The 104,409-nt window shown below is 39.7% G+C and overlaps 7 protein-coding genes and 1 long non-coding RNA gene across 12 annotated transcripts; 4 read left to right on the top strand and 4 right to left on the bottom strand.

Annotated features, from left to right (window-relative positions):
* Positions 1 to 3,279: 3,279 nt before the first annotated feature.
* On the bottom strand, positions 3,280 to 17,776 carry golga5 (golgin A5). The gene is made up of 13 exons (XM_036575185.1): positions 17,568 to 17,776; positions 13,846 to 14,532; positions 11,717 to 11,917; positions 10,760 to 10,979; positions 10,306 to 10,429; positions 9,023 to 9,226; positions 8,226 to 8,396; positions 7,035 to 7,163; positions 6,750 to 6,848; positions 6,339 to 6,561; positions 5,198 to 5,303; positions 4,899 to 4,962; positions 3,280 to 3,862 (listed from the first exon to the last, which is right to left on the bottom strand). Exons 2-13 carry the CDS (start codon positions 14,522 to 14,524, stop codon positions 3,776 to 3,778), a joined length of 2,307 nt encoding a protein of 768 aa, XP_036431078.1. The 5' UTR covers positions 14,525 to 14,532; positions 17,568 to 17,776; the 3' UTR covers positions 3,280 to 3,775.
* A 1,275-nt stretch (positions 17,777 to 19,051) lies between these two features.
* On the bottom strand, positions 19,052 to 34,974 carry rtf1 (RTF1 homolog, Paf1/RNA polymerase II complex component). Its single transcript, XM_036575184.1, is given in 19 exon segments — positions 19,052 to 20,228; positions 21,830 to 21,944; positions 22,057 to 22,161; positions 23,195 to 23,272; positions 23,360 to 23,417; positions 23,557 to 23,678; positions 23,935 to 24,012; positions 24,163 to 24,270; positions 24,415 to 24,502; positions 24,598 to 24,680; positions 24,861 to 25,010; positions 25,012 to 25,039; positions 25,822 to 25,963; positions 26,116 to 26,227; positions 27,429 to 27,546; positions 27,981 to 28,185; positions 29,291 to 29,441; positions 31,251 to 31,361; positions 34,821 to 34,974. Coding segments are annotated over 19 exon segments (2,043 nt in total). The 5' UTR covers positions 34,905 to 34,974; the 3' UTR covers positions 19,052 to 20,121.
* A 4,039-nt stretch (positions 34,975 to 39,013) lies between these two features.
* ndufaf1 (NADH:ubiquinone oxidoreductase complex assembly factor 1) lies at positions 39,014 to 44,465 on the top strand. 3 transcript variants are annotated; one of them, XM_036575180.1, is made up of 5 exons: positions 39,014 to 39,330; positions 39,690 to 40,218; positions 41,336 to 41,521; positions 43,913 to 43,987; positions 44,127 to 44,465. In XM_036575180.1, exons 2-5 carry the CDS (start codon positions 39,712 to 39,714, stop codon positions 44,265 to 44,267), a joined length of 909 nt encoding a protein of 302 aa, XP_036431073.1. In that variant the 5' UTR covers positions 39,014 to 39,330; positions 39,690 to 39,711; the 3' UTR covers positions 44,268 to 44,465. The 3 variants fall into 3 exon arrangements, with proteins under 3 accessions (XP_036431073.1, XP_036431074.1, XP_036431072.1); XM_036575181.1 differs by having other exon boundaries at positions 39,015 to 39,263; XM_036575179.1 differs by having other exon boundaries at positions 39,018 to 39,268.
* A 56-nt stretch (positions 44,466 to 44,521) lies between these two features.
* nusap1 (nucleolar and spindle associated protein 1) lies at positions 44,522 to 50,658 on the bottom strand. Its single transcript, XM_036575182.1, is given in 13 exon segments — positions 44,522 to 44,746; positions 45,841 to 45,946; positions 46,133 to 46,246; positions 46,963 to 47,105; positions 47,263 to 47,426; positions 47,517 to 47,564; positions 47,741 to 47,855; positions 48,103 to 48,181; positions 48,755 to 48,878; positions 48,880 to 48,921; positions 49,007 to 49,171; positions 49,283 to 49,342; positions 50,457 to 50,658. Coding segments are annotated over 13 exon segments (1,323 nt in total). The 5' UTR covers positions 50,532 to 50,658; the 3' UTR covers positions 44,522 to 44,658.
* Positions 50,659 to 50,776: 118 nt separating this feature from the next.
* oip5 (opa interacting protein 5) lies at positions 50,777 to 54,493 on the top strand. The gene is made up of 5 exons (XM_036573526.1): positions 50,777 to 51,071; positions 52,380 to 52,446; positions 52,550 to 52,672; positions 52,784 to 52,865; positions 53,896 to 54,493. The coding sequence occupies exons 1-5, from the start codon at positions 50,846 to 50,848 to the stop codon at positions 54,046 to 54,048; spliced, it is 651 nt and encodes a 216-aa protein (XP_036429419.1). The 5' UTR covers positions 50,777 to 50,845; the 3' UTR covers positions 54,049 to 54,493.
* A 964-nt stretch (positions 54,494 to 55,457) lies between these two features.
* Positions 55,458 to 62,500, bottom strand: LOC118810993. The gene is made up of 3 exons (XR_005007453.1): positions 62,329 to 62,500; positions 61,166 to 61,243; positions 55,458 to 60,005 (listed from the first exon to the last, which is right to left on the bottom strand). It is a non-coding gene; the product is annotated as an uncharacterized LOC118810993 (long non-coding RNA).
* Positions 62,501 to 65,159: 2,659 nt separating this feature from the next.
* Positions 65,160 to 83,115, top strand: tmem39b (transmembrane protein 39B). The gene is made up of 9 exons (XM_036575178.1): positions 65,160 to 65,335; positions 69,538 to 69,721; positions 71,797 to 72,016; positions 76,658 to 76,741; positions 77,719 to 77,873; positions 79,326 to 79,674; positions 79,917 to 80,104; positions 81,328 to 81,448; positions 82,746 to 83,115. The coding sequence occupies exons 2-9, from the start codon at positions 69,591 to 69,593 to the stop codon at positions 82,974 to 82,976; spliced, it is 1,479 nt and encodes a 492-aa protein (XP_036431071.1). The 5' UTR covers positions 65,160 to 65,335; positions 69,538 to 69,590; the 3' UTR covers positions 82,977 to 83,115.
* Positions 83,116 to 87,409: 4,294 nt separating this feature from the next.
* ccdc28b (coiled-coil domain containing 28B) lies at positions 87,410 to 102,040 on the top strand. Of its 3 annotated transcripts, none has more exons than XM_036575176.1 (6): positions 87,410 to 87,657; positions 91,428 to 91,731; positions 93,827 to 94,002; positions 95,928 to 96,082; positions 98,087 to 98,109; positions 100,786 to 102,040. In XM_036575176.1, the coding sequence occupies exons 2-6, from the start codon at positions 91,496 to 91,498 to the stop codon at positions 100,838 to 100,840; spliced, it is 645 nt and encodes a 214-aa protein (XP_036431069.1). In that variant the 5' UTR covers positions 87,410 to 87,657; positions 91,428 to 91,495; the 3' UTR covers positions 100,841 to 102,040. The 3 variants fall into 3 exon arrangements, with proteins under 3 accessions (XP_036431069.1, XP_036431070.1, XP_036431068.1); XM_036575177.1 differs by having other exon boundaries at positions 91,425 to 91,731; positions 93,830 to 94,002; XM_036575175.1 differs by having other exon boundaries at positions 91,425 to 91,731.
* Positions 102,041 to 104,409: the final 2,369 nt, after the last annotated feature.

Genomic DNA, 104,409 nt, shown 5'->3' with positions numbered 1-104,409 from the left:
AGAAAGACAGAGAAAGAGAGAGAGAGAGAGAGAGACAGAGTTTTAAATGAAGTAAGTTAATTACCAAGAGAGAGAGAGACACACAGAAAGACAGACGGGTGGCTTGGGTGTGCTTGACTGAAGAAACATGACTGCCAAACGCCAGAGGGCGCCCGCGAGCGAGTCCTCAATGAATGGGGGTGGATGGAGCTAAAAACGAAAAATGTAAAATTTAAAAAGCCTTTTAACACTTGTCCAAAACCTTCCTTTAAAACTGGAAAGCAGAGGGATGTATTTCACTAAAAGACCCAAGAAAATTTACCTGTATGTTTCCTTTTTTCTACAGCAAGCAGGTTTTAATTACTGCTACTGAGTGCTGATTGGTTAGCATTACAGCTACTGAGTGTTTATTGGTTAGCATTACAGCTACCGAGTGCTGGTTGGTTAGCATTACTACTACTGAGTGCTGATTGGTTAGCATTACAGCTACCGAGTGCTGATTGGTTAGCATTACTACTACTGAATGCTTATGGGTTAGCATTACTGCTACTGAGTGTTTATTGGTTAGCATTACTGCTACTGAGTGTTTATTGGTTAGCATTGCAGCTACTGAGTGTTTATTAGTTAGCATTACAGCTACTGAGTGCTGATTGGTTAGCATTACTGCTACTGAATGCTTAATGTCAGCATTACTGCTACTGAGTGCTGATTGGTTAGCATTACTGCTACTGAATGCTTATTGGTTAGCATTACTGCTACTGAGTGTTTATTGGTTAGCATTACTGCTACTGAGTGTTTATTGGTTAGCATTGCAGCTACTGAGTGTTTATTAGTTAGCATTACAGCTACTGAGTGCTGATTGGTTAGCATTACTGCTACTGAATGCTTAAGGTCAGCATTACTACTACTGAGTGTTTATTGGTTAGCATTACTGCTACTGAATGCTTATTGGTTAGCATTACTACTATTGAGTGTTTATTGGTTAGCCTTACTGCTACTGAATGCTTATTGGTTAGCATTACTGCTACTGAGTGTTTATTGGTTAGCATTGCAGCTACTGAGTGCTTATTGGTTAGCATTACTGCGGCTGAGTACTGATTGTTTAGCATTACAGCTACTGAGTGCTAATTGGTTAGCATTACAGCTACTGAGTGCTAATTGGTTAGCATTACTACTACTGAGTGCTGATTGGTTAGCATTACAGCTACTGAGTGCTAATTGGTTAGCATTACTACTACTGAGTGCTGATTGGTAAGCATTACAGGTACTGAGTGCTAATTGGTTAGCATTACAGCTACTGATGTGCGCCCCCTTGTGGGAAAAATTCACACAGCTGAACGTGTGGATAAGAGTTCCAAGCCCTCTTGATATCTTACTAAAACAGGTGGCTTCCATCATCATAGCAAAGGCACTCTGGAATTCAGCTGTAGATGCCTGGAGGAAACCATGCAATCCTGCATTTTCATAGTTTTACAACTCATATGAGCCGTCAGGACACTGACACTGACTGGTGTGTTGCACTCTGGGAGGCCTGCAGCTCAGACAGTGGAGAATCCTAGAACTCTTACTGCAACACTGCATGATGACATTCAAACCTTCTTAAAGAAGCTTAAATGTTTTACTGTATTTGTGTCTTGATTTTAGACATAAGCAAGAGGAGACCAAGAGAAGATTTTGGTTCACTCACATAATTTCTTATTTCAGTATTTAAAAAAAAACGTAATTAAATATTTGGTTAAATATTTTTCTACGCAATACTGCCACCTAGTGGCGACAGCCCGCCAACGTTCGTCCGCCGATTGCTGTTACTGTGGAGAGGATCAGACAAAGTCTGTAAGAGTTTGAGCTCAGCTTTGCTTTTGTTTCTGGACAAAATACAGGATTAATATGTCCATTAATTTACATAATTAAAACACACGTTTGTTGCCTAAAGACAGTAATATTGTTGATGTCTATTATATTATGATATTAGCACTGCAGACATCAGCAATATTGCTGTCTGTAGGATACGACGGACCAGATTTGGCAAAATTTAAAATAAATAAAAATAAATAAATCTATATATTAATAAATAAAACCTTACATAAATTAATGTCTGCATTTACTTATGTCTATTTAATAATTTCTCCTTCTCATAAATTTTTGTATTTATTTTTCTGTTAATTATATCTTTCTTTATTAACGTTTTTTTCTTTTTCATTTATTTATTTCCATAACTATTCATTTCTATATTTACTTATGTCCCTATTTACTTATTTCTGTATTTCCTTATACATGTATGTCCTTATGCTAATAAAGGGGCTGTCAGTCAATGATGTCACAGCGTCTTAATATTCCTATTGGTTGATCGATATCAGATTCTGCAGATCGATTGTTCACGTCTTGCTCTATCAGCAGTAACTGAGGACAAGACAGTACAGTAACGGCTGTTTACAGACAGTCAGTGATCTGAGAGTCTCGGCTGATCTGGCTGAAAATGCAGGTATGGATTATTGACTCTTTCCTGTGGAGGCTGCGGGGACAGTTTGGTCCATTTAGCTGATCTGCTGATTCAGAGGTCGACCAGTAGTGTTCAGAGCTTTGGAGGAGGTGGCTCATCTGCTTTTTCTGTAAAATTCAGATCACGCAGACATTCGGACGCCCTTCTCACATTCTGCCTGTGGAGCCATCGAGAGTTATTTATCGGCAGGTTTGTCCGTCCGTGCAGCTCTTTATGGTGTGAAAGAACAATTTAATCAGCTCTTCTCCTCCTGGCTTGATTGCTAAGCCTGAACGTGAAAAACACGCCCCCTCATTATCATATGAGATCATAAAAAATACAGAAATAAATAAATGAATTAACGAAATACAGAATAAATAAATAAATTAATTAATCAATAAATAAAGTAAATGATTGTTAAAAATATAGATACGGAAAAAAATCTAAAAATGAGGCCTTAATAAAAATAATACCGAAATAAATTGAAAAATATATAACTGCAGAAAAAGGAAATATGTGTATAATTACAATCAATATAAGCACTATATACTTTATTTAGTTAGTTTTATTTATTGATTAATTTACTGGGCCATTTATTTTTGCCTCTATTCACTTATATGCATTTTTTTCGTCTCTTTGGCGCCCTCTAGCGCCTCTACAACGGATTGCAGGAATCTTTTGCTAACGTGGCCACTGTAATTAAACAGCCTTTTCATGCAGGGTAATAGAGTTTGCAAATTCATGTTTCTTTCAGAGAAACTTGTTTTTTTTTGTTGAGCACTATTCATGACGGACGAAAGGATGAAGCAAACAGGAAAGTCTGGGTTTTGTCACTGTGTTAATGTTTATTAAAATAAATCAGAACGGAGAAATAAGAAATGCGATGTATGGAACTGTAACAAAAATAGCCACCCATGATTAAAACCAAGTGAAATCATTCACCACAGACAGTCTTCATTAAATAAAACCCAAAAGTCTCTCACTTGATGTTTTGACGCTTCACTTTTTCCCCCACAGATCAGGAAAAAGGCAGACAGAGGGAAGGAGGAAAAATAAAATGGAATATTGAAGGAGAGGGGGAGAGACAGAGAGAGAGAGAGAGAGAGAGAGAGAGAGAGAGAAGAGAGAGAGAGAGAGAGAATCATAAAACTTCCCCACAGAACACCTGTGCAAATGGCCCGTACCAGTTCAGACAGATTGCACACATGAGCCACCGTCCAGCTGCTGACAGCTTGTATAGATTCATAGATTTCTTTTCCTTCTGTACATGTAGAGCATTCGATACATATTCAATATACATATTAAATTCATATTCTTCTATCTGCCTTCAGGATGCGATCCTTGTGGATGCATCTCCGGTGTGTACGTCAACAGAACGATCATAACCCAGAGGTGCAGCAGTGCCTACAAACACACAACATAGAAAAGCAATCACAGACACATTATTCCCATTTTCATTTTCACATATACTGGTTTACAGATACATTTACCAGAAAATAATCTATAAATATTTTCAAGTACACTTGCGTTCAAAAGTTTAGTTATAATTTTCCTTATTTTATATACAATAACAATTTATACATACAACTAGGTATATAAATATTGATGTTTTATTCAATTTTTCTAGAATTATATGATTAAAAATTTATTTAATGGCAAATAATTTACTGTAATTCTCTTTTTTGAGAGTTTGATGTAAACACTCAGCTGCAAAACCAGCCCATTCCGAATTTACCATTTCTGTGATGTCACAGAAAACAACATATATAAACAACATATATCCACCTACTCAGCCTACAGCAGTTTAGCCCCGCCCACTCGCACTGAGGTTATAAGTTATAAGGAGTGTTTTTGAATGAGGCACAGTGCAGGGCAGCCAATCAGAACAGAGCTCTTTGACATCTATCGGCCTTAAAGGCACAATAACAAAACAGCCTGTTCGATTCTAGGGGATGAAGAGAGGATGGAAAATGGTCAGGTAAAAATGATGAATTATGTTTTTTGGTGAATAAAACCACACAGGCATCATAAGTGGAACACAAGGAAAAAGGTAATCTATATACACACACACACACACACACACACACACACACACACACACACACACACACACACACACACACGTATGCATTCAAATGAACTTCATCAAGTTATCTGCCTTGAGATTTGATCTCCACTTTTGAAATATGAAGAATTCTAGATATTCAGTTTATTATAACTCATTTCTTAATGCTATACAGCTTTTCTCAGATTTTAGAGTATTCTACAGCTCTCTGGACGCATCTAACATTTCTTCATTTTCATTTACAGCTTTCTAGTGTCCTTCTGATTATTTGAAACATGTTAGGTTGTGCAGGCTTCACATAGAAACATTTCATATATTTATCTGCAACCAAAGTTGTTTTATATTACTGAAAACATTCATTTGAAGTCCACTCACCATATAAACGATTACAAAGACTCTGGCAGCGGGGTACCGTCTGAGAAAGATCCCTAACCGGATACTGGAGGCAAAGACAAACACATGATCCAAATAGATCAGCCAAATAATTTAAAATATAACATGGAAAAAAGCAGTGCGGTGATGTTCAGCTGAAGAAGCTGCCAAAACTCAGATCACTCAGTCAATAACATACTAAAAACTACATGTGGTTCCATGTGGTTACGTCCAGTAAGAAAATGATGAACTTCCTAAAATTTGTATGCATTTTTATGACATATGATGGTTAAAAGTCTCACCTGAAGCGATCTATGGTGCTGGCTGCTTTGCGCACTTTCCCGTACACTCCCGTCGCCGAGCTGTCCTGATCACTGAACAGAACCGGGGTGCTTCTCTGCCTCGCACCTTTTCACAATACGCCAGAATTAAAGAGTCAGTCAAAAACATCTCTAGTAGGGATTATTTTAATACACAGATATCCAAACTCGTAAACATTTCATTCACTTAATCAGGTATTCAAATAAGGCTTGCGCAATCTGGGACAATAAATAAATAAATAAATAAATAAAAAGCAAGAAATTATGTTTTAACTCCTAATTTTTTGGGGGCATTTTTCCTCAATTTTCTCCCCACTTCAGACGTATCCAATTACACCCAGTTAGGACTAGTTAGGACTCCCCCAGTCACAAGATACCACCAGCGCTCGGAGGGTGAAGGCTAACACAGGCTTCCTCCGAGACCTGTGAAACGCCACCACATGTATTCGAACTGCCGCTAACGCAATGTCATTGCACCACCGAATGCGCTTGGAGGAGAGCGCCAACTGACAGTTAACAGATCTGTTATGTCAGCTCGTTGAGTGATGGAGGGAGACAGTGGGGGCATCCTCCCCACTCAGAGAGAGAGAGAGCAATGGTGCTCTCCTGGACTCCCGGCAGCAGACTGGACTCTCTATCTCCTGATGACAGGGCCTATACTTAGACAGTTGTGCAACTCGGGAGCAAGTTCTAATTTTTAAAGATGATTTTGACTGGAGGTATGTCTAACACTGCAGAACGGCCAAGCAGCTCACATCATTTATCAACATTATTTATCAAAGCTGTGTAAAAAACAGCAAAGATTTGACTGCCTTTAATGATGTACAAATGTAATGATGTACTCTCACTCTACATCTATTTTGTGCAGATTTGACCACAAATGATGAATCAGCTTCAGTTCGTAAAATCAAGCGCCTGCATACCAGCCCCTCATTTACATATCATTTACATATAATTCATAATTCATGCAGATGTCTCATAGAGACCCAATAAAACTACAGCATTCACTAAAACGTGAGCCAAGGGCTGAGAGTTTAAAATCGAGTAGTGAACACACTGCTCCCCCTACTGACCAAACCTTTCCTAATATAACTCATTTAAACACTTAATTATTGCAGCGTACCTGGTCCCTCCATAGCAGCCATGTTGATGTGCGGGCCACTGTTCTGGCCTCCCTGGACGCTCTTGAGCTGTTGTTCCAGTCGTTCGAGCTGGAAGATGAGCGAGCTTTTCTCAGTGCCCAGAGCCTCCAGCATCGTCTGCTTCTGAATCAGCGTCTCTGTCAGCTGGTGCAGGCGCCCCTCCAGCTCCGCCTGGCTGCTGTTGCTCAGAGCCTTATTGGTCAGCTAGAGAGAGAGAGAACAGATTTAGTTTAGCCATGCAATGAAACCTTCTCCCTTCATTAGGAGTGCCCTTCACAGTTGTGAGTGTAACTTCAGAATGACACTCTGTAATGGCATGTTAGTGGAGAGGAACCGCTTTGGGAAAGGCTGTCTGTGTGTGCACGCATGTATATAAGAGAGATAAGCGTCACCTGGTTCCTGAGCTTCTGGATCTCGTCCTCTCTGTCCTTGATGCGACTCTGCAGTGTGCTTTTAGTACGATGGTGTTCCTCCTCCACATACTGCAGCTCCTGTTACACACAGGTAGATCTCTTCATACTACCTCACATACATTTATAACATTTGCAAAATGAAACATTCAATTAACAAGAAACAAATAAATTTGTGTAAATAATCTCATGGTCACACATTTTCTTTTCTCCTTCATCCTCCTAGCTCTTTACAGTTACTGTCTCTCAAACTCACACTCTCCATACCTGCTTGCAGCGTTCCAGTTCTGCCTGCACCTCTTGTTTGGCTCTGCTCTGTTGAGCAAGTTGTTCCTGCACCTCCTGCTGCTGCTCCCTCCAACTTTCAGCCTCCACCATAGCCTGGCTCTCCAGCTCCTGTAACACAGAGCCCAATAAGTCAGTGCCCTAGGTTCCAGAAAAGCACCAGGCCTGAAAGCACCAAGCCCAAAAGAACCAGGACAGAAGGCAGCAGGCCCAAAAGAACCAGGCCAGAAAGGCAGAAGGCCCGAAAGAACCAGGCCAGAAAGGAAGAAGGCCTGAAAGGACCAGGACAGAAGGCACAAGGCCCAAAAGAACCAGGTCAGAAAAACAGAAGGCCTGAAAGAACCAGGCCAAAAGGCAGAAGGCCAAAAAGAACCAGGTCAGACAGGCAGAAGGCCCAAAAGGACCAGGACAGAAGGCAGAAGGCCCAAAAGAACCAGGTCAGAAAAGCAGAAGGCCTAAAGGAACCAGGCCAGAACGCAGAAGGCCCAAAAGAACCAGGACAGAAAGCTGGAAGGCCCGAAAGAACCAGGACAGAAAGCAGTAAGGCCCGAAAGAACCAGGACAGAAAGCTGGCCTGAAAGAACCAGGCCTGGCTCATCAGACACTGACTGTAAATCTCTATTCTCACAATGATTTTATTTGATTATATTTCTTTTATAAATAATTCTTGAAATCATGAAATCCCAAACACTGCAACATTTCAATTTATTTTGATATAATTTTGTTTTATGTTACACTGAATACACAAATGTGAAAAACTATTTACACAGTGATGAAGTGGACATATAAGGAAGGTAATACACCAAGTTTTTATATATGAAAATGGCCTGAGAATTTAATTTTATAGGCGGTTTGTCTAGCGGACTAAAATAATCATAATTACCTAATTTTTACCACAAAGTTGTTTATAACAGTCCAAAACAGACATAGTCGAATCATCACATCAGGCTGATGCATCATGAGCAATAATATATTTCATGCCCTTATGCAAATATGCGTTTTGCATTCTGAACTGGAAATAGTAACATGCTTATGTGTTTGTGTGCACATCCATAAAATCCAACACGTATTTTACTATCACTATATTCAACAAACTGAGACTTTTATGCATCCGCTCTTTTTATCCCCTCTGTTTTGTGTGATGTGGATGTCTGAGTTTGAAAGTATATCCACCTGTATCTCTAAACGCAAGGTCTGTATCTGAGCCTGTAATTTCTGGATCTCCTCTTTCTGGAGCTCCTTCTCGTGCCGTAACTCCTCCAGTTCCACTCCTGCTGCTCCTCCTCCGTCCAGCACCTCCAAGCCTGAGCTTTCCTTGAGACTGCTGATCAGCTTCTCCTTGGACTGGCAAAAATTAAATAAAATAAAATAAAAAACGTATAGACTTTAATGAATATTTAAAAAGAAGTATTTACACCACAAAGAATAAAATCAACTTCACACAATTTCCTTCTTGCTGCAAACACGGTCATTTTAGAAAAGACCAAAGTTTTCTTCTTTATTTTTACTTATAGAAATCTACAGAACCGAAAAGGCTGTAGGTGACCCAGACTTCCATTATGTGTTAGCTACATTAGCCTTGTAGCTTCAGTGCAAAACTAGAAGAGCAAATTTCAGATGCCAAACCTGTATTAGCTGATAACCTGTCTTTGTGGTAATGGGGAGGTGGTGCAAACCAGTGAACTCAGTGAACTATTCCTCTAAACAAATGTAATTTTTGTGTTTTGCAATTTCTAATTTTCATTTAAACAACATTTAGTCAGGTGTATTTTAAGTTCAGGTGCTAAAATGGCTGATCAGCACCAGGCCCAAAGAACCAGGCACCTCAGAATATAGGCAAGCACATCTAAACATTTCCTGCTGGATGAGCAGCGTTTGATTAATTTTAATGATACGTGGTTTAGGGAAGTTCGCGGCTGAAAGTATGAGTGTACAGACGGGTATGAGGTGTACTGGCAGAGAGCCGAGACCTGCAGGATGCGAGAGGCTTTGTTTTTGTAGTCCTGCAGCTCCTGTTTGGCGTAGTCTGCAGCAGCCCGAGCACTTTTGGCCTGCTGCTGGAGCTCCTCCATTCTCTGCTTCTCCTCCGTCACTCTGCGCTCTGTACTCTTCAGCGACTCTGCTAATGTCTGCCGCTCCGCCTCCATCTTCGCCAGCCGCGCTGCAAACTCGCTCTGACAGAAGCACAAAAACAGGGGTTGAGGCTTCTGTTGCTCATGAGAAACCTGACCAAGCCGCAAGACTTAAACCATTATCCACATTCTCAAAGCATCCCTATATAAATGTGTCAAAACTAAACAAATCTAATTTACAAAATTCCCCCTCGTTACCCCAAATGTAGTAGATCAGCCAAGACATGTTCAAACTTCGCTTCTTTAGTTTCGCTCTGGAGATACGAGTCTAATGTAGGTAACAAGTAACGAGCTACTTATTTCCCACGAATCATTACGCACCTGCCTTAAACTGTGTGGACTTGTTAGGTATTTACAGATAAACTACACTCTTAAAAAGATGGAGCTTCGAGGGTTCTTAGAAAAGAAAATGGTTCTACATAGAACCATGAACACTCAAAGAACCCTTGGCATGATTAAAGGGTTCTTTGCATCGTGAAAGGGTTCTTCGGATGGAAAATGTGCATGAATGTGCTATAGACGGTTCTATATTGAACCTTTCTGAAAAGGGTTCTACACAGCACCCAGAAGCGTTCTTCTACTGCTACAAGCCTGACATCGTAACAAGAGAAGAAACCTTTCACGTGCTATATAGAACCATTTTCAAAAGGGTTCTATATAAGCTTGACATCGAAACAATAAAAGAACCTTTTTGCATGCTATATAGAACCATTGTCTACCATCTAGAGCACGTTTTCAATCAGTCTGAAGAACCCTGTATCAATGCGAAGAACCCTTTAATCATGCAAAGTGTTCTGAGTGTTCATGGTTCTATACAGAACCATTTTCTTTACTAAAAAACTAAAAACTGACTGGAAATCTACCGGCACTGACAAAATTCAGGATGGTAAGGTGGATTTAGCAGTAAAGAAAAAACAACCTAGAGGACAACAAGCATGTCTTGGCTGACTGGCAACACTTAAGGTAAGGGAAAAATGTGAAAACTGATTTTTTTGATTAAATATTAAACTTCCTTGAAAAACAGAACTGACCATAATCACTGTACATGGACCTGAATTCTATCTCTAGGTGTTTCCTCATCTCTGTGCACTTCTGCTCTCTGTATCTGTCCGAGTATTCACCTGCATCTGTCTGTAGCTGTCTTGTTCTCTCTTGAGGGCCACATCAGCCTCTCTAAGCCGGTCCTGTAGCGTCTGCAGAGCCTGAGAGTGCAGGCTGTTGCCCTCGCTGTGATCCTGCAGGATCCTAATGGCCGCAAACAGAAGAGTACCCATTTACAGACACAAACACAAGACAGATAAAAGAAATAAAGCAGCCTGAAAAATAAGAGGCACACTAAATAAACTAAACACATCAGAAACTATTTGGCGCCCCCTTGTGGACAATTTTCAGCCTGCTAAACTTGAGTGAGTGAGTTACAAACTAGTTCCATGATTTCATTAAATGTGAAAGTTAATTAAATAAGTAGCTGGAAAACTGCAATAAGTATTATGGACTTAAGGTAAGACTTTGTTAGATTGCGTTATCAAAAACAACGACACTAGATTCAAACAATTCTTTCCTGCCAGGACCTACCTACTCCTCTCATTCTGGGCCTCTTCCAGAGCACAGCTCCGCGCCTTCAGTAACTGATCTGCCTCGTCCAGTCTGACTTTCAGGATGGCCAGCTGAGCGTCCTTTGCTGACAGGGCCTCTGTGAGGTCATCAACCTGTGCCCGCAGCTCCCTGACGGTGCGATCAGTGCGGGACTGGTCCGTGTTCCATTTTTCAGCACGAGTCCGAGCCTGGTTCAACTCTGCAGGGACGAGAGCAAAGGAAAACGATAGTGCAAGAACTGGACAAACAGACCTGAAGTCTGGCTCATATCTAAAGCTCAACTGTGTAAGTTTTGGGGATTTGGAGACCTCTCTGGTGGAAAGGTGTAATTGCATGCAACGTGAGGAAGAACGTGGGTTGTGATTTGGAGTCCTTTCCCTTTTAAAAACTGTTGAAAAGTACAGTTTGGCTGTCAAAATAAAAATTGTAAACTGTAATATCAACATCAACTTGCCCAGGGATTGTAGATGAAAATTTGTCATTTGGCTAAATGTGGCATATTTACATCATGAATTATTGTGCATCGTCCCTGTTAAATAAACAAGTAAAGAATATTTGTGAAAAAATGAAAAATTGAAAAAGTAAAAAAATAATAATAAAAAAATGTAATTAATTAAGGTTTAAGAAGTGCATATTAGAATCTAGAAAACAGCAAGTATGAACAGTTAGTTTGATGCTTATGCTGATTCAGGAGACATTATACTGCCTTTGAAATTCGGCCTACTACAAAGCAAAGGAAAAAAATATTTTTTACAAATAAAGATATAATTAATTAAGGCTAAATTCATTTTATTTCTAATTTTATCTTTAATTAAATAATGTACCATCTCCATCTGTTCAGAATAAGCTTCTGAATCAGCGCTGCTGTTTAGCATTTAGTTTCCTAAATGGAATAAACTGCAATTACTGTTTTGTTATATATTTAAGTTCTCTTACCCTCCTGTGTGTCCTTTGCTCTCTGGATAAGGGAGGCCATCTCCTGGTTGAGTGAGGACACTTCGTTGCGCAGGAGTTGGTTCTCCAGACGTAGGCTGGACATCACTTGCCCAACCTGCTCCTCCGGGGCTGCAGAGTCTACTGTGGCAGGGGGGTCCAGAGGGGCAGCAACCCCAGAGTCAGAGCTCTCTGGAGTATCTCCTGCAGAGAGAAAAGAAAGGGGAAAAGCAGGGGGAGTGCATTAAAACTACAAAGGCATGGACTCTTAACGTAACAACAGAGCATTCACAGTAGTAAATTAAGAATCACACCACTTCAATATGCTTATAATGCATCAGCAGAATGTAAAGACAAGTCAAATCATATCAAGTCATACATAAGCAAAATGTAAAACTGTACCAAAACCTTCTGGAGAGAGACTGAAGTGTTAGTTCAGTGATAAAAGTGTATCAAACAGCATCAGAAAATACATAAGAATGTACGTTAGAGATTAGTTATAAACTACACTATACACAGTGGCCAGCGTATTATTTTATTATTTACTTATTGATATTATGTGAATGAAGCCCATTGTTAGACTAATAACATACCATAATGAATATTTGTCTTGTCACTGTTGCTTAATTTCCAATTATGAACAGTGAGATAATGAGGTGAAGAACACGGGGTTACCCCACACAGGGGAGAACTGCCAATATGTATTTTATTATTATATTATTATTAAAATGCCTGTTTCGAATGTTGTTTGTCTACTTCACAAATCCAAGCAGTGCTGAAAAAAAGAAAGATTTTGATAGTTGATTATTCATCCGAATTAACTGGCTAATAATCGATCAATCAGCTTAAATGTGGCCTGTAAAAGTGAACAAAAGCTACAACAATAAAATGTTTGGCAATGTCCTTACAAACTCAGTTCTGCTCACCAAGAGCTAAATTACCAGAATGTGACATGTGGCACATTGTTTATGCCCATAATTTTGTGCTACAGTAAGTAATCAGCAGTAACTAAAAATGAGTGATATGATAAGAAGTGTGTAGATTAATGTCACAGCATTACAGGCTAACTAACATTCTAACATGCTGGTTCATTTGCAGAGCCAAGTGTGAACAGGTTTCCAGGAGGAGCGAACAGAATTTTTTTGATGTAAAAACTACTTTTATTCTTCTCTTTAAGGAAAATGCTCCAGAGTTTACCAGTTTATGAGGAGCCTGGCCACTTCCTATTTCCCCCATTATATCAAAAGCAGGACTGCTAAACAGCAGAGGGCGCCCATGAGCGAGTCCTCAATGAATGGGAGTAAATGGAGCTCAACGTCTAAAAACGAAAAGTTAAAATAGTTTCTAATCTTTCGCCCAGAACTTTCCTTTAATTTTAGAAAGTAGAAGGATGTATTTCACTGAAAAAGCAAAGAAAATTACCTGTATGTTTCCTTTTTGCTACAGTAAACGGTTTTTGGGCAGCAGGACGCTAACATTACTGCTACTGAGTGCTGATTGGTTGGCGAGCAGAGCAGCTCAGTGGCTGTTCGCGCTCACAGACATCATGGACCTACATGAGGCGCCGTTTTAAATGTTTTATGCTGTTCTGTGTTCAGGAAATGAATGTATTCTTTTACATTAAAAATATTTAAGCATTTATAAACTATGATTTTATTCAAATGCTCCATCTTAACTCATTAATTTTGGAGTTGCTCGGGAGCGCCCTCTAGCATCTGAGAAACCCGGGAGACATTGCAGAGTGGTAATTCTCCTCTCTACAAGTTCTCAGAGTTTACTTCTCTTTTAACTTTCAGACATAACTCTTTCTTTTTCTCACAGAGGTGCAATAGTACAAGTGAAATGCTGCCCTCTTTAGGTTAAGCCTGAAAGTAATGTCACACAAAATATTTACAAAATATGTAAATGTAAAGATTATATTTTAATGTTGACTTGGCTGTTTCGCAATCTTGTTTTGCTTCACCTAAAAAGGATCAGTGAGAAATAAGCAGTGTGATCTTCCCTGGATAAAACTGCAACATTTCTCCTGGAGGAATAATTTGCAGGCAAAAGAAATTAAATTTTAAAAATGTCTTTTCTTGAAAATCAACCCAGTGACAACCACGTTTGTGTATTCGGTCTCATTTTGGTACCTTGGCTGAAGTCTCGAGCGGAGCCATCCTCGGTCTTGGCGCTGTGTGTGCTGGCGCTGAGCGAGCTGAGGCTGGAGTTTCGAGACAGACCCCGCATGGAGGGAGGGGTGGCCGGGGCCGAGGGAGTCGACTGCGGAGCTGCAGCTACCGATCCAGACGTTACCTGGCCCTGAGCCAGACCTTCAGCCAGACCCACCGCTTTGGACGCTCCGTCTCTCCTGACCTCCCTCCTTTCGCTCTGTGGTGGATCTGAGCTGTTCAGGAAGTCAAACAGGAGATCATCGTCCACCTCTGGCTTCTTGGGCCTGACGAAGCCGGAGGAGGCTCGAACGGCTCCGCTGCCACTGCCGGTGGGGGCGGAGCCCAGATGAGTCACGTTGGACACGTTGGCTGTTCCAGCCAGCACGGTGGCTTTGGATTTCTTAATGTTCCCTGCTGCTGCAGAGATGAAGCCAGGTGTCTCCTGGCTGGAGGATGAACCAGTGTATCCATGTGGGGGTTCATAAGAAGCTGCATAGGCTGCTGAACTCTGCTGAGATGAGTCGACTAGATCCGCCGGGTTGTAGGACGACAGAGAGGATTTTTGGGTTGAATGTTTAGTCAGAGCCGTGGCTGCTCCTTGGTCCACTTTATTCAAGAAGTCCTCCGCTCGGCCAGCCAAATCAGCAAACCAAGACATCCTGAGGGCTGCAAAATAAAAACAATAATGATAATAATAATAATAATAATGATAATCTTTATTTATATGGCACTTTCATGCCAATGGCTCAAAGTGCTTTACAGACAGGTGAAAAAGCTTAACTGTAATACAAGAAATTGTATAATATAAGGAGTTAAAGACACACGTTTTTAAATGTTTCTTAAAAGTGAGCTCTGAGCTTGACTGTCTAATAAAAGGTGGAATTGAATTCCATGGTTTAGAAACATAATAACTGAACGAGTCTCTCCATGTTTTCTTTACTTTACAGAAGGTGTTTGCAGAAGATCAGTATCTGCAGATCTAAGATCACGTGCCGGAACACAAACAGACAGACACTCTGTGATGTGAGCGGTGCTTTAAGGCCATTTAGAGCCTTAAAAACTAGTAACAGAACTTTAAAACCTATCATGAATGATACAGGCAGCCAGTGTAGTTCTTTTAAAACGGGAGTGATATGATCTGCTTTATTTTTGTTATTGTTGTTTATTACTACAAATCAGATTGATGTGATTGCTTATAAATATCATATCTGTAAAGTTTTTTTCAACAATGTATTTATTAATAATCATTTTGACCTACTATCTAAGCTGCCAAGGCATCGCATCTTAAGTACTACTTAGCTACATACTTAAAAAGGTGGTTCTTCAAGGGTTCTTTAGTAAAGACAATATTTCTATTTAGAACTATGAGTTCTATATAGAACCATTTCAGGCTTAAATGGCTCTCTGCATGGTGAAATGGTTTTTCAGATTGATGAAGAATGGGTTGTATATGGTTCTATGTATAGAACCATTTTGAAAATGGTTCCACATAACATAACAAATGTTAGAATGTCAAGCTTGTAACAACAGCAGTACTCCTTTTTGTGTTACATAGAACCATACACAACACATTCTCCATCAATCTGAAGATGCAAAGAACCCTACAAGCATGAAACAGAACCACTGTCTTTAGTAGAGAACCCTTGAAGAACCATGTGTCTGGACTAATTACTGAGGGTTTTTCAAAAAATGGTTCTAAATAGAACCATTTCATGCTTAAATGGCTCTCTGCATGGTGAAACGGTTCTTCAGATTGATGAAGAATGGGTTGTACATGGTTCTATGTAACACCAAAAATGTTAGAATGTCAAGCTTGTAACAACAGCAGAACTCTTTTTGGTGACATATAGAACCATATAGAACACATTCTCCATCAATCTGAAGAACTACTTCTCCATGCAAAGAGCTATTTAAGCATGAAACAGAACCACTGTCTTTAATAAAGAACCTTTGAAGAACCAAGTGTGTGGACTAATCACTGAGGGTTCACAAGCTTGTCACAACTATGTTATATCTGAAAAGGTTTTTTCAATAATATATTTATTAATAATATTTAAAAAATCATTTTGACCTACAAACTAAGCTGCCAAGGCATTTCATCTTAAGCACAACTTAGCTACATACTAAGTAGTACTTAAGATGGTTCTTCAAGGGTTCTTTAGTAAAGACAATAATACTGTTACCTGTGTTAGAACCATTAGCTCTACATAGAACCATTTCAGGCTTAAACAGCTCTGCATGGTGAAATGGTTCTTCAGATTGATGAAGAATGGGTTGTACATGGTTCTATGTATAGAACCATTTTGAAAATGGTTCCACATAACACCAAAAGTGTTAACGTTAGAATGTCAAGCTTGTAAGAACAGCAGAACTTTTTTCATGTTACCTAGAAACATGTACAATACATTCTCCACCAACCTGAAGAACTATTTCTCCATTCAAAGAACCATTTAAGCATGAAACAGAACCACTGTCTTTAGTAAAGAACCCTTGAAGAACCACATGTGTGGACTAATTACTGAGGGTTTACAAGCTTGTCATAACTATGTCATATCTGAGAAGGTTTTTTCAACAATGTATTTATTAAAAATCACCCTGACCTACTAACTAAGCTGCCAAGGCATCTCATTTTATAAGTACTACTTAGCTACATACTTAAAAAGGTGGTTCTTCAAGGGTTCTTTAGTAAAGACAATAATTCCATTTAGAACATTCTATATGGAATGGTGAAATGGTTCTTCAGATTGATGAAGAATGGGTTGTACATGGTTCTATACAGAACCATTTTGAAAATACCAAAAATGTTAGAATGTCAAGCTTGTAACAATAGCAGAACTCTTTTTCGTGTTACCTAGAACCATATACAACACAGTCTTCATAAATCTGAAGAAACATTTCACCATGCAGAGAGCCATTTAAGCATGAAACAGAACCACTGTCTTTAGTAAAGAACCCTTGAAGAACCAAGTGTGTGGACTAATTACTGAGGGTTCACAAGCTTGTCTGAGAAGGTTTTTCAAAAAATGGTTCTAAATAGAACCACTTCATGCTTAAACAGCTCCTGCATGGTGAAACGGTTCTTCAGATTGATGAAGAATGGGTTGTATATGGTTCTATGTATAGAACCATTTTGAAAATGGTTCCACATAACACCAAAAGTGTTAACGTTAGAATGTCAAGCTTGTAACAACAGCAGAACTCGTTTTTCATGTTACCTAGAACCATGTACAATACATTCTCCACCAATCTGAAGAACTATTTCTCCATTCAAAGAACCATTTAAGCATGAAACAGAACCACTGTCTTTACAAAAGAACCTTTGAAGAACCAAGTGTGTGGACTAATTACTGAGGGTTCCCAAACTTGTCTGAGGTTTTTTCAACGATATATTTATTAAAAATCAGGCAACCAAAAAACAGATCAATACACCTAATAAGTAACCAGCTAACTGGCATCAATATTCCCTAATTAATATATATTTTACAATGAATTTTCTTATGACAGCGAGTTCAACGAAAACGACGAGCTTTTTAGCATTAATACTTGTAGCTGATGGAAAAAATAGGTATATAAATCTGGCTGACAGGGCAGAAAGGCAGTTAGCTGGCTTGGCTACCTTAGCTTTAGCTTAGCTTTAGCTTAGCTTAGCTTTAGCTTAGCTTCCTCCACTGCTGAGGATGTAAACATTATTAGCTCCGTACCTGACGTGTCTTATTTTCACTGAAGAGCGGAATAAAAATCTCTCGAAGGCATTTTTCTTTACTGAATCGGGATCCAGTCACGCTCACTGTCAGCCTGGGAGCTCCGTCAGCACAGCCAGCGCTGATGTTTTCATTCCTTTCCTATCAGCATCAGCTGAAATCCGGCTCTACGTGGCCCGGAGATTCGTTAAAGGGCCGGAGCTCAGCGCTACTGCCCGCTACTGCCCCCTACCGCCGCCCAGTCACCCCTACAGAGAGGGCAAACCTGCCTCAGAGAGGAGGAAGAGCATGATTTACACTATATTGCCAAAGGTATTCACTCACCCATCCAAATCATTGAATTCAGGTGTTCCAATCACTTCCATGGCCACAGGTGTATAAACCCGAGCACCTAGGCCTGCAGACTGCTTCTACAAACATTAGTGAAAGAATGGGTCGCTCTCAGGGGTCAGTGAATTCCAGCGTGGTACCGTGACAGGATGCCACCTGTGAAACAAATCCAGTCGTGAAATTTCCTCACTACTAAATATTCCACAGTCAACTGTCAGTGGTGTTATAACAAAGTGGAAGCGAAGTGAAGTCCTTTACACACAGATGGAAATCCCTTGAAAGCCCAATGCCAAAGTAATGACTTATTTTCACCTTGACCGAATATCACAACTAATGACCTTGTATCTCATCGACGTTTTTGTCAAAAGAATGATTTTTCTCAAAATTTTGACTTACTGGGTTGGAATAATGACTTGTTTTCCCAAACTATTGGCTTACCATGTCAATATAATTACTTAGTATCTCGAAATAATGCCTTGGATCCATGAAAAAAACTGAAATTTAATAACTCAATATAGTCACGTTATTTCAAAGTATCTTGAATGTTAGAGATTAAGTCAATATTACAGCAAAATGCATCATTATTTCAAGATACTAAGTCAATATGTTGAAAATAAAGTTCATCATTTTGGTGGGAATGGGCTTCCAGATAACTCTCCTTGCCTTTGTGTTTGATATTTTTCCCCCCATTTCTGGTTTCCACAATCAGCTTCCAGAGCCGGATATGGACCAGTTGCATCTTCTAAATACGGTGTAATTCATAGATTTGTACATTTCAAATAATACATTCAAAAAACATCTACTTATTCAAGTAAGTTTATGGGGAAAGGACAACATTATTTTCCAGTTTATCCCCTTACAGCTATCACAGTGTGCCAGAGGTATACATTTACTATTATTTATTTTTTCAGACCGAAAGGATCCAAACAGAATAGACTCCAGTTCCTATGTTGACAGATGCTGGATGTACTGATGTTTGAAAGTCTGATGTCTCTGGTTTTCTTTGTCAGTATATTATAATCTGAAATACACAACAAATTAAGATCAATGTCTTAGCGAGATTGTCATTCCTTAACTCTTCCAACAGGCATTTGGTTTAAAATCAGAAGAAAAATGCGAAACACAACGTACAGACAGACACAGCTCCACAGGCAGTACGAAACAGTGCTTTCTTTATTTCTCCGCACTCGTCCCAAATGGCCAAATCTTATTTACAAGGCATGCCACATCAATACGAGAACCGACTAAAGGACGTCATTAATAACCAATGATCAATAGTCAATAACACATATGAGCTCTGAGGGGAACAGAGGGATATCGAAGAAATAAAATCAAAACAAAAAAAAATGATCAGCTCTCCATATTTTCCGCTGACCAGAGGTATTCGATACGCTTGTTTTTTTATTTGTTCAAAAATGAGCAGGATTTGTCCATTAGAGGAGTGTAATGTCATCATTAGTCTCTCATTTTCGTTCTTCAGATCCTCAGATGTTGAAATTGGGCAGAAACGTCTGGTAAAGAGGAGGACCTAAGTCAAAACAGGGTTTGGGGTCAGGCCAAGCTTGACCTCATTCCACAAAGACGGATAAAAAGCTTCTAGGGAAAAGATGCTCATATAAAAGTCCTCCAATAACCACAGATTAATGTCATAGTGTCCTTCGTTAAGATGGTCATTCATAAAGTTCAGTCTCCCTCAAAGGTGGTTCAGATATAAAAATCGTTCACCTATGAAGACTGGGATGAAAACATGGACATATCAAAAGAAAGAAAAGAAAAAAAACTGAAAGAAAATAAGCCAAGACTAAAGAGGAAACAAATTTGTCATGTACATCTCTGTAAATGAACCAGTGGACAATCTCCTTCCTAAAAAGTAAGCTTATTAAACAAAAAAAAAAAAATTCATGAAATATTTTTATATTTCATGAAATTGTCATGTTTCTTCTCACGTTCACAAGAATATGTCTCACGCTGTCTTGAATCACACGCACTCCCTCTCTCACATACTTTCTCACAAAAGGTATGCATGTATACAAGCTCTCTCACACGCACCACTCACTCACTCTCCGTTTCTCACATACACAGGGTGGGATGGTGGGGGGGGGGCGTGGGGTAGTGAAGCTTCAGCCTCAGTCTCAGTTCCCTGGTGCAGTTTGCTAACACATGCAGGAAGAGATGGAGCAGGAGAAGGGTGAGGGTGTGTGGGGGGTGGGGTTAAGGGGTGTGATCATATGAGGCCTCGTCTCTTTTTGTAGTCTTCCAAGTTGAGCGACCGGCGAGGAGCTCCGTCCTTCACCGGCAGGGCGTTGGAACTGACTGACAGTGACTTGGCTTCTGCAGAGAAACAGCAAAACAAACACTGATCAGCTTTTCATTCACCTCTTTTTTTGAGAATGTTCAAACTGCACACAAGAGAACTTCAAAGGAAAAGCCAGTTTTTTGGGGTTTTTTTTTCCGAGAGGCTGAAATGGAAAAGTTGCAAGAAAGATGACAGTACCTTTCCATAGTAAACAGAAGAAGGCACAACAGTCAGTATTTTTATTGTTACTAAAATAAATAACCTGAATATGTATGTAGAACATGATGGAAAACAAATGTTGACATATATGCCAGAGAAAACCCATCTGGAAATTCTTTTTCTGGATAGTATTTTATTTATGATTTCTTTATGACTATTTTATTTTTGTTTTGTACGTTTTCACTCAATATATTGTTTTATGTTTTGGCCATGTCTCGGCTACACCGAAATACACAACAACAACAACAACAACAACAACAACTATTTATACAGACTGCAGTCTGTTATAGACGCCCCCATTGACTCCAGTCAGTCTGTTATAGACGCTCCCCTTAAATCCTGTCAGTCTAATAAAGACACCCCTCCACTCCAGTCAGTCTGTTATAGACGCCCACCCTTCAGTCCCGCCAGTCTGTTATAGGCGCCCACCCTTCAGTCCCGTCAGTCTGTTATAGATGCTCCCCCTCATTCCAGTCAGTCTGTTATAGACGCTCCCCTTAAATCCTGTCAGTCTGTTAAAGACACCCCTCCACTCCAGTCAGTCTGTTATAGACGGCCACCCTTCAGTCCCGTCAGTCTGTTATAGACGCTCCCCCTCATTCCAGTCATCTGTTATAGACGCTCCCCTTAAATCCTGTCAGTCTGATAAAGACACCCCTCCACTCCAGTCAGTCTGATATAGATGCCCCCCTTCACTCCTGTCAGTCTGTTATAGACGCTCCCTTTCATTCCTGTCAGTCTGTTATAGATGTTCCTCTTTACTGCTGTCGGTCTATTATAGACACTCCCCTTTACTCCTATAAGTGTGTAGGTGTGGTTTGCACAGAGGGGCAGGGACAGGAAGTGGGGCCAAAGTAAATAAACAAAGTATTCAATGTTATTGTACTCTCTACTCCGTATTTTCTAAATGCTAGAGATCCAGTTTTACCTGTTGCACTTTTAAGGGCCATAGTTAGTTTGGTGGCAGATGAAAATTGTATTCCATACATCAGGAGTGATTAAAAAACTGACGAAAGCAAAAGCTATTTAATACCTGACGGTAAACAATAACAGTGCTCAAATGTACCAGGAATGTCAAGGGCTTGAAACAGCCTATTCAGCAGTACTAATGACTACTGTCCCACAAGAAAACACAGCCTAAAATCTCACTGTCTAAAGTCCACTGTCTGTTTGCTGAGCTTTCACTATCAAAAGGTCTCATTCTGTTACACCACAGGAATTGCATATACAGTAGTCAATGGAAGAAAATTAATCCATGCTTTCTTTTCATCAAAATTCCCCTAACATCTGTGAAACACTCTAACAGCAATCCACTAAGCAAGTAGAGCCATGAGCCAGTGCTTCGTAAAGCTGACGGCAGTTGCTCTAAGCCTGCTGAACTGGTAGGAAGGAGAAGCTGCAATAAACAGACACTCACCAGCATTGGGAACCTGCAGGTCGATTTTCACGTCAAAATCGTGAACTTTAAACAGATCCTCCGAGAGGTCGCTGGTTGGCTTTGCAACATCTTTATCTCTCGGGTTGCTCTGTCCCTGTATAACATGCACAAATGACACATCTGTGGTCAGGAAAGGCCAATTCTGTATACATTTCTGTATCTTGCTTTTATTGCAATGCATGGCAAAAAGATTCTCCATGGCTCACCTGTATGCTGGCCTGCTGTGTGTTGTCTTGAGCAGATCCTGAACCTGAACCGTATTTCTGATTAAGATGGGCGAGGATAGCAGCATGGACAGAAGGATCTCTGGCCTGGAGGAAAAAAAAGGGAAGACAACAAATTAACTCACTAATCAGCTCAAAAGAGAGAGCCTGACACACACTATTACTAAACCATGTGATTCTGGTCAAAGCCCAACTCTGATTTCTGGACTTGCAATTAGTAGTTATTGAAGAAGAATGATTGTGAGCATCATTTCTTTTTTGCTGTAGGTGTTTATCATGTTTTTTTTTTTATTTACTACTACTACTACTACTACTACTACTACTACTACTACCACTAAATTTTTATTTATATAGAACTTTTCATGCCAGTGGCAGCTCAAAGTGCTTTACAGACAGGTGACAAAAGTTTAACAGTAAAACAAAAAGCTAATTATTCATTAGAATCATACAAGAAAATGACACAGATCAGATTAAGGGATAAATACCAAGATACATAGAGTTTTAATTAAATGTTAAGTCAAAGAGCTGCGTTTTTAGATGCTTCTTAAAAGTGAGCACTGAGCTTGACTGTCTAATAAAAGGTGAACTGAGCTCCACAGTTTAGAGCCAGAATAACTGAACGGGTCTCTCCATGTTTTCCGTACTTTACAGAAGGTATTTGCAGGTCAGTATCTGCAGATCTAAAAGCATAAACAGACAGACACTCTGTGATGTAAGCTGTTCTTCTGGGTCATTTATAGCCTTAAAAACTATTAGCAGAGCTTTAAAATCTATCCTGAATGATACAGGCAGCCAGTGAAGTTCTTTCAAAACAGGAGGGATATGATTAGCTCATTACTTTTAATTAGGACTTCACTTTAATCTCAGTTTTATTAGATGTAGACCTCTTTATTGATGTATACAGATCAAGTAAGTTTCCACTGATCTGTTCACAATGTACTAGCTAATTCATTGTAACATAGGTATTAGGGTCGCCCAAATGAGATATAATTTATTAAAATGCTTTCGTATTATCAAAGCAGCAAGGTTGCGATAGCATTTAACAACATACTGTGCAAATGCGTGTGACTAATATGATCACCACGGGTCACGAGAGAGAACAGAAGAGAGGCATTCTTACATTGGACACCATAGTTGGTTTGCACTGTCGTCTTGTGAAAGGGTCCATCTGCTGGTTCTTAGAGTTCTGACCCTCAGCCTACGAAAGGAGCAGCACAGTTACACAGTCAACTTCCGTTAATAAAGAAAGGGTAAAACACTCAGACAGGATCCAACATGTACGTACCACCAGAGCTTTCTCAGACTCCACAATGTTCCAGCTCCGGTTCCTCTGGTTGATATAGCTGAGATGAGAAGCAGGAGAAAATGAAGAGAATGATGTAATGTGTGACTAAGAGAAGAGAGATGACCAAAACAGGGATTTCACTCTTTCACTGTTTCAGATTCTGACACTCAGATGTATGTGCACATATATATTCTCACCTGATAGCAGAGATGTTTTTGGTTCTCTGTCTGTCTAGTGCTTCAGCCCTCTCCTCCAGTTCATTCAACTGATCCTGCAGCATTTTCACTCGCTCACCATCTCCACTCTCCTCAGCCATCGCCTAAAGCACACACATGCACAGCAGTTTGTTTTTGTATGTCACATATAACTACAATAATATACTTACAACATATGTAATCATATTGCAAATATAAATATGTATATGTAATAGGAATAATTTTTCAACTATAACCATAAAACTAAACCCAACGCTAACCTCAAGAACCAAAAAGAAACATTGGTCTTGAAAATGTACAAAAACAAACGCACAATTTTATGTGGTGTCACAGATTTAAAATAGTTCATAAAAACTGAACCTTTTCTTTGAGGAGCTGCGTCTTCTTCATAGCATAGTTTGGTGGTGCCTTTCGGAATCGGTCCTTCTCTTTCACAATCTGTTAATGACACACAATAGAAAAATTACATAGTAATAAACAAATTATATATATCTCGATAAAATGAAAAAAATATTGCTATTGACAAATTCTTTGGTGAATTAACAAATGTTTTCACTGTGCAGAAGAACTCTTCAGACCATGACTTACATCCTCAATGTCTTTGTCATTGAATTTGTAGTTGAGGGCTTCTTTGATGGACTGCTCTTTTTTGGTGATCTCATCCAGAGTAGGAATCTGCATTCCAGCAACAATCATCTGCAGACCAACAATTTACAAGAAGAGTTACTTCCTTTACACATAGCATGTGTTCATACATGCATTATAGAGAACAGAAAACAAAGAGGATTGGAACTCCAAGAGTTTAGTCAAGTTTGTTGTCCTTGAACTGATCACACTCACCGCATCCTTCCATTTCATGAATTCATTTTCTGTGAATTCCTGATTGGACACGAACTCGAGCCGAAATACTCGAGTGTCGTTGCCGTGCCTTCGGAAAACAAGCACAAACAAACAAATGCATACATCGGAATGGAGACAAAAGGAAAGCAAGTCTAAACAAGCCTTAAATGAGGGGCAGTTTACCGTAACTGTAGCCCCTTGTTTGTTCTTGTAGATCCCAGCTGGTAGACTTTAGCCGTTTCAACCACATCCACAATTTCAGCCACCTGGGATTAAATAAAGTAATAAAACATCAACAGAAAGAACCAGCAACTATACTCAATTTACACAGGTTTCCAAACCACATGTGGTTCAAGGCAAGCTTAAGCTGAAAAGAACATCAATTTGGCTAGAATAAATATGATTCTTAAACCTGTAAATCTTTAATTTAATTGAGATTCACATACCCGGTAGACAGGTTTACTGCTGCTGTTGCCAATGCCAATCCGTACAAAACAGCCGGTAACGGTTTTGGCGAAGAAGGGCATGTGGCACCACCGCTCCAACTTGTGCCGTGAAAGACGGACCCGATTCAGTTCCTCTGGCAACGACACTGGGCTGAGACTTAGGGGGCGCCTCCTCTTTCCTGTGAAATAGACACAAGTATCAGAGGTAAATGCAACAAGTTTTCACTCAAGCCATCTCAATCCTCCAAAACAGGCCTCTGCGACATGGCTAGAAATCTTACCCAATATCGATATATACGTTTGCACATTCATACAATACATTCTATTTTAATGAGTAAACAGCTTATTCAGGTGTAACACACAAATTAGCTAGCTCTGTGAGAAGCTCAGTTTAGTCCTGATGTATTTAGGCCTGCGAGTCTCACCTTTCAGACATCAGAATGTCTGGTGTGCTTTGTCGAACAATGTGGCCAATAACTGCCTCCCTTATTCTGGTGTAATACTCAAAATTAGCTAGCTGTGTGTGAAGCTATATGCAAGCTTTTACTGCTAATACTGGACTAAGGAACAGAACTGCAAAATTATTTTATTGAGAATGCCTCAAACACTGATTACGGATATTAAAAATAAATTAAACAAAATGTTGCTGGTTCCAAGCCTAGTTAAAAAGCACTATATCGCTGTTGTCGGAAAAAAAACGTTTATCTCCAAAATGGTAACTTTACAGGAGAAGGAAAAACTTTACTTTTAATGTAAGTCAATAGAACCAGACTTTTTTCCAAGTCATTCTGGGTCACTTCTTTTAGTCCGTTCATCGTGAAGTGCCTTAAGATGGATTTCTTTGCTGTAATGACTTTAAATTCTCAACAGGAAATACTGGAATTTTTCAAGCACTCCTAGGAAAGAGTGTGATCAGTAGCAAAAAGAAAGCCTCTGGTAACCGCAGTGTGATAATACTCACTCTTCTTCCTCATCGAAGGATGAAGATCTTGAGCTGCGGTCACTTTTTACTGAGGACTTATCGTCGTCTTCCTCTTCCTCCTCTTCATCGTCAGAGTACACCTCGCTGGTCTTCAGAGGTTGCCGTTTGGCCAGGAGCTCAGCTGTTAAGTAAGATTTCAAAATGTTTTTTTTAAGACTAATAGTGTTTTGAATCCAAGTGGGAAATACATTAGTTTAAAAACATATTTAATAAAAAGAAAACATCCTAAAGAACACAGGATAATTTATACTGAATGTAAATGTCAAGTCCCACCTGTTCTGTTTTTCTTTTTCTCACGCTCTGCTTTCAGCTCTTCCATGGCCTGAGATTTCTTGTCCAGCTTCTCATCCCTCTTAGACCTCCTCTCTTTATTATGCGACATCACCTGTGCAGGTGAACAGAAGGCATACAGAAACAGTAAGGTGTGACTTGCTCAGAGAAACCAGAACACTAATACACAATTACAAGCTTTTACAAAAACCTGCGGTCGGACCTTCATCTCAGAAGGATGTTCATCAAAGAAATGAGTCCTAATGTATTTAGTCTTGCAAGCCAGACATCTGCCTATCGTCAGAGGTTCTGGTGTGTTTTGTAGGACAGTGTGGCTAATACTTGCCCTACTCTGACAGCAAAGGGCTGTGCGACTGACTTGCAGACAGTCCATCCACAAACCGTTGTTTCTGTTTGACATGCAAGGGCAGACAATTGTCAGAACAGCGCAAAAACAAAAACATACCCACAGGAAACAAAGGGGTATGCATAAAGTTAAGGGACGTAACGTTATGAACTTCATTTATGTAGCAGTGTGTTTGCTTCCCATACCATGGTTGTGTGGGTAGCCAATCCGAATATGGCCCAATCCCAATTCACCCCTCGCTCCTACAGCCCTTAGCCCTCCGTTTTGTGCATTCATGTCTAGGGGTAGGGTGTCCTGATTTTTGTTGAGATGGAGGGGTAGGGCAAAGTGGTCCTACATGGCCCTCCAAAAGGAGGTTTTTCAGAGGCACACTCCACACAGTATCTAGCTAGCTAAATTTCCCATTCTAACTTAAATAGTCCAGCAGTTCTGACACCTGAAGCGCCTGAATGTAACTGCTGCTCCAATTAAGATGAAACAGAAAAATTCGAGCAAGAAGCTGGTGAATATCTGACTTCAGCCTCATATGACCAAAGAATTAGGGGTGAGTGATAATAAATAATTATTGCACCCCCCCCCTCTTTGAAAGCATATGATGCCCTAAATGTAACTAAAGCCCAGCAGTGACGAGCTGAACATTACCCTCCTCTGCGGTCACTGCAGACTGGCAGGGTCGCCTACAGAGCAGCGCTAGTAGCTGTTAATGAAGTAATGCTCTTTTGATTTGAGGGTCCCATTTCATAGAGGAAGATTTCAACCACTACCCTGTAACTCAGTTCCAAGGGGCAAGATGACACTGGAAAACAAGGGGTAAGGGTAAAAATAAGAAGTGGGACTGCGTCTATAACTGACAAGACTCGCTCTGTGGATGGAGCATCTGAGGCTACCCTATTGGATTTCAGCATAAGCTGGTGTACTGCTCTCTTCACAGGCTGGAAGGACTACTCACCACCTGAGTGTCTGTGACCTGAGACTGCTTTTTCTTCTCCTGCTCTTCTTCTTGTTTCTTCTTCTTCTCTTCCTTTTCTTTTTTCTTTGCAGTCTTCAGTTTCTGCTTGATTTCAAACCTAAACAGTGTAGAGGACAAAGGAACATGATGAACAAACATTCTCTTGAAGAACATTTCCTGGCATCTTGGGCTATAAAAATGCATCAATTCATCTTGATCCTCCCAGGTGTGCACTCCAGATTCTCTAGATATTTCTAAAGTTAAAAAAGCTTTGTGTATCTTTATTGTCTGTATACCACAGCTCTTTCAGACACATTTATGTTTATAAATAAATCCAAACCATATTTAAAATCATGGTAAAAATGATTCATGATGCAAAAATCATTAACATAATCAAGTTGAATTGTCATGAGGTCAGATTTACTCTCCTATTTGCAGCATGCAGAATGAAATGTGGGCTCAACAACTGGGTCCAATTTAACTATTCAATGCATGACTTTGGTGAAGAATAAAAGAAAAGGTCAACGTTTAAGAATCAGTCCTTCTCCTCACCTCCGTTTGAGCACCTCTCTCTTCTCGATACGGTTGAAGAGCTCCTGCTCTCTCTCTTTCTCCGTCATCTGTTCCAAACGTGCTCGGTCCTCCTCGTCTCCCATGAGATCGTCTCCATACCCGTCCCGGAACACTTCGTCCTCCGAGGAGGAGTCGGAGTCGGAGCTGGAGGAGGAGCTGTTGCTCTCAGAGTCTGACACCTCACCTGCGTGATTCAGAAACTGTGTTAGCTTGTGATGTCACAACCAGGAACACATTTACATAGGACTACCTATTAACTGAGAGTTAATAGACCATTATAGACCACATTCAAGAATTTTCTTTTTTTAAAGAAATTTTAATGCTATATTATGATTAATACCACTTTTGTTAGAGTCCTTCATTAGCCACATTCACATGCAGCTGTTCATAATCCAATCAACACCTCAATCAGAATAGACTAGTCCAAATGAGGCCATTCGGAATACAGTTTCTATCGGATTGAACGAGGAGGGTAATCCTGTAAATAATCTGTGAAATAGGAAGAATAATACCCGTGTAAACGCCTGTATCTGATCAGAAAGTCTAAATCCGTTCTGATCATGTGCGTCACGTCATAGTGAGAGTTTACACCGTTCAACATGGTGGAGCAGAAACTGGTCTGCAGAGGAGACGAAGTTTATGCTCTGATCTTTAAAAGACGGCGGTGGGACGGACGTCCAGCTTATGTGTCTCAGAACACGACGTCTTCCTCTCAGCCTTCTTTAATAAGGACACGTGAAGGACGTTTTTCTGAGTCTGACATCATTTTAAAGTAATTAAAAACACAAGCGCTGCTCACTGCTGCTCATCTCACTCTGACTGGACCCACGTGAAGCTCATTGCCACGGTAACGTCTACACTAAGTGGTTCTCTATGCATGCGCGTCATTTTGGATCAGATTACTTGTAGTGAGCATGTAAACAGAGATTTTCCATCAGATTGTTGAGTAGAGTGAAAATATAAACACCTCAGTCTTCATCTATAATCGGAATGTATTCAATCAGATTGGCAAAAATCTCTGCATGTAAACACAGCCATTACGTTAGCTGTTCAGAAGCTTACGTCCAAAATTATTACAAATAAATAAACAGCATTTTGGAACGAAACTCTAAAATAAAAAGAGAGGTTGGAAAGTGGTCGTACATTAATTATGACTGTCTTTGGTACATAAAACACAAAATAAAAAAAAAAAATATGGCTCCTTCATGGATGCCACTAAACTAGTCCAATTTGACTGGTACTCGCATATAATCTAAATATGGAGGGGTGGGGGGAGAGTTCTCTCTTACCCTCCTCTGGAGCTGAACTCTCTGCCGAGCTGTCTCCATCTGAGCTGCCTGATGAAGCTGCTTTGTTCACTCTCTTCTTCGTAGCGTTCTTCTTTTCTGCTCCTTTACTGGGCTTCACCTTCTTCTTGGCTTTGGTGCCTCCAACAGTCCACTAATACACAAAGACACCACTGATACATTAAGGCTGCATAGTTACACTGTAAATATGTTCAGTTTTTTCCTTCCTCAATTGATTACGCATAATCAGCTGTAATATTGATGACATTAACTAAAGCTAGCAAACTGGCTGATGTTGACATATTTGCATTTCTAGTTAAAACACTGTGCATTACATGATCGCTTTTCTATGCAGGCATAAGTCCTTTCTATTCGGGTGCACACAGTGGTGTGGGGATGGTCTTCAGGACCAACAAATTGATTTTACTTAGCTTGATCCGGCTCAGAGAAATGAGCGCAGCTATAACCAATAGAAAGAAAAACCTCCAGATGCCCAGTTAGATCATTTACAGTGTTTTCAAAGGGTTTTTTGCCATCTTTCATGGATGACAACAAGGGGCGTATCAGCGGTAAGGTTTTAAATTTCAATACGGAGTTTAGAATTTTCAGTTCTTCAATGCTATATTTTGTTATGTTTTTGTCTAATTCTGTTTACGTTTTAAAAGATTATAGTTTATTAACTGGGACAAATAACCACAATTTCAATTTTTAGCAAAATAATTGCATTTTTTTAAGCCAATATATTGCAATCTTACATAAGCATGGAACGCAAAATCTCAAACTGGAATCGAACAAAAGTGCAATCTAACCGGGATAAGGGAAAAGCTTAGCGGGCAACACTTGAGGGGCAGTGCCTTAGTTTGTTTTTGCACCACATCCACAACAAGCACTGTTAAAAAAAAACCATATGATGCAGTGAGGCTGGTTTGTGCATAAATTGACAAACTGTCTAGATTGTTTCCTCCTGATTAATTTTAAGTTGTTCATTTCTAAACAGTTCCAAATACAAAAGAAAGAAAAATAGATCCAATCTATATGTAAGTGTGCCCTGCGATGGACTGGCGACCTGTCCAGGGTGTTTCCTGCCTTCTGCCCAATGACTGCTGGGATAGGCTCCAGCTCCCCACACGACCCAGAAGGATAAGCGGCTTTGATAACACGCGCATGTGTGTATGCAAGCACTGCATATGGCTGTTGTCGGAAGAAAACCTTGTATCTCCAAAATGGTAACTTTACAGGAGAAGGAAAAAACATACTTTCTTTTAATGTAAGTCAATGGAACTAGAATTTTTTACAAGTCATTTTGGCTCATTTCTTTTAGTCCATTCATCATGAAAATTATACATAATGTAATGGGCAACATGCGTTTTTAAATTATGACAAAAACTGAAAAACGCACTGTAAACACCATTTTGAAATTTAAACAATCCTCAGACTTTTCACCTAATAGTTTGAGACCTGAACTAGCTACACATTTTACATTTGTGGGACGGATTTGAACGCAGTATCATTAGATGACAGCAGATTATAAAACATGCTGGCGTCGCTAACTGAAAGTGAAACTTCTCAAACTCAGTTTCCCTATAAACTGCCTCAGAGCTGCGTCTCACATCTGGTGTAGATGGGTTTGTTGATTACAGTGGGCACGTTTTGGTTTTGTTGTTGCCGCTCGCGTGCTGTAAGGACAGGATGGCATTCATTATTGTACTTTTCGTCAGGCTTCTTTCTCGTAAAACACTTGTTAATTTGTTATGGCTGTCACTTTTTTTGGTTCCCGTTGCTTGGTTACAGGCGAACAATGCAGAGTGATACTTAAGAGATTCGGTCAGAGTGCCATTTTTGGGAGATATCAGCACTTGTAGGATGACACTGCGAGGGAATAACTAACTGTGGTAGAACACAACATTAATAGGGTGGATAAGAGTGGAAATGAGAGGTGCAGAGTGGATTCGGGTCACGGTACCTCATCATCACTGTCAGACGTCTCAGAGTCTGTAGATGCTGCAGGTTTACTGACAGGCTCCTCTTGTCCTTCTGAGTCCACCCTCTTCCGCTTGGCTAAGCTCAGCAGCTCCTAGAAAGAGAAACGGAAAACATTTAATTTTTTGCTCTTTTTCCAATTCACCTCTTTAACTCCTTGGGACCACCGGTGGTTCCAAAACACACTTCGTCATATTCTTTACTTCATAACTTTCATATTTTATAAGCCTAATTTAAAAGGTGGGTGTCATATGAGAGCTGTAACTTTCTTCTTTCCAGTCAAATCGATGGGTGATGTAATTTTAAACCCTTATAATAAAAGAAGCTGAACTCACAACTTTTTTTTTCTACTGAAAGTCGACCCATTTTTCCACAATTCTGAGCTAGAAACTGGATCTCAGATGGTGTCTCTTCAGTGATATTTTCTGTAAAAATTATTTTTATTAAATAATACAAAGAGCGTCTAAGATTTTTGGTTTTCAGCTGTAAATTGTAAGCATATAGTAATATGTTTATGATCATAAAACACACTTTCTGTTAATTTGAGGGGAGCTTTTACAATTTACATTCATTTCATGCAGTTACTGAATAATTTGTCTAACAATTTGGGTTTGTAAATTCAGATGGAAAAACCAAAATATACCTAAGAGCATAAGTTTAATAAAGTGACATACTTGAATACTCTAGTTCTTCATTCTAACCTATCACTGACACATCAAGCTCTCTACAACGACAACAATGTCATTTGTACACCATTTTGAACATCGCATCTTCAAGCTGGTACAAAATTAAAATGACACATTCTCACAGGTTCTGCCACGACAGAGAAGGTGTCATTTTAACCCCTTAGTGCCAAGTGCTCTTTTTCAACCTTCTACCTGAAAAAATTTCACTTCACGTTTTCCAGGGTAACTCTCAAGCTGTCTGATGGGTGAACAGGAGCAGACACGTTTGATCTGAGCTCACCACAGTTTAGAACAACATGCAGAGATCTAAGTGCAAGTTCAAGTTCAAAGTTGCTTGATTAGCATTTTATGTTGGAGGACAGCCAAAGCACTTAATTCTCAGATCGGTTTATTGATCAGTCAGACAATCTAAGACGGTTATAGGGAAAAAAAAGTGTCCAAAGTTTATAGAAATACTTTCCAATTTGTGAATTCAGGTGAACATTTAAGGTGCAACCACTGGTGATATAGGTACTCAATTGTGCACACATACAGAAAAGCATTTCCAGTGGAATGGGACGCTCTGGAGCAACCGCATGGCCAACATGCCCAGTCTGAGGGGTATAAAGACCCCCAGCATTGGGCTGTGCAGCAGTGGAACTGCACTCTCTAGAGCAGATTAGGGTCTTTAATTAAAATTCAATAAGGTCCAGTTAGAGAAAATATCCTCAAGCAAAGGTCTGAAACATCATAATGTGTAATTTGCATCATGATTCAGTACCAAATACGGTTTACTGAAGTAGCCTAGTAGGTATATCAACATCTTATACAATCAACAACTGAATGTCAAATCAAATAAAGTACAATTCAGACATATTTCAACAACATTTGTTGTGAGTTTTCTCTTTTTCAGTGCTCATCGTAATGCACAGATCTGATTGGCTGAGTAGCGTCCCGTGCGATATTTACAATGCGTGCGATTCGCCTGTGAGTCTCCCGGGCCGCTAAAGCCGTACCGTAAAGGCTAGAAACGTTAGGGCCACCCTGTCGAAATTAAATAATTCTCCACAGTTTATCGGTTACAGGTCCAGGTCTGCATAGGACAGCATCTGGGTCCGGACTCGGACCGCGATCCGCCTATTAGTGCCCTCTGCTCTAGAGCGATGGAGCGCCTTCCAATATCTTAGAGAAGTTAGAGTGGCATCTGTGATACAGAACTGATCATCCAACATTAGTACCTAACCTCACTAATGCTCTTGTAGCTGGATGCAATCAAACCCTCACAACATCCAGGGTAAAGCATTCCCAGAAGAGTAGCAGCAAAGGAGGGACGAACTCCCTATTAATACCCTTGAGAATAACCACTGGTTGATCCCGTGTCCATAAGCTTCTGAACATACAGTATGTATGTACGGAGGTGATGAAGCGGTCCAGTGTGATCACAGCCTGCAGGTCAATCTGCTGCTGGTTTATTAGACAGTCTTTGGTTAATCCATGGCTGACGAGTGCTTATGGCAGTGACTCTGCGCTCCATCTCAGCCGCCAGGATAAAATTAGCTCGCAAGAAAAACAACACAGAGCCCAGTTATGAACGGCCTCCCCATTAAAGAGGGCACCTCTGACTCTCAATCTCTTAAATGAGAGGTGTCCAAAGTTCGGCCCGAGGACTGAATGCAGCCCGCGGATTGATTTTAATTGGCCCTCTGGCCAATACGCTGCAACTCTTCCCTTCACTTGACAGAGGCAGCAGTGCTGCAAACCTTACCATTAACCTGCAAATGAATTTACTGAATGACATTCAGTCATGACAACACACACAAACAGTGTAGCTGGCAGTGACAACCGGCAATTCAAGAGGGGTGGCATACTTTCATCGAAAGCCATAACAAATGTGCCTCACATGTCAAGAGACTGTAGTGAACCTAATATTAAAACACACTATGAAACCTAGCATGAACAATAGAAATTTAGGGGAAAGGAAGGCAAAAAAATAGAAGCAGCCTTTAATCAGAGCAAATTCAGTAGTTGGTACAATAACCATGACTTTCTCTACATGTTTGTGTTTTTCATATTTTGAATACCGAACATTTAAAACCATTTACGGACAACATTTTGGCAAAGAATGACCAGCCCTCAGGTATTTCGACAGGGTCCATTCTGGCACCCTTTGAAAAAGATTTAGACACCTCTGGTTGGCCAAATGGGCAATTTAACCCACTTGGCGCCTTAAAGCCCAAGTGTGGCTTGTTTACTGATTACTAGCTCCGTTGAAGTCAAACACAGAGAGCTTGAGTGCGTGTTAAACACGGTCAGCTGTACCTACAGAAAGCAGAAAACACTAGTATTGATGCTTTAACACATGCAGAAGCAGCTCGCTTTCCACGCTGATGTTTACAACTGTCTCGCACCTCTAAGGAGGCTGAAAAGTTGGCTTCATATTCGCCAGCTCGTTGTTCGTTTTTCCCCCCCGTTCCACCTTAAATAGTGCAGCCGGGACCGGAATGTAACTGCTGCACTATTTAAGGTCGAACGGGAAAATTGGAACAAGAAGCTGGCGAACATAAGAACCTGCCTTCAGCTCCGTCCACAGCAGCTCTAGTTAGCTTCGAAGGCTACCTGGCCAGCAGCTTTAAATGTTTTAAAGGCTTTAAATTCGCGGATGACCCTCATTACTCACGAAAAGCAGGCGTTATAATGATACAAAAGCAAGCTGGTCGTTTAAACGCGCTGGGGGTTTTATATAAACCGCTGCCAGGCCCGGGTTTTTGCTCACAGCTAGCTAACTACGCTAGCTTAGCCTCGGCTAGCGATTAGCACGGCTCTCTCAGGCTTTTAGGTCCCAAATGTGAAAAGAACGAAGCTCCTAAATGTCTACGGTTTAGCGTTACCTGATCCAGATTGTCGTCGCTGGCGCTGTCCTCCGAGTCGGAGTCGATAACGACCCGACCTTTCCGCTTCTTTACGTTCACCATGATTAGCCCGCTTAGCCGCTGCTGCGTCTGTCTGTCGGACACGAACGAGCCGCGAGTTCGCGAGTCCTCCGAACCGCACGGGGGCGCTTTTCTGCGGGGCGGGAGTCAAAACGCTTTTTTTTGACCGAGCCCCGAAGAGGCCGCGGTTGTTTTGCGCATAATTTTGCGTTCCCTCGCAATAAGTTAGATTTTGCAAGGGATCGCAATGTCGTTCCAAATATTATTATTATTATTATTATTATTATTATTATTTAATAATAATAGTACTGAACGGTTGTGGACGAAGTACACAAATCATGTACCTGAGTTGAAGTAGAGGTACACAGGTAAAATATTACTGCAGTAAAAGTAGATGTTCCTCCCTTTAGACCTCCACTCGAGTAAAAGTACAAAAGTATTTGTCTTCAAATGTACTTAAGTATCGAAAGTAAAAGTACTAAAAGATTAATTATGGCTCTAATTAATCAGCTCATTTTAGGTGAAAATGCTGCAGTGTCTCTCTTGGTAAACCAGTCTTTTAATAGAGTCATTAATTAGTGACGCTGATGTCTGTTAAAATTATCATAAGCACAAAACACTGAAGGCAAACAGTTTCCATCAGGTAGAACTGAGTGGCTCTGAAATCACTTTTTACAAACAAGCAAAGTTTCAGTTTAAGATTTATTTGCAGCTTAGTTACAAGTTTAAGTTTAATAAAAACTTTAAACTCAGGTTCACAAATGAGTTTCCTTTACTAAACTGCATCTGTAGGTCTCTGTTCATAAACATAAACTAGCCAAAACAAATTTACTATAAAATGAAATAATGTTTGTATAAATTCAGAAAAAGACACGTCAGTCACAACTGCATATGTGTACATATTTCTATATGGTGGTCTGTTTACACAAAGTTAGGTTAGTTCATCATTTATGTTGAATAGACTCTCCCAAAATTTTACGCCGCTGCACTGATGTTGAACTGTGTGCTGCACTGGGTCGGTATGACCAACAGGTCAAAACAAGCTCAAAACAAAGTGACCGCTGTGCCCTGATTGGTGTTTTTGCTTCACGCTTCTTTCGTTTTGACATGTTGTGTTTTTATACACACATAAACCAAAAGGAGCGACAGATTTCTCATAATGTAGTGGAGTAAAAAGTGAGATATTTACTTTGAAATGTAGTGGAGTGAAAGTAAAAAGTCGCCCAAAATGGAAAGACTTCAGTAAAGATACACAAAAAAACTACTTAAGTACAGTAATGAAATACATTTACTTCGTTACTGTCCACCACTGGTATTGAACACTTCAATGAAGGGGTTAAAAATCTATTCTAGACTTTTAAAAAAGATGGTTCTTCAAGGGTTCTTTAGTAAAGACAGTGGTTCTATCTAGAGCCATGAACACTCAAAGAACCATTTGCATGCTTAAATGGTTCTTTGCATGGTGAAATTGTCCTTCAGATCAATGGAGAATGTGTTGTATGTGGTCCTACATAGAACCTTTTGAAAATGGTTCTATGACACCAAAAAGGGTTCTAAAAGAATGGGCTGCTTCTATACAGAAGGATTCCCTTTATTCAAGAACCATCTTTTTAAAGAGTGTATACCTAAATGGTTCTGGAAATCTTTATACTTGGCTTAATAAATCAACACAAATGATCTGACTTGGAATATAAATTCATAAAATATGATATTTTTAGGGCGGCACGGTGGCGCAGTGGGTAGCACTGTTGCCTCACAGCAAGAATGGCCTGGGTTCGATTCCCGGCTGGGTGACCAGCGTCGTTTCTGTGTGGAGTTTGCCTGTTCTCCCCGTGTCTGCGTGGGTTTCCTCTGGGTACTCCGGTTTCCTCCCACAGTCCAAAAACATGCAGTCAGGCCAATTGGACGTGCTGAAACTGACCCTAGGTGTGAGTGTGTGTGATTGTGTATGTCTGTCTGCCCTGCGATGGACTGGCGACCTGTCCAGGGTGTATCCTGCCTTCCGCCCAATGACAGCTGGGATAGGCTCCAGCACCCCACCGCAACCCAGAAGGATAAGCGGTTTAGATGACGTATGTATGATATTTTAATGAAAACGAATTTTAATGAATTTTAGGTAATAATATTATGATGTTGGCTAAAATAAATATTAAATACATAAAAGTAGAGTCTTTAGAAATTCTCCCAGTTGGTTAGCATTACAAAATAAACTGGCTTTGTATTACAAAGCCTTAAAATTCATGTGTGATAAAAATGCCCTCAAACTAATTATTTATTTGTTTGTTTCTTTGTTTGTTTATTCCCCCTTTTCTTGTTTTACTAATTTATGTATGTAGCTGTTCTGTTCATAGAATAGAATGCAACTTGCATTGCTGCTCTATGAAGGTTGATGTAAGAAATGTATTTGTTGCCTTTTTCACGCTACTATAAATAAATAAACAAGCAAATAAACAAACATAAATAAATAAAAGAAAACTATTCATGACTGAAATAGTACACTAAACGAATAAAATGTAGTATAGAATTACAAACACTCTTGAAAAGTGAATTACTAAATAAATCAATTTAAAAAAAAGAACAAAGAAAAAACATAAAGCAAAATCAATGAACACAATCAGAAAGATCACTGAAAAGCTTACATGCTTTTGTTTTTGAAGTGATTTAACAAAGTAACATCATCTTCTTTAAAACCAGAAACAGCAGAGATGTTTGAAAAGTACATTTATGTTTCAAATTGCAGTTTTGATTTAAAAACTCTTCATCTTTTAGCCCTAATCAAGGGTATTAATAGGGAGTTTACCCCCTCCCATCTTCTTCATCAGGGAAGGCTACTAGGTGTTGGAACATTGTTGTGAGGATTTGATTGAGCATTCGTGAGATCTGCCAGTTTCCCAAACATGGATTAATCCAAGTCTTGGACCAAATTTCAGTATCAGTGGAGAATTATAATTAGAGGTTCTTTTTAGTTTGGTCTTAATCTGGTGTTGGAACATTGTTGTGAGGATTTAATTGCGCATTCGTGAGGTCAGGTACTGATGTTGGATGATCCGTTCCAGATCCCAAATACTTTTGAGATTTTATAGCAAAATTAAATCTAAAATATAAACAGAGATTTTCATTCTTAATTTATTTTTCTTTTGACAACTACATTATTATTATTATTGTTATTATTATTATTATTATTATCTGCCGGTTTCCCCAGACATGGATTAAGCCTAGTCTTGGACCAAATTTCAGTATCAGTGGAGAATTACAATTAGAGATTCTTTTTAGTTTGGTCTTAAACTGGATGTGGAAAATCTGCTGTATGTATTAGAATCATAAAATTCTGCACACAGCACTGACAGTAGTAACCAAATACAGTACATATCCATATATTTATAACATAAACCGGAATTCTTGCATGACTTCCCAAGTAAATATACATAACGCCTTCATTTTCTTTTCAAAGTTAGTTTATCCAGAGCCGGTTTATGAGGAGTCTGGCCGCTTCCTATTTCCCCCCCGTTATATCCACAACAGGACTGCTAAACAGCAGAGGGCGCCCGCGAGTAAGTCCTAAATGAATGGGAGTGAATGGAGCTCAACAGCTAAAAACGAGAAGTTAAAATAGTTTCTAATCTCTCGCCCAGAACTTTCCTTTAATTTTAGAAAGTAGAAGGATGTATTTCACTGAAAAAGCAAAGAAAACTCACCTGTATGTTTCCTCTTTTCTACAGTAAACGGGTTTTGGGCAGCAGAAGGCGGGCTTTACTGCTACTGAGTGCTGATTGGTTAGCATTACTGCTAGAGCGTGATTGATTGGCGAGCGGAGCCGCTCATTGGCTGTTCGTGCTCACTGACGTCATGAACGTACATAAGGCGCCGTTTTAAACTCCTATAACTCGAGTTTAAAAGCTCTTAAAAATATAACAGCAGTGTTACTGTTTTATGCTGCTCTCTGTTCAGGAAATTAATGAATTCCTTTACATTAAAAATGTTTGAGCATTTATAAACTATGATTTTTCGCAAACGCCCCATATCAACCCATTCATTTTGGACTCGCTCGGGAGCGCCCTCTAGCGTCTGAAGACCCGGAAGGCATTGCAGAGTGGGAACTCTCCTCTCTGCAGGTTCTCTGGTTTATCCTAAATGGCCGCTCAAGGTCGGAACTTTAGCATCTTCTGTTTGTTTCCGAACGTGCAGTTTATGCGGCGGAGCGCGATGGCAGCTAGGAGGAGAGAGCTGAGTGTCAAAAACTGAAGCTTTTTCATTTTTAATAACTCGCTTATTTTTTTATTAGTTTTCGTGTTGTTGTGCATTATGGCCTTTTTATTTTCTCACGTTTACAATCCGTTATAGTTCTCAACGTTCCGTTTCTACGCTGTGTGAGTCCCACAGATGACCCTGTGTTCAAAAACTGTTAGGTTAGATTATTTATTTTTTTCTCACAAAATCTAGAATTTGCTCCGGTTTTTGAAGATTTCTGGTCAGCACAGTGCTTTAAAATTAATCTGCTATTTGTTTTACAGTTTTATTTTATTATTACAGTGCAGTGTGTGTTGTATATGGTTCTGTATGGCACCAGAAAGAGTTCTACTGTTACAGACTTGACACAGTAACAACAGCAGAACGCTTTTTGGTGCTATATAGAACCATTTTCATATACAACATATTCTCCAACGAGCCATTTAAACATGCAGGTGGGATTCTATAAAACTCATGGTTCTAAATAGAACCATTGCCTTTACTAAGGAACCCTTGAAAAACCATCTTCTTTAAGTGTGTACAAGTTCACTGGGTAACTCTCCTTTCAGACCTGGTTTTAATGGTTTTGATCCTCTGTAGATAAACCATAGAGGCCGGAGTGATGTCCAGGGTGATTCTCCAAACTCCAGTAGGAGTGTGTGGCCTCTTTCGGAGACGGCTGCTCAAGCCCGGCCCCCCTCATTCCTTCATCCTGAGCACCAGAACCATTTATGAAAGAGATTATAGGAGGCCAGGCCATTCTCCGGATACTCGGTGGCCCTGGGAGAAGATCCGCTTTGACCTTTCCAAGGGCCTGGAGGGGATACGAAAGCACTTTGGGCTGCTGAAAGATGAGTTTGTGGGTCAGTGGAAGGGGCCCGAGGGCCGGCCACTGATGGAGCACATGCTGGAGCAGACCCAGGTGCAGTGGGAGTTCCGCGGGCCAGAGTCTCTGGGACAGTGGGTGGTGTCTTCAGACCGAGAGATAGGGGGCCGGAGTGAAGCGTACCTGAAGCTGGGTAGGAATAACACAACCTGCATGCTGTACGGGACTCTGTGTTCAGTTCCACCTCGGGATGGAGAGACACGCTACAGTGGATACTGCACGCTGCGCTCCCAACAGCCTCTGGTTAGTAGTTGACCCTGGGCTGTAGGATGCACTGTTTCATACTAGGGGTGGGCGATATGGCAGTATATATGTATTGTGGTACTTGAAGAAATGTTGATGTTTTATTCATTGTTTTTTTTAATTGTTTTATTCATATCACGATAATTAATTTTTTCCTGATTTGAGAAATTGGAACAGATGCAGTGCACCAGTAGTGCTACATTTAAACCATACTATGAAAGAGTATAGTGATTTTTATTTGGTATTTCACATACTTTGCTGCACTAATCCAGTTAAACAGGAGTATTTATGCTCTCTTTTTAGTAAAACAAACAGTTGGTTAATGTCCAAGTACAACCAATATCAACAATGTGCTCAAAAAGTCTATTGTGATGTAATTTATCACAATAATAGTAAAATATTGTCATAGTGCCCATCCCTAATTCATACTAAAAGTCAGATACTAATCCAGTATTCTAAGTTCCTGTTTCCTAGACATGGATTAAGCCTAGTCCTGAACTGAATTACAATTTCAGTGATTTAGCATTGAAAAATAACTAAGTTAGATTTAGGTTTACTCTTTAGTAATCTTTACTAAGTTCATGGTAAAGTGATTTGGAATTAAACTCAAAATAAGTGGACTGAACTGGACTACTAGTGCAGTAATGAATGCAGTGCATGTAATGTTGATAACTGTCCTGTACGTCACAGCTCTCTCAAGTCATTAAGTTAAAGGGCCCATATCCTACATTCGTATTTTATTTTTCTCTGAGGTTCACGTATGACATGTGTTGGTTTACAGTACCGATAGCAGTCATAATTCATTTTTACATGGCCATTTTCTGACCTCTCTTTATCCCTTTGAATAAAACAGGCTGCTTTTATTATTGTGCCTTTCAAAAGTGATATATGTAAATGTCCTCAATTCTGATTTGGCTGCCCTGTGCTGTGCCTCATTCAGAAAGCAGCCCAAGCTGAAACACTCATTATAACATAAACATGATTGTTTGGAGCCTAACTGCTGTAGGCTGAGCAGGCACAATATAAGACCTTTAAGTGCTTAGAAACTACAGTAGATAAATATGAGCAGCAGGAAATATTATTTTGGTTTGTAACTTTGCTTGGATGCCCCTATCAGTCTTCGTTCAACAGGAAGAAGCACTTTGATTGGTCGAGCTTTAACACGTTGTTCCTGCGTATCCGTGGAGACGGGAGGCCCTGGATGATAAACATTTCAGCAGAGACCTTCTTCTCCCACCAGAGGGATGACATCTACAGCTACTTCCTGTACACGCGAGGGGGTCCATACTGGCAGGACGTCAAGGTTCGTGCTGCAAAAATGTCTGCAATACCTTTAAAGACAGAACATTACTTGTGTCTAGTAAACAGTGGTCAAATATTTATTTGTGCCCCATCTCAAAGGAATCGTTTGGTGGAAATTTCAGTTCATTTTTAAATACTGTGATCTATAAAAATGGACAAAAATGTGAAAATTCAAGTTTCAGGACGGCTGTTGCTACACTTATTAGCTATGTGACAAACTTTTGTCCATGTTTACCGATAACAGGTCATACAGTGTCAGAAACCACATAAGTAATATCATATAAACTACTTGAGTATTTATTTATTAATGCACTTTGAACAGTGCTTACTGGTGGGGTATACGCTTCCATTACTTGTTAGCCGTATTGGCCTCAAAGCTTCTGTGCAAAGAAAGAAAGAAACCAAATATGTTTTGCCAGATTGACTTCATTTGGGGTGAGGGGAGAGTTGTGTACATTTATTTTTGGGCCAGACTGTTAATTCAAGAGCATTTGTAAGGTATGAAAGCTAATTTCTGCTAAAGAAACCAGCCAGGCCTTCAGAATAAAGGCTGATCTTAATTCTAACGTACACACTTAAATGATGGTTCATGGGTTGTTTAGTAAAGAAAATGGTTTTATATAGATCCATGAACATTCAAAGAACCCTTTCCACGATTAAAGGTTTTTTCAGATTGATAGAGAATGTGCTGTAGATCAGGGGTTCTCAACCTTTTCCACCCCCAAGGCCCACCTGTGTATAACTACAAAGCATAGCGGGCCCCCAGGAAAACCAACAGCAACAAACACTACTTTATTTTTCTTTTCTTAAATGCTGACGCTGAAAACTTGAGAAGTAGGGCCTGAAAAAGATCAGATCGGCCATTCTGGTTGTCGGCAGTCTAGCTGTCTGCATTGCACGCCTGCGGCTGCGTTGTCTCAAACTGCTGATGTTTGATCAGCCTGCTACTGCAACGTGTTTATTTGCACACTTACGTTTTATGACTTACGGGGGTGTTAGGGGCCCACTACGAATTACTGCCTCCCCTGAGTACAGGCCGGCGGACCACTAGACAGTGCTTCAAGAGCCACAGGTTGAGAAAGCCTGCTATATATGGTTCTGAATAGACACTTTCCAAAAAGGTTCCATATAGAATCATATACTACACATTCTCCATCAGTCACCATACGAAGAACCATTAAAGCATACAAATGATTTTGTGTAGAACTCATAACCTGGAATTGAACCAGAAATGAACCGAATACCATTCGCCAAACAAAATGGGCTGTAAAATACTTTACAGACTGGCTGGAACAAAACAACATTAATACTGGTCTAGCAAAAACTGACAAAACTGAGCTACATCAATAAGGTAGGAGTGTCTAATAGAGTGGACAGTGAGTGGACACAGTGTTTAAAAACTCCAGCAGCACTGTTGTGTTTGATCCACTCGCACCAGCACAACGCACACTAACACACCACCACTACGTCAGTGTTACTGCAGGGCTGAGAATGATCCACCAGCCAAATAGTACCTGCTCTGTGGGGGTCCATGGGGGTCCTGACCACTGAAGAACAGGGTAAAAGGGGGCTAACAAAGTATGCCGAGAAAGAGATGGACTACAGTCTGTAACTGTAGAACTACAAAGTGCTCCTATATAGTAAGTGGAGCTGATAAAATGGACAATGAGCGTAGAAACAAGGAGGTGGACATAATGTTATGCCTGATCTGTGAAGCCGAAACTTGATATTGTGACAGTTTTATGGCTCAGTCTGATTTGGTCAGACTCTGAAGATCAGACTACACGTTTGGCGAATGGTATTGGGTTCATTTCTGGCTGATTCCAGGTTGGTTAGCTGTTCTTCTGTCACAGCTGCTGACTGAAAAGCTGCTCAGTGGTGATGACAGTTTGGGAATTTAGTGTAAGGAGCTGGAGAACGAACTGCCAGCTGAGCAGTGAGTGAGCGGAGTTCGTTACTCTGACGTAGCAACAAGCTGCTCGTTAACGAACTGCAAATATTAAAACATATTGAACGCCGCGTTCACGGCCAAGATCATTTCTTACTTAACTGTTGTATAAAAGCAATAGAACACTTGAGGTTGTGTGTTATCTTGAATAACAACACAGCTCTTATGTCATTTCGCGATAACACTCTCTCGTGTTGTTGCTTAAATATAGAACCATTTTCTTTACTAAAGAACGCTTGAAGAACCATCTTTGTGTCTATACCAATTAATTAATATATTTCAACAAAGTATGTCAGTTTTTCAAGAGAAATGAGATTCTTTTGAGAAAAATTAACCTTTCAACTAAGCTAAACTTTAACATAGCTAAATGGAAAAGTGGGGAAAATGATTGGCAGAAACAGGCTTTTGTAGTAAACGTAATAACCCTGTTTTGTTCTTTCACAGATCCCATTTTCTAAGTTCTTTCTGTCAAGTCGAGGAAGAATACAAGATGACCAGCATGCTCTCTGGTTGGACAAGGTGTGGCAAACTGTATTCATGTCAATTTGAGGACAAATAATTTAATAATAGTAATTTATAAATTCATAATAATTTTGGTCCTCTATGGTGAGTGTTGACATTTCTCCTTGTATGTGTAACTGTTTGGGTCTGTTTTCAGGTGAACACTATTGGCTTCACGCTGGGAGACAAAGCAGATGGCCCCTTTCAGTTGGAGATTGACTTCATTGCTCTGTGTAATGACCGTGCTCACACTGAGGAGTTTGCATACGAACTATACAAGAGGAACCCAGAAGCTTGAGTGGCAGAAGGTGGACTCTGTACAACAGACTTAAGTCCTAAACCTTCATTAGGGAAAAACTGTGAAATGAATTTAATGTTAATGCACACAAATCTGCAACTATTAGGGCATCCAGACTCAAACCCAAAACCCATGAACAACAATGTACAAAACCATTTACATGTTTAATAGCAAATAAAAGCAGATTTAAAAGGACAAGTTTTTTTTTCCTGACATCAGCTATCATTTATCCTTTGTATATACAAAAAAAAGAAAGAAAAAAAGGTGGTGTAATTTTTTTCCTTTGAAGAGAAGCAATTTATACAAAAGAGTATTAAACACTGACAACAGACAGACAAGCTAAAATCAGAATGTACACATAGCTAAAAGCACACTACCAAAAACTGAAGCATTAAGCCATAACCAAGCCACGTCTGGCACCAAGCATCTTTTCCTTCTTCTGCTTCCTGTCCTCCGTGTGCTTGATGCGCCGCTCATCTCTGCAGTAGAAAAGAGGGAAGAAAAAGATCATGACTCAATCAAAGCAGTGGCAAACACTGTCTCTAAACACTGGCACAGATGGCTCTAAAATTCATGCATGAATATTAGGGACGCACAACTGTAACTGGCAGATTTTTGCTCAAGACAATAAACTGGCTGACTGCCAGATGTGTTTTGATTTTGGCTGCTCCGTGTTGCAGTTATGAAGCCAGTGGCTTCTTACTTTATATAACATTTACTTTATTCATATTATTTAAATTAGCAACTAACTTTTCATCTTAGAAATTTTAAATTCCAGTTTGGCCCATTAAAATAGCAGCATATTCTGGACTTTTTTTCAAATTCAAATTTGAAAATACTGATTAAATTATATATTCACAATTGCATTTCCCATGTGTGTGTGCAATATTTAAGATAAATTCAAACTCAAATGCAAAATGTGTTTGCATTTCTGTGTATAATGACTGGAAAAAGTTTATAAGGAAAAGAAAAAGTCTGTTTGACATTTCATTGTCTCAACTGGTATTACTCCCACACATTATTCAGTTTTTAATCACCCATTTGTAATTGCATTTCCCCATTATTTATATTACTTATATGTATTGGCATCCCTGTTTGCAACTGCATTTTCATTGTCAATGAGGCTCTCCTGTCAATCGAATGCTGTGGACGGGACGTCAGGAAGGGTGACTGGGGGGGCAACCAGGGGGGGCAACCAGGCTGAGGATAATTCTGTCCAGAGTGATTGTGTTTTATGTGGAAGTGATTCTTGACTGACTTGGTAGAGTTTGTGGCTGCAGAATAACCAGAATTAGTGACATTGTGAGTTGAATTGTGTCTTACATAATGCACACTCACATGGGAAATGCAATTGTAAGTTTACAATTTAATTAGTATTTTCAAATTTCCATTTGAATTTGAAAAAAGTCTGAAGAAATACTGCTATTTATGTTGCGACTTTGGCTAATAGAAAGAACTGAAAATAAACGTGCTGGTCTATGTTCATTTAGTCCACAGTTTGAGCTTCAGGTTTAAACAGCTAACAGCAAAGCCCATCTAGTGTTTGTCAAGGAGGAAACAGTAAATCACTCACCTTGTCTGTACTTGCTGTTTGTAGTTCTTCTGGTGAGATGGAACTGTCTGGGACTTGTTCAGAGATGCATTTGCATCTTGCGTTGCACCAAAAGGCTTCAGCTTTCCTATTTAAATAAATGAAACATTCAGTCACAGTGAACACTAAAAACATGGACATCGCATTTAATTGAGGATACATTTCTGTATGGCAGAGATGCTGCTTTAAAGCCGCTAATGACAACAATAATATTTACTGAGTTTGAATCTATTATATGGCAATTAAAATGTTCCACAAATCTGAGATCCCCTACCTTTGTGAGGCTTGTAAGTGAGCGGCCGAGAGAGGCTGGCTTTCAAATCAAATGTATTCTTCTTGTTGGTCGCTGGAGTGGTCGAAGCACCACTGAAGACAAAAGGAGTCAATCCTAGTGGTGAAAAAAGAAAAAGGATTACATGGATCAGTTTTTTCCTCAAAATAAATGAGAAAAATCCTCACAGTTTGACTAATATTTATTTTCAGGTGGTGCTGGGCTAATATGCTGAAATATCTACATTTTATTAATTTTACTAGTGTTTGTTACCACCTACACGCTTTAAAAGATGGTTCTATATAGAACCATTTCACTGTTTTTTTTGCATGGTGAAATGGTTCTGCGGATTGATGGAGAATTTTTGAATATGGTTCTAATATAGTGGCAAAAAGGGTTCTGTTATGTTGTCAAGCGTGTAACAACTGAAGAACCCTTTTGGGTGCTATATAGAACCATTTTCAAAAAGGTTCTATATAACCATATACAACACATTCACCAATCTGAAGAACCACTTCACCGTGCAAAGAACCATTTGAGTATGAGATGGTTCTTCAGGAGTTCTTTAGTAAAGAGAGTAGTTCTGTTTAGAACAAGTTCTATATAGAACCATTTCATACTTAAACACTTTGTAATGCTAACCCAGGTGGATTTTCTTCATATTATAAATGTTTATATTTCTGTATCTGCATCCGAAGTTATGCACATGAAAAAAATCTGCACTGGCCCAAGTTTTCTGTAACAGTGCAACCAACTGTAAATGTTTTGGTCATTTGTAAGCAGTCAGTGTACATGTTCAATGGCTTTACTCTTAACAGATGGAGGTTTCTTACCTGGTGTTTTGTTTGTCTCCGGTTTGGTGAGGACCTCAGATTTCCTGCCAGGAGTGGGAGTGAGAGGAATCATGGGTGACATCCGAGCTGGAGTCTTCACCAAAGAACGCTTGTGCTCATTGTCCTGCGTCCCCTGCGTAAACCTATGAAGACCAACACAAACGGACCTTGAGTTTATCACTTAGATCACCACCACCAAATCTGGCAAAAAAAAAAACCCTAAATAAATAAATAAATAAAAGATTTTAAAAACAGATGCAATATATAAAACTCAGTGTTCAATCGTACTGCATGGCCTACCTCACATTGATCTTGTTAGTTGAAAGGACAGTAGGCCTGAAGGGGGCACTGTCCTTCACTGCAGACTTCTTGGCAAGTATCTGGGTGAACCTGTGTTTCTCTGCAGATGGCTTTCTTTCCTGCACACCTGGGCTGAACAGCGAGGCTCGGCTTACCAGCGGCTTCTGCTAATAAGCATATACTTTTGAGCTCAACGCTACTTTATCTATTTAAGAAAAAAAAGGATGTTTGGAGAAAGGCAACCGTTTACTTACAGCCCGAGTCTTTGCATCACCGGATTTCTTCACGTTTTCGGACTGAGCCTAAAATGACAAAAAAAAATCTTGAATTTACATACTCTCCCATATACCACCATGTTTATAAACAAATAAGTATCTAAAATTGTTAAAATCACAGAACAAAGCAACATACAGTCCAATCAGGAAAAAAGAGCTCCAGCTCTGATAAAATGTCCCCATTTAGGAACAGGAATAATCACCTTCAGCTCCTTAACAGTGTTTCTGAACGCTTCCATCTGCTTGTTCTTCCTCTGCACATACGAATCAATAGACTCCATCTTGTTGAAGTGCGCCTCATGGAGTTTTTTAAAGTCTAAAATAGAAAACACACGTTAAACATGTTCAAATGTAGGCAGGTAAACAATAACCATTGGAATACAATACATAACAGTCTATCCATAGATGCACTGAACACAGCTTGCCAAAATAACCTAGCAATTTTCTGTACCACCATTTTCCACACCATGAAGGACATATTCTGTTCTACAGAATATCTGCAATGCTCTAGGAGACTTAGCCTGCCTAAATAGTGTGAATGGATAATGAAACATGTCTTTACTAGGGAGTGGTGGGCCTGAGTGCTTTCTTCTTCAGCAGACCCTCATGACGAGGAATTTTGCCAGCAGTCTTCTTACCCACACCTGTAAAGAAGAAGTGGAAAAGAAGGTCAAATACTAAATAAATAAATCAATATATATATATATATAAAAATTCAAATAATGAGAATATCATAGCCACAGAAAGGCTGCTATCACTTCAGATACACCAATATGGGACTTGCAGGCCACCACCACTGCTAATACATAAACATTTTAAAAAATATAAAAAACTTTTTTGGACTAGAACCATCAGGATTAGCTTAATATGTAACTAATATTGCTTAGGATTACAGATGCAAATGAATAAATGAAATCCAAACATTTTAATGAAGTAGCCTGCATAAATATTCTGCCAACATTTGTATTCCAAGCAAATATCTGCTGATTCTGATCCATCTTGCATTCATATCCATACATCTTGCATACATGATCATGGTCAAGCAGCTACCTTTTCTATCCAAACACCAAAAAACCACCACAGTTTTTTAGCAACTTGTTTGCAGAAGTGAGACTGAAGATTGTACATCTGCCATCATTGAAGGTGTAAAGCTTGGTCCATGTTGTTAAATTCAGCAGATTTATGTTTAGACTGTGCTAGTCTTTCTAAACACATACCTTTAGCACTTTGCTCAGTGCTGGCATCAGATTCAGGTTGAGCCCCTGGCTGGTTCCCTTTGGGTTCCTCAGATGATGCTGGAGTTTCCGTGCCCTTGGCTGGGGACACCTTTCTCCTCTTCGAAACTCCTTCTGCCATCCTGTGCTTCATCAGGCATGGCACTGTCCTGAAAATTGTGGAAACACCTGATTTTCATCCCGTTTGGCTGAAAAGCTACCATCATGGATGCAGGACAGTGGAGAAGCAGTTACCTGAGCTGGGCTGTCTCCCAGTTTGGGATCATTATCTGTACACCCTTGGTCAGAATGCTTTCTCTTTGCGCCCTGAGCCTTCCCACGCCGCTTGGTCACGTGTGAAGGCTTGGCCTCATCCACTCCTGCAGGTGTCTGCACAACATCAGCGACAACACTATTTCCCTGAGGGATGCAATGCATTTGTAGGTGAGATACTGAAAACGTACAATAATATAAAAAAAAAAAACCCACAAAAACATCAAAAAGTGTACAGTGATATTAGTTTTAACTCACATTCTCTGAGCTCCCTTGTTGTTCAAAGTGCTCCTTCAGTGCCTTCAGCAACTTCTCAGCCTAAAAGCAAATACAAGTCCCATTAAACTGTGCTGTTAAAAAACCCAAAGGTTCAAAGAACCACGAGTTCTACAGAAGCACTACATGCTTAAATGGTTCTTTGCATGGGTAAACAGTTATTCAGATTGATGGAGGTGGTGTTGAATACGGCTCTACGTAGAACTTTTTTGAAAATGGTTCTATATAGCACCAAATATAGTTCTTTTATTGCATGCACACTTAAAAATGATTGTTCTTCAAGAACTCTTTACTAAAGAATCTGGCTCTACATGAACATTCAAAGAACCCTTTGCATGATTAAAGGTCTCTGCATCGTGGAAGAGTCCTTCAGATTGATGGAGCATGCGCTGTTGATGGTTCTATAACTACAAAGCTTATGTGAAGAGTTCTACATAGCACCAGAAAAGGTTCTTCTATTGTAGCTAACAAGCCTTAACGTTACATCATAACAATAGAAGAACCATTTTTTTGGTGTTATATAGAATTCAATACAAAAATGTTCTATATCGCTGTTGTCGGAAGAAATGGAAAAAACTTGCTTTACTTTTAATGTAAGTCAATGGAACCAGACATTTTTCCAAGTCATTTCGGGCCGTTTCTTTTGGTCCATTCATCATGAAATTTACACACAATGTAAAGAACAACAGTAATTTTCAAATTAGGTTAAAAACAGAAAAACGACAAAAATGGAGATGCAAGGTTTTCTTCTGACAGCAGCGATATAGAACCATCTAACGTTACAGCACATTTTCCATCAATCTGAAGAAACATTTCAGCATGCAAAGAACCCTTTAAGCATGCAAACGTTTCTATTTAGAACGCATGGCTCTAAACAAAACCATTAACAGTTACCTTAACTTACTTAACCCTTCAAGAACCATGTTTTAGCCATTTTTTTTAAGAGTGTGCATAAACGAACGAGTTTTAAAACATAAGCAGCATGACTGCACTTAAAAACCATCACGAAACGATTCTTTTGCACATTGTTTGTGAAGACAAGTCAGTCAGAAACGTCTTTAAGACAGAAGCGACCTAAAGCTGCGTTTATGGGCGAAGTCACAGAACGCTAAGCTAACGTTTTACCAGCGCTGCATAAATCTACTACACAACTTACCTTCATGTTGGCTTTCAAACCGACACTCTTGGCGAGCTGCCGCAGGTCGGCATACTTAAGAGAGTCTAAATCCATCGTTTAAGACCAAATAAACGTTTTAAAAACGCACAAGAGAACGAATAGACGTCGCCTGCCTGCGTCGCAGTTAATCACTCGGTTTGTTTGGGTCGGTTAACTGAAACAAGGCGCCCGCGTCGGTTGAAAATCACTTTTCAAAAATCGCCACCTCGTCGTTTGATTGGCTAAAAACGTTGGTGACGACACCAATTTGGTTGTTTTGATTGGTGCGTAAGCGAGTATGGGCGGGGTTTAAAACTGGAGGGTGTTGTGAGTGGATTTATACTCGTTCGGACTGTTGTGGGTGGCTGGTCTCGTCTTTAGCGTTAAAAATGTCGCACAGAAACCCGAAATTTCTGCAAAATGACCGCCACGAATACGACAGCACCCAAAGCAGTGTAGTTTTGGACCAGCTGAGAGTGGTGGAGGAGCGGAGAGAGGACACAATGGACTATGAGAAGTGCAGTGTTTTGCACTGCGCCAAATGCAGCGCGGTCCTGGCTGACTCGCTGGGAGTTTGTGGGGAGGCTAAGAATATCAAATCCATCATTTGCCTCAGTAAGTTTTTGGTTTGCAGTATGTAGGTTTAAGGGGAATTCCACCTATTTTTCCAAATTTCTAAATAATGCCGTCCTTGATATGTAAGCACAGTCATGTGAAATGGTTCACTGTAGACTCAGATGTCTTTACAGTGGTGGTGATAGGAACCAGGGGTCGCCACGACTACAACACCCAACACCACCAGTGAACCTACACGTGTCTTGAGTTTTTATATGGAATGTTTGTATTGATTAAATAGTCATAAGCCTGAAAAAATAAGTTTCCTTGGGGACTATTTTGCCTCACAACGCTCTGCATGTACTCCTCCGCCTTGAATGGATTAAAATGCATTTCATGTCAAAACTTTATCTCAAAACTATCATAAAACACTGTCAGGCAGTGAATTCATAACCGTTTCATGTAATAACTTTCTGTGAGGGAGCTTTTTAGAGGTGGACGTCTGGTTCCTATCACCACCACTGTGAACAATTCTGACTCTTAAGATTCTCTAGAACAGCACATTTCACAACAGACCACTCTGAATGACTCTGTTTACATCTTAATTATGTATTTTATTTTCGAAAAAAGTGGTGGAGTTTCCCTTTACTCTCAAAACGGCTGCAAATGTGATGTTAGCTTTCAACTCCAAAAAAGGCGTCTAAGACTGTGTTTTAAAGCCATCAATTTGTTTTTATTTTATCTTACAAGCTTTCAGCTCCATAACTCCCCTGTAAAACATACCTTTTTAAAAAGGGGAATTCCACCAATCTTACAAAATCTCTGTATAATTCAGTCATCAAGGTGTAAAGATTCAGAGTGGTTTGGTGTGAAATGGTTCAGATTTCTTTACAGTGGTGGTGATAGGAACCAGGGGTTGCCATGACTACAACACAAAATATAGACATTTTACTTACTATCCAAAACCACCACTGAACCTACACGAGTCTCAGTTTAAAGTTGATAATGGTGGAATAGCAGTTAATCTTAAATAGATACAAAATAATTGGAGATAATATTTAAAATATATATATATAATATTTAAAAAAAATACATTTTAGGCCAAAACCCCCTCAAAACTATCATGAAAACAATGTCTCAGACATCTGGCAGTATATTTTTAACCATTTGCTGTAAAAGCTGTCTCCAAGGGACCTTTTACAGGTTGACGTCTGGTTCCTATCACCACCACTATGAACAATTCTGACTCTAAGTTTCTCTTGAGTGAAGCTTTTCACTCCAAACCACTGTGAATGAATTTATGTCGAAATTTTGAAAAATCGGTGAAGTTCCCTTGTACCTAATGCTGTCCTAAATCTGTTCATGCAGAAGTCACTAAGGATGTGAGAGTGAGAGGGAAGTTTGAGGCGTGCGTATATGGTCTTCTGGCCTTTTGGTAAGTAGGATATGTCTAAGCCATCTCCATCAGCTGAACTGACTGAACTGTGCTTTTAAAAAATATCTTGCATAATTTTTATCTTTCCATATTTGTCGTCCAGCACGTACAAAATCCTCGAATGCAGTGTTTGTCGTCGCTGCATAGGTGTTGTTCTACATGCCACCCCACCACATTTATCCTCTTTGCGGAACCTCTTCCTCTTGCGGAAAGATGTGCTCAACTGGTAGGAACTTTTTTTTTTTTGCCCATATTTGGGCAATAACCAAAGACATTTTTGAATGCATTAATATCAGTCAGGAAAAAGATTTGTATTGGCTGTTTTTGTTCCATTTAGCTACATGTTGAAGAATTCCACAGTAGTGAAAGCTTCCAAAGTCAGTTTTGAAACCAGACCTTTGAGAAGAAATATCATTGAGGTAAGCGTATCTGGATCTTACCTGTTGAATGAATCAAGTGCCATCATTTTAATTAACTACATATTTGTCTAAAGAAAAAGTTGAGGGAGTTTGTCATCAGTTAACATTCTCAATTCCCCAAAAAGACCTGCTTTGTTAATGCATCTTGTTAGTTTATATATAATAATAACTGAGAAAATATGGATTTAAATATTAGAAATGATTCACCTAAACATGTTTGTCTTATTCAAAGTTCTGTGAAGAAGAGAGAAATATAATATTTTACTTTTTAACTAATTTAGTTCTGTTTGTAACTGTTGCAGTTGGTAAATATTAGTAAAATATTTTATTTATCTATTTATTTTAATCTTTATTTTTCCATTTTATGTATATATAAAAGTATTATATAAAATTATATTTTACTGTTATGTTCATATATTTTTACCCCTATTTTATCCTTTTTTATTGTTGTTTTTCTATTTCTTGCCATTATTATATTTTTATTGTTGTGTATTTCTTTAATAGTTTTAAATGTTTTTTTCTCCAATTATTTTATCTTTACTTCGAATCTTTATTTTAACAATCTTAATTTATGTGTTTTTATTCTTCCTGTGGCTCTCGGCTACATTGTAAATGAGGGCCCAACCCCTCAACGTAAACCCAAGCTTAAATAAAGAATGTAATAGTATACAGTAATTATTTACATTACTTTTTTTGTTGTTATCTGCTCTGAGATTTGATTTCCATACAATAAATAGTGGATATTAATTTCATTGGAACTTAAATTCCCAATGCCTATACAGTTTTATCAGTCATTGAATTATCTTTCACAGCTCTGTTCATCATTAAGGGCACATCTGACGTTTCTAGCATCCTTCTGATTATTTAAAACTTGTGAAGTTGAACAGGGCTCACATGTTAGAATCAGTTTATGCAACCTGATTGCTTTTGTATTGTTAAAAACATTGATCCCAAAACTTTTGAACACCAGTGTCTGTGCAAATTCCCCTCTCTAATACCTTTCTCTTTTCCATTCGGGTGATTCGTTCAGCTGAAACAGGACTTGGAAGCTCAGCTGAAGCAAGTGGACATCTTGAAGGAAATGCTGGAAGGAGTGAACGTTCCCAGAGTGAACAGGAGCATCCGGCCCAGTGCCAACAGTCTTCCTCTCTCCACTACAGTGCTGAGTAATGCTGCGGAGTAGTTGATGTTGGTAGAAGTGTAAATGGAAGTTGTTTGTCACTGTGCTTACTAGCGTCACGGAGTAGTTGATGCTGGTGATAAAGTGTAGCGCTGTTCTTTTAGTTGTTCGTCCATCTCAGAGTTTGAAAACTGGTTGTGAGAATTTTTTCTATTTCAAGTAATTAAGTTCTGTGAAAGTCTGCAATATATATTGTTACCGTTACAGTGTACAGTTATATGTCTAACAGAGAGCTTGATAGATGTAAAGATGTTCCGCTATCAAGGAAGAGTTTGTATGTCTATGTAAAAACAAATAAAGTTCATATATTTTCAGTTTGGCCCTTTTTGTGAAGCAATAGCTTCATAGCAGCTCATATAAGAAGCATTTTACATGATAAAGGGGAATTCCACCAAGTTTTGAAATTTCTGCATGATTAAATGTTTAAGATAACAGTAAACAAAGTCATTTGGAGTGGTTTGGTGTGAAATGCTCTGTTCTAGAGAAACTTAGTCAGAATTGTGCACAGTGGTGGTGATAGGAACCAGACGTCCACAGTGTTTAATGCTTCTAAAACGTACATCAAAGAAAGCTACATTACATGAAATCTTTAAGAACACTACAGAAGTCCAGAGAGACCAGCATGTAGTTATAATTTTCTGGATTGTTATTTTGAGATAATGAGTTAATTATCTTGTTATCTCAAGATAACAATCTAGAAAATTATAGCAACAGCTCATGGCCTCTCCAGACTTCCATAGAATACACTGCCTGATGTCAGACATTGTTTTTGGTAGAGGTATATTTGCAAGGTGTTATAAGGCAAAATAGTCCCCAGTGAAAAAATATTCCCAGACTTTCCACTATTTTATCAACATTTGCATAGAAGACGTGTAGGTTCACTGGTGGTTTTGGATAATAAATTAAATGTCTATATTTGTGTTGTAGTCATGGTGACCCCCGGTTCCTATCACCACCACTGTAAAGACATCTTAAGAGTCTCTACAATCAACCATTTTTTACCAAACCCTTTTGAATGACTATTTGCACCTCAATGACTGAATTATGCAGAGATTTTGAAAGATTGGTGGAATTCCCCTTTTTAAAAATTGGTTTTACAGGGGAATTATGGAGCTGAAAGCTTGTGAGATAAAAAAAAATACATCAATAAATTGACAGCTTCACACCAAACCCTCTCTGAATGAGTCTGTTTACACCTCAACAAATAAGTTTTGCCAAGATTTTGAAGAAATAAAAAACAAAAAAACAGTGGATTTTCCCCCTTTGCACTTTACTCCCCTTTCCCATATACCAAATGGATGATAGACCTTGCCAGTGAGGTTATGTGCAGTATAATCAGGCCATTTGATTTTCATTATGCTTACGCAAAACTCCTAGTTTATTATGTCAGACAAACAAAGCCCAGGCAGGTGTAGGATTGGCACCATGCTGTTTTTATTGCTAAATTTCTGATGCAGATTTTTTTTTTAATTGTACAAAATCAAAAAGAGGTTCATCTTAGCATGCTCAGCGCATCTGTAGTGCATAGATTTAACCAAACATACAGTTTTTCCATCCATTGGCAAACAATGCAAGTTACAGCAGGGTCAGAACATCTTATTATGCAATATTAAACTTTCAACAACTTCAGTTAACAATTTGTTGGGCCAGTCAAAACATAATTTGTAATATAAATCACAGCAGTCAGCTGACTGCAGTCGTAAATGATCTGCACACCCTGGATCTGGTCATTTTTTGACTGAAAAAAGTTAACATCCTCTACAGGGACTTTAAATATGCTAATTTTAGTGCACAATTTCTATTTATGTGCTTTATCCAACGTATTGGATTAAAAAATTATAATATGCGCCAGAACATTCGCACAGGCCACATTATGTTTTATGATTTTCCCCAATACATTGAATCCAGAAAATAAACAGTAATTGTGCATTAAATTTCCTCTGTAGAGGATGTTCACATATTTTCACTTAGGAAATCAACAAAACATCTTATTTGACCAGGACTGCTGAAACATTTGCATATGACTGTATCTCAATTTAGTAATTTGCCCACATTTTTTGTCAGGTCTCCAGTATTTCGCTACATTTATGTACGATTATAGTAAGCCTGTGTATTCACTCCATTCATTCTAATGCAGTTTTGTCCACTGTAATGTAGCATATGATCGTAACTCATTTCTCATTTCATTTCTTATCAGAGATCATACAGGTAACACATTTTGTCCATTTTGAATATTAAAAATTAAATTTTAAAAACTGTTAAAACCTGTTGCCATCTAAAATGTCAACGTTTACAATGGGATATTTGGATATAAAGGGTTTCAAATATATAGGGTCCAAATAATAAAGAGGAAAAAAAAAAAACTTTGGGACTGGACATCTGGTCAAAAAAAAAAAAAATCAAATCACGTCCACTCACTTGATGTTTTCACATTTTTGCATTATGTTTTTTTTCCCCAAGCAAAGCTTAATTATTGCATGCAGCACAACACATTTCTTACCCACTTCTACCATGCAGCAGCTATTTTTTCCTGCATTCCGATATAAAAACACCAATTAATACTAGGCTTACGATAACCATTGCACAATGATGTCCACTTAAGTTTGCTGTGATATCTGAAAGAACCGTCGGTACCTACAACTTGAAACTACCTACCAAGATACAGCTTGAGTGTCGTCACCAGCTAGCCAACACACTGCTCCTATTGCTTTCAGTTAACTGACTGCATATACAGTTTGTGTGCGTTATGATTACGGTTTCTGCCGCTGTGCCGGTTTTTAACAACATAAAACATGCAGTGCATATAGTTTAACATTGTTAACTATTTTCCCTCGCCACATTATTTTCCGTCCAAAATGCAAAGTTTAGGTACTACATTCACTAATGTTTTTTTTGGTTATAGTGACCGATGAAAGTAAATTGTTTGATCAGCTGCTAAAGACTGGCCTACTGTTGTGGGATATTTCAATATGTTCTACCAGTGGACATTAACAGTTGGGCCATGTAAAAGGCCTTAACAACCACCACAGCTACGAGTATGCTACAGTTTTCCATTCCACAAAACACCATTCTGGCACTATAATTCATGCATATAATAAGGTTATTGCTTCTAAATAGCTAATGTTAGATGTATTATGGCTTGCATATATGTAAGTGTAATCTAAAAATATATATTTTGCATTCCAGTCATTGAGGTATTTATCTACATTACAATATTTTGATTGTTAGGGCATGTTTTTTCCCCAAAATCTACACTAGAATTTGTGCTACCTTGAAGCTAACTAAGTAACTGTCCTCCTAAAGCTCAGAGGCATCCGCAACTACGTGTGAGACGGCACTAAATTAAAGAGAATTCTTTATTCGGTTCCTATTCTCCACGTTTGTGTTTAGTACTTTCACAATTGGACAAAATTACCACCTCCTAATTCGCATGTTGCTGATAGAACCATGAAGCACCTACTTATTTGATCATAAAAATCACTCAAGATGCACAAAACCTTGAGTTTGTCCTTCATTGACTTTGACTTTGCATTGGAAGGGTAAGGGTACGATTAGGGTGGGAGATGCTGGTTAGCTTTTTGACACAAAAACCCCTTACGTTAACACAAACTAGCAGAATTACGACGTTTATATCATGCATTCGCTATGTTCACGCTAGTAAAACCAACGGCTGCTTCTTTAGCCGGTCGACGATGATATTCCGGGTGAAATGAGTAACCAAAGAACACGTGACGAACAAAACGAATGGTCTTCCTCTAGGCCTCTCTTAGTTTTTGTGATTCCCTTAAAAGCTATCCAAAGTTCCTATGCGAGGAAAGGAAGCTCCATCCACAGCAGTAACTACCTATATCTGGTTAACTATGTTGCTAATATTAATTATAGTATATATACTGTATTTTTTACTACAACTACTTTATTCTGCAAGCATCATGTCCAGTCATGCATGGCCACATATAATGTTGGCACGACAAATCCCGCTACAGCAAAGTAAGCGGATGAATCTATACATCATTTAATGGAAGACATTGGTGATTTTGTTGTTTTTTTCACGAACAACTCGTCACTTGTTTGTACAATATACACATTTATCTCAAAACAGGACAAAAAAAAAAGGGGAAGGGCACGTGTATTGCACATATCCCACGTCCCTGGATGTCTTACCCAGGATCAGGTTCAAACTGGGGCGCCCAACTCACTCGTTCAGAAATCTTGCTGGTTTTTGTGCTACTAAAAATTTCGGGTGGAGCTAGGCAGGCACATGAGAGCACAAGGGGTTAAAATAAGGACCAGGTTAACAGTCCAAGTGGGGAAATTTACAAGTGCCTTGCAGAACTTTTCCATCCTCATATACAACTAGTGTGACTGATACCATCAAAATACATTATACGCTGTTACTATGATGTCCAACATGCATCGAATAATGAGATAGAAATCAATTCCTCTACTTATCCCGGTGGAAATGCCAAATCTCACGAAAAACAGGAACGTAAACACATGGATGACGGCTTTTACACCCACTAAACACAGTCCTTCCACAAGCTCCTATGATTATTACTAAAACCAACACCAGCATGTCCACACAAAGAAATACCACCAGCTTCACTAGGGTCCACTTTTCCTGTGTAGATCAACATAAGAATATTTTTTGGCCTCTTCCTCGGGTTTTCACCTCCTTTTAAACCATCAACATAACTCTACTAAGAATGCTACATTGCGTGCAGCTGAAGATATTAGCATAGTCGATGTACAGATGTATAAAATAAAGCTATTTGGCTTTTCTTATGTAACTCGATAAAGCATTCAGTTAACTCTGCCATGAAAATATATATACAAAAAAACAGAAGGGGTGGCTAAAGCTAAATAGAACAGCTACACACTTAAAAAGATGATTCTTCAAGGGTTCTTTAGTAAAAGCAACAGTTCTATTAAGAACCATGAGTTCTACACAGAATCATTTGCATGCTTTAATGGCTCTCTGCATGGTGAGTGATGGTATATGATTCTACATGGAAAACGGTTCCCTGTGGCACCAAAAGAGTTCTTTTGTTACAAGCTTTACATCATAACAGCAGCAGAACCCTTTTTGGTGCTATACAGAACCACATACAGCACATTCTCGATCAATCTAAAAAGAACCATTTGACCATGCAAAAGTCCACTCAAGCACGCAAGTAGCTCTACCTAGAATGCATGGTTCTAAATAGAACCACTGTCTTTAATGAGCTCTTGAAGAACCATCTTGTGTAGCTAGAACGAAGCGTGTAGCTAAGGAACAGCTATGCCAAACATGCTCACATGGCTAACAGTGAGTAGAAGCTAGTAGCTACCAATTCACACAGTCCATTGTTTAATGCTGCTCAGCGGGTGTTCGCCTTCATTCGTCTTGAGCAACATCAGCATTTCTGACTGAGCTATCTAAACTAAACAGTTTGGATGATCTAGAGAATTAATTCCACAATGTGGGCTACAGCTTTATACAGGTTAACAGTGAAAGATGGAGGGATGTGTGCAGCACTAAAAAACGGAAGCGGCAGCTTCAGGGAGAATCTACAAGAGCAGGCGAACGCATACTTACAAAAGTTATCTATTTTAAAACACTTTAGTGTTACTGTATGATGGAAAGTAATTTCTTTCATACAAACTGAAGTCTAACTTCAGGGCCACAAGCTGCAGATTCTCAATGTGAAATGTGCAAAATTCAACTGACTGGACACAGTTTGAAGAGCTATAATGGGGTACAATTGAAACATACAAGATCTGTACTAAGACCAGAGGAGTAAAAATGTTGGATGCTTTACATTTCACATGAGAACTTATTTGCAGCTGATTGTGTGATCCTCCCCATGAGAGCCGTGGATGAACGGACAAGAAATGGACTTCCAGACTTCACTGCTGATGCCGACCTCCATGACTCCTGGACTGTGAGGTGAAGCGCTATCCAGGAGTGAAGTGAAGCATACCTGAAGGAAGCCGGCACAGATTTAGAATGACTCACTTCGTATCCACACAAACATACAGGTCCCCTTTAATATAAACCCCAAATGGATTATTCCAGGGGTGTCAAACTCAGCCACTAAGAGGGCCATATTAAAAAATCTCAACAAATCTGTGGGCCAGCTGTGTTTTTATTTTATTTTTACTTAACATTTTGACCCCACCTGGCCACTGTTTATTCAAAATATGCCAAAACTACACCGGCAAGAGATAGGCACTGAATACGTGAACGATTCAAAAATAATTTTAAATAAAAACAAATTGTTTCATAAAAGAATAGACTACATTAGCTGCAGATCACTGTTAAACCTCTTTAAATGCCCCAGTGTACAGGAGGTTTTTTAAAACTGCCCATTCGCTTGAACTAGACGCCTGGCGCACAAATACACATACATATATATATATACACACACCCACATATACATACATTACATATATATATATATATATATATATAAAAAAAAACACACTTTTCTTTTTTGTGTTGCTGTCCCATAGATTGTTGTGGCGGAGGGGTGGGAGCACACATTACGCTGCAGTGCATACTGAGGACTGTAGTGCAGCTCATGGTGAAATAGGTTAATATTAATAGAAAATTAAAATTATTTTGTGGGCCAAACTGGATTGTGCCACAGGCCTGACTTGGCCCACGTGCCGTGTGTTTCACACATGGGAATCATTCCATGCCAGCTGCAGCTTTTACAGTTTACCACAGCAGGTTCTAAACTGCATCTTAAATGCTGATTTTAACTGCTTACAGAATGATTAACCTGAGATGAAATTTTAACAGCTGAAAGTAATTTAGAACCCGTCGTGGCAATCTTTCGAAAGGGAGAACACTACCTGGAGCATGCTGAGATGAACTAAATGGAAATTCATGATGGCATGGAATACCCTATTTAAACAAGAGTATGAAGCTTCATGTGTCCAGAGGTGTCTTCCAGTCCTTGACTGACAGATTCCAGCACAGTTCGGTGACTTCCCTGCCCAAACACACCCAATTCAACTCATCAGTACATTATTAGGTTTACTGGGTGTGTCTGGGCAGGGAATAATCACCAACTTTGCCAGACTCTGGCTCCTCAGGACCTGTGCCCATTATTTTAACTTGTTCGTTAAGACTCACCAGGTAATGGTCCCATTGTGGTCTTGTGCCAAAGCATGGTGAAACGGTTCCGTTAGCAGGACAGGACGTGCAACGGGTCTGCAGTGAAACAACACTTAGTTAATACTGCAAATTGGCCATTCTTTGTGACACAGGCTCATCACTGGCAATGATCATTTCTAAGTGCAAGCCACAGCTGTCATTTAGTCTATACGGATACAGCATACACTTCTAAAAAGGATGGCTCTTCAAGGGTTCTTTAGTAAAGAAAATGGTTCTATAATGACCATGAACATTCAAAGATCCCCTTTGCATGATTAAAGGGTTCTTTGCATCGTGAAAAGGTTCCTCAGATTGATGGAGAATGTGCTGTGGGTGGTTCTATTTAGAACCTTTTTGAAAAGGGTTCCTCTATTGTTACGATGTCAAGCCTGTAATAATAGAAGAACCCATTTGGTGCTATATACAGAACCCTTTTCAAAAGGATTCTATATAGAACCATATAAAACACATTTCCATCAATGTGAAGAATTAATTCACAATGCAAAGAACACTTTCTGAGTGTTCATGGTTCTACACAGAACCATTTCCTTTACTAAAGAGTCCTTGAGGAACCGCCTTTTTTAAAGTGTGCGGTTAGAACTGAGAGACGTGAACTAAGAATAAACTTACATCCTTTTCTAATGTACAGACAGGAAAAGTTTCAAATAATTAGCTATATAATGTATGGATATATAAATGTTTATTTTGTACTAAAAATACTTTTCCTTCTTATAACATCATGTACAAATATTCCTTCCTAAGCATTCCTAAATGCTTAGCTTCCTTATTTTTAATGCATGATCTTCTAAATACTCAAATACAAAATAAGAAACATGCTTTTCAGGTTCATGCCTAATAATAAAAAACAATGTTTTTCTAATATACTAAATAGACGGCAATGCAAACATGCAAATGCATATTTTTATCTAAAAAAAAAACTACACTATTACGCTACTCATATCTAATGTGTGCATCTATACATGCTCATCTGTAACTCATAAGTTCGTGCTTATTTGAAATAAAGGAAAGAAGGCGAGTTTTCTGGCTACTGAACGGAGCTGATGGTGCTGGAATGTGTGCTTCACTGGTAAACAAAGAGCAGGCAGGCTGTAGCTCGATTCTCGGGCAGAAACCCGTCGTACCGTGGACCCGTCGCCCTCCTCTCCTTCAACGGTGTGATCTTAGGACTCGTCCGCAGGCTCCTGTGTGTTTGTGCTGGTTGCGGGGGTCCGGGTTTTCCTCCGGTTTCGGCCCGGCCCGGCCCGCTGAGCTCAGCTACGCCATTTCACCCCTCTGCTAAACTCTCTATCCGGAATGACGTGCTCCTTCCAGAGCGCCGATTGGCCGGGAGACACGCCAATCAGTGCCCTGCACCCGCCCACCCGAGGGAAGACTGAAAGGGCTCCCTTTTCCCTAAGCCCTACTCCCTAACTAGTACACAACGCGGAGCCTGAAAACTGGATTTTACGCCCTAGGTAGGGCACTACGTGCTAAACAGACCTTTCAGTTGAGTTTATCTCATTTTCAATCACAAGAAATTAAGTAAAAATTCCCGTGAAATTCCTGTTGTCCCTGTTGTTTAAACTAGCATATCGCTGTTTGTCGGAAGAAAACCTTGTATCTCCATTTTTGACGTTTTTCAGTTTTTTACACAATTTGAAAATACCTGTCACCCTTTACACTGTATGCAAATTTCATGATGAATGGACTAAAAGAAATGACCCAAAATGACTAGGAAAAAAAGTCTGGTTCCATTGACTTACATTAAAAGTAGAGTAGGTTTTTTCCTTCTCCTGTAAAGTTACCATTTTGGAGATCGAGGTTTTCTTCCGACAACAGCGATACATTATTTGTCATGTCATGTAATTTTCCGTAGCGCAGTACTGCACCCCTCAGCCCCATCAGTTTGACAGAATTCATGATTTTGCATCCTTTTTTGCCCATCGATGTTCTCTCACTACAATACCCAGCATGCACTGCATAAATAAGTCACGCAAGCCTTGCTGTTGGTTTCTGCGACGTCACAGAAAGCATAGTTTCCATATATGGACTGTATGGACGGGGGAGTGAATGGTACGCTTTTAAACTGTGGATGTACAAAACGAAAATCTGTAATTGAGTGAGGAAGTGAGGAACATTCTGTTGTTCATTATATCGGCATTATAACCGTCTGTCTTTCTTCTGTATTACTCAGCTAATAAAAAATAAATAATCATAAAAAAAACATTTCAAACAACCCCCCTTAAATATCTGACTTAAAGCAGTTTTTTTTATTATTACAGTACAGATGTAAGAAGTACAATAAAGACATAATGATATTGATGACAGGACAACAGCAGCATAAAACACATTTAAAATTAACAGAAAAAAAACAGAGCTATGGGAGAATATTACACAGTACGCCTAGGATATCAGGGGAAGACTTAAAGGTGCAGTGTGTAAGATTTAAGGGGATCTATTAGCAGATATTGAACACAGTATACAAACCATGTTTTCATCAGTGTATAATCACCTGTAACTACGAACCACTGTGATTTTGTTAGCTTAGAATGAGCCCTTAGAATGAGCTCCAGAGAGCTTGTAGAGAGGAGAATTACCACTCTGGAATGTCTTCCGGGTTTCTCAAACACTAGAGGGCGCTCCCAAATGAGTCCAAAGTGAATGGGTTAAGATGGAGTATTTGAGCAAAATCATAGTTTATAAATGCTCAAGCATTTTTAATGTAAAAGGATACATTAATTTCCTGAACACGGAACAACAAAAAACATTTTAACACTGTTGTTATATTTTTAAGAGCTTTTAAACTCGAGTTATAGGAGTTTAAAACAGCACCTCATGTCTGTCTATGACGTCTGCAAGCGCGAACAGCCAATGAGCTGCTCCGCTCACCAACCAATCAGCACTCAGTAGCAGTAATGTTAGCGTCCTGCTGCCCGAAACTCGTTTACTGTAGAAAAAAGGAAACATACAGGTGAGTTTTCTTTGCTTTTTTACTGAAATACATCCCTCTACTTTCTAAAATTAAAGGAAAGTTCTGGGTGAGTGATTAGAAACTATTTTAACTTTTCATTTTTAGCCGTTGAGCTCCATTTACTCCCATTCTCGCTCGTGGGTGCCCTCTGCTGTTTATGAGTCCTGTTGTTGATATAACGGGGGAAATAGGAAGTGGCCAGACTCCTCATAAACTGGCTCTGGTGGCTCCTCTTCCAGGTGCTTGTTGTGCTACTATGTTTCTGCAAAAGCCCAGAACGGACAAACCAAACACTGGCTTTGGAGAGTGGCTTTTGCATTTTACGTTGAATTTTGGGCTCCTATAGCACCAGTTGGAAGATGTAGAAAGAAGAAGAATCAGTGGTTTCTGCCAGTGCTGGCTAAACATTTTGTATTGTGAGAAGTTTGATAACCCAAATTTTCACAAATTGAGGATCATACTTATTATTAAGCACACGAAAAATCAAGCATGGGTGAATCCCAGCTGCCAAAGAAGTGAAAAACTTGAAGAAAGAAAAATGAAATTGTGACAGGCGATGGCAGAAAACAAGGATAAACATTAGCGTATCCTTTCCCAGATGGAAATCGCTGACGAGGGACAAATGTTTTCAGAGTTACACCGAAGTTGCCTGTTTTCTGCTGGTTAAGTAATTTAGCGTACCACTCGCCTGACGGCCACTGTAGGTTCGGATAGGTTCTGCTACACTCTTGGAAAGGGAGGGATGAGGGAGGGGTATTCCGTTGGTTGCAGTCTGCAGCCTCCCCGCTAGATGCCACTAAGCATTACACACTGCTCCTTTAAAGCTGCTGTGGTTTTCCTCCCACCTTCACGATACGTCAACCAAAGGTAGTCTTTCAGCCACACACACCTCTGTTTTAGAACTGTTGAGGCACCACTGTGGAAGGCGAACAGACATGTTTACAACAGCTGGTTGAGTGTTTTCATTTCGGGCGGAGCGTCCCTTTAAGGAGCCCCGCCTCCCTCGTGCACGCGCTCCGTCCGCGCCCCCGTGTTCAGCATCCCGAGCAGCAGAATGAGCGAAGAATGCAGCTCTTGGACCTTCAGCTCCTGTTAACTCCTCACTAGAACAGGAGAGAGAGATCCTGTCGTGTTTATCAAAGGCTTATTTCGGGACTGAACCCTCCCTCTGAGCGCCGGTAAGCTTGTGCTGGTTTAAACCCGACTCTAGCGAATTCGCGTCTAAGTTAGGCCTCAGTCTTTCTGTGTGTACTGCATGCTTTCAGGACCAAAACCTTCTCGGCTCTGTTTATTGGGCAATATCAGGCATTTTATGTGCCTTTATGCCGTATATGATCCATAAAATCTGCAGTGCAGCGCTCAAGCTGTGCGTTCAGACTCGAAAACAACAAACGAGAAGTGTGCACTGGCTAGTTAGCTTAGCTTAGCTTGCTAACCAGGCTAACCATAACAACAGCACTTTCGCTCGCTGCTGGCTTTAATAAGCAGCCGAAATGTGGCCGCAGACACCATTAAAATAAGATATCCAGAATGTCTATGTCCAAAAATGTCACGGAGCTGAAGTCAGCTTCCTATTTGCCATCGATTTTTCCGTTCCACCTTAAATGGTGCAGCAGTTACGTTCTGTCTCCAGGCGCCAGAACGTAACTGCAGCACCATTTAAGGTGGAACGGGAAGATTCGAATAGGAAGCTGACTTCTTCAGCCTCGTGAAAATGTCATAGATCGCAGTGTAGTGCTTTGCTTTGTTGCCATCATTTAAAGAACAATTAGCTACCATGGTTACTGATCTAAGCTATATGTGTAGTGACTAATAATAACAATAGTAGTAATAATACTATAATAATAGTATTAATAATATTGTTAATAATAATGATAATAATAATGTTAATAATAACATTAATGACGGTTTTCATCTGTAGCTTGCAATACCCCTTCAAAAAAGGCCTAATTTTAAAGCTGGGAATGAAAAAGCATCAGCATAAATGCAAAGCATCACTAAAAACAGCGCTTGTATGCAAAGAGCAGGTGAAATCCAAGCGTAGCTGATTCATGCTGTTTATTCGAATGCGTGATGAATGGCTCTATTTGGCTAAATATCGCATTAAGTAAGGAAAAGTGTGTGTGTGTGTGTGGATATCTTTGAGGGTGTGTGCATTTGGAGAAGTGGGTGAGTGCAGGCCTTCTTAACCTCTTACTGAATGTGTTGGGCATAGTTTTTGGGTTTGTTTTGTAGTCAGGCATGCCCCTCAGACAGCAAATTAAGGATTATTATATTCCCTATTATTAACTGAAAGGGGAATTCCACCCCAAAAAAAATCGGTGATTAAATCAAGATGTAAACAAAGTCATTCGAGTGGTTTGGTGTTAAATGCTCTATTCTAGAGAAACATGCTGAGTCAGAATTGTTCACAGAGGTGGTGGTAGGAACCAGACATTGGAAGTTATTACTTGAAATAGTCACTAATATGCTGCCTTATGCTTGTGATGCTGATGATAGTTTTGAGAGGGTTTTGGCCTAATAATGCCTAATTTAATATCCATTTGTGGTGCAGGGGGACCTGCAGGGCACTGCAAACCAAAATAGGTCCCAAAGAAAACCTTTTTTTTTCCCCAGATTTTCCACTATTTAATAATCATCAGGGCTGTATATGTGCAGAGCCCCGCTGATGAAATCCTGTATAAATAAAAATAATGCAAGGCCACGACTTGGTAAGGCGTGGGAATGAGATCCTAACATGTGGCCGTGACTTAGTAAGGCATGATTTAGTTCCCAAGCCTTACTAAGTCGTGGCCATGACTTAATTTTCTCATTCCACGCATTAGGATCTCATTCCTAAGCGTTAATAAGGCGTGGCCACGCATTATTTTTATTTATATGGGATGCCACCAGCAGGGCTCAGTATAAATGTGTAGAACAATGTAGGTTTTTATTACTATGTAAAATGGCTATATTTGTGTTGTGAACATGGCGACCCCTGGATTTTATCACCACCACGGTAAAGAAAAGAGTCAGTAAGTTTCTCTACAATGAACCATTTCACATCAAAACACTCTGAATGAGTTTGTTAGTGATTTAATTATGCAGAAAGTTTTAAAAACGGGTCCAATTCCCCTTTAAAGCAGGTCATGGTGCATCTGCTGTGTGGTGATCGTTGCTTAAAACAGTCTTTGACAGCCACTCATGTTTGCCAGAGCACTCTATTTCAAAGGCTTTGCTTTGTCATTGGGGTGTCCCAAACTTGTGATCATCATCTCAGCCTGCGACAGTTAAATTTCTAACTTAAAGGTTCTTGAAAAGCTCCCATCGTAGTCCTAAATACAGCTTGATTAATTCTGTCACATAAAGGTCTAAATTCTGATAAGGATGCTGGAGTTTTCATGTTGAACCTGTGGGGAGGGTTGCTTATGGAGCGTGTGATGGTACTTTTCACCATTTGTAATCACAGTCTGTTAAGAAATTACATTCTTAACCATTTACCAGTAACAAAAAACACATTTCAAAGTGTGATTAGGGAAGTTTTAAACTGTAAATAAGGGTGTGGGACTTGCAAAATAAATAATTTAAAGTCTTCTGATGACTGATTCTGAGATCTGTCTGTGTATGTATTCCTTAAACCCATTATTTGACTATAGAACCTACTTTGACATTAATCTTAATGCCTGCTAATAACTACAGCAGTGTTTAAAGTAAAGGTTCGCCAATATGGGATTTCTGGGCTGATATGATAACCGATTATTGACCTTATTGTTGCCGATACTTTTATCAGTAGACAGAAATTTTCACACTGTATATGAAGTACAGTGAGTAGGCATGATGCAGCTAAATAAGACAGTTTTTCAGCAAATTATTGTTTGATTATCTCTTTTCTAGAGCCGTTCTCAACAGTAAATATAACACTGGGAGTCCTGCCCCAGGGAGTCACTCTTGTGTGAGTTGGAGAAATAATAATGTTGAAATTAAGGCTGGACTGATCATGGATTTTTATGGCCATGTCTGATTCTGATGTTGTGTTTTTTTTTGTTTTTTTTTAAGCACATGAAATACATATTTGTAAAGGTGCAATATAATTAAATATTGTTTACTCTTTAATGAGCCAAACTGACATTTTAAATTCTTTAAAAATCATTTGCTTGTTTAAATAGCATGGCTCAAATAAAGGGCAGCATTTATTAGTAAGAGGTGACTGGCTATATTTAGCGCAATGAGTCATGTATAATTATGATACAGCGTTTCGGTTCAGGTGTCGCAGCAGCGTTCAGATACAGCGCGAGTGCACTTACCTGCCTCTCCTTATTTACCTCATAAAACTGTAGCACAGATCAGCCAGAATCAAAGTAAAGAATTTGTCAGTCACGTGTTTGGAGCACTGCAGATTCCAGTGTTGCCAGTTTTGATGGTGCAATCCTAATTTAAACGTTCCCATACTGCCAATAATGTTAATCTCTTAATTAAAAAATGTAGTATTAAAAAAAAATTAAAAGATACCTGGTAGGATGGTTGGAATTACGGCTATGCAGTATTTAATTTGTTTATCATTAGCGCACTATTAGTTTTAGGTGTTCCAGAAATCTAGATGTTTAAGATTAAGATTAAAAGACCTTTATTAGTCCCACAAGGGGGAAATTTCACCTCCGCATTTAACCCATCTGTACAGTCAAACACCTCATACACACTAGTGAATGCGCACACACTAGGGGGCAGTGAGCACACTTGCCCGGAACGGTGGGCAGCCCTATCTGCAGCGCCCCGGGAGCAGTTGTGGGGTTAGGTGTCTTGCTCAAGGGCACTTCAGTCACGTACTGTCGGTTCAGGGGATCAAACCAGCAACCCTCCGGTCACAAGGCTGGTTCCCTAACCTCCAGCCCACGACTGCCCCAAGCAGAAGTGTTGACATCATTAGATGTATAGGAAGAATTTATTGAGTGCTTTTCAAACCCAGCCGTTAAAACATGAGTGTTCAGCACATTTCAGTGATTTGTTAGCAATTAGTTCCTGAGCTGAATCAGATGTATTTGAGCAGGAAAATCACCAGAATGTAATCACCAGTGCTGAACTGAAGTCTTCCAGTTAGACATCGATGGCTTAAAAGACACTCTAAATGGTTGAAAGTGGTGCTGCGCAGTACATTGTTAATCATAATCTTATAATTGGCTTGTACAATACTGATATAACAGAAGACTAATTGCAGATCAACCCCTTTATGAATCACACAAATTTCAGTGTGAGCATCCTGAACAGCGCCAGATGTTCCTGATGAGTTTCTAAAGGTGTTTTGATGAATCGAGACTTTCCTGTGATCCAGTAATGGAAGTGATGTTGATCAGAGTAACGCAGGCCGATCTTTAACCAGCTGATGATGATGTTGGTCTCTGTGCAGGTCAGCAGCTGAGAAGGAAGATCTGTCTGGTCGACGGCGAGAGGAGAAGTGGAATGGCAGGAGGACGAAGAGGAGCGAACAGAACGACGTACTGTCGTTCTCCTCTGGGAGGCGAGACGGGATCCGTCAACAATGGGAACCACTCCACCAGCTCACCTGTGACTGGCGTGAGGTCTCGAACCAGGTGGGATGTGTGTGTTTGTGTCTTGTACTGCGTTTACATGTTAGTGCTGGAAGAAAAAAACACCATACTGCACCTGGCTGTGGTACACAGCAGCATGAAGCCATGTAAACGTTGCCATGGTGATAGCATCATTGCCATCTCTGCCCGTGTGTGGAGTGATGGCGTTAGCTGTTATTTTGTCCTCAAAGTGTTAAACACACACTGTTGTTTCTAAGCGTTTTGTTTTTGTTGATGTACATGAACAGGCACGACTTCAAGTACAAGCATTCAAAAATCAACATCCGGCAAAATTTGGGAAAGTTAAACTGGAACTTTCCATTCCTGCTCCATTATAAGCAAGGGAATATCCAGTTTACCATCATCCATCTACTGACCACACGTAAATGCAGCACTAGTGGTTGTGCTTGTGGGTTTTGTAGTGATTCAGTGTAGGCCTGCAGCTGTTGAACATTTTCATTTTTGAATATAATTTAGAATATGCAATTATTCTACTAGAGCAGAGGTCACTAACAGGCGGACTGCGGTCCGGGTTTGGACCCAGACGCTGTCCTATGCGGACCTGGACCTATAACCGTTAAACTATGGAGAATTATTTAATTTCGATGAGGTGGTCATATTTTAATCGGCGTAACGTTTCTAGCCTTTACGGGAGCTTTAAGGGCCCGGGAGAATCGGAGATCAATCACATGCATTGTAAATATCACTTGACGCTACTCAGCCAATCAGATCTGTGCATAATGACGAGCACTGAGACTCGAGAATCTAAAAAGAGAAAACTGACAATAAATGTTGTTGAAATAAATATTTGGGGTTCTATGTGATCAAGGTTTTTAAGCCACTTTCTACCAGTGCACATGTGAAACTGCTGATCTTGTCGCCCGGTGCAATCTGAATAATTTCCTCCTGCTTTGGACAGCTGACTAGACTGCACGCTCTCATGTTTTGTAATTGCAAGTAAGTGCAACAGAGGTATTGCTAGCTACCATACTCTGCATTTCAATTATTACCAAGAATGAGGGTGTGCAGGCTAGCGAACTGTCCAAACCAGTCAACAGTCGGTTTTATCTCCAACCAGACAGTTAAGAATGAGCTCTCGCAAACTGAGCCTGCTGTGCAGAGCTGGTGCTACTGTTGACAAGCTAGCATTCAGTCTGATAAACATGTGTCTCTCCATAGACGTGGGTGGTTTCATTAAATTGTCATTATTTGATTTTTCTTATTGAATTTATCTAATTTCATTGAATACTGATTGCAGCCCTAGGTCAGTTTAGGGCAGGCATGTCAACCTGGGGACGTTCTGGGCCAAAATGCTGTGGATATTATCTACCCTCATCTAACGGTCTGAACTCAGTTCATGAAGGCCTTGCTCATTAGCTGATGAGCTGAATCGGGTGTGTTTAATGAGGCACTGTGCTGAAGTCTGCAGTGTTTTGGCCCACGAGGACTGGAGTTTGACACATGTGGTTTAGGGCCATTATGTAGTCCTGTGCCTGAAACTGATTTTACTGAACCCATTTTATTTGGTTTAGTGAAAGACACTTGAATGTATCGGCACTTGGTGCTTGTGACTTCTCCAATTTGGCCAATGCTAATGCTGCACGATTGAGATGAAATACCATATTGCATTTATGTTGCTGAACACTGCGATTACAGTGTGCCTTGTTAAATACACAAGTCTTACATCATGATGTGACATGATTTAAGGTTGGACAGCATTATTTGTACCATTATTTTGCATGTTGTCATTTTGAATGTACAGCATTTCTGCCATTTTGCATATGTGTGTTTCCTACTTTAAAGGAGAGATTCAGTGAAAAACAAATGTTTGGAGATTCTTCTTTCAAAACAGAACAATTTCTGTTGAAACAAATACAAACCGATGCTTAGACTTGGCCTAAAATGAATATTGGTCTAAATTGATTGACCTAAAATGATATTTTCCTCTGCTAGTTTGTGATGGAACATGATTGTCTCGCACAGTGACACAGACGCAGTGTTGGCCATGACTGACCCTGACATTTGATTTATTGTTTACTGAACCGTCGCTTAAATCGGCTTCTGTGCTTGATCTGCAGGAATGGTTCGGGAACTGGAATGTCCAGCCCTCCTCTGGCTGCGCAGACGGTGGTTCCGCTGAAGCACTGTAAGATCCCTGAGCTGTCTGTGGACAGAAACATCCTGTTCGAGCTGCACCTTTTCTTCTGCCACCTCGTAGCACTGTTCGTGCACTATGTCAACATCTACAAGACAGTGTGGTGGTATCCGCCATCACACCCCCCCTCCCACACATCACTGGTGAGTCAGGGTCACTCAGCTTTGCTTGTAGTCTTGAAAGGTCAGATGTGATCACATAATGAGAAAACAGCTTGTTAAACGTTTGGTGCTGGGTTGTGCTGGCAGGTTCCCCCACCTAGAGGTCTGCAATCCCGCAGTATGTTGTGGTGTGGGGCTAATTTTCAGTGTTGTGTGCCGGAGCGGGCGAGAAACCAGCCCACTGTAGGCGGGAGCGGGATGAAGCACGCATGAAGAGAAATTCCACAAATTAATTAATAGCCTAAAAAAAGTATAACAATCACTAGATATGTTAGAGGTGCGGGAAAAACTTGATTCTTAGATGCATCGCGATGCGGATGTGAACGATTCTGAATCGATTCATAAATGTCAAAAATAGATTTTCTAAATATTTAATTTATAACATAATGTTGACGGAACGTAAAAGGCGGAACTTGTGGGTTAGGGGGCAAGTGCAGCGCCCGGACAGTCTCTGACGGCAGGTGGATGAGCGAGAAATCTGACCGGCACCCTCCGCATTAAAAGCCAGGTTAGGTCAGGAGTCACAACCCAAATGTTAAGAAGAGCTATTTTGTCCTTTCAACAAAAATCAAACCACCTTGGGAGCCACAACATTTAATGTCCAGTATGTCTCAGTATGTGGTAATGTCCTAGTAAAGGCTATACAATATAAAGGAAAACGCAGATTTACTTCGCTCTGCTTTAAGCTTTAATAGCCGCTTTGCTCCCATTTCCGATAGGAAACTTTTCCTCAAAATTAGATCAGTTTCTTGTAAAATGTCTCTCAGTGTTCGACTGTTTTACGAGGCTGAAGTCGCTTCGTATTCTCCAGCTTCTCGTTCGAATTTTCCCGTTCCATCAATTCTGCCTGAGGCGCCGAATGTAACTGCTGCACCATTTAAGGTGGAACGGGAAAATTCGAAAGAGAAGCTGACTTCATCTTAACAACTTTTTAGTGTTTGACAGTCTCTCGTTGCAGATTTAACATACCAGGAAACCAACTACGTTGCTTATAAAGGCGAATAAGGCCATTCAACTCCAAATGTTCGTCTTAAATATCTGTCTGTCTTTTCATAGCTACTAGTCAGGCGAGACTTCGTTGCTATGTGACCTGCAGTCTGCACACCAGTTCTCAGTCGTTGAGAACCAGGGCTTTCACGCTATGCACACTTTGGAGCCGAGATTCAGCGTCCAGTGTCGAAGATCTTTTACTGACACAGCCCCCTCTCTGCAACAGGACCGAAACCGAAGTTATAAAATCACTAAAGAAAATGGATAGGACAGCTGTAACGCGCTGCATGGACATCCACTGCCACTGGGTCTTATGTTACCCTAACAGCGCATTTTATCACAGATGAGTCGCAGCTGCGTCTCATGTGCTCCAAACAAGAGCACTGAATGAGAGCCTTCTAGTTCACTTCCCACATCACTTCCATTTGATTTATTAATAAAAGATATTGGAAGTAAATGCATTATGGATCATTACAAATACTTTGCTTTAAAACTACTAAGTCCTCACACAGTGAGAAAATAGAAATCATGTATAGAAAAAAAAGATGCATCAATAATCGTTTTATAATCGCATCGCAGCCCTCTGAATCGTAATATAATATATAATAATGTAATATAATCGTTATATATATATATATATATATATATATATATATATATATATATATATATATACACACACATATATGTATAATCTCTGCTGTTGGAAGAAAACCTTGTCATTTTTCAGTTTTTGACATAATTTGAAAAATTCCTGTTGCTCTTTACGTTGTGTGTAAATTTCATGATTAATGGACCAAAAGAAAATGTCCCAAAATTACTTGGAAAAAAATTCAGGTTCCATTGACTTACATTAAAAGTAGAGAATGTTTTTTCCTTTTTCTTGTAAAGTTGTCATTTTGGAGAGGTTTTGTTTCGATATGATAACAGTAAAACAGTTAAAATGAATGAAGTTATTCTAAAGAGTTGCGAATCATCTGATCGAGTGAACGACATGCATATTCTCGTAGCTCACAGAGACGGCAGAGCCTTCAGTCCGACGGCCACAGCTGCCCAGCAAAACACCAAAAATAACCGCTCTGTGGTTTAATTCCTGCTTTGTGTTTACAGGGGATAAATGGCGTTTGGTGAAGTTACTCACAGTGAGCCTGATGACCATGGCTGCTGTGTTATTTCAGCAGAGGACAATGTATTTGTGAATAGATTGTGTCAGATATTGGATGTCAGTTCGTCTTGACGGAGCTGTGTGGGCGGGAGTGGGACAAAATGTTTTGGTTGCAGATGGGAGTGGGACGAATGATGAAGGAGCGGGACTGAAAAAACAGACGTCTACCCCCACCAGATTCCTCTAGTCCATGCTCTTTAACGAAAACATCCAGGCTAACAATTCAGAGAAATGTTTTAGTTTTCTATGAGGAGGAGGCACAGTGCCAGATTGTGCTGTAATGTTTATGCCTGATTTTCATGGGATAATAAATCTCGGTATAAATGGCAGAGATGGGAGTGGCTGCTCGATTTACGCACCGCCTTTACTTAAAACAATTAATTTAGCCATTTGCCCTTAAACTCTATCTTGCTGTCTTAAATAAATACACTGTTATAAGCATTGCTGTTGGCCAACAGTCAACATCACTGCATGTAAACAGACATTTTCTGTAATTTTTACATGGTAAAGCATCATGTAAATGATTTTTATTAATGGTAAATTGTCATCTTGAGGCAGAGCAGTGCTGCATCTCTAGTTAAGAGTACCAAAGACAGAAGCTCTTTTTGTGGGCAAAGCAGGCGAAACAATAAGCTTTCTCTGAATTTGTATTTAAGCGTCTATTTTTCCCTAATGCACAGCATTACAGCATAAGAAGTTTATTTTCAGGGACAACCTCAGAAATTTGATTTTAAGACTTTCAGGCGGTTCAACTGGTTAATTAGGAGATCACACACCCCTTGTATTTCACACCTTAAATGCTTTTTCGAGTACCTCCATAATTAAGAAACTCTATTAGTTATTTATTAGTTAGTTATATCCTTCCACAGGACATAATAGGACTTTTACTTTGCGTTTATTTATATTAGTATATCTTGTGGTTATTTCTACGGCTCTTTTTATGGAAGGTAAAAGACGCTAGAATTTTTACTCTTTTTTTATTCTGTAAAAGTGCTGACATGGCGCATTTGGAGGGCACTAAAATCACTGAGAAATGCCAGATAAAATGATGTAACCCTGTCTCCTCAATTAAAACCAATCATGTTTCAACAGGACTTAAACATGTTATGTAATACTTTGCTCCTCTACTTTTCTGCTCTGAAATTACCACAGTGGAGCCACCAGTGTCTGGCACTGATCATGAACCCTATCTCTCACTTTGACAGAGAACCTATGAGATGGTTCTAACTACATTACTTCTTCCTGGATTAATCCGAATATTTCTGAAAGATGTTCAAGCTCTAAGCTTCCTTGTTGTATCTTGTCATTAAATCTCATTAGCTATGTCATTCTCTCTTCATCCGGGGTCGACCAGAGGAGGATGGGTTCCTCCCTTGAGCCTGGTCTCCTCTCGAGGTTTCTTCCTCTTACTCCTAGGGAGTTTTTCCTCGCCACTGGCTTGCCTATGGGGTGCTTGGACTCGGATTTAGTTCCTTACGTCTATACATGGACTCCTTTCTTTAATTTTCTTTTATTTTCTTTTTATTCTTTTGATAATATATAAACTGTTTTCCCTGTATAAACTGCTTTTCTGTAAAGCTGCTTTGAGACATCACTAGTTGTAAAAAGCACTATACAAATAAATGTTGTTGTTGTTGTTGTTGTTGTTGAATGCCTGAACATGAGTGTGTTGCTGAGAACATATTATTAAGAACGTGGCTGAGAACCACTAACTAGACTAGCTGATCGAGCTGATGTTAGCGAGGTCCACAAACAATGAAAATATATTCCTCTGACAAACTAACATGTTGACGTCATCCACTGTCAAAATACCTCACGAAGAAAGCGACGAGTCCTTATCAGCAGCCAACCTGACGCTCTTTGGCTCTATAGGCTCATCTGCTGAGTCAGCCTCCGTTACTCATCCGAACAAACCTGTCCCTCGGCTGATTTACAGTAATAAAATATGTTCCTCTGGGTGCTGCTGTATTTTTATTTGGCGCCAGTGCTGTCAGCTAATAAGGTGACCCTACAGCCCTGCATTATTTTCAGGCATTTTTTCTTCTGTTTTTTTCTGGATATCCATTTTTGAACTCTTATGGATACTCGAGAATCAAAATAGTCGGAATGCACATCTCTAATGCTAACTTACTCACATCTATTGGCTAACCACAGGCCGCTGGATTGTATTGATGAGTTGGATCGGTTTAGAAGCTCCACATTTAGTATGCTGGATTTTTTGTTTCTTATTAGTGTTTTGTTGTTCTGTTTTGTTTCTTTCCTCTTGAAAAAATTTATTTTAGACGATATTAAATGACAATATGAATGTTCTAATATGTTTTCATGCATGATTGTATGTTTCTGTATACCAGTAATATTTGTTTCTGTCTTCAGACAAACACTAAGGCAGCTAAATAATACGCCCTTCACACCACATATCACCAGAAATAGAGCACAAGTCATAACATGACTCATTTTTGTCTTCCTAGAACTTCCACCTGATTGACTACAACATGCTGGTGTTCACCATCATCGTGCTGGCCCGCCGGCTGATAGCAGCCATAGTGAAAGAGGTGATGACACCCAGGATATTACATTATGTGACAATGGGAGTATTGTGAGTGAATGTGTGTGATTGTGTAGCCAGCCTGTTCATTAAAAGGCATATTCCATTGTTTTTCAGCATACTCTCTGTTTGAGATTAGGTTTTAATTAGATTTTTTACTAGGCTGTTAACAAACTACCACAAATTCTTCCCTCTGTAAAACCGAAAGAAACAGTTATACAAATTTACACCTTAAATTACAAACACTTTTCACTGAGGAGTTAATGAAAGTGTTCCAACAAAAATGTGTGTTCAGCATAAACGTTCACTGACTAAATTCAGGATCCGTCCATTGGCTTCTATTAAAAACGTTTAGAGTTAACAGATTTTCTGTTCTTTGACTAAGTACAGGAAACTACGCTAAAATTATTGCCAGTAGAAATCAGCCGTATGCTGCAGATGAGATTAAGATTAGATTAGATTCAGCTTCGTTGTCATTGTGCAGAGTACAGAGCCAATGAAATGCACTTAGCATCTAACCAGAAGTGCAAAATACAGTATTATTTACATATAAAGTGCAGAAGGACAGTAGAGTGGTAAAATATATATAGATATGCAAGTATAAATATAATATACATATACAGAGTGAGTGGAGAGCATACAATGAAGGTAGTATGTGCTGTGAGGGCAGCATAGGTAAAAGATAAGTATGCAGAGTAAACTTGTACAGTAACTGTTGATGCAAATATGAATAGTGCAGCAATAGACTGTGCAAAAATTATTAGTGCAATAATAATAGGATATAAAGTACAATAACAGTGCAGTGAGTGCAAAGATGCAGTTAAAGTTTATTATGCAATTTATGCAATTAAGTTGAAAAACACTGGAATATTTGTAGTTCAGCCACTGGAACACGAGTTCTCTGCATGTCGTAACCAACAAATGACAGATGCTTTATATTTAAATGATCTTTTTCTGTCTTTCTCTCACTCTGTCTCTCTGTAGGCGTCTCAGAGTGGGAAGCTGTCCTTCCCTCACTCCATATTCCTGGTAACCGCTCGGTTTGCAGTACTGACCCTCACTGGCTGGAGTTTATGCCGTTCCCTTATTTACCTCTTCAGAACCTACTCATTCCTCAGTCTTCTCTTCCTGTGCTATCCGTGAGTGCCCTGCCTTCTATGACCAATACACAAGACGTGTGAAAAAATTAGTTTGTTTTTATTGAGAAAAAAATAATAAATCGAAACACGATTAAAGAGAGCACAATTTTTAAATCGCTAGAGCTGCAATTTTTTAAAAAATTATGGCCCACGTCATCAAAACGTTGTCTTAAGTTTTAAGAGGGGAAATTTAATCTAATAACACAGAGCTTGTGAACGGCCTTTAGATAAGTTAGACCAGGGTTTCTCAATTTGTGGGCTGCAGACCACCAGTGCGCCATGAAGCACCCTCTAGTGGTCCACAGGCTTGTACTCAGGTGGAGGCAGCAGTTCGTAGTGAGCTGGTAACATGACTTTGTCATTAAAGTCCAAGAAGCAAACTATGACCAATATAAATGTTAATAGAGACATACAAATAAAACCGTTGCAGTAGCAGGTTGAGACAGTGTAGCCACGCGTGATGCCGACACGGTGATGCAGACACTTAGTTAGCCAGAGATGGAGAAGTTTCTCAGGGCGCTTCTACAGCTTCCTTGTTTGGTGTGGTCACTTTTTCTTTACTTTGCTTGGTTTGATATGTGTGAATACTCCACCCACACTCTGGTCTGCAGCAGTTACCATTTAAGAAAAGAAAAGAAATTTTTGTTTCAGAAACGTTTTTAGTTTTCCTGCGGGCTGCTATTATAAAGAGGTGGGTTATAGGGTGGAAAAGGTTGAGAAGCCCTGAGTTAGACCAATCAGAGGCAACCAAACCCACATGTGTTTTGACATCACAGCCATAACTAATCGGCTGTCTGGCACGCTACATTTAGGGGTCAAGCTTCAAACCAGAAAAAGTGGATATTTTGATTTTCTTGGCAAAAAAAGACAGGTCTGAATGTTAAATTATAGAAAATAATTGCAATTTAAAACAATGTCGCAAAATTAGTCAGAAAAATCGTAATACGGTATTTTCCCCAAATTGTTCAGCACTAGTTCTGATATGTTCCTATTCATACTTTATTAACTGCACAGTCTTGTGTCTGTTTTCAGCTTTATGCCTACATAATATTTTAAACCGGATTAAAATTACTCCACAATCATTACTGTCAGACTGAGAAAACTACACACACTACAGATTAATACTGGATTAAAATCACTCCACAATTATTACCGTCAGACTGTAAAAAAACTGCGCACATTGCAGATTCTTACTGGGTCATTGGCAGTACAGCAGGTGTTGGAAAAAGTTCTGTCAAAGAATTTTTATTCATCTGAGCCCAACTACAAGCTATATAATGCATTACTAGAACTATGTGTACATTTTATCATGTAAAATATCAAAAATCTAATTAATTTGATCTCACAATCAAACATTGTATTGAACATAATGACGTGTATCTTTATTCTGTGCGTTGTGAGTAGTAAAATAGCTTTAAAATCTGTATAACAGCATCTTTCTGTGTCCTTCAGGTTTGGAATGTACATCCCTTTCTTCAGACCCAGCTGTGACGTCCGCCGGGCTGGACCCCTCTCCCCCATCGCCACCATCGCCTCCAAAGAGGTAGGGGGCAACGGTGGCTCTCTGGGACGTGGAGGGAGGGACTACTTATCTGTGCTGAAGGAGACTTGGAAGCAGCACACGAGCCAGCTGTACAGCGCCCAGCCCATGCCCACCCACGCCTGCTGCCTCTCCCCCGACCTCATCCGCAAAGAGGTGGAGTACCTGAAGATGGACTTCAACTGGAGGATGAAGGAGGTGCTGGTCAGCTCCATGCTCAGCGCTTACTACGTGGCCTTTGTACCTGTCTGGTTTGTCAAGGTGAGTGGACTGGGTATGGATGTTGAGTTCTACTTAATAATGTGACCGTTGTGAGGAGTGCTTCCTATCAGAACCCTTAGAACTATTATCATTAGAATCATTATTATTATTATTATGTAATTACGTTGTTACTTACATAGTTATGTAATTAATTACATTCTATTTACACATTTGCATCTGCACATTTATGTTATGAAAATGTTTCTTATTGGTTCCTGTTCTGTGTCTTCATGCTTTTCTAGAGCACTCAGTATGTGGATAAACGGTGGTCCTGCGAGCTCTTCATCCTTGTGTCAGTCAGCACGTCCGTCATACTGATGCGGCACCTCTTACCCCCGCGCTACTGCGACCTGCTCCACAAAGCGGCAGCTCACTTGGGCTGCTGGCAGAAGGTGGACCCCTCGCTCTGCTCCAACGTCCTGCAGCACATGTACGTCTCACTCATGGTTAGATGGAGGGCGTGACCTCAGATTTTGGCAGTAAGGTGTACTGGAGTCGCACTTGCGTGCTTGGGTGTACAGCAGCGTTTTTACATGTTTTGTAAATTTGTTTAATTTTATGTTGGAATCCATTCTTCCATCTACCTGCGAAATATTTCCTGTGCCACTGGCTGCAACACAACCCCAAACCTTCATAGATCCTCACACATGCTTGACAATTGACAAGGTGTTCTTTACATCAAATGCTTCTCTTTTTTTTCTCCAAAAAATTCCTTTGGTGATTAATGACAAATAAGTTTTTTACTTCATCACACTACGGCACTTGTAACCAAAATGCCTCTGGTTTATCTAGATGTTGTTTTGCACACTTCAGACTTTGACTTTTTTGAGTAGGTTGCAAGTAAGGTTTGCTTCTGATGACTCTTTCATGCAGATCATGTTTGTGCAAGAAACTGTGCACAGTAGAACAGTGCAACACCACTCCTGTGTCAGCTAAACCTACCTGCAGGTCTTTGCTCTGCCTTTCTGGCCAGCAATTACGTTTGAGAGTTTTCTTGGTCTTCCAGATGTTGCATTGACTTCCACAGTTCCACTTATCTGTCATTTCTTGATGACATTTCAGACAGTAGAAATCGCGAGATGAAAGGTTTAATGTTTTTAAAGCCTTCCTCTGCTTTGTAAGCAACTCTTAGCTTCATTTTCAGATCCTCAGCCAGCTGCTTAGAGGCGCTCATGATTGAGTGTTAGCACAAGGTCTGAGGAGAAATTTATTATGCTCTGGAATTGTCATTAGCTGACATGTCCTAATGACAATTCTTGACCTGCTTAATCAGTCCTAACGAGTCAATTAATGCCCAACATGTTGAGTTCGGAGACTTTACAATAGAAAAGGTGTCCAAAGTTTTGCACATGCCACAATTACTGCTTAGTATTTTTAAAGCTGATCAAATCTAAAGTAACTGTGCATTTTTAAATAGTTTGCTGTAGAGATTCTGTTTACTTCTTTTCACTTTAAACAGCCACAAAATCTGTAATTTGACCATAGATGTCCAAACTTCTGTATACAACTGTATAAGGTTACAAAATACAGCCTCATAAACATCAAAGTTTCCGCTAAAAATCCTTGATTTAGTCTAAAGGATTTGAGTTGACAGTGTTTTTACACTCGCTGCGGTTTTCACTGCTAACCTATCTACGCTCCTTGTGTTTTCAGATGGACAGAAGAATACATGTGGCCACAGGGAGTGCTAGTCAAACACAACAAAAATGTGTATAAGGCCATGGGCCACTATAATGTAGCAGTACCCTCAGATGTGTCACATTACCGCTTCTATGTAAGTACCCACTCATGCATCCCTAGAGATAAATACATATCTTCACTTTATAGTCCAGTAGATGCTTCTGCACTACACACATTTGTTATGTAATTGGTATAAGGCATTGTTTTCACTTGTCTCCTGCAGTTACTCAGACTGAAATGTGAGCTTATTGCAAGACAAATGTACACCGATCAGGCATAACATTATGACCACCTCCTTGTTTCTACACTCATTGTCCATTTTATCAGCTCCACTTACTATATAGGTGCACTTTGTAGTTCTACAGTTACAGACTGTAGTCCATCTGTTTCTCTACATACTTTGTTAGCCCCCTTTTACCCTGTTCTTCAGTGGTCAGGACCCCCATGGACCCTCACAGAGCAGGTACTATTTGGGTGGTGGATCATTCTCAGCACTGCAGTAACACTGATGTGGTGGTGGTGTGTTAGTATGTGTTGTGCTGGTCTGAGTGGATCAGACACAGCAGTGCTGCTGGAGTTTTTAAACACCTCAGTGTCGCTGCTGGACTGAGAATAGTCCACCAACCAAAAATATCCAGCCAACAGCGTCCTGTGGCCACTGATGAAGGACTAGAGGATGACCAACACAAACTGTGCAGCAGCAGATGAGCTATCGTCTCTGACTTTACATCTACAAGGTGGACTGACAAGGTAGGAGTGTCTAATAGAGTGGACAGTGAGTGGACACAGTGTTTAAAAGCTCCAGCTGCACTGCTGTGTCTGATCCACTCAGACCAGCACAACACACACTAACACACCACCACCACCACATCAGTGTTACTGCAGTGCTGAGAATGATCCACCACCCAATAGTACCTGCTCTGTGAGGGTCCATGGGTGTCCTGACCACTGAAGAACAGGGTAAAAGGGGGCTAACAAAGTCTGCAGAGAAACAGATGGACTACAGTCTGTAACTGTAGAACTTGTAGAATTGTAGAAGTGCACCTATATACCTACACTGAACATTGAGACCGCAAAAGATATTTTGTACTATATTTATCATCCATGGTTGGCTTGACATTTTTTAACATCACCAAGACACATTATGAGCTGTTAACAGTTAGTTTAATTAAGTTTCTATAGACTCTTTCTTGTCTACGGCATGGACAATTAAAGCATTATTACACCTAGACCACATTTTTGCAGTAAAACTTCCCTAAACTCTTTAAAAAAAAAAAGGATGTGGCTGCATGATGGTAGCATTAGACTGACTCATATATAGGCTTTGTTGATGTATACAGAGTAGTCCTTCTTCCCTACTGACCATCAACCTTCCTCTTTCTCCCCTGCAGTTTTTCTTCAACAAACCGCTTCGAATATTGAACATCCTCATCATCTTGGAAGGAGCGATGATATTCTATCAGCTATATTCACTGATGTGTTCAGAAAAATGGTACCAGACAATATCATTAGCACTCATACTCTTCAGCAACTACTATGCCTTTTTCAAACTGCTCAGAGACAGAATAGTGCTGGGAAAGGCCTACTCATACTCAGCGTCCTCAGATCACAAGGTCAGTTAGAGGGGGGCTAAGTTATCATCGCAGAAGAGCAAAAATCATGCATGAGAGCTTTTTATTTTTTTTATAACTGCATTGTTGTCACTCTGATTATGTTCTGATCTGCCAGAAAATAAAAAAGAAATATTTTTGTATCCCTTCACTAGTCTGGATCTCTGATTTTTATTCCCTGATGCAATGATGAAGATGAAGAAAGATAAGGGTATGATCAAAAACTGTAGTTTTCCAATGTGCCCCTTTTCTTGCAAACTGGCACAGTTGCACTGTTTTCACCAGTAGTTGGCGCACTTCTACATTCTGCAGTTATTGCAATTATTACAAAGGCTAAATGCAAACTGAAAAAGCAAAGTGCAGACTGGGGCAGAGCTTCATGCTTAGTGGTCCTGTCCCAGCTTTTCTCTTGATTTTTTTAATGGATTTTGGAAGCCACATTACCTGCTCCTTTCATTCTCTAGAGAATTGATCAGGTCTACAATGTCTAAAGTCTGCCTCCCTGTTAGCTTTAGTGTTTGTATGGCTGTTGTTGGTGCTTTTGAACAAGATTATATGCTTGTGGAAAAAAAAATTCTGATATTTGTAATATATTTTTCAGCTGAAAGCAGTGATGGCTTGTAATGCCAAAGAGAGGCAAAGAGAGAGATTTAAGATGAGCATCTATTATTTGGAGGCGAATGGACTGCATTTATAATCACTCCAGCTGGTTTCCTGATACGTTTAATCTGCAACGAGAAACTGAAACACTAAAAAGTAGAGAAGCTGAAGTCAGTTTCTCATTCGCCAGCTTCTTGTTTAAATTCTCCCGTTCCACCTTAAAAGGTGCATTCTGGCATTTCAAGCCCCATTTAAGGTGGAACGGGAAAATTTGAACAAGAAGCTGGCGAATGAGAAACTGACTTCAACCTCGTAAAAAGTCAAACGTTAAGAGACATTTTCCTGCCGGAGATGCAAGAAAAGTGTCTATAGCTAGCTAAAACTTAAAGCAAAGTAAGTCTGTTTTCATTTGTATTATATTTTTTATCCTGTACTAGTACATCAGCACATACTGAGACATATTTACAGCCAAGATGGTAAAATGGACATTAAATATTGTGGCTTCCAAGGTGGTTTGATTTTGTTGAAAGGACAAAATGGCTCTTCTTAACATTTGGGTTGCGACCCCTGTTGTAGGTGGATCACAAGAAAAGTTGGGGGAAAGGTTCAAGCTGAGACCTGACTATACTGTACAAATCATGTCCAAACTGCCATCAGAAATGTCTTGTTAACTCATGATTGATCCAAACCTTGTCTGAGCAAAGTTTCAAAGAAATGTGCCTCGGGGAGCGAGAGGGAATCCATGGTCTCCAGGATCCAGAGTTAGACAGAGTTAGATGGAGCTGCTTGCATGGCGCTTCATGTTTGTGTGGGTGAGGAGCACAGAAGAACCTTCACATCCTCTCCAGGAATCCACACACGCCCAGCTTTGATTGGAACCTCGTTTGAGTAATGCTCTCATCACATGGTCAGATAATGGACACAGACACGACGGCCGTAATGCAACAACCAACACTGGCTCCAATGAAACTGAAATTAAATGCAGGAATTTCTTCAATTTAGATTAGCACTTCCCTAAACTATTGTTTACAGCTGCTGTTACACAAAACTGCCAAAATGTTACACAAACGAGGAGCAACCCAACTGTGTTTTCATAAAAAAAAAATATTTTGTATATAGTACTGTGAAAAAGTATTCACGCCTTCCCATTTTCTTCTATTTTTCATGTTTGCCATGTTTGAATGTTTCAGATTATTAAGCCATTTTTAATATTGGACAAAGAGTAAATAAAAACTGCTGTTTTTAACATGAAGATTTCATTTATTGAAGGAAAAATGAAATCAGCCCTATCAGTACCCATGTGAAAAAGTATTTGCCCCCTTAGCTACTAAGTCAACCAATAAACCAAATTCAGTTAACTATTTGGTTCAATTTCACTGCCACACCCAGACATGATCGCTGCCAGACCGGTTGAATCTAAACATCACTTAAATGGAACCTGTCTGGCAAAATGAAGCAGCTAGAAGGTCCACATGATGCTGCGTTCTAAAGAGATTTAACTAAAGATGTGAAACGAAGTCATTGAGATCTACCGCCTGCAAAAGATCACACAGTCATTGCTGAAGCTGTAAACGTTCTTGCATCGGTGCACTAGAACACATTCATCAGCGTCGACCCAAAATCAGAACTTCGGAAGATTGTCACTGTGCACCAGCCAATGGGAAAAAATATTAACCAATAATATCATGTTTTACATATCGCTGCTGTTGGAACAAAACCTCGTATCTCCAAAATGGTAACTTTACAGGGGAAGGAAAAAACATACTTTACTTTTAATGTAAGTCAATGGAACCAGACTTTTTTTTGGCCGTTTCTTTTGGTCCATTCATCATGAAATTAGACACAATGTAAAGGGCAACCGGCATTTTTAAACTATGACAAAAACTGAAAAAGGCAAAAATGGAGATCCAAGGTTTTGTTCTGACAGCAGTGATGTATTCATATATCATGTTATTTTCCAAACAAAATTTCTTTTTCTTAGTTTCTAGTAATTAATTTTTTTGGCGATTAATCTTGCAGTTAAAGAGTAACTACATCCCACTATTTTCAGCTGACTCCGCCCCTGGCTCAACTTTGAAAAATCCACAAAAATGGGAGGGGCACACTGGAAGGGGCACTGAGGTGGAACTGAGAGGGAAACTGGGTGGGCTGGGCTGCTGTGTTTCTATAGCGTATAATGTACGTTAGCTACCACCAAATATGGAGAGAGACAGAATCAAACAGCGCTTTTGCAGCTGAGAGATTTTACAATGTTGATGATTTTTCTGCAGAAAACAATTAACAGCAAGTGGGAGAGGCGTCCAAACGGTAGAGCATTCCCTAAAACTGACAGCTGGCTTCTAATTATCTGTTTAGTAAGATCCATATTCAATAAAACCCGCGTCCTGATTTCTTAGATGTGCTGAATTCCGAATGAATAAAGTGACTGTCAGCCTTTTTGCTGCAGTGGCCCTAAATCCTTACGTTCTGCAAGCTGCTCATGGCACATAACAGCAGCTTTATGGAGACTTGCAAGAATCCTCACTTAATCTGTCCTTCAGATTACCTGATCCTACATTGAACTCGCTCTAGACTCCTATGCTTTCATATACTATATTGCCAAAAGTATTGGCTCGTCTGCCTTCACACCATATGAACTTGAGTGACATCCCATTCTTAATCCATAGGGTTTAATATGATGTCCCACCCTTTGCAGCTATAACAGCTTCAACTCTTCTGGGAAGGCTTTCCACAAGGTTTAGGAGTGTGTTTATGGGAATTTTTGACCATTCTTCCAGAAGAGCATTTGCGTGGTCAGACACTGATGTTGGACGAGAAGGCCTGGCTCGCAGTCTCCGCTCTAATTCATCCCCAAGGATTTATATCGGGTTGAGGTCAGGACTCTGTGAGGGCCAGTCAAGTTCTTCCACACCAAACTTGCTCATCCATGTCTTTATGGACCTTGCTTTGTGCACTGGTGCGCAGTCATGTTGGAACAGGAAGGGGCCCAACTCCTGAAAAACAACCCCACATCATAATTCCCCCTCCACCAAACTGTACACTTGGCACAATGCAGTCAGACAAGTACCGTTCTCCTGGCCACCACCAAACCCAGACTCGTCCATCGGATTGCCAGACGGCGAAGCGTGATTGGTCACTCCAGAGAACACATCTCCATTGCTCTAGAGTCCAGTGGCGGTGCTTTACACCATTGCATTCAACGCTTTGCATTGTGCTTGGTGATGTAAGGCTTGGATGCAGCTGCTCGGCCATGGAAACCCATTCCATGAAGCTCTCTACGCACCGTTCTTGAGCTAATCTGAAGGCCACATGAAGGTTGGAGGTCTGTAGGTTTTTCCACAAATCTGGGCTATAAACTATAAACAGATGGCGTCTCTTCAGTGATCTGCTCTGTAAAAATTATTTTTATAAAATAATACAAAGAGCGTCTAAGATTCTTGGCTTTCAGCAGTAAATTGTAATCATATAGCAATATGTGTGATCATAAAACACATGTTCTGTTAATTTGAGGGGAACTTTTAAAAATAAATAAATAGATAAAAATTTACATTTATTTCATGCAGTTACTGAACAATTTGCCTTACGATTTGGTCATATAAATTCAGATGGACGAACCAAAATATACCCTGGAGAATAACAGGTTGGAAATTCGCTCTGAAAACAACCGCTGTAGGATTTGAGTAAGCATGTTTACAACAGATTGCCATGGTTAAATTTTTCATTTTTGCTGAAATGCCCCTTTAACGTTTATATCGTTTTCCAATCCAATCAAATCTGTTTTTCGGAGCTTTGGCGTCAACGTCATCGTTGCTGGGGGCGTGGCTTCGGCACAACAACAACAAAAAAGGCTGCTGGGGGGAAAAAGTGCGCTGTCTCTTTAAATGCTAATCTGGACATGGCCACATAGCTGGTCATTTATCGCGGTCATGGAGAGCCCGCAAGCAGGGAGCGAGAGTTTAAGTCCACATAGGATTTTTACGGCAGGTCCAGCGGGAACCAGAAGCTTTGCAGTGGACAAAAAGCTGACGTCTGGGATGCTGAGGCCAGTTGTGAGCTAAAACGGTCGGCTAACTGAGCAGGGCTACAGCGGCTGGTGAGTGAACCGTTAGGCTTTATGGGGCAAATCTATGCCAACCGTCAGTGAACTTAGATGTACATTTGTTTAAAATACATCGGCCTTAAACGTAATTTTATCACAGTAAGATTATATATCTGTTTATACATTAGTTGTGCTTTTAGAAACGTCCAGTAATCTACTTATTCGCCAGCTTCTTGTTCGAATTTTCCCGTTCCACCTTAAATGGTGCAGCAGTTACAGGCGCCAGAATGTAACTGCTGTTCCATTTAAGGTGGAACGGGAAAATTCGACTAGGACGCCAACTTAAGCCTCGTTTAAATCCATTTGCTATGTCCATTTACGTGACTAGGTGGTGTGATTTATATCAATCTAACGTTATATGACTAAGTTTAGGCAGCGTTGGTGTTCACTAGTTAATAAGCTCACATAAAAGTGACTACATTGCTTCGCAGTGATTTCATTTGGCCAGGACTAGGGACCTATTTAAGATGCAAAGTGATGAAAATAAAACAGTTTTCCACGTTAATGTAGGTCACATTAACGTGGAAAACTGTTTTATTTTCATCACTTTGCATCTTAAATAGGTCCCTAGTCCCTATTTATTCAGTGCATTATGAAGGTTGTGAAACACCGCATACTACCACAATAAATAATAGGTCAGAAATAGAGCACCAGCATTAGAAGCCCATTAGTCTCTTATGGCAGCCTGCAGCCATAAATTCCCTAATAAACATCAAATAATGTGTTACACATCCACTAATGAGTCATTTGGAATAAACCCATGTCTGTTCACAGCTCCGCAGTCCAACTGCACTGCACAGTCTCTTATTTACCTGCTTCAACACACCAGATTGAGCTCCAGAAGGACGTCATTAGCTCAGTGTGTTACCCAGGTGAAGGGAAACACAAACCTGTGCAGCGCAGGTGGAACTCGGAAACACCGGTTTAAAGGGGCGTTCCACCAGTTTTTCTAAATTTCAGCATAATCCAGTGGTTAAGATGTAAACAGAGTGGTTTGATGTGAAATGGTTCATTATAGAGTCTCAGTTTTCCTTACAGTGGTGGTGATAGGAATCAGGGGTCGCAATGTCTACGTTGCAATGTGGCCATTTTATTTACTATCTAGAACAATCAGTGAACACTTGATAGATAGACTACAGACTGTAGTCTGTCTGTTTCTTTGCATACTTTATTAACCCCCTTTTGCCCTGTTCTTCAGTGAAAAAAAAACATAAAAAAGAAGTCCTTAAGTGTGATTAGAATCAGAATAAAAGCTTATTGACAAAGAAAATTAACATGCAAAAAAGTGCAGTGCAGAGTCTTGGAGCTCAGTTGTAGGAATGCAAAGAGAGAGATGTTTTTAACCTGGATTTAAAATGAACTACATTTGGGGCACGTCTAATATCTGAGTGTCTGTGCATAACAGCCAAATGCCACTTCACTGTGTTTAGTTGGGACTCTAGGCTGTAGGTAATAAGTACATCTTCTAAAAATAGGGCTGGAGGTGGGAGTTGCTGGTTTAGACTGTAACAGGTTGAGGACAATGCAGCATTTGTAGGAGGCTATGCATCTGAAGTGTCTATATTGAGAGAATATAGCTATTTATAGGGTATCAGTATCAGATACTCTGTATTCCCGGAGAGATCTGAGGAATCTAAAAATATTTCACACTGGGAGAGTGACAGCTATTTACGCTCAAGTCCTCATAGAACAAGTGCAAATGTGCGCTTAAAGGGGAATTCTACCAATGTTTCAGAATTTCTGCATAACTCTTCTTTCTTTACAGTGGTGGTGATAGGAACCAGGGGTCGCCATGTCTACAACGCAAATATAGACATTTTATTTACTATCAAAAACCAGCAGTGAACCTACACGAGTCTTCTGGGCTCTTACATGTAATTGTAATCTTGATAAAGTTAAAATAGTGGTAAATCTGAATGTTTTCTTTGGGGACTATTTTGCCTCGCAGCAGCCTGCGTGTACCCCTCTGCCACAAATTAGTTTTTTTCAATGCATTTTAGGCCAAAGTCTTATCTTAAACCAATCATAAAACCATATCTCAGATATCAGGCAGCGTATTCATAACCATTTCATGTAGTAACTTTCTGTGAGGGAGCTTTTAGAGGTGGACGTCTGGTTCCTGTCACCACCACTGTGAACAATTCTGACTCTGTAAGTTTCTCTAGAACAGAGCGTTTCACACCAAACCTGAATGACTGATTTTAAATATTGTAACAAATTAATTATGCAGAAATTTATAAAAGTAGGACCTTTAAGCAAATGACAGGATTTCAGTTTGGGTCAATAACTGGTGAGTCGTCTTACCAGAATTTGGCATTTTACATTTTTTCTCCTCCTCAGATGTTGCCAGTCAGTCAAGACATCTTTGGCATCTAAGTTGGCTTTAGTTTTGCACTGGAGATGAAAATATAGTCAGAATTCAGACTTCATTGGCTGCTACTCACTTCTGTTTTTAGCTCTGTGAAATGCTTTTGTTCGTGTTTTTTGGATAACATTTTTGTCAGAAACCAAATAAACAATTTCAGATTACAGAACATCTCAACACGGTTTGAGGTAAGCATACAATGATTTACCAGTGCAGTTAGCACAGTGCTAATTTGTAGCATGCAAACTTCTATTACTTGTTAGCTACATTAGGCTCATAGCTCCAGTGCTGAAATTGAGGAAGCAAACTTCAGACACCAAATGTGTCTTGGTGGTTGAGTACCTTTAAGCAAATGACAAAACCGTAAATGTAGTTATTGCTTTAATACTGACTGATTGGTGCAAGATTGGATTGTGAGTTGGGTGTTTTTGAGCTGAGGCTGATCCTGATCTCTGCTGCATGATGACATCTACTCAGTCAAAGTTTGGGAATTGGATTTTATGCTTTCCATGTACGTAAATGGACATGGATTTCCATTTGTGCACTGGTCGATCAATAGAAGACAGGAGCTCTCGTAACAGCACTGTGCGAGTGCTGTGCTATTAGAGGTAAGACTATCCTTTCTAAGGTACAGCTGACCTAAGTGGACAGAAATGAAATATCTGCGAGAAATGGACAGAAATTAAATAACGGCTGCTTCTTTTCCAACAACTTTGAGTTAGTTAGCTCATTGTTGGTTTACATTTGTTGTTAGCTAAATTAGCCTCATAGCTCCAGTGCATGACTTAAAAAAAGTGAGCATGAGACACCAAACCTGTCTTGGTAGTTTGACTATTTATTTGGAGTGTGGGGGAAATAGTGGAAGTTTGATTTTTTATTTTATTATTTTTTATTGTTTTTTTTTTAGCCTGAGTATTTTTTTTTATCAGAATGCGTAAGAAATGGAAGCCCATCTCCACCAGCTAGAAGAGAAAAAACTGCCTTTTTCTTTTCATTTTCGCTCTGTTTCTGGCAGTATGTCAACATTTTTACTCACTATGTTGAACGTTGAATGTTTATGTTGAAGTAATGTCAATGTTTTTAGATTATTACTTAGTATGTTGAAATAATTGCTTATTTTAATTTGTCTTGAGACTTTTCATTTATGTCACAGTAGTGGCTAATTTTAAGGTTTGACTTACTGTGTTAAAATAATGAGTACATTTATTTTGAGAAAAGTCAAGAATTTGAGAAAATGTCATTATTATGTCAGTTTCAAGCTAAGCCAAGTTTTTAAGAAAATAGATCATTATTTTGACATAAAATCACACTTTTTCCTTTGCCACTGCTGCTAGAAATGTATAAGGAAATGAAATGTGATTTTGCTTTAATGTTCTTGTTTTTTCTCTGGGAGTAGCAGCACTGGACGTTTAGTGGACACACTACCTCCAATCAAGTCACTGACAGCCACAGAGAAAAACAGACCCCATGGAGGACAAGAGGAAAAAGCGGAGTCCCAAAGTGTCGCTCCCCCAGCCCCCGCCACCACCGGTCAACCCACGCAAACTCTCCGTCCTCCCGGCCAGCAAGAGCGCCACCTTCTCTCTGGGCCTTCCCCAGCCACCCTCGCCTAAACCCAGGGGCAAATACAAGAGGTCTGTGGGGGCCATGGGAGCAGCCAAAGAGGTCCTGACCGTACCTGTGGTCCCTCCAAAAGCCACCAGGTTTGTAAAAGTAGTCTAAACAGGCTTTTTCCCTGGATGAGAAGGATTATGGATTATTATTAGTATAGAAAGCTGCAAAATTAAATGCACATGTTCCAAATAATGCTCAAGGCTAAACCCATTCTGCTGGAGCTTTATTTATTGAGTAGCTCGAACAGCTAGAAGCTTTTAAACTGATTAAAGAGCCACCAGAGTGTGTGTGGAGTCACAAACACACTTTGGTTTTATAGGGATGGTCTGCTTTTTTAATACAGAGTATCTGCTCATACAGATTCTTGATCTAATTTTTGTATTTTTATTGATAATACCATCATGCAGTGCACACTTTAACTACATTAAAATTAGTGAATCCAAATAAAATATATTATGCTGTCAATTCCTCTAAAGGACCCATGTTTGTAATGAACTGAAATATCATTAAAGTTTCAAAATGTCTCATTCAATCCCTAATCCATACAGTCCATACGTGGAAACAAATCTGCAAAAACAGCATGTTTTGAATGATTTGCTTTTGTGATGTCAACACATTTAAATGTACACCGATCAGGCATAACATTATGACCATCTCCTTGTTTCTATCTTATCAACTCCACTTACTATATAGGAGAACTTTGTAGTTCTACAGTTACAGACTGTAGTCCATCTGTTTCTCTGCATACTTTGTTAGCCCCCTTTTACTCTGATCCACTCGTACCAGCACAACACACACTAACACACCACCACCACATCAGTGTTACTGCAGTGCTGAGAATGATCCACCGCCCAAATAGTACCTGCTCTGTGAGGGTCCATGGGGGTCCTGACCACTGAAGAACAGGGTAAAAGGGGGCTTACAAAGTATGCAGAGAAACAGATGGACTACAGTCTGTAACTGTAGAACTACAAAGTGCACCTATATAGTAAGTGGAGCTGATAAAATGGACAATGAGCGTAGAAACAAGGAGGTGGTCATCATGTTATGTCTGATCGGTGTTTGTGCTTATTCAGCCTTTCACGGTTTAGCTCTGCCCATTCACACTGAAGTTATAAGGAGTGGCTGTGTTCCAAATAGCCTATTACATACTGCTCGAGTACTAATTATGCCCAAAACTAGTATGCAGTTTGTGATCAACGTGAATTTACCCAGGTGGTGTGTTACTTTGGCCAAAAAGTCCAGTACGCAGCCAGAGCCATCTTCATCATATGCTGCATCCGAAATGCAACACGGCCATTTCAGGAGGACGTAACCACTGATGTAACCGCTTGGGTATTTTGAAAAGCCCTTTGTATATTTTGATTCAGCCTTTCTATACATTAAAACAGCAAATTGAAAGAAATTTTACCAAATGCTGCTGCACTCAGTGCAACGCTGAAGCCACACCAGCTCTCTCTGCTGGTCTCGAGGTGGGTTTGCTCACTTTTTCTATTTAAAGGTTAATATGCTGTAATATAAATAACGTGGATAAAACGGTAACTCAGCCGAAAAGTCAGCTCAGCATCGGCTTTTTAGGCCATCGTGTGGAGTCGGGCTTCTTATTATTCAGTAAAACTAGCGCATATTACCAGTTATAACTTTAATGAAAATAGAATGAGTCACAATCGGGAGAAATCAAACAGTTTTACCACACAGACCATTCCAAAGCTCACATTCATACAGTTTATTTGTGATTTTGAAGATCCACAAGAGAAAAATGCAGCACACAGGTTTTGTGTTTTATATTGTTCAGAGTCACACTGTGTCCTAAATCACATTAAGTCTGCATGAACTTATTGAACACATGGATGTGGGTTTGAGAGAAGTTTTGTGGATGTACCCTTACAGAAACGATTTTGACTATTTGGATGACTGTTGAGTTTGCTAGCAACGTTAGTCTGTAGCTCTAGTTCTAAACTAAAGAAGCAAAATTTGGACTCCAAGCATGTCTTTGGCTGATTAACTGTTTCTTGCGTAAGTGGAAAATTGGGTAAATTTCATTTCCTTCCAAATTGTTCCTTTAATATAGCAGGTAAAGATCCATTATATTATGCCTAGGTCAGATCAGTACATCCCTAGTGGTTCAAAAGCATCAAGCATCTACTGATTTCACCATTTTGGTTGTGCTTGTTTTCGTGACAGCAGGCCCCACAAAGAGAAGCCCCGAGCACCCCAGCCGGCCGGCCCCAGCCGCATGTCACAGTCGTCCTCCCCCCTCCAGCACTCCTTCCTCACTGATGTGTCTGACGTGAGAGAGATGGAGGGCGGACTCCTCAACCTGCTCAACGACTTCCACTCTGGAAAGCTGCAGGCCTTTGGTGAGATAAACACACTCTCACTCTTGCTGTTATGTTGAACTGGTATATTAAATATACCACTATTGGAAAAAAAAATTACATTTAAAAAAACAAACTATGTTGATGTAATAAACAGATTTTATGTATTCAGAAATAATGTGTTGTTTTTTTGTGTTGTTTTTAAAATCCCCTGTTAATACACTTTATACCCATAAAATGCCAGAGGAGCAGGTGTCTACAAATTTTTGGACAACTAAAATTAACGTGTTTTGTGTCTGGATAAAGGATAAATTTAGTCCAGATTCTGTTTACACTTCACTAAAATCATTTCCAGTGTGACCAGATGAGATCCGATTTTACTTTTCCCGAATAAAAAGGACGCAGCACACACGGCGTTTCCGTTTTACTTTTGTTTACTCTTTTCCCTGATATAGTATGAGTGGATAAGCTTGACTTGGACGCTTTCGTCGCATGACGGCTCTTTGTTTGGGGATATTTTCAGCCGCGTATCCTCCGTCTTTTGTTTTCTTGTTTAAAATCTCACCTGCTAGTCACACTCAGTCACTCAGCAGACACATTTCCCCTCATGTAATTGTTTACAGATGATGAAAGCGCATTCTGTTTACAGTTGTGTTAAATGCAGGGTTAGGCGGTAGCATTAGTCTTACATAGTTACTATAAATACTCAGCACTCCTTAAAATACCTATTAATCAGTTCTGATCTCAGAGTAAGTAATAAGTAATAAATATAGTTTTTTTACATTATAGCACTGGAATTGTAGCAGGCAGCAGGTGAGCGGTGTGGAGTGGGAGTGGAGCGACGTGATTTTTGCTTGGAGCGAGGAGCGGCTTTCCGGAAAGCTGGATCTTCAGTTTTCTCTCTCACTCCAAAATCGCTCCAGTATCACTCCATCCTGCACTCAGTTTTTGTCCACACTGACTATCTCTGTGTGATATGAATGATGCAGCAGCGTGACCCCTTACAGATTGCACATGATGGCCATTCATACACCGCATCTGTGCTGCGGACTAGTTTTTCATTTAATAATGACATAAATTATATATTTAATGAAATGAAATGTGTAGTATTTTGTCCATACATTCAAGCTGTAAATCAAATCATAAGAATGGATCATATGCTGGCTTAACATCATGATCCCTGTCATCAACGATGGACAGTGGCATCGTCTATCGGCCCAACAGTAATTGGCCCTGCAGTTCTGCCCAAGACTAGGCTTAATCCATGTCTAGAAAATCGGCCCATAGTGTACACTCTTAAAAAGGTTCTTGAAGGGTTCTTTAGTAAAGACAATGGTTCTATACAGAACCATGAACACTCAAAGAACCCTTTTGCATGCTCAAATGGTTCTTTGCATGGTAAAATCGTTCTTTAGGTTGATGGAGAATGTGATCTTTTAAAAAAGGGTTCTATATAACACCAAAAAGGGTTCTTCTATTAGTACAAGCTTGACATCGTAACAATAGCAGATCTCTTTTTGGTGCTACATAGAGCCGTTCAGCTTGATGGAGAATCTACAGCACATTCTCCATCAAGCTGAAGAACCCTTTCACCATGCAAAGAACCATTTAATCATGCAAAGAGTTCTTTGAATATTCATGGTTCTATGTAGAACCATTGTCTTTACTAAGGAACCCTTGATGAACTATCTTTTTAAACAGAGTAGCTGATACTGACCCTTTAAAATATATCTTTGTTTTTTGGACTGAGATATCGATTTAGGCCAATGTTATTTGAGTTAATAAGTCATTGTGATTGTGCAAAGCGGCTTACACTAGCCAACTCGCCAACTACCTGCATGCATGTGTGTCCAATTAGCAACATGCAGACCGCATTGCTCATAAGCTTCTGTTACTAAAGAATCAAAACATTAGCTAAACTTGTGAAATTTTCTGAATGTTATTTTTCTTCACACTACTCTCTTCAGGTAAGGTGTGTTCGTTTGAGCAGTTGGAGCACGTGAGAGAGATGCAGGAGAAACTGGCTCGGCTGCACTTCAGTTTGGACAGCCACGTAGAGGAGCTTTCTGAGGACCAGAGGAAAAGTGCTTCAGACCGCAACCTCGAACACCTGCTCAGCAATGTAACACACACACAGATACACACATGCCTCAACACGTAAATATGATATCATATTTGTTCAGTGTTCAGTGTGTCTATCCTTTACCTTTATTCCAGCTTCCACTCTTTTCAGGAGACTCACTTTCAGTTCCTCAAAGAATCTGCAGACACACCTCCAAAGTTCAGTCTTAGAAGCTGGTTGATCATTTTCTGCAGGAATCAAACACATTCAGTGGTGTTGAGGTCTGGACTCTGGGGTGGTCAGTCCATCGTTCAGCTTCTTTGTTTGATGTGTCCGTCTCCTTTTCTCAGTGAGGTTCTTCTTGATCAGCTTCACATCCTTTCAGACCCACAGCGCTGATTCGTCTTCTCACAGTGGAAGGATGGACAGAAACACCTGTGGATGTTTTCAGATCTGAAGCAGCTTGATTTTCTCCTCTGTCTCAAAGATGAAAGCTTTAAGTGCTGTTTATCTGATGGGGCAGTTTTGGTGTCTAACAGGTCTTCTGGGTGGATGTTAGTCTCATTTTCTCTGTAGCTTTTAATCAGATTTTGAACTCCAGTTTCAGAAACTCCTGTTTTTTTAAACTTAGCATCTAATCTCCTCACAAATATCTCCTGAAAAATGAATAACTTGTGCATAATGGCTGAATTGACTGAAATTTAAATAAATGAAAAGTTGTACATACACACTGTGAAACCGCACTGACGTAAACTAGCCTCTTCCTAACATAGAATGTTGTTGCATTTTGCATTTTCATTCACTTTGATTTACACAGAGTTCAGTAACGGCTTCCACATCTGCTTCTGTGACTCAGACCGTCTGTGACGCAAGATTTGCTGTTTTTTTAATAGAAGAATGAACTTTGCCATTTTCTGCTGAAAGCTTTGTGTCTGCAGTCTGGCTTCAGATTGTTGTGCTAATGATTTTGGTTCTTAGCACACAAGGCTCTGGATGTGTGTCTGTGGTAAGGGCAGCGTGCTTTGTGTGTATGTGTGTGTGTGTGTGTGTGTGTGTGTGTGTGTGTGTGCGTTTGGACATGTATTTAGCTTTTTGTGGGGAACCAGATGTCCTCAGGATGATGTAAAACATAATATTTTTGACATTGTGGGGACATTTGGTTTTATATACAACAAACTGCAGCTTTTATTAGAGAAAGTTAGAGAAGCCAGAGCTGATGTTTTGGTTGCTGAGGTTAAGGTTGGACTGGATTAGGTGGAGCACTCACTCATACGGAAGACAGTGGAAACACCACACAAAGGCAGCAATACAAACTTGCGTGTGTGTTTTGGACTCTTGCAACTATCAGAATGGTGTGAAAAGCCTCCGAGCTTATTAAAGACAAAAATAGCAGAGATGCCTGGTCACTACGGCAACAGCAGAACAGATGAAGGTCTTAGACTTTCTGCCTTTAGATCTGACTTGGTGTATGATTGGGCTTCCATACTTTCTCAAGTAGAGGAGGAAAACATCACTTTTTTCTCCATTTGTTTCTGGCAGCAGTATGTCAAAATAATGACTTCTTGAAATTATGACTTATTTAATTAAATTAGTTATGAATTTCAAGAAAGTGAGTAATTATTTTGTCATGTCATTATGAGATACTAAGTCAGTATTTTGAGAAAGTAAGTGAACATCTCAAGATACTAAGTCAAGATTTTGAAAAGAATAAGTAATTATTTCCAAACACTAAGTCGGAATTTTTGGTGCCAGAATCAGAGAAGGATAAAAAAGCATTATTATTATTATTATTATTATTATTATTAATATTAGTAATTGTATTATTATTATTATAATGAGGTGTGAGAATTAGGGATAAAATTGAAACACATCATCTTCTCATTCCCGCATTCAAGCTCTGACATTTTTATTCAGTAATTTAGCAGTTGGGTTGCTACAGTTTCAGTCATTAATTTTCCATTATCACTTTAACATTATCCTGTAATTGCCCATTTTAGCACTTTAACCTTCAGTGGTTTTATTGATGGTCTAATGTCCTCTCTCCTCTCTCCTCTCTCTCCACAGCTCGAAGAACTTAGCAGCTCCATGTATCCTTTCTGAGGAGTTAATCACTGGGTTTAACCACATTGGTTTTCTGTCAGCGCTGCCCTCCACAGTTGCTGTCTTGGTGATGGCTTAAACACAAATCCACTGGGAGAAAATGGACAAAAGTATGCACACAAATTTCAGGCTTCAAGTGAGGTACTATTGTTTTTAGCCTGGTAACATGCTTTTGTCTTTTTTATTGATACCAGTTTGTCGTAAGCAAGTCTGTTTGAAATTATTTAACTGTTCAACACAGTTCAAGGCAAGTCAGAGATGATTTAGGCATGCAAGTTTCAAGTTTACTTGTCATTTGCACAAAATGTCAGGACATTCATGCGTTGAAATGCTTGTGGTGAACCTCAACTAACCACTCTACAGCAGGGCAACGTTGTATACACACTATGAGTGCAGACAAAACAAAGTAAAAATACAAAAGAAAATACTAAAACTGAAATATAATAAATATACTCTGATGAGGCATAACATTCTGACCACCTCCTTGTTTCTACACTCATTGTCCATTTTATCAGCTCCACTTACTCTATAGGTGCACTTTGTAGTTCTACAGTTACAGACTGTAGTCCATCTGTTTCTCTGCATACTTTGTTAGCCCCCTTTTACCCTGTTCTTCAGTGGTCAGGACCCCCATGGACCCTCACAGAGCAGGTACTATTTGGGTGGTGGATCATTCTCAGCACTGCAGTAACACTGATGTGGTGATGGTGTGTTAGTGTGTGTTGTGCTGGTCTGAGTGGATCAGACACAGCAGCTGGAGTTTTTAAACACCTCAGTGTCACTGCTGGACTGAGAATAGTCCACCAACCAAAAATATCCAGCCAACAGCGTCCTGTGACCACTGATGAAGGACTAGAGGATGATTAGCTCATACTATACAGCAAGAGATGAGCTGTCATCTCTGGCTTTACATCTACAGGGTGGACCAACAACGCAGGTGAGTCTAATAGAGTGGACAGTGAGTGGACACAGTGTTTAAAATCTCCAGCAGCACTGCTGTGTCTGATCCACTCGCACCAGCACAACACACACTAACACACCATCACCACGTCAGTGTTACTGCAGTGCTGAGAATGATCCACCACCCAAAGAGTACCTGCTCTGTGAGGGTCCATGGGGGTCCTGACCACTGAAGAACAGGGTAAAAGGGGGCTAACAAAGTATCAGAGAAACAGATGGACCACAGTCTGTAACTGTAGAACTACAAAGTGCACCTATATAGTAAGTGGAGCTGATAAAATGGACAATGAGTGTAGAAACAAGGAGGTGGTCATAATGTTACGCCTGATCGGTGTATAATAAATATACACACAATATACAGGGACAGGAGGGACATATGTAAGAACACTTTCTGCAGTGTACAAATATGTTAAACGGGATAATCTGAGAACAATAAATACATTTTACATTTTGAGAAGTTAGCACAATGCTAATAAAGAAAACTATTAGTTTATTTAAAGAAAACTAAGTCTCCACTAATTACCTGCATTGGCTTCATAGCTCTAATGCAAAAGTAAAGAAGGAAAAATCCTTGGAAAATACATTTTGTCTGATGCATTTGATTAAAGCCAGATATTATAATTCAATACTTTTATTGTACCAGCCGAGATACTTCTGTACTGAAGAGAATCGAAAAATGTCCATGTCATTTAATGCAAAATTTCAGTCCCTAAGCAGTCCATCTTACCAGCAACAGAGATCCAATGAGCAATGAGCTTGTTCCAAAATCTAAACAGCTGATGGGCTGTCAAAGTGTACTTGTTATTAACACCAGCACTTCTTGATTAGTCTGTAATACTCTGTGGTCAGTAAATATACCCACTTCGAGCATTTTCACTTATTTCTGATTTTAGCCACACCCACTTTTGGTTTGTAATTTCAAAGAAGAAATCTAAAAACATTTTAATGTCCAGTCCCACATTTGACACCCTAAAAGCTTTGAAGGAGAATTCCACCAGTATTTCAATTTCTGCATAGTTAAATGGTTAAGATGTAAACAAAGTCATTCAGAGTGGTTTGATATGAAATGCTCTGTTCTAGAGGAACTTATTGTGTCAGAGTTGCTCACAGTGCAAGAGATTAATGCCTCTGAAAGCTCCCTCACAGAATGTTATTACATGAAATAGTTATGAATGCACTCCCTGATGTCTAATTCATTGTTTTAAGATTTTGTTTTGAGAAGGTTTTGGCCTAAAACATATATTGTTTAGAATCCATCCATGGTGGAGAGGTACATACAGGGCGTTACGAGGCAGAATAGTTCCCAAAAAGATTTTCCACTATTTTACCATCAACAACATTACATCTAAAAAGTCAGAAGACTCGTGTGGGTTCACTGGTGGTTTTGGATAGTAAATAAAATGTCTATAGTTGTGTTGTAGTCATGGCGACCCCTGGTTCCTATCACCACCACTGCAAAGACATCTGAGTCTGTAATTTTCTCTACAATTAACCGTTTCACATCAAACATTGAATGACTTGGTTTATGTGAAAATTTTGAAAAATTGGTGGAATTCCACTTTCAGGAGCTTCTGCTGCACATCGATTCCAAATGCAGGTACTGCCAAACACCATGGAGACAAAAATAAATGTTATTATCTAATGTTGCATGAATGTGCAGTGTGTCTGTGTCATTAAAGGGATCCTTAATACAGTTTTTCCAGACAAAAGTTGCACCTGGCAGAGAATCAGGACTTGCCCAAGACCTCTGGCCCCTGAAAGGGAACACAGAGTAAACACGGCAGCTGCATACTGGCCCGACGGGAGCTGCTGTTACCATGGCTACATCTCAACAGGCTGCGCTAAAACTGCGGCTGCTGTACTGATCCAGAACCGCACAACGAGAACCTGCAACTGCACAGAGCACAACGGCTGATGAAGTCAAAAGGCTTTTTTCCACATGTACCATGAGACACTTAGCTTTAGGCTCTTTATAACAGACCGAAAATGCTGTATCATCCACTTTCACAGTTGGAGAGCTTTAGCTGGACGTCAATGCAGGTTAGAACAGAAGTAGTCCAGCTTCATAAACAGGCATCCTCCAAAGCATGAAGCTCTCCACTAAAGTGGGGTTTCACAGTTTGTAGACCTGTTCAGGGTTCTGGGCTCGGTTGCATCAATAGGTCTAAACTGTGGAGTTAATTTTGTGCTAAACATTTTTTTTTTTAATTTATGAAATCCACAAGCAAAATATTAATACATATAATAATTAAATCAGATATAATTTTTTCTGAAAATATTTGGTCCCTGCTCATTTTGAAGCTGCATTATGTAAGAGTTTTTTGTTAAATTTGAAAGAAGTAGCATTACTGAGTCAGGAGGAAAAAAACTGAAAAAAAAAGCAAAGACGCTCAGAATGCTAGTTAAAGCTACACTATGTAAGTTTTGGGGATTTGGAGACCTCTCTGACGGAAATGTGTAATGGCATGCAACTTGCGGAAGAACATTTTGTAAAGTGGTTTGTGCTTCGGACCCTTCGCCCCTAATTACGGACTTTGCAAATATGTTTATATGTTATGTTATGTTATGTTATATATAGATATTTGACATTTTTATTAGTGGGAGGGTCTTGCAAGAAGACGTTAAGTTTAAGAATCTATTGATCCACTGTTCTGGATTTGCAGGTCCTCGAACCCTTAGCTACATCCACTCAGTGAGTTGTGGAAAGTGCCCCAACATTACGGAAAGCATCATACCAGTGCAGTATTGCACTGGCATGTTTGTTTTTTAAGCAATGTTTTCCATATTTCATTCACATTGTAGAAAAAAATGAAAACAAGGACTGAGTAGTAAAGGGACTGAATATGTTCACGAAAAATAAGATTTGATTCTTATTATTTGTGTTTTTTGACAAAATTAACTCCATTCTTAACTGCCTAACACTAAATAGAATGTAGACCCTTTAAAAAGATGGTTCTTCAAGGGTTCTTTAGTAAAGAAAATGGTTCTGTACAGAACCTTGAACACTCAAAGAACCCTCTGCATCATTAAAGGCTTTTTTACATCATGAAAAGGTTCCTCAGAAACCTTTAGTAGAAAATGTGCATGAATCTGCTGTAGACGGTTCTATATAGAACCTATTTGAAAAGAGTTGTATATAACACCTAAAAGGGTTCTTCTATTGCTACAAGCTTGACATCATAACAATAGAAAACCCTTTTGGGTGCTAAATAGAACCAATTTCAAAAAGATTCCATATACAACCGTCGACACCACGTTCTCCATCAGTCTGAAGAGCGCTTTCATGATGCAAGCAACACTTTAATCTAGCAGAAGGTTCTTTGAGTGTTCATGGTTCTGTATAGAACCATTTTCTTTACTAAAGAACCCTTGAAGAACCATCTTTTTTAAGAGTGTAGCTAAGATGCATTTTAAAGACCAGCCTTAGTGTTGCGCATCAATGTCAAAACTCATAGGACAGTAAGAGTTGCTAAGCAGCCTGCATTACTTAGCAAAAATGCTAGCTTCTACATGCAACAATGCTACCTACTACTGGCTAGCCAACTTGCTAATTCATGCTACCAGCTTTGGAACTGAAAAAACACATAGTAATAAACACTTCATAAATAAATTGCATTATGTATCTGCATGTAGCCACACTGACGGCTAAACATAATAGCATAATAACGTTACCACTGATTTAGCATTCAACCAAGCTTTAGCCTTGTTGGTGCAGTCGGCGCCGGGAGTCCAGGATGAGTTATATACACTAGCTGCGTGTGTTTAAGGCTGCATTTACACAGCAGGTAAAAGTGGCCCAAATCTGACTTTCTCACCAAATCAGATTTTTTTGTTTGGCTGTTCACATTATCTTTTAAATGTGATCTGTAGGCAACATCAGTCTGAACAGATCAGCTCCTAAACCGTCCCGCATGCGCAAAAGATCAATGATTCACGTGGCTTGTCCAGTGGCCAGCGAACGCCTGTCACTCCCGGAGCTTTCAGTTTCGTCTTCGCCAGCATCACAGGAGCGATTATGAAGTTCCAATGACAGCTGGGCTCATCACCCAGAATGTGTTCGAGTTCGCCGTAAAAAGGGCGTGTTATTCAGCCACGGTCGCTTCTTTGGTTCGTGTCCTCGGATTCTCGGAACTTTTAATAATGTGCCCTTTTTATGGTGAACTCGAAACCTCTTCGAACACGGATCGGTTGCAATGAGTCTCTTCTAATGTTTTGGTACAGAAACATCAGCCTAAATGAGTCTCAGCAGCGCGAAATTATGATGAATGTTGAGTAGGACTGACGTAAAAGTCGCATGAATTCCAATCTGGCTGTTCAGACTGAGTCGCATTGCTGCAGATTGGATACGTATCAGATTTCAGTACCGCATATGAAAGCGTCTCAAATCGGAATTGAAAATGTCAGATTCAATGCGTTCATATGGAGAAAAAGATCGGATTTGGGCCACTTTTACCTGCTGTGTAAACGTAGCCCAAGTTTAGTTTTCGTCACTTTCTTGTGGAAGGTTTAGTTTGTGCTTCATCTGGTTAGTTTAACGCTCTGCAACGACGAGCGGTACAGTAGCTGTAGACTCGCTCAGGACTGACGATTGGACCTTAAGGTGCCTCTTCAATTTGTAGCAGAAACAAGAATATTTTAGAGAAAACACTTTGGGAACGCCTCCAGTGGCTTAAACTGGAACACATAATGAGGTTTATACCCACGTGTGAGTAATCGTTCTTGATATTGAGTTGTTGGTGATGTTTTTGTGTTTGTGAAGTAGTGTTGAGTTTTGATGTTGAGCAATGTACTACAGATGTAGAGCTAATTTGTAGAGAAATGCTATGTGCTTGTTGAGACACTGAAGGGAAAGTGCAGCATTTTTGAACGACTTATTCATATAATTTGTAAAAGCTTGTTTTTACCAGCGTTTGGGAGAAGCTGAGAAGCTGAATAATTAAGCTACTAGCTTAGCTACGTTTTGTAGTAGCCTGACAGTGAAGTGCAGTAGATTGACTGAAGCTACTAGATTCATTACATTTTTGTTGCTATAAATTATGTTACTACAAATTATTGCTATAATATTATATCATCAATAGGCTACTAAATGAAAAGGGAAAGCGCACCCATTCCATTTTGGTGAGTGAAAAATGATTGTTACTGTTGTAGACCTCAAACATGATGTCCATGCTGAAAAATCCAGCTAAGATCAGCTTTTGATGGTAGCTGGTTTCAGATGGTCTAGGTCAGGGGTCGGCAACCCAAATGTGAAGAAGAGCCATTTTGTCCTTTCAACAAAAATCAAACCACCTTGGGAGCCACAAAAAAATATGTTGTAATATGTGCTG

The sequence above is a fragment of the Colossoma macropomum genome, unplaced genomic scaffold (genome assembly GCF_904425465.1).
Source record: "Colossoma macropomum unplaced genomic scaffold, Colossoma_macropomum, whole genome shotgun sequence".
Taxonomy (NCBI): domain Eukaryota; kingdom Metazoa; phylum Chordata; class Actinopteri; order Characiformes; family Serrasalmidae; genus Colossoma; species Colossoma macropomum.
This window is presented reverse-complemented; position numbering and strand designations above follow the sequence as displayed.

Bases quoted from the DNA above. Each gene is read 5' to 3' on its own strand.
- golga5 (XM_036575185.1), bottom strand. From the start codon at position 14,524: ATGTCTTGGTTTGCTGATTTGGCTGGCCGAGCGGAGGACTTCTTGAAT. The intron at 10,980-11,716 runs GTAAGAGAACTT...TCGTCCCTGCAG, and splicing joins AGCAAAGGACACACAGGAGG to AGTTGAACCAGGCTCGGACT. The intron at 10,430-10,759 runs GTAGGTCCTGGC...TGCGGCCATTAG, and splicing joins GCCCAGAATGAGAGGAGTAG to GATCCTGCAGGATCACAGCG.
- ndufaf1 (XM_036575180.1), top strand. From the start codon at position 39,712: ATGTCCAGGGTGATTCTCCAAACTCCAGTAGGAGTGTGTGGCCTCTTT. The intron at 40,219-41,335 runs GTTAGTAGTTGA...TGCCCCTATCAG, and splicing joins TGCGCTCCCAACAGCCTCTG to TCTTCGTTCAACAGGAAGAA. The intron at 43,988-44,126 runs GTGTGGCAAACT...GTCTGTTTTCAG, and splicing joins ATGCTCTCTGGTTGGACAAG to GTGAACACTATTGGCTTCAC.
- oip5 (XM_036573526.1), top strand. From the start codon at position 50,846: ATGTCGCACAGAAACCCGAAATTTCTGCAAAATGACCGCCACGAATAC. The intron at 52,673-52,783 runs GTAGGAACTTTT...TGTTCCATTTAG, and splicing joins CGGAAAGATGTGCTCAACTG to CTACATGTTGAAGAATTCCA. The intron at 52,866-53,895 runs GTAAGCGTATCT...TGATTCGTTCAG, and splicing joins TGAGAAGAAATATCATTGAG to CTGAAACAGGACTTGGAAGC.
- tmem39b (XM_036575178.1), top strand. From the start codon at position 69,591: ATGGCAGGAGGACGAAGAGGAGCGAACAGAACGACGTACTGTCGTTCT. The intron at 69,722-71,796 runs GTGGGATGTGTG...CTTGATCTGCAG, and splicing joins GGCGTGAGGTCTCGAACCAG to GAATGGTTCGGGAACTGGAA. The intron at 79,675-79,916 runs GTGAGTGGACTG...ATGCTTTTCTAG, and splicing joins TACCTGTCTGGTTTGTCAAG to AGCACTCAGTATGTGGATAA.
- ccdc28b (XM_036575176.1), top strand. From the start codon at position 91,496: ATGGAGGACAAGAGGAAAAAGCGGAGTCCCAAAGTGTCGCTCCCCCAG. The intron at 91,732-93,826 runs GTTTGTAAAAGT...TTTTCGTGACAG, and splicing joins GTCCCTCCAAAAGCCACCAG to CAGGCCCCACAAAGAGAAGC. The intron at 98,110-100,785 runs GTATCCTTTCTG...CAGTTTTTCCAG, and splicing joins GAAGAACTTAGCAGCTCCAT to ACAAAAGTTGCACCTGGCAG.